Source organism: Mastacembelus armatus, chromosome 6 (genome assembly GCF_900324485.2).
Source record: "Mastacembelus armatus chromosome 6, fMasArm1.2, whole genome shotgun sequence".
NCBI lineage: Eukaryota > Metazoa > Chordata > Actinopteri > Synbranchiformes > Mastacembelidae > Mastacembelus > Mastacembelus armatus.
In genome coordinates this window covers 10,842,501-10,986,679 of record NC_046638.1, presented here as the reverse complement: position 1 = coordinate 10,986,679, position 144,179 = coordinate 10,842,501, and the positions used below count along the sequence as shown (strand labels likewise).

General features: G+C 39.5%; 5 protein-coding genes and 1 pseudogene across 5 annotated transcripts; 3 read left to right on the top strand and 3 right to left on the bottom strand.

Annotated features, from left to right (window-relative positions):
* The window catches only part of LOC113132814 (alpha-2-macroglobulin-like), a 16,067-nt pseudogene extending 641 nt beyond the window's left edge, over window positions 1-15,426 (top strand).
* Window positions 15,427-41,170: 25,744 nt separating this feature from the next.
* On the top strand, window positions 41,171-45,916 carry pex11a (peroxisomal biogenesis factor 11 alpha). Its single transcript, XM_026311402.2, has 3 exons — window positions 41,171-41,729; window positions 41,888-42,003; window positions 44,090-45,916. Exons 1-3 carry the CDS (start codon window positions 41,674-41,676, stop codon window positions 44,656-44,658), a joined length of 741 nt encoding a protein of 246 aa, XP_026167187.1. The 5' UTR covers window positions 41,171-41,673; the 3' UTR covers window positions 44,659-45,916.
* On the bottom strand, window positions 45,673-70,743 carry LOC113132942 (RNA polymerase II elongation factor ELL). The gene is made up of 12 exons (XM_026311400.1): window positions 70,606-70,743; window positions 67,509-67,556; window positions 57,524-57,651; window positions 57,101-57,255; window positions 54,584-54,825; window positions 53,770-53,894; window positions 52,095-52,209; window positions 51,000-51,456; window positions 50,462-50,525; window positions 49,873-50,044; window positions 49,720-49,764; window positions 45,673-49,072 (listed from the first exon to the last, which is right to left on the bottom strand). The coding sequence occupies exons 1-12, from the start codon at window positions 70,741-70,743 to the stop codon at window positions 48,962-48,964; spliced, it is 1,800 nt and encodes a 599-aa protein (XP_026167185.1). The 3' UTR covers window positions 45,673-48,961.
* Window positions 70,744-73,378: 2,635 nt separating this feature from the next.
* On the top strand, window positions 73,379-98,148 carry fkbp16 (FKBP prolyl isomerase 16). Its single transcript, XM_026311401.1, has 8 exons — window positions 73,379-73,941; window positions 74,204-74,373; window positions 75,072-75,160; window positions 93,511-93,728; window positions 95,614-95,795; window positions 96,043-96,120; window positions 97,608-97,745; window positions 97,840-98,148. The coding sequence occupies exons 1-8, from the start codon at window positions 73,500-73,502 to the stop codon at window positions 97,924-97,926; spliced, it is 1,404 nt and encodes a 467-aa protein (XP_026167186.1). The 5' UTR covers window positions 73,379-73,499; the 3' UTR covers window positions 97,927-98,148.
* Window positions 98,149-98,768: 620 nt separating this feature from the next.
* Window positions 98,769-107,729, bottom strand: rasef2 (RAS and EF-hand domain containing 2). Its single transcript, XM_026311641.1, has 18 exons — window positions 107,721-107,729; window positions 107,101-107,419; window positions 105,609-105,761; window positions 104,646-104,736; window positions 104,226-104,321; window positions 102,248-102,325; window positions 102,032-102,147; window positions 101,838-101,906; window positions 101,118-101,199; window positions 100,918-100,988; window positions 100,626-100,815; window positions 100,435-100,536; window positions 99,728-99,872; window positions 99,565-99,646; window positions 99,343-99,457; window positions 99,136-99,249; window positions 98,951-99,027; window positions 98,769-98,871 (listed from the first exon to the last, which is right to left on the bottom strand). Exons 2-18 carry the CDS (start codon window positions 107,409-107,411, stop codon window positions 98,769-98,771), a joined length of 1,995 nt encoding a protein of 664 aa, XP_026167426.1. The 5' UTR covers window positions 107,412-107,419; window positions 107,721-107,729.
* A 304-nt stretch (window positions 107,730-108,033) lies between these two features.
* On the bottom strand, window positions 108,034-143,774 carry sema4ba (sema domain, immunoglobulin domain (Ig), transmembrane domain (TM) and short cytoplasmic domain, (semaphorin) 4Ba). Its single transcript, XM_026311663.1, has 15 exons — window positions 143,602-143,774; window positions 128,115-128,534; window positions 118,629-118,789; window positions 118,361-118,423; window positions 117,511-117,609; window positions 116,887-116,998; window positions 116,543-116,659; window positions 116,171-116,328; window positions 113,641-113,822; window positions 113,220-113,370; window positions 112,666-112,876; window positions 112,436-112,551; window positions 111,839-111,996; window positions 111,611-111,702; window positions 108,034-111,426 (listed from the first exon to the last, which is right to left on the bottom strand). The coding sequence occupies exons 2-15, from the start codon at window positions 128,230-128,232 to the stop codon at window positions 110,654-110,656; spliced, it is 2,511 nt and encodes an 836-aa protein (XP_026167448.1). The 5' UTR covers window positions 128,233-128,534; window positions 143,602-143,774; the 3' UTR covers window positions 108,034-110,653.
* Window positions 143,775-144,179: the final 405 nt, after the last annotated feature.

Below are 144,179 nucleotides of genomic sequence, written 5' to 3'. Positions count from 1 at the left end.
CTATCAGCCGATGACATTTGTCCAGACAGACAAACCACTCTACCTCCCTGGACAAACTGGTAACCTCAGGTTGATGATTTATTATGTACAACAACGTGATATTTACCAACAGGTTTGCAGTTTTACTATCAACTGATGATACATACACAGCTGTGGCTCATTCCCACAATATCATCATGTCTGTTATATGGACATTTTCAGTACAGGAGCAAGGAGCAGTAACAATAATTCAAAATACATATAAAATGTTGAAAAAAAATAATGATAACATACTGTAACTGTTAAAGACCAGTAGTCTCTTTCTTCTCAGTGCATTTCAGAGTTGTAACACTGGACACCAAGTTCAGACCTGCTAATCAACTGGTCAGAGATTTCACAAGAAACAACATCAATGAATATACTAGGAAATACAACCAGATGTGGCTACTACAGTACTCTAATCAGTATATTTCTGAAAAAGGATCAGTGCTGAAACTGTACAACTAAATAGATCTGTAAATGTATTGTTAAAAATCAGAATTACAAATGTTATGTGGAATTTCTTCATGTTATTATACAGTGAACCTTTTTCATATTAGAAATCTTAAGAGCTCAGGTCAATGCTGCCTGTGTTGGCCTTTGCAGTAAAAAACACTGTGTATGATGCAATTTGCAACAATGTAAACTAATCTGCCCGTTAACAAACCTTTTTTTTTTTTTGTAGTACAAGTTGATTGAAATTGAGGTAAGAAAATATCAACACGTCATTTCTTCACTAAATCCAGCGTGTTAACCTGTTAGACACATCTAAACTCTAAGCTTTATTTTTTAAGTGGCTGCTAAATAGCTGTAACAAATATATATTATATTCTGTGACAGGATATTTTCCACTCAACAGCTTGAGCAAGGATATGCTAAAACATTACACTACCCAAATATATGGTTTAATTTTATTTGCAATTTTGCTTAAAGAGAAGTGGGAGCATCTTTATTCTATAAATACATGTTCACATTTATGTTATTTAACAGGATGTTAACTATAATCGGATTGGACAGTGGCTGAATGAAACATCCAACAGTAAAATAGTGCAGCTTTCTTACACTTTGAGCTCTGAGGCCCGAGAAGGAACCTACCAAATCACTGTGACTATTGGTGAAGATAAAGTATTTCACAGCTTCAAAGTGGAGAAATATGGTACATTATGACTAATAAATTCCTTTTCTACTCATTTTTATCAAAGCATGAATGCCAATAACCATATTTTGTTCCCAGTTTTGCCTAAATTTGAGGTAAAAATAGACACAGTTGAAGAAGTAAATATTGACCAGGAAGAATTCCAAGCTGAAGTATGTGCAAAGTAAGTGAAAACCCTTTAACAAATCAAAGTGTTCATCCTCAATGAATCAGAACAGAGCAACTTTGAGGCCATGAGTCCTTTATAATGAATTGCTTTGTTTTATTTTCATTTAATTAGGTACACATTTGGACAGCCTGTGCCAGGAAGCGTTAAAGTTGAAATTTGCCAACGTTGTAAACGCTACATGTGTGATACATACAGCTCTTCACACCGACATACAGTGAATGCTCAGTGTCACCATGAGACAAAGAAGGTGCAATATTGTGTGTATATTGTATCTAAAACATACTTGTACACATGTAATACTACACTAGAAAAAAAACATATGTACTGTCCATTCATGGTGCCATGATCTACAGCTGAGAAGTACATTTTTGTTCAGTGTAGTTTACACAAATCTTATTCAAGCTCAGGGCCATTTACAGGGATGCTGAGCCTATCCCAGCTCTCTTTGGGTGAAAGGCAGGTGTACACCCTGGATAGATCGCCAGTCCATTACAGCAGAATTAGTATGTCATAGGTTTTTCTACTATATTTTTATTTGATTTTACCTTCCAGACAGACGAGAAAGGCTGTGCCACTTTTGCCTTCATGATGTCAACTTTCACAAAACTTGACCAAACGGTGCTTGAAGAAGTCCTAGATCTTAAGGCCAACATGGAAGAGGAGGGGACAGGCAAGTTTTATTGAATTTAATATAATATTTAATTTTTAAAAAGAGTATATTAAAACAGTATACCAGTAATTTAGACAGTGTAGTTTACAGTACACATTACTGTAACATGGAGACTTTCTCATGTAGGTATTTCACAGGCAGAACAGAAGAAAATAAGGATTTCATATGAGGTTGGAAAGCTGTCCTTTATTGACACACCCAGTGTGTATGAACAAGGATCAAATGTGGAGGGAAAAGTAAGTGCACAATGTTGTCTTCACTTCACAGTACAGCTGAAACAATGAGAATAGTTACTAAAATGACTGTTTCCAACAGGTTAAAGCAGTTTTTCACAATAATACACCCATTGCTGACATGCCAGTCCACCTGTTTGAGGGGGAAGTGTACTCAGCTCGTCTGCTACAGAATCTCACAACTGACAGCGATGGTGTTGCTGCTTTTTCAATTAGCACAGGTGACCGTACCGGGAACATCCACCTCCATGTAAGTAAGAACTACAACCTGTACACCAACATTTGTCAGTCACATCAAAACATTCTCATGAAGATGAAATCACTGCCTGAAATCTTTTCTCTGGATGCTGCAACTGGACAAGGTGTCTCCATATCAGCTAGTGACCATGTTGGAATAGTTTGATTCTATTTTGTGTTTCTACACCTCAATATTTGCCTTGTTTACAAAGCTGAGCTCACTTTGCAATGTCTTCTACTACTTCAACCACCATGATCTAATTTGTAATGTTTCTTCTGTATAATCTAGATTAGCAACAAACCAAGACTGGGATACCCTGGTTACAGAGTTCCCTACTATGAGACTCAAGATCACACAGTATCTGCAGTCCAACAGTTTTCTCCTGATGTTAAAACAGTCAGCAGCCTGCAGGTGAAGAATAAGGATAAACCACTTTCCTGTGACAAAGAAGAGGAAATCTTCATCCAGTACACTATAGTTGGAGAGGCCCAGGGCTCTGTGGATGTGATGTATCTGGTGAGTGGCAGGTGACCTGTTTCTCAGCTTGTCATCAGTTTTTTTTGTTTTTTTTTTCAGAAACAAACACCATGAAGGTGTTTTAAAAATTTCTCTACATGAATTATTGATGTCTGTTGTTAGAGGAACAGTTCCAGGTTGAAGGAGATAGTAGCATCAACTTAACTGTTACATCAAAATTACATCAGTGAAGCTATGAGCTTGTCTCACACATCTAGATTTGTGTTGAAACAAGCTAACTTGGAGGTGTGCCCTGTATAATTTGATTTCTCTACTTAAAAACAACACATCACAGACTGACATCCTCTCAAATCAGTACCACTTGCTTTCTATAACAGTAGCCTGTGTCATAGTGTATCTGTTTCAAACCAGATATATTTTAGCTGAGCAACCATATATTTATCTCTACAACAAACCTTAGCTTCACATCAAAAATTGGACATGACCATGTACATATATTCCACTGCAAATAACACAACAAATAACCAAACCAGAACAGGAGTCAGTGTTGTAATATGCTGCCTTATTCATTATTTATGTCATTTTCTCACAAACTCCCCAGGTGTTATCAAGAGGAGCCATTACCATGCAAGGACTTAAACCTAAACTTGAAGTGCAAGATAAAGCAGGTGGGCAACGACTGACGTTACTCGTGACTTTGGGCTATGACATCTTAAAATTATTCTTTGAACTAGAGAATACTTTCTGAAGAAAGTAGGATTGCTACTATAACTTCTGAACACTTACACAACACTGCGCTGCTTGGTAGATGTCTGGGAGTTAAACTGCAATGGTGCAATGGTGAATCACTTGGATAAAATGCAAGTTAAGGTGGTGTTTAATAATTGTCTTTGTTGGGATAATTGTAAGACAGCAGAGGTCTAAGTCTAAGATGTGCTGATATGCTCTTTACTAGTAGCCCAGGTGATGCTTTTGTATGTAATAAGAAAAGTACCTCACTCAGATCTGATCAGATCTCAGATCAGATGAGAGTCTTCAGTAATCGTAACACCTGGCTGCCTGCCTGTTATTTTATATACAGTATTTTTATTTTGAAAATCCAAGTCTATCCAAACCAATGTTATATGATTGTTGTATACCTGAAATCGCCAGTGATAAGATTTTCACTGTATTGGTTCCAAACTGTTCCTCATTCATGGTAGTATATGATAGGGCTGGGCAATAAAACAATACCAATATACTGTATATTGCTATCATTTAATCACGTGTTGTGGAAATTTCTTTTAGGTTGTGAGAGTTGCTAATTCTCAAGAACAAACACAAGTGTGATGAATCATCTCAGTTTAATTCTGCCGCATGGAGAGAAGGCAGCTACAGCATTCTCTGTCTTCTCCCCTAACTTTCAGGACTATACAGCTGAGGAAAGGGGTGGACTCATCTTGAAAAGACCCCAAATGTTTTCTCAGGTGTCCTCTCTCTTCAGGCATCTAATGGCAACAGTTGGCAGTTATTTACAGGCATCTAAAACACTAAAACCCCCATACCATACATTTTTTTAGCCCAACACATATGAAACCAAACAGAAGTAAGACTTTAACTCCACTTTATAACTCATTCTGTTTAAAACAACCACACACGTCCTATATTCTGGACGGCCACTAGGGTCGCTTTCCACAGTCCCATTGCGTTCCTTAGGAAGTTTCTTAGAGTCCTATTGATGTTGTTTAGCTCCAAGCATTCCAGCATTGAGTCGTAGGCTTTCACAGGTGCACAGGTTGGTCTGTCTGGTCTTACAGTCTCTAGTGACTGCTTTATCTACCAGTAGTTGATGATTTGCTCCCCTGGTGTTCTTACCCATTCCTTTCTGGGCCCTGCTCATGTACTTAGTCATGTGCTTACTTATCTTATGATGCCTGACAGGAGCTTCCATGTAGTGCAGAGGCAGGTTATTGGGCAGTAGTTGGATGGGAATGGGAATTTTTCTGTATATATATATATAATTCTTTGCATCGAATAGAAAAGAAAAAGAGTTAACCACTTGGTCCATAACATGTAATCAACTGTGCAATTAATAACTGCTATTGCTCTAGGGATTCATGCAAACAATGATTAACTATTATCCAAGAAGGTTCCTAATAGTTGATTTATACTTTCAGTGAATGAGGGTGAGGTGTCCTTTAAGTTGAAATTGTCTCCAGAGATGGCACCATTTGTCCAGGTTGTGGCTTATGCAGTTCTCCCCAGTGAGACTGTGATCGCCAACAGTGCCAACTTCTCCACTGAGAAATGCTTCAGTCACAAGGTCAGTATTGGAAGAAGACATGTGGCACAAACTGCACTTGTCAGATGTAGTTGTAGAATCAGTGTGTATTAGTTGGTGTTATATAACGTCACTATTTAGACCTTTATCAGCAACAAGTGTAGAAATTATATGTTCCATGCTTGGTGTCTGTTGAATTATTTTTTACTTAAACAAGAGTCCCTGAGGGAAAGAGAGGACAGAGTGGGGAGACAGAGACAAGCCCACAGCTCAGACACGCAAGGGCCCAAACAGATTTACAGCAATGCAAAGGTTTTCAAAAAGCTTTACAGTAATCTGTGGACAACCTGACTATAGTACATACAGTATACTGTACGTTATGTTAAAAATAATAAAAATAGTTTAAAATTAGACAGAATAAGACGGGTCAGGAGTGTTTGGATGCCCATTGTCTCTGTGCAAGTATGATTAAAGCTAAAGCTACAGGTCAGATATTAAGAGCCTGATATCACATAAAACATTTACTGTATTTACAAAGAAGATACTTCTGTCATTTATTTTGTGCAAAAGAAGTTAGAGAATTATTTTGTAACACTGTGTGTGTCAGGAGTCGTTGGAGTTTTCTCCATCCTCAGCTGTCCCAGGAGAGAAGACCATCATGCAGGTGACAGCTGATCCAGACTCTCTGTGTGGTGTGAGTGCAGTTGACCGGAGTGTCCTCATTGAAGAGCCAGGGAAGGGTCTGGATGCAGACAAGGTAACATCTGGAATCAGACACAACTACATGCATGCAACCTTTAAACTGCAGATCTTCTTAGTTTTACCTACACAATTGGATGTGCGTGTGTCAGGAATTAATGCTACACATCCACATTTAGGTACATGACCTGTGGAGGAAAAAAGCGAGGTCACTGCAGAATTTGTGCTTCACCAGAACAATGACAGAAATCACTGTAGAGAAACTTGTAAAGCTAAGTGGGCTGACATGCCATCTACAGTGTTGATGCTAACATTTTATATAAGATGTATTTTAAGAGTCTGCCTTATGGATGAAGGCACTGTTTTAACAGATTTGCCTATCAGGTCTGCACAGAATGACAAACTTATTAAAGTTTTTTTTATCTCAGATATTTAACTTGCTGCCTGTCACGAAAGTATCCAGTATTCCAAATGAGGCTCTAGATCCTATAGGATGTTTGAATGTAAGAGCAAGAAGATATGCTTTGCCATATTCTATGTATGGTGAGGAAGTTGGCCCTCTTGGGTCCAGGTACAATGCAAATAACACGACTTTGTCCAGGTACGCAACAATCATAATATTAACAAAGATTTAAAGTTTTTGTTGTTGTACACTACATGTCATGATATTTACAGTCATGTTTGTATGTTGTTTGATTATCTAGAGTGTAGGACTGAAGATGGCGACAAACTTGTTTATTCAGATGCCTCCATGTGTTCTATTCAGAGGAAGAGTATACCACCTTGACATTGTACACTACGGCTATTGTAATTTTTGCTTTTGTTTTTAGCATTACATGCTGAATATTTTCCAGTATAGCATTAAATCAGTGAGTCACTGCTGTCCTCTGGTTTTGTTTCAGATCACAACCCTCCGAGTCATGCACTTGAGGTATCAGGATATTTGATGAACCGCCACCAATAGTGACAGTCCGCACTTTCTTTGCTGAGACTTGGATATGGGACCTGGTGGAAGTTGGGTGAGATTCGATTGCAAAAGGTATTTGATGATAATGATAATGACATGAATAAAAATTCATATTTGACTGTCTTAAAGACTTTAAATTACTTCAGCAATATGGCTGATACTGCATTTTTTAAAATTCTCTGACTTTCTGAGATCTGAATAATTCAGCATAGACTTTAATATTTGCTCAATATATTTTACTTCACATTAACTACTGTTATTCATCCCACACATCAGTAATCTGTGCATGCTGTTTTTGTTTAATGAATTACAGTATGTTTTACCCTCTCACACAGAATGTGTTTGTCTGTATCTGCTAATCCAGAGAGTCTGGAACGAAGGATGTGTCTCTCACTGTCCCTGACACCATCACCACCTGGGAGACCGAGGCTTTCTGTTTGTCCCCTCAGGGCTTTGGTTTGGCTCCTCGTAAAGAAATCACCGTCCTCCAGCCCTTCTTCCTTGAGCTCACCCTGCCCTACTCCATCATCCGGGGGGAGCACTTTGAACTGAAGGCAACCACCTTCAACTACCTGACAAACTGCATTATGGTAATGGATGTCTTTACATGACCTAAATAATAACATATACATGGTAGTATGCTCACAGTGCCAATATTAACATGCTGATATAATGTTACAGTGTTTACAGTCTAGATCTAGTTTGACAAGTTGGCAAACGTTTATACTTTGTATTAGATGTAATGTTATTTGTAGAACTAGTTGTAAACACTGAAATTGAACAAATGTTTGCCAATTTTAAAGGTCACTGTTACACCTGCACCCTCTTTAGACTACACCCTCACCCCCTGTCTGGTGACCAGTACACATCCTGTCTGTGTGGCAGTGAGCGCAAGACCCTCAGCTGGACCATGACCCCATCAACCTTAGGTGAGGATCAAACTTTCTGCCACACTGGTGTAAAATGTGAAAAGTGAATGAACTTCTGCTCATGCTTTAACAACACAAAGATAAATGTGATGATAAAATAATATAACTCAAATTTGCAGGAATTTGCAGGACCTAAAAATCTGATTTTTTTTAGGGACTGTGAATGTGTCTGTAACTGCTGAGGCTGTAGCATCTCAAGCTTCATGTGACAATGAGATTGTGAGCGTGCCAGAGAGAGGTCGTATTGATGTGGTCACAAAATCTCTTATTGTAAAGGTTGGTGCTTTGACAAAAAAAAACAGGTTTATTTATTAACATAATTGTTTGTATTTAATAGGAGTTTAACATATTTTTACTGTTAGTACTGACAGTTTTTCTCATTATATGGCTTATATTTCCATCTTGTCCCTCCCAGGCTGAGGGAATCGAGGTGGAAAAGACTTACAACTGGCTGCTCTGTCACCACAGTTCACACAATATGTACATAAGTGAGAAAATTAATTAAATATTAGTGGGAGAAATAGAAATAGAATTAGGAAAAAGTCTGGAGAGTAGAAGAGCTTCTAAGTGGTTTTTGTATATTTACAATATTTACAGTTGTTGTTCACAGTTCTTGCACCAATTAGTTATTGCACATGGACAGGTATTGCACTGGGGGTTGTTCACACTGTTCATGTCATACAACATGGATTAAGCGTTCATCTGTGTGATGGCACTGGAAAAGAAACTGTCCTTGTGCCTGGTTGTTCTGGCGTACAGCATTCTCTAGCATCAACCAGAGGGGACCCAGTTTGTGACCCAGATGTGAGGGGTCTGCAGAAATCATCTCTGCACCAGTATAGGTTTAGTCTCTGTAGGTTGGCAGCAGTCATTCTTTCTGGAGCCGGCACTGTTGGAGACTCCTGACAACGCTGTTTCCTGCGCAGCAGCAGCCTACGGCTCATCACCTCCCTGTTCATGTTTCTAACAGATTTTCCCCACTCAGCGACAAACTCGCTGAGAAACCGACTCTGGTAATTGGCAGCCCCATAGTCAGAAACGTGAAGTTAGACACTCCAGTGACCATAGTCAAATTTTTCCAGGAGCCAGAGCCACATTGAGTCAAACTTGAAGCTGCTGGCTAAGGGTAGTCTGAAATATGGTAAGATTGTTATTCACATCTATGGCAATAACACCTGATTACGCAAATCCCAGGTCATGTGGGATATTCGGCAAGGCCATGCAGCTGGTGCATAGTCAGCAGCTACTAATGATGCCACTTTAACCTTAATTTCTCACTTTCTAAATGAAGTAGTTAAATAATTATTTTACTATAAGATGGGCAAAAGGCCATAAGGGGATGTATTTGATGACACCAGAGAGTGAATGATATGTCTGTGATAAGAGATTTTTATGCTGTACAAGGTCATTGTGCATAGAGGCCCCTCTTCTGAGGGGCTTCAAGATGGTATATAAGACTAAGAACAAAGAGTGATAGGCCGTAGCTGCAGTCTTCCACTCAAACTTATTAAACTCACAGGTAAGGCACAGTTACAACTCATTTGAGAGTCTCACTCTGAGCTTCTCACAACCAAACTGGAAAACACATGTTTGCATGTTCTCCCTGTGCTTGTGTGGGTTTACTCCAGGTACTCTGGTTTCCTCCCACAGTCCAAAAACATGTATGTCAGGTTGATTGGTGACTCTAAATTGCCCATAGTAGTGAATGTGAGTGTGTGTGGTTGTTTGTCTGTATGTTGCCCTGTGATGGACTGGTGACCTGTCCAGGGTGTACCCCTGCCTTTCCAGCAGATCCAACCCTGTGACCCTGGTTAAGGAATAAGCGGGTATAGGAAATGGATGGATTCCATCTTTATTTACATCTATGCCATGTGCCAACACAGTGGAGGGCAGCTGCTCACTGCATGAAACACTTGACACTGTGGCCTCTCTGAAAAAGAAGTTAGTGAATTAGAGGAGATTGGCTCCATGTGAAGTCCACAGTTCACACATCGGTACCTTAAAGTAGGCACCACAGAAGCTGGAAAGGAAGTGGTGTTCCAAAAACGACTAATTTTACTTAGCCTGGAAAAACAGTCTAATAACGTGCAAAACAAAAACGCTTTGTTTAAAGCCAGAGCTGCTGCTATTCATCACTAATAAAAGGAAATAAGAACTTCTCTTGTTTGTTTTCTCGAGGCGGCTAGAAGAAGAACAAAGTTTGTTCTAGCCGGGACATTTCATGCTCCACCAGAAACTCAAGTGTAGAACTCGTGGAAAGGGCCTCCCACTGCTAGGAGAGAGAACAAATTTACCGCTTCTCGCAGAGTATGTATAGACCTTAATCCTGTCGAAAAAATTCAAAGCTTCGAGGCTTCAGTCTAACCAAGAACAGTGGCCAACTGAAGCCATAGCAACCTCTAAAGAGACTGACAATCGCTTCAATCCCATGTCAGCAATAATGATTTTGTTAAAAAGTCTATACAAATACCAAGACCAGAGATCCTTCCTGCTGCAGCTTTGCAACTGATTATGATGTTTGGATGAACACAGAAACATCTTTCTTTTTGTCTAGTGTTTTAGTCCAGTGTCCAGAAAACCTTTAAAGATAATGGTTTATCAGTCATTCTGGAACTTGTATTGTAGTCGCCATCAAAATTGCCAAAAATCACCAAACTTACCAGGAGTCTCCAAATCTCTCTCTCCTCACAACCCAACATTTGTGAATAATATTGGTGCATCTTATATAGCTTGTGTAGTGCTAAAGCTATCAAAGCTGCCAAACCAAGGAAAAGCAATGAAACACTCTGAGCCACTAAAACACTTCAAAACATTTTGAACCAATGAAGCGCAAAGTGAAGCAGCAATGATTTTTGAAGCTACAGACGTCATCAGTCACGTGACAGTGGTGTTTTGATACAAGCTCCGACACAGTGTTTCTAATCACTCTGCTTAAAGAAGAGTGACACAAGCACCAAAGACTCAGGTATCCGACTAGACCGCTCCAAGACACCCTGCCATTAATCGACTCATCTTTATTAGATTTGCAATGTATCTCTAGTAACAGGCTGCGTACCTCAGGCTTATAAGTTTGCAGTAATCAAACTGTTAAAATGTCTAAGATCATTGAAAAAGCTGTTGCTAAGCAGGTATGTGACCACTTACAAGAAAGAAGTATATGAAGATTTTCAAGGGATTTAGAGCACATCATAGTAACAGCACTATCCTCAGATAATGGACTCATCTGTGCAATTGTGCTAGATCTGCTAGATCTTAGTGCTGCATTTGACACTATCAGCCACAGCATCTTGTTACAGAGACTGGGCATGTGATTGGGATTAAAGAAAAAACATTAAACTGGTTTCAATTTTATTTATTAGACAGATTCCAATTTGTTCATGTTCATGATGAATCTTCCACGCACACAAAAATTAGTTATGGAGTTGCACAAGGTTCTGTGCTAGGACCTATTCTCCTTACTTTATACATGCTTGCTGTGTTGTTGTTATTAGGAAGCACTCTGTTAATTGCCATTTCAATGCAGATGACAATCAGCTATATCCATATATGAAACCTGATGAAACAAGCCAGTTAGAAAGACTTCAAGCATGTCTGGAAAACATAAAGGCCTGGATGACCAGTAACGTTCTGTTTTTAAATTCAGAGAAAATGGAAGTTATTGTAAAAACCTCAGAAATTGATTATCTAACAATATAGCTACTTTAGATGGCATAGTTTTGGCCTCCAGCACTACTGTGATAAACCTTGGAGTTATTTTTGACCAAGACATGTCCTTTAATTCACACATAAAACAAATTTCTAGAACTACCTTCTTTCATGTGCGCAATATTGCCAAAATTAGGAACATCCTGTCTCAAAATGCTGTTGAAGAACTTGTACATGCAGCTGATACTTCAAGGTTAGATTACTGAATCTCATTGCTATCAGGCTGTCCCAGTTACTCCACAAAAAGCCTCCGGTTAATCCAGAATGCTGCAGCCAGAGTTCTGACAGGATTTACAAGCAGGAGAGATCATAATTCTCCTATATTAGCTTGAAACCCCTTCTCTCCCATAGTTTGTGCTCTCTCTCTCTATATATATACCGTCTGCAGCTATCCCTGGTCCTGGACTTGTATATTGCCAGTGTGCAGTTACTGTCCCACACATTGTTTAATTGTTGTTTATTCTTGTGGTTCTTTACTCTCCCCTCTATCCACTCACCCCAATCAGTTGAGGCAGATGGCCGCCCAAACTAATCCTGATTCTGCTGGAGGTTTCTTCCAGTAAAGGGAGATTTTCCTTTGCTGGTCTGGTTGTACATAGTCTTGTCCCCTCTCCTGTAGTCCTCCTCCTTAGCATGATGAAGCTTCATGAACCAGAGTTTGTTGTTGTATATGTAAAAGATCATTGTGGGCATATACATGTCCTTGCAGAAGCTGATGTACAATGTCAGTGTCAGTGAGTTCGTTCAGGTCTCTGGATGCATCCCTGCACACATTTTAATCTGTACAGCCAAATGCCTCCACATTTCATCTCTTCACTGTTTTAGCCTAAGGCTTTGCAGCTTTGAGTTTCTATCTATAGATTTGGATGAGGTGCATCAGAGAGACCCATAGCAGCATGGCACATTCTTTATTATAGTGTAGCAGTGGTCCATTGTGTTTTTGTCCCTGGTAGGAGACATGTTGTGTTGATTGGGCAGTTCATAGGTGGAGTTTACACTGTTAAAATCCCCTAAAATATTGAGCAGGGAGTCCTGGTGTGGTCAGGTACTGTAAAGCTGCGCTAACACAGGCCTGAGGCTCGGTTAGAACCAGATCAGGACCCCCCCTTGCTCTTTTATTTAAATTCAATTCAATCCCTGATCCAGGTAATCAGCAGTGGGAAGGGCAGGGATAGTTAAAAAATAAGCAGGGCAATGGCGCTTGAGGACCAGGATTGGACACCCCTGCTGTACGTCATCCTTATGACAGCTAACCCGGATATTTGACCAAAACAATCATGTACAACAGCCACTAGCAAGTTATAACAAATACAACTAACTGTTATGAAAATTACAGACACATTTTTATCAACACAGTGACCGTCCTCATTCCTGAAAAGGGAGAAAGTTAATGAACCACTCTAGTGTTCAGTCCAGAGTGTTCAAGCACAGATACACAAATTGCACAAATACAATAAAATCAAAGTTAACTGAAATGCTTTTATCGGACTATGACCTCATTGTATTTAAAACGGCATTTCAAAAATGTCAACTTTTCATGAGGTGAGGAAAACAGCCCCAATTTCATTTTTCTTGCATGTAAAACCTATAAATATATATATGTACGTACTTACTGAGTATACTGCTGTTTTAAATTGTAATGTTCTCACTGATAGTCATTACTATCAGTAATTTTTTATATGAAATCTGAAATTGATAAATGTGAATTCTATGTGTCAAACCTGCTGTATGTATAAAACTGTGTTTTCATTTGTAGTAGTGGAGTTAAGTATGTTTTGTATTGTGGGTTTGTATTGTAGGACACAGTGGTGGCCCTCCAGGCTCTGGCTCTCTACTCCACTCTAGTGTTCAGTCCAGAGGGTTCAAGCACAGTGACAGTCCAGTCTCCCAGTGGCCAGCTGACATTTGATGTCAACCAGAACAACAAGCTGCTCTACCAGGAGAAGATGCTACAGGACCTGACAGGGAAGTACAGCCTGGAGGTGAAGGGCACCGCATGCGTTTCAATGCAGGTCAGTCATCGACAGATCTCTTCCTCTTTCTGCTTTTCATATATGTACACCACCACCAACAGTGCTAATACAACAATTCCCTTATTTGTCTCTATTTTATATATTTAATGACAAGTTACTATTCAAATAAAATGTAATATCTTACTATTTTCGCTATTATGGAATACTGATTGTTGACTGGGATGCTGTGACATGAATAGAGAAATTTGTAAATATATTTATATTTCATTAAACTTCAATCTTTTACAGAGTAAAAAAATGCAGCACATTCCACTGTTTCTCATTTATGTGCAATGTAAAATAATCATTGATATTCCTTCAGATGTTTAATGATGATGATTGCAATATAATCTTAATGATGATCCTGGAAATATTACATCTCATGTAAATGCCTCACTATCAGCCAGTCAACAACCTATATTGTGAGAGGTCATAAGTTTGAACACAATTGAGTAGAGGACATTATTATTTTTTCTTAATATTAAACTTTACATGTTTTCCAGATCTCTCTTCACTATAACATCCCAACTCCTACTGATGTCACCACTCTCAGTGTGGAGGTCACACCAGAAGTTGACTGCACCAAATCTCACAGACCCAAACTCACTCTGAAGCTACGATCCCTGTAAGAAATTAAAACAAACTGGAGTTGGAGAAAATGGAGTACAACTGTAATTTTAGACAAACAATCCTCTGCAGCCATCAGAGTGTATGAAGTGACTGTTGGTGGATGGAAATGTGTGAAATGTTTGCTCAGTTCAGACATCCCAACTGTAAATGAAACCCTGCCACTGACTGTATGCATACAGTCAGTAGAACTATGAAGAGCTGAGTGAACTCTCACAAAGTAACGTGACATATTTGTGGTTCCATTGCAGATATAGTGGAAAGGAGACAAGTACAAACATGGTGATCCTGGATATCAAAATGCTCTCTGGGTTTGTCCCAGACCCAGAGTCCTTAAAGAGGGTGAGATAACACAGAAACTTTCACCTGGAAAAAGAATATTGTTGGAAAGAGTCTGTCTTCGATCTTAAGAGAACAATAATTATAACCCAGCTAAATATTGTCTCCTCACAGCTCAAAGGTGCCCTGCTGGTGGATCGTGTTGAGCAAAATGAAGATCATGTTCTGGTGTACATTACAGAGGTGAGGAATTTACAGTGGGGAACAATAGATGCTGCTCTCTAGTTTAGTTATAATAATGTTTTTTTTCACTCCTTTTCACAAACAGCTAACGAAGGACACAACAATCAACCACCAGTTAGAGCTCATACAGGAGCTCCCAGTGGAAAACCTGAAGCCAGCTGTGGTCAAGATCTACGACTACTACCAGCCAAGTAAGACAGATACTCAGACCTCCATAAACTGTTCACGCTAAGTGATGAAAACAATTAAAACTATATATGTTGGACACTGAAAGAAAGTTTGACTTTTTTTTTTCTCAGGTGACCAGGCAGAGACAGAATACAGCTACCATTGTGCTGCAGGTAACAGAAATACAGGAACACCACAACACTTTTCACAAACTTACCTGAATGGACAACAAATCTCACCAAATAACAAACATAGTCAGAATGTCTCAAAATGTCTTCAACATTTTAAAATCTGCCAACAATTCAAGAGATAATAGAGAATAAATAATATTCGTCAAATTTGTATCATATTTTATTATTTACAATTTATTCTTCACAGTGACTATTTTTTTTCTTCTGCAGATTGAAGAGAGTGTGAACAATCCTCAGGTTATCACAGATTTTAGTATAATCTAAAACTCAACATCTTTTTGTCTGAACATAGACAAACACTCATTTCCTTCTGCAACAAACCTAGTACATCTAGTGTATGTATCAAGATTTATGCATAATGGACAATAAAAACCTAAAATCTTTTGTTTGTTTTGTTTACTGATCATCTTTCTACAGTTTGTCTATTGTATTTCATTTACAGATAATAAAATTAACCTGATGTGTGTAGTGAAAACACAATAAGTGTTATAGCTTATAGCTTTCTAAAGGATCATTAATTTAAGCAAGGTTTAGATAAGAGAACTCTGAATTTTCTGATGGTGAACATTTATGGTGCCATGGGTGAATTAAGAGCAGAGTTATTACTGCATATATTTCACTGAGTCTAAAAAAAAACATACATAAATTAGCCACAGATTGTCAATCTAATATGTTTAATGGCAGACATTCTTTTATTCTGAAAATCCGGTCTAACTAACAGAGACAGGTGAGCTGCAGGCTGCAAATTCTGTCTGCCGTAGAAAGATGTCTACAGTCACAGATTAAGGCAAAATCATCAGTGACATGCAGGTGTACATTTAGGGGCACATGCAGATAACTCACCTGTTCAGTGCCAATTTTCAGTTAGCTGACAGTTGGGTGTGTTACCATGTCCTTAGGAAAACAGTATGTTGTGGTTATGGTATTTTGCTGATTATACCATTTACATTTGTAATAGCTTTGACCCACAGAATATCTGGCCCAGTCTTTAGCTTTCTCTGTAGCCTTTGGTTTTCAAAATTATTCTCAGTGCTTAACCTGTAGTGTGAGACTGAGATGTTATCTGGGCTTCCTGACAGAGATCTAGTATCCTTCCTACTATTCACAGGGGTTGAGGCGCTCTGCCTGGATAGTTGGGCAGGCCATCCAGTCGAACTGCAGATCTCTGCATGCTGGGCTCTGGATATGACTTGTTCTCCCATTTCGCAGGGAAGTGATTTATTCTTGTTCCAGAGAGAACAGCACTGCCAGGTGACAGTGCTGCAGTTTCTTTTTAAAATGTGTTGGTGCTGATTAGCTGTGAGTTAGCATTCTCTTTTCGACTGCTTGAAATCCATGGTTATTTCACTTCCACAGTCTTTTCTAATCTCGTACTAAAGTCCTCTGGAGAAGTTTGTGGAAGTCCTCCTCACAGAAAAGGGGGCATCTGCTAACCAGCAACACAGAATTATTGTCTTGTGCTGTGTGAAGGCCACACATGGTTCTTATAAGAATTAAAAGTGTTTTAAAAATGTTTGTAGCCTTTTGTGTCTAGCATAAATTAGGATTTATAAGTATCCAGTACTGTTCATGAGTTTTAGCAGAAATACAAGGATCTCAGCAAAGAATGTAAGCAAAGCAAAAGTATATGAACTGTAAGAATAGAAGGAGCAGCCAAATCAAAAGGATATTTAAGACTTTTACAGAAACCATTGTAATATTTCTTGATACATAGAATTTAGTTAAATGATATCAACACAGTTAATATCGAATCTTTTTGATTTAACAAGTAAAAAAACACCTTATTAAGATATTTATACAACATGTAACAACATGGGCAAAATATCTTTTGAACAACAACAACAGATATACATTCAGACTGCTGCAGCAAAGGAAGTTCATTCACACTTTCCAAACTTACTTGCTGGTTTTCTTCCAAGGACAGGACAGAATTTTCTTTCTAACTGGAAACTTGAAGTTGAACGCCAATGTGGTGGGTGGGGCTATACTTTCGGGGCGTGGCCTATTCGCTAAATCCATACTTCCTGTACCTGCTGTTGCTGGAATGAACCAAATACCCTAAACAGAGAGGGGGATCTGCCAGTGAGACTGATAATATAAATAACTGTATATTGAAAACCGCCTTTGTCTTCTAAAACGCTGTAAAAACAGAATTTAACATTTTGTATCCAATTTCCAGTGTAATATGAGTTACCTGGACATGACATGGAGGTGGTTTAAAAAGAAGTTGCTAGATATGTGAGTCCACGCTAATTTTTCGAGGAGGAGAGGGGTAATATTTCCAACTATCCCAGTCCTACCCTCTGCTGATACCTGGATCAGGTTGGTGTGTCACCAGCATAAATCAGAAAAAGAACACACTCATCTTTACACGTACATCTGTTACACTACAGAACCGAGACTTCTTCTCCTTTCACTTGCATGCATGCATATCCTCACCCGTTTACAACAGCTCCCCCTCGTGGTACTTCTTTGTAACTGTAATTATTCTGCCTTCTGACACATCTTGAAGACAGTCAAATGGACTGTTCCACTTTCTGTTGGTGCAGAACGTTGCTCTCTGCATTGTCACTATGTTGTGGACAACCACACACGCTAAAATAATGTTGGCCAATCTAGTGTGACACTGAGCCTGTGAAGGCACTGGAACCGGGCCTTGAATAAGTTAATGGTCATTTCAATTCTGGCCTGTGTACTACTGTTGGCTAAGTTGAAGTTGTGCTGTGGGCCAGGTGCAGGATCAGGATAACGTGTTAAAAGATGTGGCTGGCAGGGATATCCTCTGTCACCAAGCAGGTAACCATCAAACTGTCCTGTAAAAAGGAGAGCATGCAGTTTTATGTTTTAATATACGTATAGATGTCGCCAGCGAACTAATTCCCAGTAGAGGGCGTGGGCTAGGTGTAATGCTGGAGGGTTTTTAAGCAGGCATTTGGAAAGGCACAGGGAGATGGGGTCTAGACTTTCTGGTTGGAAGTGCGCTGTTTGGTTTGTAGCCCTTCTTTGTTGTCTGTGTGAGTAGATAGGCCAAGTAAATGTTTGTGTATAAATTGTCAAAGCTACACCCTGAATGTGTCAATTGTTGCTTGTACTGATACCTACAGTTTTGTAGAATTCCTTTTTGATAAGACCCGTGGGTCTGTGATTGGGGAAGAACACAAAACAGTACAGCAGACATTTGAGGGCAGGGGTCACATTTCTGATTGTGCGACACGCAGTTACTTTTGAAATGTGTTCTGCATCACCGATGTCATAAAGAAAATGTACACTTGCAAAAACACGAAGAGCTACTGAAAGAATTTGTTCTGAATGCCAAAACTCAGAAACAACACAGGGTTTATATAACCTGCCCGTGAGCAGGTTTGGTTACGGCGGCAACTGACCCAGAGTCAATCTGAACACGCTTTGTGAAACCGAAAACCCTGAGTATCCCTCATCTCAGGGTTAGCAGGGTTTCTCTAAACTTTTTTTCTTTTAGGATCAGAAAGTATGTGCCAAAATGTGCATCACACTGTCAAACTGTGGAGTGATGGAAGACTTCTGTTTAAAAATTGACCTGAGCACATAAAAAAAGACAAGAAAGCTTAAGATTTTAGTTTAAAATACTATGATCTGCATTATGTGAACTCATTTTCCAGAAAATAGTTCCAGGATGGAGGGCACTGTTCAGTGTTAACCTACATCCTGGAGTGATCTCTGTAGGTTTCACTTGGAAAGATTTCTGATCCATTCCAGTCTATAGAGCAGGCTTTTATCCCCATTCAGCACTGAGTAAACAATCTGTTTTTGTTCTGCTGCAGTTTTATACTGACTCATGTTTATTAAAGATGCAAATGCTTAAAAAGCTTCAGCACAGAGGGAAATGTTGTCATTTCTTGTTGAATGCTTGTCAGGAGAATATTTCATTCTCAGAAAAGCCTATTAACTGAAAAACCAACTGTATAAACAGAAATGTCTACTTTTTTGTGCGTCTGTCCACTGGCTAATCACTGTCATTGTCAGCAGTATTGCAGCACTGTCACATCTGGATGGATGGATGGAGAAAATACTTTATTATTACAAAAGGAAATTGCAGTTATTTGGCTACAATATATATTTTTAAAATACTGAATAAGTTACACCAAGTTCTCATAGTATATACAGACAGATATAATGTACTAAATAACAGTACAGTTCTCTGTTAACTTGTGGCACCAGGGGAAGAGAAGCATCTAATACAATTAACTTCTATGACAGATGCTGGAATTGGGATTTGGCTGCTGGCAGGTAGCACCACAGGGGCAATGGCGGTGGCTTTCACACAGCCCACTGATGTGGTGAGTCAGGTTCCAGGCCCAGGTCTGCCTTAAATATATTATTTTATTTATATATGTGTTTTGCATCATGGTGTGTTTTTCAGTGATAATCTTTTGATACTTTGACGCAGGAGCTGTTTTAAATCAAGAATTTGAACTTTTACACTCCTTTTAAAGTGTTGGCACGGAGAAAACTTACTTGTGGTTTGGGAGTTCCTGGTGAGCTCATGTTGGGGGACAAAGGTTCTCACTCGACCACGGAGTGTTGTTAATATATATATATAGCGTTATATACTCAATATTATATTATATTATAATATTTTGTGTTGTCTCGAGCCTTGGAAGTTCCCAGGTGAAATAAAGCCCTTTGTTGTCCTGCATTTGGGTCCTAACCTCTCCTCCTTCACACCACACCACCTGCATCTCATGACAATTGTTGTTGCTGATGTTAGCTAGCTAACGCTAGCCGTTAGCTTATTTCAGCTGCCACCAAAGCAGCAAAAAGTCATTTACAAGTTCACTTTGACAGATCCTGCTTCTTTCTGAATAAACAATGGCAGAAAGCACAGACTCGTTTGTGGTTTAGGAGGACTTGTATGTGAATTTATGTCCATGGTGAGCAACAGGCTGAGTCAGCGCAGTGGAAGTTGGCCGAAGTTGGCATCGTCGAAAAAAGAATCGTAATTGAAAAAAGTATCAAAAGATTAACACTGAAAAACACACCATAATGCAAAAGGATACAAAAACAAAATAATACATTTTAATGCCCATTTGCGAAACAGGTGTTTCAATGCCAAAACTTTATTTACAATGTCAAAGACATATACAGAGATCAGAGGTCAGCAAAGGATTTATTCCAACAAGATAAAGAAAGTATTATAATGATGCAGTCGCAGTTGCCGGCCAGGTGCATTATGGGTGTTGTTAAATGTTAGTTGTCGCTTAACACCGTGTTTATGTTCTGTCATGTTCAATGTTACTGTGTTAGGTTGGGTTATGTTGTGGGAACTGGGTTATGTTTATGTTTATGTTTACCCCAAGCCAACAGCCAATTTGGCCCCCCCCCCACAGCGGTACAGCGGGATGACGCCGCTGGAACCTTACCTGGCACAGGTCAAGCTGGCCGCCCTCCACAACGGGTGGAGCCAAGAATAGACGGCGACTCACGTGGCACTCGCCTTGGAAGGTCCGGCACTCCAGGCCCTCGCTGACCTGTCTTCTGATGAACAACGCGACTTCCAATCCCTGACCACCATCCTCAGCCGTCACTTCGGACAGAGATCTTCTGCCGAGCAGAGCAGAGAAGACCTGGCCAATCGATGCCAACGCAAGGGGGACAGTGTGGGCTCTTTCGCTTCCGAAAGCCTCCACGCCTTTTTGCGGGGTCTCACACCAGAAAGACTTCGGCAGCATGTTTGCCTGTCATCCCCCCGAGACCTGGACGAAGCCCTGGGGGAGGCTGAGCGAGCAGAAGAGGTGCTGCAGGAGGACCCAACGTTGCGTTGATCTCTGCCTCAACGCCAGCTAACGAGCAGTCGAGCGAGAGGTGGACGCGGTCCAATCGAGAGAGGAGGAAGCCAGCCGAGATCAGCCAGCAGCGGCCTCCCGTCGGAGGCCAAGATCAGACTGTTGTTTCCGGTGCGGGGAACCTGGTCACGTTGCTAGGGCCTGCCCAGGGACTGTACCTGGACTGTGTGATTGATGGGCAGCCCTACCGTGCCCTGTTGGATACGGGATGCACCATTTGTTTGTTACAGAGGGGACTATTGCCAGAAACTGTTGGTTCTCTGCTTGGTTCCCTCTGTCACCTAAGACCATTGCGGTGGAAGAGCTAGTTTGTGGACATATATGCAGCCAGAGAGGAGGACTGCACTAGAACAACATTGGCGCAACATCACATCGACACTGGCTCCGCAGCTCCCATTCGCTTATGCCCTAACCGTCTGCTCCTCGCTAAACGCCAAGCTGCCGGGGAGCTGATTCAGGAAATGGCAGCCAATGGCGTTATAGAGCCATCAGACAGCCCCTGGGCTGCACCTGTGGTCATGGTGCAGAAGAAAACGGGGGTGGCGACCCTGTGTGGACTATCGGCAGTTGAATGCGGTCACCCGCAAAGACTCGTACCCGCTGCCACGCATCGATGATGCGCTGGACTATGTGGCCAGTTCCTGCTGCTTCAGCTCTCTGGATTTGCGCAGCGGGTACTGGCAAGTCGAACTGGCAGCGGAGGCCCGGCCTAAGACCGCATTCACCATCAGACAAGGACTATGGCAGTTCACGGTGATGCCTTTTGGACTGTGTAATGCCCCAGCCACCTTCGAAAGACTGATGGAGACCTTCCAGCAATTGAAGGCCGCCCTTGTTGACGCTCCTGTCCTGGAATACCCTGACCCCGGCCAACCTTTCCTGTTGGACACAGACGCTAGCGGCATGGGGGTCGGGGGCCGTGCTCTCCCAGAAGGGGGCAGCCGGAGAACGGGTGCTGGCCTATTACAGCTGTAGCCTCAGCCGCCCAGAGAGGAAATATCGCGTCACCCGGCGAGAGCTGCTGGCGGTGATCTTGGCAGTCCGCCACTTTAGGCCTTATCTTCTGGGCACCAGGTTTTTGCTGAGGACTGATCATGCCAGCCTCACTTGGATGCTGAATTTCCGCCAGCCTGAGGGACAGGTGGCCAGGTGGTTGGAGATCCTCCGGGGGTATGATTTCGAGGTCCAGCACCGACCAGGCTGGCAACATGCCAATGCGGATGCCCTCTCCAGACAACCCTGCCTGGTGGATAAGTGCAAGTACTGTGAGCACCTGGAGCACCGGGGCACCCCCTGAGCCAGAAATCACTGGTGGACCAGAACTGGACTATTACAGACGCCTGAAGGAGGGTTTCGGCAGGGTCCACCAACTGGCCAGGGAGGCTTTAGAGGACGATGGAGCCCGACAAAAACGGGCACATGATACCGGGCCCACGGACCCACCCTGAGGCCCGGGGACAAGGTGTGGGTGTTCTGCCCCCAGAGGAAGAGGGGGTTGTCACCCAAACTATCTCTGCACTGACAAGGACCTGGGGAGGTTCTTGACCAGATTTCTGAGGTGGTTTTCCGGGTCAGGGTGCCCGGGCGAGGCAGGCGAGTGGTGCTACATAAGGACCGGTTAGCACCGTACCACCCGCTGGCCCTGGAGCAACAGACTGATGAACCTCAAAGGAGAGCACTCCATTACCTGCTCCCAGCCTTGGAGCGGACATTGATGGCCTTAGGGCTGAACCTGGCGCTGGGAGAGGAACACCAAGGAGGCCGAGGCGTAGGCAACGCCGTCTGGGACATTTGTCAGACTTTGTTTTGGGGAGTTAGGGTTGTGAGGACATCAGCCCTTTTTCGGGGGGATGCGCAATGACCCGGCAGTCGCAGTTGACGGCCAGGTGCATTATGGGTGTTGTTAAATGTTAGTTGTTGGTTAATACCTTGTTTATGTTCTGTCATGTTCAATGTTACTGCGTTAGGTTGGGTTATGTTGTGGGAACTGGGTTATGTTCATGATAGCCCAGTGTAGCTCCAAGGAGAACCCACAGCCATTACAATATATACAAGGAGGAAGCCAGCTAAGCTCTGTAGCAATACTAGATGAACACATATTGTGTCTCTTCTACAAGTCGTGAAGAAACTGGTGATAACAAAGGAATCTTCCAACAGTAGGAAGCCGTGGTCTAAGTACTACTCCTCTGAAGAGCTGATGAGGAGCACCTGCAATGGCCGACTGCTCTTCTCCACTGCCTGCATGAAGGTAAGGGAGAAGGGACAAAGAAGGGGGAAAAGGAAAACAGAAAACTCAATGAAGGAGCTGTGCATAAGCAAAGCTCTTGACATGAACTGAATGCATGTTATTTTAGGTTTAAAAGAAGTAACATAATGGTACGCCTGAATAAAGTTAATTTTTTGAAAGGGCAGCAATTATTTTTACAGGCACAGAGTTTTAGAAAACAGTGCTGAATTACTTGATTTTAGTGATATTTATTACAATATTTGTCACTAGTGTTAAATTTGAACAAGGGTGCCTTGACCTCTTGGGTGGCTTCTTTTTAAAGGGTTTGCGTTTACTGACATTGATGTTATGTGGAGAAAATTTCTGAGAAAGCCAAGTGATAGATCTGCATATCTTGTGCCTTGTCTTTTTGTTCTAGGCAAGGCTATTTGTATCTTTGCACATTTCACTGTACAGCCAATGTAATGTGACCAAATTATTATTGGTGCAGTGCTCTTTTAAGGTTCCTCAGGTTTGTTTTGTTTTAAAAGGTTGAACTCTCTTTTCAGGTTGTTTGCCTGGTGACTTATGACATCATCAAAGAGCTCATCCTGAAGTGCAACCTGATGACAGGTGAGAGCAAACACTTGAACTATAATCCTCAACATTGCAGATGACTCATTTCACCTCACTGTTTTATTCAAGGCAAATCATAAAAACACATAAAAGCCATTAAGAAAAGAAACCCAAGCATGTAAAAATGGCATAACTAAGCTAAAATGTAATAAAATGAGGAAATAGAAATTGTAGCATAGGTACAGTGCAGTTTAAGATGTGCATAAAGAACAATTGATTTAATCCCCACAGTCGTGTCTGTGACACTTAATGAGCAAAGCAAATATTTTGTTTTCTCCAGACAATATGCCGTGTCACTTCACAGCAGCCTTTGCAGCAGGTTTCTGCACCACCATTGTAGCATCTCCGGTGGATGTGGTAAAAACACGCTTCATGAACTCAACCCCTGGGCAGTACAGAGGTGCTATTAACTGTGCCTTAACCATGCTGATTAAAGAGGGACCACTGTAATTACAAATGGCAATAATATCAGAATATATAGTACAAAAATGTAATTACTAACGAAGCAAATAGTAAATGAAGTCTTCAACTTCTCTTGATTCATTTTATTTCTTTATTCATGCCCTCATTTCTTCGTCTGGGTTCCTGGAACATTGTGATGTTTGTGAGCTATGAGCAGATTAAGCGAGCTGTGGTCCGACTTCAGCAGTATGGGAGTCTCCACTTTAACCTGTCTGACAACTGAGTTGACACTGGGGCGGTGCAGCTGTTGGGACACAGCCAGGACTGTCTTTTCTAAACAACACATCCTTAACACAGTTTAATTAGAGTAGTTGCTGGACCTGTTCTTCCTCAGGGATAAAACTGCATTTGCATCTGAAATCCCAGGGGCTGAACTCCAAAGAAAATCTGTAGAGATGGTTAATTTTTAGTTTTTCTGACGTGCACATGTCATGAGGCGGCGGGACTCCCTCCCTGTTTCTTTTCCCTCCTACTTTTTTCCCTTCTTTTCTCCAGCTTTCCCCTCTCTGGGCTAATTATTCACAGGTGTGCGAGGCGGGACGGCACTCCAATCAGCAATCACCTCTCCTTCAATAAAAGACCTGGTTCCCTCCGGTCATATCGCCAGTTCGTCCGTCTACCTTCCCGGTAGTATCGCACCATTGTTGTTTTTGACCGCTGGCTCAACTCAGACTAACAACCTACTTCATCTCCAGGTTACCAGCCTCGCCTAGCCACCTGTGAACGTTGCTTCTCCGACCGGCAGCCTCTTCGGTGATCAATCCGACGTCGCCACTTCACTCCAGCTCCCAAGCCCAGCTTCCTTCCCCGCTGCAGGGATTCATCGGCGCCGCCCGCCAATCCTTCAGTTTCATTCATTAATAAACTCTGTTCTGCTTGGTATCTGCATGTGGGTTCTTTGTTTTGCCTCAGACACACACAACCCTTGGCAGAACGAACTGGCCCAAGAATGGACCCAGCGGACACCAAGCCAGAGCCGTCTCTTTCGGCCCCGGACCTGCAACAGGCACTCCTACGCCAGGGCTCGCTCCTGGGCGAACACGACGGTCACTACGAGTGGTAATGGAGACCAATCACCAGCTCCTTCAACAGATAGCGCAACTGACAGAACAGATGCACGTCATCACTGCTCGTCTGACCTCCCCAGCCCTCCAGCCAGAATCCGGCACCCCGGTTCCCAGCCAGGCCAGTGCCGCAGCCCTACCTGCACCCTCTCGAGACACTCCAGTTCCGGATCCCTCCCCGCTCTATGGCGAACCAGATAAGTGCCGTAATTTTTCAGTGCACTAATGTTTTTATGGCCCGTCCCACCAGTTTCACCACCGACCTGTCTAAATTACTTTTTTTTCTGGACTGTTGAGGGATGAGGCACTTACGTGGGCCCAGGCCGAATTTGCTGCTCGCCCCGTAGAGACTTTTGATCAGTTTTTAACCTCCTTCTGCCAGATTTTTGACTATGCTGACCACGCAGGTACAGCGGTAAAGAAACTGCTTGCTCTCCGTCAGGGGGACAGGTGGGTGGTTAAATACAGCATTCAATTTAATACCTTGGCTACGGCCATTAACTGGAGGAACAAGGAGCTGATGGGGATTTATATTCAAGGACTAAATGGTGATCTTAAGGACTTGTTGGTGGGATGAAATGAGGAGTCGTCCCTCAGTTCTCTTGTGTCCCTCACAGTTACCTTGGACAACCAGCTGCGGGAGCGACAGAGAGAAAGAGAGGCGGAGCTGGGGGTGAGATGTGGACGCGCCGTCGTGCGCAGCACCGAGGTCGCAGCAGCAACCACGCCTTCCCTGACCACCTTCCCTGCTGAGCTAGAGGAGCCCATGCAGCTGGGTCGCCACAGGCTGAGCCACGCCGAGCGACACCGGCGTCTCCGCCAAGGTTGTTGCCTTTACTGTGGCGTAGAGGGACACTTAATCGCCACCTGACCTAGTCGCCCGAGCTCCCCAAAAGCTCAGGCTCGCCAGTAAGTGTGGGGATATTGGCGAGCCCGCTTAAGACCCCCATTCGTAGTCACCGTTTGCTGTTACCAGCAGTAATCACGGTAGGAACCCAGACTCACTCTCTCGGCTCTGATTGACTCTGGGGCTGATGACAATTTTTTAGATGTGGACCTAGCAAACCAATTAGGTATAACACAGCAGCCCCTCTCGGTCCCTATCCGCCGCGGATAGGTGGCCACCAGCGCGGATGGGCGGCCACTGGCGCGGATTACTCACTCCACTGCGCCCCTCTCTCTGCTCCTGTCTGGTAACCACCGAGAGGAGATCAGTTTTGAGCTTATCACCTCCCCAGTCTCACCGCTAGTTTTAGGCCACCCCTGATTAGTGCAGCATAACCCCCATATTGATTGGGAACTAAATAAAGTTATGGGGTGGAGTGCTTTCTGCCATGCCGCCTACCTCTGGTCCGCGCAGTCCCCCGCCAGACCCACAGGGATCACCATTGAGTCATCCCCGGACCTCTCCGGCATGCCTAAGTGTTATCATGACCTGGCAGAGGTCTTTAGCAAAGACTGGGCCGTCTCTCTTGTCACCCATCGGCCGTATGATTGCGCCATTGACTTTCTCCCGGGGTCTCCCCTGCCTTCAAGCTGACTTTACAGTCTGTCTTGCCCCGAGAGAGAGTCAGTGGAGAGATATATCCGAGACTCCCTAGCGGCAGGTCTTATCCGACCATCCTCCTCCCCACTCGGCTCAGGATTTTTCTTTGTACAAAAGAAGGATAAGACCCTCTGCCCCTGTATTGATTTCCGTAAGGTAAACAAAATCACTATTAAGAACCGCTATCCCTTACCGCTGCTCACCTCTGCCTTCGAGGTCCTTATTTTTTCTCATTCCCTGGCTGAACACCGTCGCCACGTCCGTCTCATCCTCCAGCACCTCCTTGAAAATTGGCTCTTTGTTAAGGCAGAGAAATGTGACTTCCACTGTTCGGAGGTTGCTTTTCTCAGCTTCATCATAGAGGCCGGAAAGCTCCGCCTAGACCCCAGTAAAATTAAGGCAGTGGTTGACTGGCCGTGACCCAGGTGCCGACGGGAGCTCCAACACTTCCTAGGGTTTGCCAACTTCTACTGCTGTTTTTATTAAGGAACTACAGCACCCTGGCTCAGCCCCTCACTCTTCTCACCTCTATGAAGATCCCTTTCGACTGGACCCCGCAAGCTGAGGAGGCTTTCCAAACCCTGAAGCTCCGCTTTACATGAGCCCCAATCTTGGTTCAGCCGGATCCCCGGCGTCAATTCATTGTTGAGGTGGACGCCTCTGATGTGGCAGTCGGGGCTGTCCTCTCCCAACGGTCCGAGGAGGATTACATGCTGCATCCCTGTGCCTTCTTGTCCAAACGCTTGTCACCAGCAGAACAAAATTACGATGTGGGAAACCGAGAGCTGCTGGCGATTAAGCTGGCACTGGAGGAATGCAGACATTGGTTGGAGGGGGCAGATTAACCCTAACCCTAACACATCATCAGTAGGGTAAAACTAACCTGTCTCACGACGGTCTAAGCCCAGCTCATGTTCCCTATTAGTGAGCTGGGTCTGGACAGACCATAAGAACTTGGAATACCTTCAATCTATCAAGAGACGTAACTCCCATCAAGCACGCTGGGCCTTATTATTCAGTCGTTTTAACTTTTCGGTTACTTATCGGCCTGGCTCCCACAACCAGAAGCCCGACGCCCTCTCGCGTCAGTTTCTCCAGTCCCTGAGAGAGGCCACAGCCAAGACCATCCTACCGGCTCAGAGAGTCATCGCCGGCTTAACATGGGACGTGGAGTGCCAGGTTCGGGAGGCACAGGACCAGGAGCCAGACCCGGGAGGGGGGCCACCGAACTGTCTCTTTGTTCCTGCCTCTGTGCGTTCGCAGGTGCTGCAGTGGGCCCACGCCTCCAGAATCGCCTGTCATCCAGGGGTGTGTGCGGACCCGCAACATCTTGCGACAGCGGTTCTGGTGGCCAGCAATAGAGGCCAACGTTCGAAGGTTTGTGACGGCCTGCTCAACTTGCGCCCGGAGCAAGACCTCCCACCAGAGGGTGGCGGGTCTGCTGCACCCGCTGCCAGTCCCCTCTCGGCCCTGGTCACACATTGCCATGGATTCATCACCGGCTGTGATGGCCTCAGCTTTGGCCATCCCATGAATTAACTATTTACCGTTTTGTGGATCATGGGGCGTCGGCCAAAGGATTGGACTGAGTTCTTGGGGAGGTTGAAATACTGTTTGCCCCAATTGGACTATACCAATGGCTGCCCCAGGAGGAGGGGGAGGTCTATAAAGGAGATGTTTAATTTGACTTATATAGTTATTTTGGAATATTATTTGCTCAGTAAATCTCAAAGACCATCTGTTGCCATCCGACTGGAAAGAAATTGTGCACAGAGCCGAATGTCTGATAAACTGATGTGGAAACTGTGAAACTACTCAACGGTGAGCTGTGTTGTTATGTTGAGAGACGTGATGAGTCTCATGACATGTAACTCATGATGAGTTACATTACATGTCGTATTATCGAGTCATGGTAATCTGAGGGTTAATTTTTGTGCATTTCTCTTACTGTTACCGGTGCAGAGAGGGATAAATAAGCACGTGAACCTAAATGCCCTAGGTTATTATCTGTGATTTAGTTAGGTCAAGTTAAAGGTGCAATATATGATTTGTTTTCCAATGCCAATATAATTGTTGATTGAATGTTTTTATGTAAAGAGGAGAAAATTCTCTGAATGTATTAACTTTTGATTGTGTTTACAGTTATTAGGTAAATAGAATTGCTTGAACTAAAGATTTAAATTGTTGTACAACTAAACTTTATTTGATCTTAATTAATTGACATATCGCAAGGGGATAAGTCAATTAATTAATGCTTATGACTGGAGAATTACTGGATATGGTTTATTCTGACAGTATAAAACTAACTGGGATTGTTTGGGTTAATTTGACCTGTTTGTAGGTCAGGTTTTTTTCCCGCAGGAACCCCCAGAGGGATTTGAACTCATCTATGCCGATGAGTTCCATCTGAAGAACACCCACCTTCGGAGATTTGTTCCTTGGAGGGAGGATATTCCGGCACATTTGACTTGAAGAGTTTCTAGTGGATACTAGGTGGCGAGCCAGTTTTGGATTACAGAGAGAAGATTTCTACGTAAAGGGCTTCCTGAATCCCCTCAATCACGGATTGTGTGGTAGGATCACTGTCGCTGACACAGACTTCAAGGGCCCCAACGGTTGACTATTGACTCTGGGAGAGTTTTATTTTATTTTTCAAGTGCACATTTTATTATTCAATTTATTTTCATTACTCTGTTTAAAGACTGTTTTGTGTCATTTACAAATTGTTATTAATACAATTGGTTCAATATAATTTATTGTTGGGATTGCTGTGCAAAGCAGCAATCCCAAGATATGTTCTTCGTTTTTTCTCTTTATTGTTGGGATTGCTGTGCAAAGCAGCAATCCCAAGATATGTTCTTCGTTTTTGTTGGGATTGCTGTGCAAAGCAGCAATCCCAAGATATGTTCTTCGTTTTTTCTCTTTATTATTATTTTTATTCCGCCGTTTTTCGGTCGCTATCTAGTCCTACACCGTTCGACGTAGAAACGTCATTCAAACACCGTCGCGTGCAGCTCGATGAGGAGATGGGTGCTTCTACTTTTCTCAGCGATATCTTTCATAATTTCCGAAATATTCCAGGTTTTGTCGGAATTTTTTCCCATAGGAATGAATGGAGAGTACGTTAAAATCCCCTTTCAACTTTGTCCTCTTTGAGCCTTAACTGTGTCAGCATACTTTCAGCTAGAAACACCATTCGACCTTTAAACGGGTCAGAAGGCATTGATCTATAAGTCTTGTATACAGCTTTTTGATATCTATTACGGTTTTTCTTTAATCGCAGTTTAAGTTTTATGGTTTTTTTAGGAAATTTCTGAATTTTACATTGGTGTGTATGGGAGAGGGCTAGAGTGCGTGATGTCATCGCTAGAGTGGGAGAAGCTGTTAAGTTTAGGGAAAATTTTTCTCTCTAACTCGCCGTCACGGCCACAATTTTGACTCTTCATACACCATTTTCTCAAAAGTAGTAGAGATTTTTGTCTTCTTTCAGGCAATGCTGTTCATATTTTTATAGGACCTACGGTTTTTCCACAAGGTGGCCTAACAGACAGAGAGTGACTGCTCAATCTCTCATTCACTCCCATTCTAAAGATCTCTACAATTTTTGGAGAGAAACACAAATGAAGGCTGTTTCTAACTCGCCACCAATCCTTCATTTTTTGGAATATCTTCACAAAAAGTGGATCGGTCTCTTTGTTGAAGCCTCCTGGCACTGTTAGTGAAAGACTTATATTGATAGCACTTATAGTTTTTCTGTAATCCTCCATTTTGTAAGGTGAAGTTTTCTCAGTTTCTCCACTCAGCGTGTGTAAAGTGCTGTCACTCCCCCTCTCACTCTGGCCTTTGATCACCATAGCAACTACTCAACACAAAGCAGCTCATTGCGCAATAGCAGCATATCAGCTGTCTATGTTTGGTAATTAAGAATGACAGGCTGCCAAATGTCCACTGCTTTTACACATGGGGATAACTCAATACCACCCCCACCCTCACCCTCACCCCCACTCTGGGCATAGGTGACCATAGCAAATACATACAATGCATTAGCAGCATAGCATCTGTCTGTCGTTAGTAATTAAGAATGACTGGCTGCCAAATGTCAACTGCTGTTTCACTTGGTGACCACTCAGTACCACCCCCCCCACTCCCCACCCTCACCCCCACTCTAGGCATAGGTCACCATAGCAACAGCTGACAAAGCAATAGCAACATAGCATCTGTCTGTGGTTGGTAATTAAGAATGACTGGCTGCCAAATGTCCACTGCTGTTTCACATGGTGACCACTCTGTACCACCCTCCCACCATCACCCCCACTCTGGGCATAGGTCACCATAGCAACAGCTCAACACAAAACAATAGCAGCTGTCTGTGGTTGGTAATTAAGAATGACTGGCTGCCTAATGCTGTTACACAAGGGCACCATTCTCAGTTATTTAGAGCATTTTACTCTGTGGCTGTTTTACATGTCAGCCATGGTGTCATCTCCCAGCAGGCCATGTTTGGACTTTCAGAAGAAAAGTCTAGTCATATATAGGAAGATATTACATTTTTGTAAATTTTAAGGAATATTCAACATAAAGTCCAGATTCTTGTATAAGGTCCCAAGAGTCTCCTGCAGCACCTTGTCCTTTCAAAATAAAAGCCCTGAAATAACATTTTCTCAACAGAATAGCCCTGAAACAGCAACTCAATATTAAAATGGACGTTACCTATTGGCATACAGCTTCAGGTACCAAGTGAGGCCATTTTCCATGTCAGCCATGGCTTCTGACATGGTGAGACTTTCACAATAAAAGTCTACAGTTATTTATAGTAAGTTATTACATTTTTGTAAATAGTAAGGAATATTCAAAATAAAGTCCAGATTCTTGTACAAGGTCCGAAGAGTCTCCTGCAGCACCTTGTCCTTTCAAAATAAAAGCCCCGAAATAGCATTTTCTCAATAGAAAAGCCCTCAAACAGCAACTCAATATTAAAATGGACATTACCTATTGGCATACAGCTTCAGGTACCAAGTGAGGCCATTTTCCATGTCAGCCATGGTTTCTGACATGGTGAGACTTTCACAATAAAAGTCTACAGTTATTTAGAGTAAGTTAATAAATTTTTGTAAATAGTAAGGAATATTCAAATAAAATCCAGATTCTTGTACAAGGTCCCGAGAGTCTCCTGCAGCACTATGTCCTTTCAAAATAAAAGCCCCGAAATAGCATTTTCTCAATAAAAAAGCCCTGAAAAAGCAACTGAATATTAAAATGGACGTTACCTATTGGCATACAGCTTCAGGTACCAAGTGAGGCCATTTTACATGTCAGCCATGGTTTCTGACATGATGAGACTTTCACAATAAAAGTCTACAGTTATTTAGAGTAAGTTAATAAATTTTTGTAAATAGTAAGGAATATTCAAAATAAAATCCAGATTCTTGTACAAGGTCCCGAGAGTCTCCTGCAGCACTATGTCCTTTCAAAATAAAATCCCCGAAATAGCATTTTCTCAATAAAAAAGCCCTGAAATAGCAACTGAATATTAAAATGGACGTTACCTATTGGCATACAGCTTCAGGTACCAAGTGAGGCCATTTTCCATGTCAGCCATGGTTTCTGACATGATGAGACTTTCACAATAAAAGTCTACAGTTATTTATAGGAAGATATTACATTTTTGTAAATTGTAAGGAATATTGAAAATAAAGTCCAGATTCTTGTATAAGGTCCCAAGAGTGTCCTGCAGCACTTTGCCCTTTCAAAATAAAAGCCCCGAAATAGCATTTTCTCAACAAAACAGCCCTGAAACAGCAATTCAATATTAAAACGGACGTTGGTTATTGGCATACAGCTTCGGGCACCAGGTGAGGCCATTTTCTTTGTCAGCCATGGTTTCTGACATGGTCAGACTTTCACAATAAAAGTCTACAGTTATTTATAGGAAGATATTACATTTTTGTAAATTGTAAGGAATATTGAAAATAAAGTCCAGATTCTTGTATAAGGTCCCAAGAGAGTGCTGCAGCACTTTGCCCTTTCAAAATAAAAGCCCCGAAATAGCATTTTCTCAATAAAACAGCCCTGAAACAGCAACTCAATATTAAAACGGACGTTGGTTATTGGCATACAGCTTCGGGCACCAGGTGAGGCCATTTTCTTTGTCAGCCATGGTTTCTGACATGGTCAGACTTTCACAATAAAAGTCTACAGTTATTTATAGAAAGATATCACATTTTTGTAAAGTATGAGGAATATTCAAAATAAAGTATAGATTCTTTTGTGAGTTCCCATGAGTCTCCTGCAGCTCTATGTCCTTTCAAAATAAAAGCCTTTTTATAGCATTTTCTCAAATTTAAATCACCCTCACTACAGTCCGTATTGCTCGATTATCGCAATCGGTCGATTCAAAACGTGCTTCGGCGACGCGGTCTGCCTCGAGCTTTTCGCGGCGATCGGCAATCCCAACGCAATTTCTTCAGAAATTGCATCGTCTAGTTAGTGGGAGAGCTGAGCTCTCCCACTTATGTTATCTTCGCTCTTTATTATTAGTGGGAGAGCTGAGCTCTCCCACTTATGTTATCTTCGCTCTTTATTATTAGTGGGAGAGCTGAGCTCTCCCACTTATGTTATCTTCGCTCTTTATTATTAGTGGGAGAGCTGAGCTCTCCCACTTATGTTATCTTCGCTCTTTATTATTTTTTTTATTATTATTATTTCGCCCTTTTCTTCGGTCGCTATCTTCTTCCAGACGCTTTGGGCTAGAAACTCCGTTCAAACTTCAAAACGTGCATCTTTCAGAGGACTTTCCTGCTATTACTTTTCTTCTTTTTATCTTTTATACTTTTTCTTTTATTCAACTTTTTTCACCTTTTTTTTACAATGGTTTTCTATGGAGAAAACTTTCAACTTCCATGAAACTTTCCTCTTTATTTGAGCTTCCCAAATCGTCATACTTTGGGCTAGAAACGTCATTTCAACTTTAAACCGGTCTAGACCCTTTAAACTTTTAGTCTTTAAGTCAGCTTCTTGATATCTTTTATACTTTTTGATTTCTGGCAGTTTATATTTTAGGGTGTTTTTGCTCATTTTTCAACTTTTCCATTGGTGTGTATTGCAGAATCCTCTAGCAGGCTAGAGCGTGTGACGTCACAGCTAGAGCGGGAGAAGCTGTTAACTTTATGGAAAATTTTTCTCTCTAACTCGCCGTCACGGCCACAATTTTGACTCTTCATACACCATTTTCTCAAAAGTAGTAGAGATTTTTGTCCTCTTTCAGGCAATGCTTTTCTTATTTTCATAGGACCTACGGTTTTTTCGCAACGTGGCCAAACAGACAGAGAGTGACTGCTCAATCTCTCATTCACTCCCATTCTAAAACCGTCGTAGCGTTTTGGGGGAAAACGCAAATGAAGGCTGTTTCTAACTCGCCACCAATCGTTCATTTTTTGGAATATCTTCACAAAAAGCAGATCAGTCTCTTCGTTGAAGCCCCCTGGCACTGTTAGTGAAAGAATTATTTCGATAGGTCTTATAGTTTTTCTGTAGTCCTCCGTTGTGTGAGGTGAAGTTTTGTTAGCGTCTCATTCACTCAGCGTGTGTAAAGCGCTGTGTCACTCCCCCTCCCACTCTGGGCTTAGGTCACCATAGCAACAGATCAAAACAAAGCATTAGCATAACAGCGGCTATCTGTGATTGCTAATTAGACTGACTGGCTGCTTAATGTCAAAGCCAGCTAGCCTAGCCCCGTTAGCTGGTGTGGAGCCACCGAGCTATATATATATATTGGCTGCTTAAACCCGACTGGCTGCTTAAAACCCTCTGGGGTCGACGCAAGCGCCGGCGCGTTTTGACGCATCGTTTCCTGATAAGGCCGAAACAAACTGAAATTACTCCGTCAATTCTGATCGTACAGATAAAAGAAATCTATCATTCAAATCTGGTTTTAGTGGTATACCATCATAATAACAACAAAACGTCGTGCTTTTTTTAAATAAAGAAAGCCGACAGGGTGCGATCTCTGCCTTGTCTGTCTCTGCCATTTCTCTTCACAGACGCGTAAATAAAACAACCAGAATCTCAGCGAATACTTGGCTCCTAAAAATAAGAATTATATGGCTAGAAAGCTTGAAATGTTTTCTTTTGAGTGAAACAATTCAAGTCGAAAACAAATCATCACTTCTTATTTAATCCGTATGAACGTAAGGAGAAGTCCGTTTTTTCCCGTCTCACCTCATTATAGGTAATGCGACCCCCCCCCCTTGTACTCTGTTCACTGTTCACATGTAAATAATCTCAGGTGAACCAGGTAAATATGTGCACACCCCCGAGAAATGACATAAAACGTACTTCTTTCACTTCTTACCAAGCACTTGGCTCCTGGCAGATTGCCGTAGGCACCATTGTTGGCCTTGACGTCTTCACTAGGCAGGACATGTTCACACCCTTTATCCCCCTTTATTTGATTATTTTAGTTTGTTTATATTCCTTTTTTTATACACACATACATACACACACACACTCACCAACCCCCAAAAACAAATAATTACTTTACTTTTCTACATGAAGGTTGATTGCTTTATTACTTTATTAATTACTTAATTAATTATTATCAATTTGTATAATTTAAATAATATTAAATGTAATAACTTTAATAAATGCTGTAACAATTTAATTTCCTCTTGGGGATTAATAAAGTACTTCTTGTTCTTCTTCTTCCTAGTTCTGTCTTTCCTCACCTTTCTTTCTTACCTTCATTGCCTTTCAACCAATTCTTATTCATCCTGTACTTTCTTATCTGTCTGTCTTTTTCTTCAGTGTCCCTCTTTTGAGTTCACTTGATAAAAAGCTTTGTTGATTGGTGTAACAACTGTCTAAAGCTCAATATTAAGAATACCAGAGAACTGGTGGTGGACTTTAGGAGGAGCAGGAAGACCCCAGTCCCTGTCTCCATCCTTGGAGACGAAGTAGAGATTGTGGACTCCTACAAATACCTTGGAGTCCACATTAACAGAGACTCTGTTCCTTTGGCGTGTGCAACAAGCTACTGAAGACGTTCTATCTATCTGTAGTAGCGAGTACACTGTTCTTTGCAGTTTGTGTGCTCGGGAGGTGGCATCAAGGCTGGTGAGGCCAACGGACTAAACAAGTTTATCTGTTGTTGGACTGGAACAACAGACTGGAGGCTGTGGCAGAGAGGAGGACGGTGAACAAAATCAACTCCATACTGGACAATTCTGCCCACCCACTTCATGAGGAACTGGGGCGAATGGGAAGTTCACTCAGCCCCAGACTAATTCCTCCTAAAACCAAGACTGAGAGATTCAGGAAGTCTTTTGTTTCCACGGCCATAAGACTCTATAATTCCATCATATAAACAATAAAACAGACACACACCACATACACACGCATGCATGCATGCATGCATGCACGCACACACATACACGCACACACACATACACACTCCAACCCCAAAAAACATATTACTTTACATTTCTACATACAGATTGATTGCTTTATTAATCCACTTGGGGATTAATAGAGTACTTGTTCTTCTTCTTTTTATGCTTACTTCCTGCCTTTTTTCTTTACTTTCAACTTCATTTTCCTTCCTTTTCTTTCAACTTCTTCTACTTTGTCAACTTCTTTGCTTCCTTGGCACTTTTTTCTTTCCTCACTTTTCTTTCTTACTTTCCTTGCCTTTCAACCCTTTCTTACTCATCCTGTACTTTCTACATTGTCTGTCTTTTTGTTCAGTGCCTGTCTTTTCATGCTTACTTCCTGCCTTTTTTCTTTACTTTCAACTTCATTTTCCTTCCTTTTCGTTCAACTTCTTCTACTTGGTCAACTTCTTTGCTTCCTTGGCACTTTTTTCTTTCCTCACCTTTCTTTCTTACTTTCATTGCATTTCAACCCTTTCTTAGTCATCCTGTACTTTCTTCTTTGTCTGTCTTTTTGTTCAGTGCCCCTCTTTTCATGCTTACTTCTTGCCTTTTTTCTTTACTTTCAACTTCATTTTCCTTCCTTTTCTTTCAACTTCTTCTACTTTGTCAACTTCTTTGCTTCCTTGGCACTTTTTTCTTTCCTCAGCTTTCTTTCTTACTTTCATTGCCTTTCAACCCTTTCTTACTCATCCTGTACTTTCTTCTTTGTCTGTCTTTTTGTTCAGTGCCTCTCTTTTCATGCTTACTTCCTGCCTTTTTTCTTTACTTTCAAGTTCATTTTCCTTCCATTTCTTTCTTCTTCTACTTTGTGAACTTTGCTTCCTTGGCACTTTTTTCTTTCCTCACCTTTCTTTCTTACTTTCATTGCCTTTCAACCCTTTCTTACTCATCCTGTACTTTCTTCTTTGTCTGTCTTTTTGTTCAGTGCCTCTCTTTTCATGCTTACTTCTTGCCTTTTTTCTTTACTTTCAACTTCATTTTCCTTCCTTTTCTTTCATCTTCTACTTTGTCAACTTCTTTGTTTCCTTGGCACTTTTTTCTTTCCTCATTTTTCTTTCTTACTTTCATTGCCTTTCAACCCTTTCTTACTCATCCTGTACTTTCTTCTTTGTCTGTCTTTTTGTTCAGTGCCTCTCTTTTCATGCTTACTTCCTGCCTTTTTTCTTTACTTTCAACTTCATTTTCCTTCCTTTTCATTCAACTTCTTTTACTTTGTCAACTTCTTTGTTTCCTTGGCACTTTTTTCTTTCCTCACCTTTCTTTCTTACTTTCATTGCCTTTCAACCCTTTCTTACTCATCCTGTACTTTCTTCTTTGTCTGTCTTTTTTTTAGTTCCTCTCTTTTCATGCTTACTTCCTGCCTTTTTCTTTACTTTCAACTTCATTTTCCTTCCTTTTCTTTCAACTTCTTCTACTATGTCAACTTCTTTGCTTCCTTGGCACTTTTTTCTTTGGTCCGCTTTTTTGACTTTAAATTACTCCTCGTATTTTTCGTCAGCGTATCAGCTCTCCCACGTAATTTCTTCAGAAATTACCTTTTCTAGTTTTTTTTATTATTATTTCGCCCTTTTCTTCGGTCGCTATCTTCTTCCAGACGCTTTGGGCTAGAAACTCCGTTCAAACTTCAAAACGTGCATCTTTCAGAGGACTTTCCTGCTATTACTTTTCTTCTTTTTATCTTTTATACTTTTTCTTTTATTCAACTTTTTTCACCTTTTTTTTACAATGGTTTTCTATGGAGAAAACTTTCAACTTCCATGAAACTTTCCTCTTTATTTGAGCTTCCCAAATCGTCATACTTTGGGCTAGAAACGTCATTTCAACTTTAAACCGGTCTAGACCCTTTAAACTTTTAGTCTCTAAGTCAGCTTCTTGATATCTTTTATACTTTTTGATTTCTGGCAGTTTATATTTTAGGCTGTTTTTGGTCATTTTTCAACTTTTCCATTGGTGTGTATTGCAGAATCCTCTAGCAGGCTAGAGCGGGTGACGTCACAGCTAGAGCGGGAGAAGCTGTTAAGTTTAGGGAAAATTTTTCTCTCTAACTCGCCGTCACGGCCACAATTTTGACTCTTCATACACCATTTTCTCAAAAGTAGTAGAGATTTTTGTCCTCTTTCAGGCAATGCTGTTCTCATTTTGCTAGGACCTACGGTTTTTCCGCAACGTGGCCAAACAGGCAGAGAGTGACTGCTCAATCTCTCATTCACTCCCATTCTAAAACGGTCGTAGCGTTTTGGGGGAAAACAGAAATGAAGGCTGTTTCTAACTCGCCACCAATCGTTCATTTTTTGGAATATCTTCACAAAAAGCGGATCACTCTCTTCGTTGAAGCCTCCTGGTACTGTTAGTGAAAGAATTATTTCGATAGGTCTTATAGTTTTTCTGTAGTCCTCCGTTGTGTGAGGTGAAGTTTTGTTAGCGTCTCATTCACTCAGCGTGTGTAAAGCGCTGTGTCACTCCCCCTCCCACTCTGGGCTTAGGTCACCATAGCAACAGATCAAAACAAAGCATTAGCATAACAGCGGCTATCTGTGATTGCTAATTAGACTGACTGGCTGCTTAATGTCAAAGCCAGCTAGCCTAGCCCCGTTAGCTGGTGTGGAGCCACCGAGCTATATATATATATTGGCTGCTTAAACCCGACTGGCTGCTTAAAACCCTCTGGGGTCGACGCAAGCGCCGGCGCGTTTTGACGCATCGTTTCCTGATAAGGCCGAAACAAACTGAAATTACTCCGTCAATTCTGATCGTACAGATAAAAGAAATCTATCATTCAAATCTGGTTTTAGTGGTATACCATCATAATAACAACAAAACGTCGTGCTTTTTTTAAATAAAGAAAGCCGACAGGGTGCGATCTCTGCCTTGTCTGTCTCTGCCATTTCTCTTCACAGACGCGTAAATAAAACAACCAGAATCTCAGCGAATACTTGGCTCCTAAAAATAAGAATTATATGGCTAGAAAGCTTGAAATGTTTTCTTTTGAGTGAAACAATTCAAGTCGAAAACAAATCATCACTTCTTATTTAATCCGTATGAACGTAAGGAGAAGTCCGTTTTTTCCCGTCTCACCTCATTATAGGTAATGCGACCCCCCCCCCCCTTGTACTCTGTTCACTGTTCACATGTAAATAATCTCAGGTGAACCAGGTAAATATGTGCACACCCCCGAGAAATGACATGAAACGTACTTCTTTCACTTCTTACCAAGCACTTGGCTCCTGGCAGATTGCCGTAGGCACCATTGTTGGCCTTGACGTCTTCACTAGGCAGGACATGTTCACACCCTTTATCCCCCTTTATTTGATTATTTTAGTTTGTTTATATTCCTTTTTTTATACACACATACATACACACACACACTCACCAACCCCCAAAAACAAATAATTACTTTACTTTTCTACATGAAGGTTGATTGCTTTATTACTTTATTAATTACTTAATTAATTATTATCAATTTGTATAATTTAAATAATATTAAATGTAATAACTTTAATAAATGCTGTAACAATTTAATTTCCTCTTGGGGATTAATAAAGTACTTCTTGTTCTTCTTCTTCCTAGTTCTGTCTTTCCTCACCTTTCTTTCTTACCTTCATTGCCTTTCAACCAATTCTTATTCATCCTGTACTTTCTTATCTGTCTGTCTTTTTCTTCAGTGTCCCTCTTTTGAGTTCACTTGATAAAAAGCTTTGTTGATTGGTGTAACAACTGTCTAAAGCTCAATATTAAGAATACCAGAGAACTGGTGGTGGACTTTAGGAGGAGCAGGAAGACCCCAGTCCCTGTCTCCATCCTTGGAGACGAAGTAGAGATTGTGGACTCCTACAAATACCTTGGAGTCCACATTAACAACAAACTGGACTGGTCAAACAATACAGATGCACTCTTCAAGAAAGGACAGAGCAGACTGTTCTTCCTCAGGAGACTCTGTTCCTTTGACGTGTGCAACAAGCTACTGACTATCATCAAATACAACTAACAGGTTGGAGTATGTCCATCAACTGGACATTCTGAAGGCTGTGGCAGAGAGGAGGATGATGGACAAAATCAACTCCATACTGGACAATTCTGCCCACCCACTTCATGAGGATCTGTGGCGAACGGAAAGTTCATTCGGCCCCAGACTAATTCCTCCTAAAACCAAGACTGAGAGATTCAGGAAGTCTTTTGTGTCCACGGCCATAAGACTCTATAATTCCATAATATAAACAATAACACAGACACACACCACATACACACGCATGCATGCACGCACACACATACACGCACATGCACACACACATACACACTCCAACTCTCAAAAACAAATTACTTTACTTTTCTACATACACGTTGATTGCTTTATTAATTACTTTATTAATTACTTAATCAATTTGTATAATTTAAATAATATTACATTTAATAACTTTAGTAACTGCTGTAACAATTTAATTTCCCCTTGAGGATTAATAAAGTACGTCTTCTTCTTCTTTTCATGCTTACTTCCTGCCTTTTTTCTTTACTTTCAACTTCATTTTCCTTCCTTTTCGTTCAACTTCTTCTACTTGGTCAACTTCTTTGCTTCCTTGGCACTTTTTTCTTTCCTCACCTTTCTTTCTTACTTTCCTTGCCTTTCAACCCTTTCTTACTCATCCTGTACTTTCTTCTTTGTCTGTCTTTTTGTTCAGTGCCTCTCTTTTCATGCTTACTTCCTGCCTTTTTTCTTTACTTTCAACTTCATTTTCCTTCCTTTTCGTTCAACTTCTTCTACTTTGTCAACTTCTTTGCTTCCTTGGCACTTTTTTCTTTCATCACCTTTCTTTCTTACTTTCATTGCCTTTCAACCCTTTCTTACTCATCCTGTACTTTCTTCTTTGTCTGTCTTTTTTTTCAGTTCCTCTCTTTTCATGCTTACTTCTTGCCTTTTTTCTTTACTTTCAACTTCATTTTCCTTCCTTTTATTTCAACTTCTTCTACTTTGTCAACTTCTTTACTTCCTTGGCACTTTTTTCTTTCGTCTGCTTTTTTGACTTCAAATTACTCCTCGTATTTTTCGTCAGCGTATCAGCTCTCCCACGTAATTTCTTCCGAAATTACCTTTTCTAGTTTATCTCTGAAATTCTTTTAAATGGACGATTCACAGTTACCATAGTAACCCTGGTACGTCCAATAAACGTGCTCGTCCGTTTGTAAAGCTGTCCGTAGTGAAACAAGTCTCTTTTTTATTTGCTCAGCCGTCAACAAAAACGATTCGAAAATTAGTTTAGGATAAGCGTGAAAGAAGTTTTCGAGAAGTTTTAAAATTCATATTATCTGCTTGAGTTTTAATCGGCAACGTTGGACGAACTATTAGTGTTAAACTGAGACACGTAGCGTTAATCGGCGGCGTTAACGCGTCTCTCTTTCTGTTTTTTCGCAAGGGTTCACCTCTGCACTCGTCTCAGATAAGTAGAACAACCTGTTCTTGATCGAAATAATAAATAATGGACGCGGTTATACAGTTCACAAGCCAAAGTCAAGGGCGAGACCGTATCTTCAGGTGACTTTTAGTATTTGTGACTTGGGTTGCTGGTTTGTTTTATTAGAAGAAACGTGAAATGACTAGCTAGGTCAACGTGGAGCAAAGGCAACATGCGTGAGTTCTTGATTTGGTGTTTAACTTTGTCTCTTAACCTTTTTCTGTCTTCCGTATTACAGAACAACCCAATACGCTTGTGCCCTGGCCGCATATTTCCTCAGAAACACGTCGAAAAGAAAGGACCTTGTGGCAAAACTTAAAAGTCTGGAAGTCAACATGAGTGCTGGACGAAAATGTGAGTAAAACTGTGAAGTGAAGGACGGATCACTCAGCAGCTCAACAGAAATATGTCGGCTACCTTCATTAAGCAAATTTCTTAAATACTGATTAAATATCAAGTTGCAAAGATCATCATATTTGATCTGATTAAACCTTTAATTACTACTTTTGGCATTACTCTACAGCTGCCTCTTATTTCCCAGACCCCAAACTGACATATTTTAATAAGTTGTATTGTTTAATCAAATATCCGAAAAATATTTATAGAATAGAAAAAGAAAATACGGGCAAGTATTGTTGCTTGATAAATGACTATTAATCCAGCATGAAAATTGATAATTTATTGTCAGTCACTAATAATTTCACATGTAGTTTCAGTTTTTAAAACCTACATTCACCGTTTGCTCTACTAGTTTTCCTGTTTTCTCCTTTCCTACTATTTGTAAAGATTGTTCTAAGCTACAATAGTGAGTTCCATTGAAGTTATTTTATTTATCCTTATATATTTTAACATTTTTATAGATTTGCATGCACAAATAGAGTGAAATATCCCATCCCTCTATTGCCTAATACATAATATCTCTGTGGTCTGCTGCATAATGTTAATAAGAATCTGAAATAAAGTGGTTCTTTCTGAAGTGACTCTGGCTGATTCCGCCACTGTCTCTTAGCTCTCAATCCAGTCTCAATGCTCTTTCTCTATGAACACCTGACATCTCATCTGCACTATTGGCTAGCCACTCTTTAAGGATCACCAGATAGGAACTGAATCTCAGCTTAAGTTCTTTGACCTTTTATACTTTCCATTAAGTCCAGTCCTTTGTCAGTTAATCAGTCATCACAAGTGTCTCATAAAAACCTTTGAGACTGACACTTTTATTAAAGGAAACATTTTAATGAAATCATTAAGTATAGTTTATTTAATAAAATAAAAAGGTATAGTATAAAAGTAGTTAAAATGTCTTGTTCCAGACATTGAAATGCCAGTTATACTTAAGTGCCATTGAACATTTATTGTTAAAATACATAAATCTTCCTCTGCCAATTTAAAAATGTACAACAATTACATATTGTGTTGCAGTCGGTTCTTATGCTCAAGTAAATCAAGAAAATGTTGTACACTCTTGTGTCCAGGCAAATGTTTATGCAAAACTGTGCATCAGCTATCCATATGAGACATGTATTGATGGATGTTTATAAAAAATGCTTATGCTCTGTTTATTCTCTGCATTAGAAATTGCCCTTACAATTTTCCAAGTTGACAATTTTGCATTCTCTTCATCTGTCTTGTCTTTAGCCCACGGGCTTAGACCTTGTTCATGGCTGTGTCACTGTCTTGAAATCTGAAACATTTTCTTTTAGCCCAAGCTGAGTTAGATACTGTGTGGGTGACTGCGCTGTGTGTTGACATGTTGACCTGCACCAGCTGTGTCTATGACTCTGAAACTGGCCTAGATAGCTCATAGATGGGTTTACTTCACAGCCTGTTGAGAATTTTGTAACTTTTTGAACTTTGACACTTTGTGGTTTTGATGTGAATATGAACTTTTTAGAGAATGACTTGACACAAGCTCCACATGGATCTGAAGGATAAGGCACGACCTTAGAGCAGGGTCAGGCAATAAAGTGCCTGTCCCTCTTCATACTATTGTCCTGGAGCTGTATCAGGGATAAAGCTGAGCCAAATAGAACTAGACCAGGTTCTGCTGGGTGTACCGACCAATTGTCTCCTCTCTGCATTAGAGCTGCAGGCATGGGGGTTTAATGTCTGTAAGCTGGTCTGCCTGGGTATAGGAGATGTGCAGGTCTGACAATTTAAAAATGGACTTTTTTACAATATTTGATTTACTTGTAGGCAATAAAAATAACATGTATGCAAGGAAGAGCCTCAGCCAACATTAGTAGTTGTAGTATGTAAACACACAGAGTAAATAGAGTCCATGAGTACTTTCCTTCAGAGGGACACATATAATAATACTGTTAAATGTTGCTTAACTGTATTCTGCTGTCCATAGAGGACTGCTAGAATGAAATGTTGACCTGACATTTCAAATTAAATTGATTGCTGCTCTAATTCGCTTTCTTTCTTCCTCCTTTGTCAGTGTTCAGGCTGGGAAACACAGTAAATTCCATTGAGGCTGCTAGGCGAACCATGCAACTCTCTGACCGAGCGCTGTGTCTGTGCCTCACTGCGGCTAACATCAACCGTGCCCTCTACTTTTTCTGTGACAATTTACTTTGGGCCAGGAGTGTCGGTCTTATCCGCACTATCGACAAGGAACATTGGAGCCTAAATGCCTCTCGCTTCTACTTCCTCTCACTAGTTATGAATCTGACCAGAGATGTTTATGTAGTCTCCCAGTTAATGTTGCATATAGCAAGAGATAAACACTTTAGACAGAAAATGGCTCAGCATCTCAATGAGAGTCCCGAGATAGCTGAAGCTGTCATTCCTCAGATGGATGCGTTTCTCTTCCTGCTGTTGGAGAGCCTGAAAACACATCCAGCTGTTGCCTTGGACATGGTCAAGAACGTTTGCGATCTTTTCATTCCATTAGACAGGTTGGGTATACACCAGTCAAATGCAGGTGTGGTGGGATTTTGTGGCCTAATATCATCACTGATTGGTATTGTAACCCTTGCACAGCCCAAGTTAAGAATGAAACCATGACCAGGGTGTAGGTAAACCTTTCTGATTAACTACTGAGAAAGAAGTTAATAATACCAGGTTTTGGAGTGATTTTTGCTGGAGCCATAATGGTGGACTGATGTGAGATTAGGCAACACATCATAGGCACATTGTCGATACGTCATTAGAATGGCATTTATGTTTCGTAACAAACATAGAGCCATCAATAACTGAAGGGCTTGCACATTGATGGAATGACTGGATTTGATGATTTTGCAAGATTATTGAGGAAGTTTAAAACACTGTTTTTAAAAAGGGAGCAAATCAAGTTTGTTATAATATACATTTCTCTCAGTTTAAAAGAGCCAAAGCTAAACTGTGCATTCCTGTTCTATCTGCAGCACCAGCAATTTTGAGACTACTGCACCTACTGATGCAAATTTGTGCATTTTCTTTTGCATCTGTCTTTTTAGAATAACTTGATGCTAAGGTGGTGTTGACCCCACTGTGTTTCTCTGGTCTGTTTTTGAGATAAAATGCTGCTCAATGTTTTACCTTTTAGATTCAAGTGATGAATAAGCTGGTTCTTAGCCAAAAGCACTTTTAGAGTGAAAAAGCTGTTTAGATTATACTGTGTCCATCGAAAATAAATATGTATAGAAATTATACCAAAGAAAAAATTAAACTATTCAAATTATTGTACTATTTTTAAGAAGAGACATTTACATAATTTGTTTAAAATTACATTCTTAATATATTATGTAAGAATTGTGTGCATGTGTAGACCTTTTTGACACAGACAGTACGAAGTGTACAAGGTGTACACAGTAGAAAATACCTCTAATCAGTAATATGGTAGCGTTGTTGTCATTCCAATGGCTAAATGTTTTCACTGTCACATTTGGTTGGAAGGTAATAAAACACTGTATAATCAACAGAAACTTCAAAATTGTTATTATTTTAATTATACAGTTTCATTTTAATGATGTTCAGTCAGCACTAACTCTTTGAAAGAGAAATAGTGACACTGCCCAGATGGGGAAACATGACACCATGTTGAATTGAAAAGAGCTTTATTTTTCAATTTTACTGAGACATCAATACAGTTTTTTTTCTGAAGGCTTTTCTGAAGAGGATGACCTTGTGATAAAGTATCCACCATCAAAAATTGCAAAAATATATTCCATTTCCCCTTGACCACACTGAGTTTTGATGTAAAAAGAAAGAACAGACTAAGCAAAGATGAATCCCATAAAAGAGCAAACACAAAATGCAATAAATAAATTTGTTCTCCTGGGTACATCAATTGCAGTGATTTATATTTGACAAAATGTTTCATTTGAGTTTCACATTTAAATTGAGGCATTGTTTTTCCAGCACGATGAAACTAATTAAATGCATCTGTATGACATAAGTGGAAACTATTAACAGAGCTGAAAGTAAAAAACTAGCTCTAAGCCATTCTTTCAAATTTGCATTTGCAAATTGCAAAGAGTGGATGCAGTTTAATAGGTGCCCTAGAAAGCCTTGCATTTTTATTTATTGATTTAAAAATATCAGTACCAATAAACTTTGTCATTGACAAGGCATTTGATATCAACTTAATTGAAAAGTGATTAACAAAGCACTTTTTGAGCAGTGACGACTGTGAAACAGTGTTTAAATACTGCTGGCCCTAGTTTTTTCCTTTTTTTTCTGTCCAAATACTAAAGAGAGTTACATGCAGAGTGGATCTGCTTTCTGAATGAAAAGGCAACTTCAGTAGTTAGCTCCTACAACAGTGGAAAACAAACAAACAAACATTAGGTTTAGCACTTGGGGAGACCCCATTGTCACAGGACTGGTTTCCCAAAAACATACTTAAATGGATGATACTGTTGTCTTTGTTCATCCTATGATGAACCTGAATTTTTTTTTTTTTTGCAGTTTCTTTGATTACAATTGATCACTATTAATTTTGTGGTAAATTGGAAGCCCTTAACATGAAATAGTTGTGTAAATTTGTCATCTTTTTATGTTGCCAGTATTAAAAATACGTTCTAGTACCTTTATGTTTTCAATGGAAAAAATGTGAAACAAATAACTTTGTATATCTATAAAAAGCCCTTGTCTTTAATACAAATGATCCATGCCTCACTAATTTCCAATTCTAGTACCAGAACAAAATACACAAGTGTTTTCAGTCATTTTGACTGTCCAGATGTTTTTCTCTCTGTTGGGTGGAGCTCTGTAGCACATTTGCTAAGCTCATCAAAATGCATATAGACTAATAAATCACAAAAAATCTGGTCCTGAGAAAAGATCTAAACAGCCAGAATAATGAAAACATTTCTGTCGGCGTACCAGAGCTTTAAGAATCCAAGATAGCATTGATGAGATTTACTTTTCAAATCTTGTAAACATTTTCTGGGCTTACAATTACCATTTCTCTAATAGTCAGTGCTAATAAATATTCCTTTCTTGAAAACTTCCATATGTGCCAAGACAAAGCAATTGTTGCTAGTCTGAAATCCTTCAAATACAGAATGCAGAATGGAGAAACACATCAAAGTGCAAAAGAGCGGCTTAATATGTGACAAGTAGCCCATTGAGTGTTTGCAGAAGCGAAGCACATTATTTTCTATAGATTCCTGTAGAAATTCTTAATTTTGATAGTGGTGCTTCATGAAGTTGGACAGTAAATGAACTTCCTTGACAGTTGGTGACTATCTGACAGATTATAAAACAACAAACAAGTGAAGCTAAAACACAAAAGGCTTAAGATGTACAGGGGAAAAAAAAGAACAACACTGTTGCACAACAACTGTGCAGCAATTGAGCTTCCCTTCAAACTAAAAGACATTTACAGAAACACTTTGTAAATTTAAATCAAGGACAGGTTCACCAGAATGTTGGAAATGTCTGACATACATGTTAAGGCAAATATTAGCTTTCTTCCATTTTAAGCCATCATTAAGACAACAGTTGTGATACAGCTACATTGATGCAGATGATAACACTGAAATCTGATAATTATTTCCTACTTCAGGCCACAGCTAATTAAGGTGACAGAATTACAGGCTGAGGTTATTCAGTATGTACCTGCTTTGGAACAAATAATTCCAAAATGTCTAAGGTGAACCCTTCAAGCAGCCCCAACATTATATCCAAATCAACCCAAGTGGTTTAAACTGAGTGACTTTTTACCATCGTTCACATAAAATCACACAGTGCAATTTGTTAAAGGCTTCTCTCTCACATTCAGCAGAATAACATCAGTGTAACACACTGAATTCAGTTACTTGTTTCAGTTCATTTCCTTATTAAACGTCAAACAAAATCATAGTAAATCAGAATGTGTGGCCATAAAGATTGCCAAGATAATTACTCTGTAAGCTTTTAAAATTATATGTAAAGTGAAAAGTTTCAGTTGATAATGTTATTCATTACATGGTGAAAAGGCAGATTGTGGTACTGTAGGCTACATATCGTTTGCGCTAAATGTGCACAAGCACTATCTTGAAACCAGCACGACTGTATTGTGATCAGAAGTAGAAATGAAACAGGACGTTGACAGAAAAAATTCCTTATAATTAAAGTCCAAAAACTGGTTGTAACCACAGTGTCAGGATGAGAACACGGAATAGTACATTTTGAAATACAACATAGCATATTGTGGTTTTGTAATCATTTTAATGATATACTTCAATAAACCTTTGTAGGGCCATAGTCCTGCTGAAATATACTGTAGGCTGTGTGTAGTTGATACAGTTTGAGCTGAATGAACTTGTCAGTGTGAATGGACTGAAGAGACAGACACTGTTCATAGCACGACTATGTTAGTGTCATTATGTAATCTTATTATAACTAATGAAAAATTCACGTGACTGAAGGTGTTAACAAATAAACAAATTTCTGTTTGTTAAATATAGATTTTCATAGCATTTGTTTCCCCCTTAAGACTGATTGTACCATTAATTTAATACTTTGTATAAATCCACACTTTTAACAGTTGACAAAATAAAGGCTAGAATAAAAATGCAATTAGGCAGGAGGATCTGTTTTGCAATTCAGGAAAATGGATTTGGCTTTCATTGTGTCATCTGAATATTTTACAGCAGAACAACATCCAGCCATTACAGCAATAATAGATGAAAACCATAGTGTTAAAGGGCAACATTTGATCACGAGCCAGTGGTCTCAGCCCACTTCTGAAAAGGGACATTGCTCCATGATTACATTAACACTTGGAGAAGTAAAGTGAGTAGTGTCTCAGCGACTCCAGGACCCAGCTGGACAGTCTTTGGATCCATTAGGAATCTTTTGGTCCAGTCATAATACACCCTTCCAAGGGCAGGGGCCTGTACTAAGAGAGTTTCTGTGCTCTGTCATAATCTGTAATCAGGCCTTTGATATGCGATAGTTTCTGATGGAGGTACTCGCATCGCTTCTTCTCTTCCCGATACCCAGGAAACTTCTTTAAAAACAAAAAAAAAGGGTCACCAGTGAATCTTAAGTAACTTTTCATTAAAATCCAAAATGTTGGGTGTCATGCAAGAACATTTCATATTCCTGTCATAAACTAATTCCAGGAGGTTTGCTTGAGTGTTTCTAATTGAGTCAGCGAACCCTCTTAACTGCACAAACGTGCTATAAATTGCTTATTTCCACCTGATGAATGTCACCTGTTCATCAGTACCTGCTCATTTCGGAGATTTGGTCATTAGCATAGTTTTATGAGTCAAACTTTCCCCTCCATTTATGGGAAGAGCTCAATCACAAAAATGTGACAACTTGACAAATATAGCTGTCTCAGTAGTCTAGTGATTATGGGGTTTTACAATACTACAGCTGTCAAAGCTGTGCCACTGAATAAAGATGAGATGGACTGACCAGACCTTTGCCAAATGTATTGCTAAAGCAAAACAGTCTGTGATCAACATGGAAGGTGGACCAGAGAACATAAAGGATAATAAATGTGAAGCACAATTTTCTGAGGAGCTCATATGTCATCATATATATCACTTAAGGATGAATATATTCAAAAGAGTGTTTCCTGCATGAGCCCCAGCATACAGTGTTTGAAGTGTGAAATAAAATGAAAGAAATTTAATTCATTTTTACTTTCTTATACTTGCGGTACTTTTGTAGTATTTGGTCCTCCATTAGCTGAAAAGACAACAAGAGAAAATTGTTAGTGTCATGTGTCTGATCTGTTTTCTGTGTGGTGTTTTAGTAGAAACAGAGCAGCCAGTAGGTTCCTAGTGCAGACCGTACCTTGTATTCCTGTGTTCCCGGGGAGAGTGTGTTGATCTTTGAGCCCAACTGAACAAAAATCTCAGTGATAGCTCCAATGCGGTCATGAAGAGCTCTGTATTCATCATATTCAGCACTGAAATCGTCCTTATACTGCTGACGCTGCTCTAGTGCCTTTATGGTGCTGTATTTTCTGAGAAAATAAAATATAAGTGGTTATTTAAAAGCAGGCATGACTTCTAGAAGCCAAGTTGTTTCCCAGTCCTTCCAGTAGATGGCACTGCAGACTGGTGGCGCAAGAGACCTGACACGTCACTGATTTAACAGCATGATGTGTTGACCAGATGTATAAATGTAAGACACAGAGTCGTTTGTTTTCGAAGTCATTCTCAGTGAAGCTTTGTGACAGGTCATTTTGGATATGTGTTTTACCTTCTTCTACTTATGTGAATGTTTAGAAGCTGAAACTAACCGTTGAGGACCAAGTCAACAGTGAGACCCTGAAACCTAAACTCCTCTGTAACAGATGGTATCAGAAATAGCTTATGGAAACCCAATGGTGTTGTTATTCCTGAATCATAAGTAGAACATGACATGTACTTAATCTTACATTAAATAGTCAGGCAGTTCCACTCCTGAAGTTCTGTTGACAGGTGTTTTCTGTCTGTTATGGTCTGCAGATAGGAAAAACACACACATTGGAAAAAAAGGTTAAAGCAATCAGCCCATGCAAATGCGATAATGTGCCCATCATATCAAGGCTGATGGAAGCACGTATCACTGTCTCTGATAAGAGATGTGATCCAAGGCAAGCAGTGACGTGAGCAGCCCTGAGTGGGACGCAGCACTGCCTGCTGACTCGCTCGACCGTAGGTCACCCAGCTGTCCCACAGTCAATCATCAACAGAATAGAGCAGTGAGTGACAAATGGAGGGTGGAGAAAGTCCTTACAGTGCTCAATGCACTCTAAAATATATGAATTACTTTCCACCAGCAACTATAACTCAACCCTGAGGTCGTTTCCTTTTTGATATATAAAAATTAACAATCTTCATGCTGCACAAAGTTATACACAAACAGAACAACGGTATGAAGTGTGACATTGAAACGTTGAAGAGCGGACAGTTTATAGTTTTATTGTCCCTTACCTTTGAGATTTTCTTGATTCTGTTTGAGGTCTGGACTGGTCTCTATCCAGTCTGGTTTTAAACGTTCTTGTTCCTTGTCTTTGTGCTTTTTGGACTTCTTCTTTTTATGTTGGCCATTGGTGAACTGTTGGTCAGTGCAAATGGAGGTTTCAGTGTGTGAGGGCTTAGGGCTGGGCGCAGTAGGAGCTGGCTCTGTCCTCTCCAGTTTTGGAATAGCAGATGACCCGCTGAGTTTATGTGGTGAGTACAGGCCATTTGTGCTCCCTTGGAGATGACTGTTGATTTTGTCAAACTCCATTCTGATCTGTACACTAGAGTTTCCATGACTAGAGGAGCTACAAGCCCCATTGGTGCCATAGTCTCCATGAGAGGGTGACTGCAGACGCAAACACTGGTCTAAGGGTCTTTGCTTTTTGGGGGTCAGACAGTTGGATGTGTCTGAGGGCAATGGGCGTTTCTAGAAGAAAAGAGAGAGTACAGTGACTGACATTTTGGACATTTTACTGCAAGTTGCATAAGATGTGCTAAAATTTCTGATATCGTGTGCATAAACATTTATTTAAAAGAAATAGTTTGATTTTCCTTAAAATAGGTGTTTACTTTCTTGCTTTGTCTTAGGATATGGACTGAAATTGGGAAACAGATAGTCTTGTTTTGACCAAAAGTAAAAAAAAAAAAAAAAAAAATCAACCTAGCTGCACCTAGGAAGCTTACTAATTAAGTTGTATTGTGTTTGTGCAACAACAACAAAAACAGCTCCTTCCATTTTAGAGGAAGTGACAGCATGTTGAGTGCAGAACTTTAAAATATGCTATTCAGATCCTTCTACATATTTAATATAACATATACATGGGTGTTATCAGTCATCTCATCTCATTTTTGGCAAGAAATCAAATAATTGAATTTCCCAGAAATGTTGAACTACTTGTTTAGTTTCAGTTACAGCTGTTATTCTCAAGTAACTAACTTAATTACAGAAGGAAACAGAAGTATAAATCCAGTAATGTGCAAATCTGCAAATGAGGAAATCTATTCTCAGTTTTATAGGAAAGGAGAAGTAGGGGAAAATAGAATTCATTCAAGGTGAATAATTACCATGGGGAGATTCTTGGCAGGACTCAGTTGTGAAGGAGAGTCCCCTGGGGTTTTGTGGAATGAATGGTTGGACTGGGGACTCTTCAACTGGCTACTGTGAAGTGGCTGAAGTTTCCTGAAAGAAGATTAAGAATACAGTATCTTTAGTTGGACAGTAACGGCAAGATAAATACCCTGTAAAGCTAGATAAGGAATGGCCTCATGTAGGTCATATGGCATGCTTTAGCAGATGTATGAGCAAGTGGATGAACAATTATCATTTATTATGACACAGCGTCTAGAAAGAAATTTAGATAGCAGCTTTTCCTTAGAAGAAATAATCATTGACATCTTTATTTATATATAATGAAAGATTTTTGCATGTTTTGTTTTGTGCGTCTGTTGATACAATCCACAGGAGGCAACCACAAAGACTGAGCACAGTCCAGTGAGCAGAACAATAGCAGCAGATTTAACCAGGACCAAACCCTTTTCTCCATTAATCGGCTTCCTACAGCTCCTTCCTCAAAGAGACGCCACTACAAAAAGAATCCCCATCCCCCCTACCCCCCTCAGTCGATGCATGCCCTCATTCATATGGTCAGTGTCAGTGAACTTCAGAAGCATGAAACATTAACATTGGACAGTAAATGGCAGTAGGTTTGGAAGCCAAAATAAGGGATCTGTTCCAACAAATAAAAGAAGTAGAGGAAAGAAATCTGAAATCAGAATTTACAGGCTATCACAGTTTTATCACACTTGGCAAACAATTTGATGACTACAATTGCAAGCTTTTTACACTTAGCAGGGGTGATGAACAGAGGGGGTTGTGCAATCAGCCAACAAGACTTGCAGTTTTTCCAAAACAATCATGAAGCACATGGCCTGCATGTTTACTGGCAGGCAGAGAAAGCACACGAGGGGAGGAAGCTCACCCTGAAAGGTTGAGCCTTGTTACTCTGAACCCTTCCATGCTAATGCCATTTGGCAACACGGTGCAGGGAATATTTTCCTCTGCTTTGATGTGTCCATTAAGAGATTCATCAGTGCAGAGAAGTAGTCATTTAGAAGCGCTCCTTTCCACAGGATCACAGAAGACTTCTACATTCATTTAGTGGCCTTTCTCTATTAATGTCAGTACTGTCAAAGCACATCCATCCCTTAGTCTTTTCAGCATTATCTACCCAAACAGATCTCTCAAAGTCTTTAAAGAACTTTAAAGCAGTAGGTTGACAATTTGGGAAAGATGTTTAATCACCTTCTTGTGGTGAGTTAGATGAAAAGGGTGGATACCACTCTTATTTCTTCATGATAAATATAGGGTTGCAGTCTGCAGGTGATTAACCTAGTTTAGTAAAAAAAAAAAAAAAACTGGGAAAACTGGAAACAGAGAGACACCACTAGTGTTGCCCTGCCTGAAAGTAACAAAACACCTCTAAAATCAGTTTCTTTGTATGAATTCAACAAAGAACATATTAAATGTTAAATCAGTGGGATTTAGAGGTACTGTTTCCCTCTGTTTCCAGTCTCAAAGCTAATCTAAGTTAACTCGCTGCTGTGAGCAGCTTTATATTGAAGTATCAGTTTAACTGACAGTGAATGTATGTCTTAAAATGTTGAAATGTTGCTTTAGAAAAGTAAACAGGACATTTTTGTTATGCACATGTTGCTGTATTATAGCTGATTTTATACCCACCTGATCAGGAGCCTGTGAATGAGTTGCTTTTCCTCCTCTAGATATCCAGGCCAGTCTCTCTGGATGTGTCTGTAGTGTTCATCCTTCAGGGAATAGCTGTGGTCTTTAGGGTTCAGTTTACCAACCTGAAACAGCACAGAACAAAATGTCCATAAGTCAGCAGAAAGAGGACAGAACACAACAGGAAAACAGGCCACCTGAGGTCATAAAAGTACCAAAACTGTGTTAACCTGCTCGTAACACCGCCTTATATCTAAATAAAGCTAGACCTTTTAGTGACACAGTGGATCTATGTTGTTTTTGTGGAAAATGACTTAGCCCTGCCTTTATGCAGCCTAACTCTGTTTATACAAATCTACCCAAACCAACCACTTTCAGTTCTGAAAAGTAATCAGATCCCAACTGGCGACACCCCACCCCTCTCCTGTCAAAACAGAATATTCTCCTCCAAAGATAATTAAAGCACAGCCCTAATTACAGCAACCAGCAGCAGCACAGTCTCCACTTGATGACTGCAGTGGGACACTCAAACATTGTGAACACAGGAAATATGCCTGAAATAAACTTACTGACATCACATTTTTAGAGCAGCGTTTTTAGCTGCACAGCAGTAGTTTGTTCATTAGCAAAATAGCAAGTTAGGGACTTATTTATGCTTTTTGTTTTGATCCTTGACCTGATTTCACATGACACTAAAAGCAGCTAAATTTGCATTTACCATATTTAAAATTTTTTTTCTTTTACTTGTTCCATCTTGTTTTATCATTAGTTGATGTGTCAGTGTGTTTACCTAGCAATGTGCCAGATGTCTCACCTCATCTAGTACTGAGGTCAAGTCAGCCTTGTCCTTTGGACTAGCCCGCTCCCTCTCCAGCCACAGGAGCAGCTCAGGTTTCTTGTATGGCTTTAAGGCTAGGAGATGAATGATGCGATCCCTCAAAGGTCGGTGAGCCACAGGGCTAGGAACCAAGCTCCTCTTGTTGCTGGGGGAGTGCTTGTTGCTGCTATCTGAGCCTGATATCAGACCCTGCTTCCTCTGGACCTTCACACACTTACCTAAGATCAAAAAAAGGGACACACAGCAGTTTCACCATGAGTCTTGTGTGAAATAAGGGCCCACTTCTATGAGAATTACTGTTGAGAGGCAAAGCTGTAATCGAAAGCCGTATTTGAATGGCCATACCGTTGCTACTCTACACAAAACTGAAGAGTTTATAACTCATCTGACAATAGGATTCACATACATTGAGAGTATCCTAAAATAACACAGTCAACATATAATTCCTCTTCCAGTCCTTGGGACAATTATACAAATCACACCCTGTTTTTGAAAGACAGGCCTAGACACGAGAGGTAACCTAATACATTTTATCCTCATTACATATCTCAGATGTCATATGCTGTGGTTTATGCAAATGTGATACACGCAATATGTGCAGCACTTTAAGCACGCTCTGAAAAATTAATTTAGAGCACGTTGAAGATGGTACAGTACTCATGCATAGAGACCTGACAGTAGGTTTAGCCTGCTGCTGAGTAAGTAGAGGAGCAGGGAAACTAAAGCAACTAAGACAGAGAAACCCTTTCTTCCCGTTGCAGAACTAATTCATTTGGACCTCAGCAGGTAGTGCTTATAGATATCTGCAGACTGTAATCTCATTACAACTTTAAGCCATACTCGGAGGTTGCTTTAGGTCGAAGACCAACAGCAATGTAATAGACTTGATATATAGTATGTATACAGGACATTTTACATCACAGTAATTCTGTAAAAAACTGTACATATATGTTTTGGCAATTTAGAGTGTTTGCAAGACTTGAAGGACTTGCAAAATGCAATAGTCTTGCAGGAACTTGTTTTCACATCTACCCTGGATAAGCTCATGAAGGTTTTTGACAAATATCCCTCCTGCACTGAAATAACCTGTATTGCCACATTACAAACAAGCAGCAACTAGAACACCTTTTTGGCAGTTATAAATGCAATCAGCTTGAGGGAGACTCTAAAAGTAACTTTTGTGGAAATATGCTTCCCTGCGATGAGAGTGATGTCTTAACTGGTTTTACAGTTGTGTGAGTGTAATTATGGGCAATGACTAGATTAAAAATATGAACTCTATCTGTATTACACAGGAAAATTTTCAAAAGCAACTCCTGCTCCATGTGTGCACGCATTTCATTCGCCTATTTGTCAGTGCCTTTTTTTAGTTGGGTGCAACTGAACTTTTAAATCTTACACTCTCAAATCCAAATTGTGGACATTTTTCTACTCAGCAACCTATAATTTTAAGTTGGTATATGGATTTTTCTTCCGGATGAGTATAGCATTACTGTACCATAAAAAGTCAGCCAGTCACCACAAAACAACTGTATGCACTCCACTGCATTCAGCACATACAGGGATCCATAAGCCATTTTCTTTACTCTATGGTTTTCAGGAGAAGGGAAGGACAGCTATGTGCTTGTAATGACATGTTCATGTAAAATGGTATATCCGTTATAAACTGGAGGTCATGTACATGTATTTGTGCACCAGATAAGTTAAATTTATTTTTGCAAAGTGTCTTAATAACTATGTATGCACCAAACCATGACATGTAATGGGTAGAGACTGGTTTCCAACAGCTGGCTTCTACAGCCCTTACTCTAAACATTATGTTGAAGCATTAGTCTACACAGCATGCTACTATTCATAAATTAGAATTACACAAGCATTTAAACTCACATGGGACATCTAAATGTCATGAAGCCTCACAGCTAGATCATTTATAAAGATGCACCACGGTCAATTTAATTGACAAACACTCTAAAACCATGGAAAATGCAGTGAATATCCATCCATCCATCAAGAAGAAGCATGCATATGAGATTACTCCAGGTTAAGTGTGTTCTCTTCTTTAGATGACATTTAGAAATATTGTATCTAATGAAAAAGAATTAAATTACAGTCAGTGTATTTACATCTTAGGCAAAACTTCATCAGCACGAGACTTGTTAGTGCTTCTGGCAAGCTCAACCACATTATGGTGTTGGCAGGCAAGCTAGAACAGTGCCTCAGCAATATGGTCAAATGAAAGAAAAATTACAAGAAAGAGAGGCATCCCTCTTGCATCAATAATTGCAACACAGCACTTTGATCACTTAAGTGACAACTTTGATGCCATATGGCAATTATCAGCAGGATGACATGGTGAGAAGAAGTGATTTAGAAGTTTTTTGGGAACATGAAAACTCTTTAGTAATCTGTCCTTGATTCTTCCATTCTTGAAGTTTGCCACGTAAACTAGAAGATCCAACAGAACATGGATACTGCTATTAGGCAATGGCTTACTTGGCCCTGGCTTGATCTCAATTGCAGAGCGGCTCCAGATGTCCTTTTCCACCTGAGACATGCGCTCCCGGGTTGTCTGGTAGGAGTCGTCTGTGGCACAAACTGTGATCTTGTCCTGAATGCTGCCCTGGCCCTCCAGGTGATCCCTGCCCTCCCTGTGTGGAGGAGAGAAGATGAGAAGAGATTTAGGCTTACACATTTTTTGGCTTGAATCAATTAACTGCTCATTTGTCAAACACAGCACTAGAGATTGTTGCTGTTGTACATTATGTGCTCTTGCTTTGAAACACAAGCGAATAGCCAGACTATGGTACTGTCTGTTGTTAGATCCTACTGTTTGGCTCTGTGGTCCTAGTCTGACACCAAATTTACTACAAATTCCACTTGTGGTCGACTGTAGAAAGAGTTATGGGTTGTGCTTACCCTGAAACATACTGGTGAATGCAGTCGAAGCTGGACTGAGGCTTGTCTTTGCTGTCACTTGATAGGTAGAAGGAGAAGACTCTGAATCCATCAGGAGATTCAGGGGTTGGTGCTGGAATCTTTATGTACTATCCAAGACAAATAATAAAAAAAAAAGTATGAAATAAGAAACACTGTTTATAAGTGATGTATCTCTATCATGAAGTACAAGTAAACACAAAGCCACACTTCAATTTATTTTCATTAAACCAAAGTCACTCTAGCTTTTAGCCTTTACCAATTTGCAGTGTTCTCTATCACACTCTGTGCTTGAGTGTATCTGCTAATTTGAGTGGTGTGTTATGCAATCAGCATGTTTTATCTCTCTCAGATGTAGCCTGATCTCTTACAATGCCATCTCAAAGTGGAAAATCACTGGATAAAGTAAATCAACATGAGCAACTTCTATTAGTGATACTGATGAGAGCATTTCCGACTCGCTGACGTTTCTTGTTTTTTTTTTTTTGTTTTTTTTTTATGCAGTAGATGTGACCTAAATAATTCCCCACTTGTGCCAGTCACAGCAGCTGAATGGCACCTCCCATGTCAGGAATGATGACCTGTAGCTGGTCATGGGAGGAGCCTGTCTGAAAGGCAAAACATAACAATAGTATCTTGGACAGCTTTTTCACTTGGGTGACAACCTCTTCTGTCGCAGACCATCCGCAGCTCCCTAGCAACAAACCAACAGTGTGACGTCTGACTCTGTCAGAAACCTGTTACATAAAATGAACTAAAAACCTACTTCCACTGAAAGGACAGTTCAACATAGAAAACCATTAACCAACAGGTAATATGTTTTTTAAAAACATGTTCGTCAGTGGCTCTCTTCTGCACCGCCTGCAGCTGTGTCACAGTCTGAAAATGGACAGTTTACTTTTGTTGATAGAATGTCCTAGATTCAGGAAAACCCCAGTGGTTATCACCCAGCCTTTACAAGCCTGAATACATGCTTACTGATGAGTAGCACTTAATGTGAGCAAGCTGCAACAGTTCAAATTTGTCATCTCTTTTACTGCTTTTGTAGCAGACCTTGTGGCACCATCTCAGGCCAGAGCACACAGGCATGAAAATAAAAAAGAAATGTCAGTCAGATGGAGTTGAAGCTGCCGCTTTAGTTATCAGTCCTAAGTGATTGATTATAAGCTGACTGCCTGAGAGCACAGTGCCCCTGGCAGATGTGGCAGGCAGGACTATAGCTGTCACAAATGCCCAGTCATGCAGCAAAGCCATAAGCAGTTTTTTTTTTCCTTCTTTTTTGCAGCACAGAGCCAATGAACAGCTCCTCTCCTTGACACCCCTCCTCCTCCTCTTCTAAAACCCAACGCATACCATTCACCCTACCCCCCTCAGCCTCCAGCTTTCCTTCATGTGCATAAGCCAATCCATGTCCATACAAAACACAGAGCAGCCCACAAGGCCATGGATACTTGAAACACACAGCTGACCATTAATTCTGACCTATTTATGCCTGACCGTTCACATGAGTCTTCACCATGTCTGCTTTGGCTTTTATGCTAATTAGGAACAATCAACCAACAAAAAAAAAAGCATCATAATGAGCAAGGATGTCATCAGGACCTCCTACTTTAAAAAAGTGATGTAGTAGCTACCTTGACCAAAATTAGAAGCAACAAGTGACCTAAATGGGGTTATTGATGTACAGAAAGGCGTACAGATGAACTGCATTTTAATTTGTTTATAATGGGAGTGCTGTGAAATAAAAGCCAGCTAGAGATAAGATCGGAGTGCACATTTATACATTTAGCATTGCAATAGTGCCACCATGTCCCCTCTTTCAGTCGATGGCAGCAGTATGAGCCCCTTCCAGCCATGCGTTACATTTGCCTGTCACCCCCATCCATGCCACTGTGCACACTTCACATTCAGATTCTAATCAATGTCACTCAGGTCAGACTGTTCAGAGGTCGCCACGTTTTATTCAGAGCATCCTTCTCAAGCTTCATAACCATATGTCATTTAACCCATTGGTTCCCAGTTTCTGACTCTTGAGAGCTTCTCGTTCTAAACTCAGGATCACAAACTGAAACCTGAAAGTGCCGTGTAAAAAAAAAAAAAAAACACTCAAAAACATGAGACCTTGAACTTGAATCTTAATGGTACTGCTTGATCTGTTGAATAATATGCTTGTTCACATTCCCACAGCAGACATCAGTCACTGTCTCACTGGCTCTGTAATGCAAAAACACCCAAAACGTTCAAAACTAGTCTTTTAGTAAAAGGCTTAATGAAAGCATCCCTGTAGAATGGTTTGATTTTCAGTAAAGTAGTTTTTGTTAAACAGTTGCCACTTTGGGAACACGAGGCAATTATAACAACTGTTGCTAAAATTCACTTTAATAGTATTGAAAAAAGTCATTAAGTCAACAAACTAAGTCAGTGATACCACTTACACAGCAATATCTCTAGAGTTTGCTAAATTAGCATTAGTCCCCATGAGCTACTGGTTATGCCATATCAAATAATGATGTAGATGCAAAAACAGAGTATAATAAATTAAATTAAGTGTTTTTTTTTTTTCTTTCTTGCTCATGGCTTAAAATTTCATTTACAAGAGGAAGAATGTATTATTTATTATTTCAAAATTTACATAGTGTGGCTTTAATGAGTAAAATGTAAAAACAACAAGCATATAAATTATATAAAAAGAAGCACAATAATACTACAGGAAATAACATGACATTTTCAAGGCATACCAACAAGAACCAACTCAACTGTGTCATTGCTGGACAACAACAAGGTTACAGATTACAGCTTTATACAGTGCCTGTAGAATACAAAGATCATCACAGCCAAAGTTGCCTGTTTCATCACCATCCCACCCAGACTGATGAAATTAACTCTGACTGTTGATGTGTTTAATCAGTGACACCACTTGTGCCAACAGGTTTGTGATCCTGAAGCTGTTGTCAGTAGAGTAGTAAGTGTAGATTTACATAGAGATGCTGAGTCATAGATATCTCCCTGTTGAGCTTTGGTCTGATCACCCCCAGGCTCTGTGCATATGTGTGCGTGTGTGTGTGTTGCTGTTTTGTCTTTTCTTAAGTAAAGGGAGCCTCAGACTCCCACAGGTCACATGCAGAGTGAAGTCAGATATCTAGCTGACAGTTTAGACCGTGTGTCACCAGAAAGAGGCTTTTATCAGTCAAGCTCAGGGCAGTGTTTTTTTTTTTTTTTTTTTTCCATGTTCTGAAAAATATGGCTCCCATACTTCCAGGACGAGGACTGCTGAGTCATATTCATGTCCAATTATTAGACAGAACACAGATGCATTTCTGAAGTCATGTTTTTATACTGTTAGATGTTGTGTTTATATTACTGATGAATAATATTTATCAAGCGAAACACTTCGGTAAACCTATAGATGTGTGATCAGCCTGTGCTCATGTTCTGGTACTCAAAGCACAAAAGACTAATCCTGCGATGAATTAGAGTAATGCAGCTATTGAAACCTCCAAAACGTGATCATCTTTCAGTTCAGAAAAAAATGTCAATTACATTACTTAAAAACAGAAAGATATTTATATTTTGTATTCTATATTATATTTACATTATGTCGTATAATTTGAATTAGCTATTTCTGCTGTAAGATTTATTACAATTTATGGTGATAAATTCTGTATCAGGGTTATTTGTCCAACTCGGTACAAAGGAAAGAATTCATTAAAATGCTTATGCTCCGTAGTATTCTAATTATGACTGTGTGAGTCCTTTAATCTGATTAATCAGTAATTAATCGGTGAAAAGCTTAATGGGGTATTATTATCATCAGAGTGTACAATTAACATGTGTCAGTTTAATGAAATTGAGCAGCTTCATAAAAGAAACTCATTAATGTTTTGCATTATCATGGTAGGAGTAAAGTTTAGCCGTTGGACAGTTACAGTCAGAGCCACCAAATGGCATCAGAGCAGCAATCCTTAGCACCTTGTCAGTACAGCCCCCCATGGAGCGTACAGGCTGATACAATAACTGCCTCCGTGGCCACGACCCAGCCACATCTGCTACTCCAGGCCCCGTGTGTTTGGAGATGTCAAATACTTTCAAGCTGTTGTAAGGTGTGAACTGGACTGGAACAGAAAATCTTGGCGGGGGACACAGCAGTTGGACAAGGACGTAGGGCACCAATGGTGATGTCCTTGCAAGACTCTATCGTTTACTCCCTGAGCATGTTTAAACTGCTCATCTTTGAGGTTAAACAGAGTTCTTAACTCCTCTCTTTGGTGAGGAAAGAAAAAAACAGCTTCGCCAAAGAGATCTACTTTTTTGCCAATCCTGTGTTCTTTTTGCAAGCCAAACATCTGCAGAGAAAGATGAGAGGATAGCTTTTCTCTCTCTTTATTTCTTTGCTCTGCAGATGAAAGCTACAAGGCAAGGTTCCCAGTTCTGGTATTTGGCAGCACTGAGACGGGAGCAGGCGCCTGGATATGTGATTTACTCTGAAGTCTTTGCCTCCTGCCCCTGTCTGTACTGACACTAGTTACCATTGTCTTCTCATCCGAGCCTACTCAGCCATAACTGCTCTGTGAGCTGCCCGCCTTTTGTTCTAGCTTCTTCCCCCACATAGCTGAGTGCAATGGCCTGTCGGTGTGCCTGGATTATTCATGAACAGCAGGGACGTGTGGCTGTGTGTTTATTGGGGGTAAGGGGAAGGATTGGGGGTTTGGGTATGTGTGTATGAAGGGGAGGGGGTTGGTGGTGGCTCCCAGTGGAGCCAGTGCATGAGAGATGGTCCTAAATAGTCTTCCTTTAGGAATGTGGAACTCAGTATAGAGAAGAGGGGGATGGATCCTGGTGGAGCAAGTGTATTCATTCTGGATTCACTCTTTATTTAGGTTGAAGTGATCAGCTCATATGCCACAAAATGGACTGAGGCACTGGCACAATCCTGTTGTGTTTCAGTGTCATGAGCAGGCAAGGCAAGTGCAGTGATGATGACAAACAGTGTGCCAGAGAAAGGCAGTGGTGCCATTAATTCTTCCCATTCATTGTCCTCAAACTTTGTACAGTACGCTCTACAATCCCACCATGAGTCACTTTTTGAAAACAAAATGTGACATCACCTCGTGTGGTCTCAATCATGTTTTCAGTGAGCATGCATGGATGTGGTGGTTCCTGTGCTTGAGGATCAGTTCACTGAGGGGGGTTGGTAGAGACAGGAAAAGCAAAAGAAGGGGGGGTGGGGACTGACGGTAGTGTGGGGACATGGGGATGGGAAAGTGTTGAGCATCCCCCAAGGTAGTGCCTGTTATGCCAAGCAGAATCTTTTTCCAAAAAGCTGGAGCTAATCTGTCAACCTCAACAAACACTCTCTGTCTCCCCACCACCGACACCCCCACCTCTCCTTACTGTATAAGCCTTCCCCCTCATACACAAGGGGATGGAGACGAGACTTAAAGTCTACTTTTATATTGTATGTCAGTGTTAGGATGCTACTTTCTCTCACATAATTATATATAAAAAAAATATGTATATACACACTCAGACTTCTCTGTAAACGTACTTAGCCCTGCCTAATTTGCATTAGATGGTGCCAGTGTTTAAAGGTTAGGAAATTCCCTTCACACAGTGGTTATTATACGTGGGATGCACTGACACGAGTAATGTGTTTCCCTTGTTGATTTTGAGCCGTTTCACTGGAGCAACCAAACCAAATGGAGCGCCGCACTATACTCCCATTACTGGACTTTTTTCTCCAAGCAAGCAGGCTCTCTGTAATCCTTTAACAATTCACAGATTGTTTGAAAGTATGTCCAAACCTGATTAGTTTGCAAGGAAACTTGGAAAAAGAAGGGAAAATTCACTGAGATGTGCTGTGTAAAAATAAATATATAAATAACACAGTGAACCAGCTTTAATTGTCAAACGTATTTCAATATTAACATTTATTAAAAGAGAGGCAAGACTGGTTATGAGTTTTTATATGTGCATCCCTTACTAGTTAGAAAAATTATGAGTGAAATCAGTTTTCAAACTTTCAGCTTTTTGGTTAGGGCTTTAAAACTCCTCACTACTGCATACAAAAACACTGCCTGTGTTTACATGCCATGTTGTGCTGCTCATATCCTGTTATGCTGCATTTTTAAATCTAAGAAAAAAAAATGTCACCATTGTATGAAATGTTTCCTCCAGCTGTCAGCTTTGTTCTGTCTTTACAATACCAAGTGGCATATTGGATGATTATTAATCAGCAGCTTATCAAAATAAGACAATTATCAGCAATTATCTGTGGTCATTTAAATAACTTCCTTACGATCATCCGCATATTTAAAGAGCTTAATTCAGTCTGAAAATATTCACATTAAGGAATAATTATTTTAAAAGACCAAAGAAAAGTTTGCTGAAGTGAAAAATTGTTTTGCTTAAATTTATCAAAAAAAATTGGGGAATGTTTAGCTATTTTCTAGCTGCAAACATTTCTGAGTACAACACATCAAAAACTGTAATTAACACACACTGTTATCCTTGGACATTGACTTCAGGTTTTGCTGAGCCAGAGTCTCTATTATATACCTGCTTAGTTATTTGACAGCCCAGGTTCACATGTTGTACACAGCACAATTAGCGGTATATACAATCATACCTCAGACTTTGAGCAGCTCAGTAATTTTGGTGCTGATGCTACATATCTGTCTCTACTGCACAAACTAACAAATAACACAATCCTGGCACACTAAAGTTTTTATTTTGACTTTTTTTTTTAATATTTCCTTTTATATACTTGCATATTGCCACCTTGGTCAAACTGCTTGCCCAGTATTTTTTATTCTAATTTTTTACACCACTCTTGTAACCATATATTTTTCTCAAAATATTGACACAGTCACTCAGACACTGGAGCATCTTTTTTCATCCCTAATTTAAAGCTAAAGAACACAATAATGACAGAGGAGCTATCTTAAAAAAAAAAGAAAGTTTTTTAACTGTAGAATCTCATGAGGTTCGTTCCTAAAATATACTTTATGATCTAAAAATCCTAAGGCCAGCTGCCTTTGTATAAACACAGTGAGCCTCAGACGAGCAGAGAGCACAGAGACTTTTGCCTCACTTAACACATCTGGATGAATAGAGCGGCGTGTGCCCTTTCAGAAACACGTGGGACAACTCTCCCTCTCACTGCTATGCATTTGTGGAGGGCATAGGGGGGCAGCTCTCAAACCACATTCCTGTTATTGCATTCTTGTTATTGTTATTCTAATTAGCTTCCAGGGAAAGAGGAGAAAATATGTGTGTGCATGCACACAAACATGCAGTGAAAAATCTTATTTGCATTGTGCACATGAGGGGAAGCAAAGCGGTGCGGTGTAGTCAAAGCAGCCGTGTGTGTGATAGAGGCCCTGATGTCTCCCAAGGATTCAACCAAGGCATGGGGTGAAATGGCACAGTAATCAAGAGGGCAGGCGGGAGGGAGCCCAGGGGAAGCTCAGCCTTCACACACAGTCGTCATGAGCATATCTAGCTCCTCTACGTTCCCCCTCATCTCAACACCACTGCCTTCATGTAGCAGATGTGCACATAAAAACAGACAGAACCGTAAACCAAAATAATTATTCTGGTGACTGCAATTCAACATTTATGAACTGAGGAAGAAATGAAACTGATGTCACACTTGACACAACACAACATACAGTATTCAGATATAATGGCCACATTTGCGATCTCGTTTTACTTGTAAAATTTTGTTTCAGTTGTACAAAATAATCTTGAACCTCTCGATGCTATTCAACAACTCTGCACTGTAATAGGTGAGACTTCTCTAAGCCATGCCAAAGGACAAGTGGAACAATGAACAAATATAAATATGTGAAGTATTTGCTTCTTAATAACAAGTAATATTGTAGTTGGGTGAATAAAACATAATTGCCTTACAGCGTTGACTGAATAAATAAACCATCACAAGGTTTATTTCTATATAAATTGATATAGATCATGCCAACAAGCAGGCGGCAGTGCCAGCCCTAAAGGAAAATAAGCACCAGGATGTGAAATTCCAGGCCATGGGAACTCAGAACAGCCATGAATATATTCCTTATCCCCTGCTGATGATTTCAAAGTAATTCAGAGTCAAATTTCTTTTCAACTTTGAGCTTGTACAAAGTGTTAAAAAGAGCATCTCTGCTTCTCTTATTTCTTTATAGTTGCATCAGTCTCCACTTTTTAAAAATTTCCCTTCACTGCTCCAGATGCCAGCTATTGATCAACCCCATGCAGTTTTATGGCTGGTTATATTCCTGTTTAAATTAGCAAAACTGAAGTTTCGCTAAATTCAAAACGAGTAGATTTATTGGATTTTAGAAGTTTCGCAATTACCTTGAACAATAGTTTCAGTAGACTCTGAGAGCTTGCGTCTTGCATGTTGCATGATTACAACCTTGGCAGTCAATTTAAGACAACAGTACAGCTAAATGCTGCAGAAGAAATAGAGGCAGTCGAAACCTCAGCGTGCTATTTCTCCATAGGCGGTGTGGCCCCTGATACCACTGAGCCTTGGAGTGGTGCCAGGGCAGTGATTTTGAAGAATTCCTCTGGTTTTTGTGGCACTGGAAGTGCCCCTTTACAGGAACTGTGACATGAGCCAGTGAGGACAAAGATCAGAAAGAAGCAGCCATAACTTCTGTGATCAAACTCTACAGCTGGAAACTGTCAGAGGACACAAACCTCACTTGCTACGCATGACCTCTTCAACCTTATGGTGCTTTTGGGGATGGATGAGCTCCATGCAGCAAGCACTCATCCAGCAGATAAAAAGTAGGGGAAAACCTACATCTGTGATGCTGTAACCCTCCAACCTGGAAACGCAGACACTGCTTATCCCCTCGGTCTGCTGTATGCCAGACTGCCATGTTCACCAACATCCACCCCCCCACTAACGACTTAATCTGGCCTCCCCCACCACCAATGGTTGCAGATACCTCATTAATGCCCAATCGTCCAGCTTGGGGACTACTATCAGAGGGGGAGGGAGACAAAGCTTGAATTCCACTAACCAATTTGAATATGTAATGTGCCAGCCAAGATATAATCACCAAATCCTGTTCAGTGATTAAAGCACACTTAAATTGCACTTGCACTTGTATAAACAGGTTAATCTGTGATTCGTTTTCCAAATGTTTCTTCACGTGTTTGTGTTTTGGACATATTTTGAACATCTTCCTGGCAAAAATTCCACTGCCCCTATATCATTCCTATATTTAAAATCTTTAATGCCTGCACAGAAACAACAGGCATGGAGGCTTTCCGGGGTTCACCAACTCCCCTACCTCCTTCCCTTTCTTGAACAAAGCCTCCCCAGTTGCGATCCTGACCCAGTAACCTGGCTAGCAGCCTAGAGGTATACCATACCCTGCCTGCAGCACCCTACGAACACACAGGGCCAGCATTTGTGTACAGAGCAAAGTCACTTTCGTCAATGCAATCGGCTCTTGTGGGGATTAGAGCAGCTCCTTTTAGACAGGGCTGATTGTGTGGTAAATGTGTAGTAGCCTAACAGGCAGGGCCAGGGAGGGTGTAATAGTGGCCCAGCTAATCTGGCCAGACTCAGGCATCTTTCTTTACAGTCTCTTCACAGGAATGCCCTCTCACTTTCAGTGCCAAGTGTTTATGTAGATTGTCTATACTATAGTGTAACTGAGCAAATTAGAGTCACTGTCCCCTAATGATTTGGACTCTGGCGCATTAGAAGCAAACATATTCCTATCTTCTCAATGTATCTTTTAGTTTCAGTGTTTAAAGAAATAAACATTAAACTCATCCAGAAACTTGGAAAGTCACAAGGCCAACCTCTTCATGAATGCATGCGAGTAAGATGCTTAAGAATCAAATAAGATGTCCAGAGGGACTGTCACAAGTGCACTCCATGGCAAATCAGAACTAGTTAGCGACACCAACTTCTGTGGCAAGAGGGAGAATATGCAAAACTTCTTACCCCTTGGCTCCCCTTGAAGCAGATCGCTGGCTGATTTGATAGTGATGCCTGACGAGAGAGAGAAAAAGAAGAAACTGGTCACTGATTGAGGAACCATGTTCAAGTTTAATCTAATGGACAGCTCATACATTATTAGTGAAAATAATCTGCACAGTGGATTTCTCAAGATATCAGCAGCCGGGCTTGATGAGACAAGCCTGGTAAACTTCCCTCACTGAATGCCAAACCATTGCCATTATTACCATTTCCCATCAGCCTTTGCCTTGACGAATTACTGTCATATTTCTGTATCATTAAGTCAATAGTTCAAAGGTTTGTTGCCCTAATCTGCAGAGGAATGTGAGTGGTTAATTGATCTGTAGCCTGCAGAAAAGTTTGTTCATGTCGCCCTGTTTGATAATTGTGTGTGTTCCAGCCTATTTGCAAATGGGTAAACACTAAAACAGAACCAAGAGGAAAGACAATGCTCTTCCTGAAACCAATTATATTTCTTTAAAAAGGTACGTTTTATAAGCCCTCAGTGCTGCAGTTTCCCAGACCACAGTGTGCCTGGCTTAAGCTCCCGAACATCACATTGTTTCCTTCCCCCTTACTGATAAAGAAATATTAAAATCATAAAAAATGCTTGCCTTTGAGGCAAAAACAATACATGGTAAATAGATGGAGACTATTATCTGTGAACTACAGCTGTGCCTGTGACTGATGGTGCTCTTAATTTATTATTAATGGTTTTGGGAAATGTCTTCCCTGTTGAGGAGTATTGTTGTGATTTTCTTCGTCTGTTAGCTTTTAATATTGTATGGAATGATAAATATTACAGCACATAATATTTGGTACATATTACAATTACATTAGTGCTAAAATAAAACTTGTTAAAAGGTTGGGATTTGGTTAGCTTGCAAGAGGGTTTATCATAAGATTTTTTAATTTAATCATTTAAAATATTAGAATTATAAATAATATTTTGGAGTATTTACTAGAATTGAAATGGTTAGATGGATAATTGGAATAATGACAGCTTTGTAAACTGCAATACATGGATTTATAAATATTATTTTATCATTAACTAATACCATATAGATTAGTGATGAGCCATTTATAGTCATTTCAGTTTTGGAGTTGCCAGGTTGGGAAAAACTCCTTTGCCCTAATCTAATAACATATTTATAACTGCACACTTTTCTAAAAAGCAACAAACCCCATCAGTGTTTACTGATGGATTGCCAACATTTTCACTACACTATTACAGAACAGAAAGAGAAAAGCCCAGCCAAAGGGATTTTTTTTTTTTACATCCTAATAACTCAAATGTTATTAATAACTTGCAAATGACAGCACTAGTAAATCACCCATTCATAACATTTGTTACAATTAATAACCCCCTTATTATAAAGTAATATTAATGAATTTATTAATCCATCAATGGTAGATATTCCTCGACATATATGATAGAAATTTCAACATATTAGGATTTTGGACTGTTGGACAAACAAGTACACTGAATACAGCAACTGTGGCTTGAGGAGACTGCTACTGTGGCACTTTTCATTGCTTTTTAGAGGCTAATTAGTCTGGCAATGTTACACTGTTTCTTACTTGAGAAACATGAATAGGCAGTTTGCAGGTTTACAAAGCCTTCAGTGATATAAACTGAAATGTATCTGACCTTATTTACTTGCAACTGTGTCATTTTTCAGTATTTCCTGACATTTAGGTCAAGTAATTAGTCTGTTATGGATGAATTGTAGCAGCCCTAATCTGATATGAAGCCTTTATGTTAAATGAGTCTCTCCTAACTTTAAACACATATGAGAAAATCCTAAACAAATCCATCTAAATAATCTAATAGAAATATCTAATAGAAACTCTTTGAGTTTGGGGCTCCTCTGGACAAACTCTGACACACACCACACCACAGTGGGAGTGCAGCGGTCTAAAGCCATATTTTCTGGGATGGCCTTTGACTTGGAAAACTTGAAGTAACCACTCCTGCTCTCCTGCTTTGGCCTGGAGGAAGCTGTTAGACTGTGTGAGCTCTGGAGTTTACTCTGCTTCACAGACCAATGAGCTCCGGAGCTGCACAGGCTTCCAGGCGTGTAAAAGGGCAGAAAACAATAATACACACAAGAGCCTCAGCACGACCTTACCGAACCTAGTGAGGAATATACAGCTGAACCAGCGACTCCTACATCCAGGGTCTACTTTGATTATAGCCCAGGATTGTGGTCCATACTCAAATACACTTATTTGTTTTGACGGCTTAGGAAAAAAAAAAAAAACCCTTAGTAAGCCTCCCCCTGCAGTCACAACTGTGGGACTAACTGTTTTATCAAGCTCTGCTCTGGGAAGGACCATTTGAACAGACTAAATTATCTCAGTCTAATCTAATGGACCATAAAAACAATAAAACAGTCCCGATCCAGTGGAGTCGAATATTTGCTTCATAGCTTCGTCATTAATTTATTCCCGAGAGCGAAACATGCAGGAAAAAAAAACAAACAAAAAAAAAAAACAACCATTCTAACATTTAATGACTGACAAACATATGTGTTCTCTGGTAATCTGCATAATGGATTTAAAATGTAAAATACACATGAGGAAAAGTAGAAAACATCTGGCTTTAACCAGAAACCTCTGTCATATGGGAACTTTGATAGCCTGCGTTTCGGTCACCGGGAGATTACGCTTTGGTAAACAAGCGGACGTGCACAACGTAAAGTAGTCTGAGCTTCTGCTTTTCTGCTGAAAACAAATTGTGCTCAGAGCTTACATGGGAATTTAATGAAATCCCTTTATTCATCGAAGTCTATTGGGTTTGCCTGGTAGGGTCGCATGAAGTGAAGTTCAGCCTGATTTCTACCAGAGCCAGAATAGACCAGCACACTCTACATTAATCAGCCACCAGCACTTTTCTCGATGAAATCTGAGCAGTCTAGCAAAGTATTTCAACTTTACTCCCCCCCCCCAAAACAAGAAACTGGGTTTCCAACAGGGATCGTACAGTTCCTGGAGTTGGAAGGCGATAAGGAAAATATAGATGGGAGAAAATAAATAAATAAACACACGCTCCAAAGTTGGAACTCGTTCATTTTCTTACCTTCAGGTTCTGGTAGGCTTCTAGGGTCCGGATGGCAGTGTCGGTGAGTTTGACGTGATAGAGAGTTTGATTCGGGGCGTTTTTGTTGATTTTGCCACAGGAGAGCCCATACCGATGCTCCTGTCTCAGCGCTGCCATTTCTACAACTGAAGGCTATTGGTGACATTCAGGCTGAAACGTCACGGAGGAGACAGCGCGGGGGGCGGGGCTAACACACACACACACACACACACACACACACACACACACACACACACACACATACAGACAGACACACACGCACACACACGTACGCGCACACCTTCAAGTATGATAAAAGGAGAATTTGTTTCGCTTTCCAGTACACACTGGTGCCTGCAGAGTTTCCAGACTATATTCATCTTGTCTTTGATCTGCTGGGCTTGGTCCAAGTTGTCAGATTTTAGTAAATGCACACAATGTACTGTATTTTTGCAGCACACAGAGGAGGAAGTATACCTGATGACAAATGAGTGAAGAATAGGTGGCATTTTGTTAACAACATTCATATTTATTTGCACAGGGCAGAGAGACCTTATAAAGAAAGTGCAATCAAATCAAAACCTAAGAGTTTGTGGAAGATGCATTTCTATTGTCTGAAGTACCAACGCAACAATATTAAAACAATATTTTATGCACAAAAGCTCTGCACGTGAGTATAATCAGCAAAATGAATGCATAAGTTATGACTTAATGTATTATTTAGATTGGTCCTTACCTGAATATGTTCATCTTCATTTAGTCATTTTGTGTGGAAAAATATTTTTAAAAAAAAGTTTCATAATTGTTTCCCAAAAACAAATGTCACTTAAATGTCTTGTTTTGTCCAACCCACAGTCTAAATCCCCAAAATAATAATTTTTTAATCAGATAAGACAAAGAAACACAGCAAATCCTTACTTTTAAGAGGCTGAAACCAGATGTTTGACATAATTACTTAAAATATGAGTAAAATGGTTAATTGTGTATCAAAATGGTAGCTTTTCTGCTCAACCACCTGTTAACAATTCCACTAATCATTGCAGTGCTTTACTGAATTATTACTGACATGTTTAAGTGTAGGCTTAAATTTGATAGCACTGGTGGAAATGATCTGATCTAGTTTCTCTGCTGTTGGGTAGTTTAATCTAAAATACTGCATCATACTTTAGAATATTATCACAGATTTTAAGTGTGCATATTTATCGTTAATATAATAGCTTTCAAATTAAAGTAGTAGAGTAAAACGTACATTTTTTTTCCAGTAAAAGTGAAATCTAATAAAATAATAAAATGCATGGAAGTAAAGTAAAAGCATTTCAAAATTATTTTACCACAGACTTTAAATCCCCATAAAGGAAGGCATCTTGTACATGCATCATCTATATGTGTATCAGAGAAATTAAAAGACACATATGGATTTTGGATTTGTTTAATCCCTGATGGACAACGGTGCTTTGGCTTTGGATTAAAGAGCTGTTTTTCAGTTCTAAATCAGGGTTTATACAATATAGCCAGGAGGATGTTGATGTCTCACAGTCTCACATTAATTTGCAATGCGCAGTGTTGATACTTCCTTCATAAACAGTCCTGCTTCTTTCAGAATCAGAAATATGATTCTGAAGCACTTGATGTGACGAATACTAGCAATAATATGTAATCTTCTTCTGTCCAGTATTTTTCTTTTGTAAAACTTGAAGTGATGAATAACTGCATCATTGCATCAGTCTAACAACTGCATAACATTTTCATTTGCCATGAATGACAGGTTCACAGCATCAACTAATTAAATTAATGAGTGTTATGTCAGCCTTTTTATCATTATGTCACCCTTTGTGAATAAGTGGATATGTTTAGGTAACATCTGGCATCAGCTCAGAAGCATTTAGATTAATTTATGATGCAGTGTTTTGTTATGACATTAATCTTATTAGGAGTTTGCGAATGACACAAACTCACTTTCCACTCAAAATGTTAGACCTAGAGTGCTCTAGCTAAAGGTCAGAGCACACTGTGAAAGAAATAAATGTATGTATTGATTCAAGCAAAATTAAACATGCACCAATTGAATATTAACATCTTAACATTTATGTGTAGGAACTCTACTGTGTAGACCTTACAACCATTATAAAAATAATTTAAAAACTATTTGTGTTTTTAGGAATTATATTGAACAAATGAATCAGGTAAATAATATAAAATGTGTTTCTTCCAGCAGATTTACACCATAAACACAACATATTGTGTGTAATATCCAATGCAGTGTCAGGTTTACAGCTCACACTATTCTATTGTGGTGCTTATTAAAAAGTAAAAATAAAGATCTCTCAACGTAACGTAAATTATGTAATAGCTTGTATCTCATGAGGTCTTATACTCGTTGTTTGCATTCATGGAAACTACGTGATGGGGCACGGCGATGAAGTCATTAAGAAGCTTACAGACGTTCAGGCAGATTAGATTTTTCTCTTCTAATCCTGCAGATTACCACTGCACAAGCCTGCTGGCTGAGAGCGCTTCATTGGACTGCACAATTTCTTCACATTGATCATTTTTTGTTGCTGGTGCATCTCTGGACTACGTAGACCAAGACGAACACAAACAGGAGAGAGAGAAGATTAACAACAGGACTGCAGAAACTACGCAGCTGAGCTTAAAGACATGTGGATGAAGCCAGGATTTAGGGATGGGTTCTGAGTTGGATTCACTGAGAAACAACATGGATGTTTGTAAATATTACATCATAGTGATACTTCTTTTGATTTGACAGGGTGTAGGTGGCAGACGCTGGTTCAGAACAGAGCTAATAACTTGGATCTACAAGGAGCATTGGCTCGTCAAGGAAAATCATCCCTTTTAGAGACTAATGCAAATGGTGACCATTGCTTTTAAGTGAAATGGAAATGGAGCTATGTTGTGAAGAGCATGAAGACCCTGGAATGGAGTGTACAGAGTATGTGGCACGAGAGGCCATTTCTGTGGTTGCTGACAGAGATAGTCCCACCAAGCTGCCCTGTGGGCCTGCAGAGGAAGGTGACAAGCCGCAGAGGAAAGAGCAGGTTGAAGCAGAGAACTGTGGAGCAGAGAGTAAAGGTATTGAGATAAAAAGACTCTTTGATCCTGAGCGAGATGGCAGAGAGACAGAATGCAAAGAACGGAGGAAATTAAAAAAAACAAACAGCTGGAAGATGGTACGGTTTCAAGACCCATCAGCGGACGGGGATGTGTTAGAGCAGGACAGCTCAGCACAGAGTCTCTTTAAGGAATATGCAGTGGAGGAGTGGACTTCCTCATCGTTTGAAGAGTTATTCATGGCAGAAGAATGGCAGGACATCACAGGTGAGGATAGATAGGTAATCTTACAAAAAATATCAAGATATCATCAGTAACTAGTGCCTAGTGCCTTTCTTTACATTAAGTTTGACACTTAGATTTAATTGTGATTTGAAACCATAAAAGAAAAATAGTGACTGAAATGTGATTCAAATCAGTCCTGGTATGTTTTTTTTTTTTTTTTCCTGCTTCTGAGCACATACTTCACAGCAACTAGCAGATTAACCCCAATTCCTACAACATAACCTTATCTTCTTTCCTCATGCAGAGGACAGGCTGCTGAGGAAGAAAGTGCTGGAGCTAGGGGCTCTGAACTCACTGCATCCCACCTGGGGCCAGGAGGTTACAGTGAAGATGCAGTGTGTCCTGGAGGACCGCACTGTGGTGGAGAAGGACTGGAAGCTTGTCTTTGTTGTGGGAGAGGGAGATGTAAACCAGGTGAATGCTTTTAACCCCTAAGAGTACTTTTTCCCCTGTAGATGATATCTATCGGATATCACATCAGACTTCATTAGTGACCAGTACAGATTGGGAAAGTTGGTAAACAAGACTATGAATCTATAGCCAGTGCTTTAGTCTAAATGCTAATGTAAGCATGATAACATCACAATGACAACGCCAACATGCTGATATTAAGCAGGTGTCATGTTTATAATGTTTATTACCTTATTTAGCTTGTTTGGATGCTAACATTAGCTAATTAACAGAAAACACAAAGTACAACTCAAAATGTCTTTAGAGGTCATACTTCAAAATATTGTAACATGAATGTCTTCATAATATTTCATGACAATCCAAGTGATGTTGAGAGATTTCACTAAAAAACTGTAAACCTTGCGGTGGCACAAGAGTGAAATTGAGGGGATGACTAAGGCCATTATGATCAATCCTCTGTAAACCATGAATATTTGAAGAAAATGACCATCCATCCAGTGGCTTTTGACATATTTCAGTCTGGACCAAAGTGACCGATTGACCAGCTGACCAAACACTCAACATTATCATCTCTAGAGCGATGCAGTTAGTGTAGCTAAAAGACAAATCCACATGCCTAAAACCTGAAATTCATTTTGTGTAATTATGCAAATGAAAAATGCTGTTAGCGGTTTACATAAAATGTTTTTTGACACTTGTAGGCACTGGAGGAGTGTGTCATATCCATGCACAAGGGGGAGATCACATTACTGCTGGCAGATTCACAGTATGCCTACGGACTACTGGGAAGGTAAGAAATGTCCGTCTATTGTTGTTTAATTATAAACCTCTGAATTAAAGAACATGTTGGATCAGAAACAACACATGGTCAGTTATGATTTTTAATGTAATCCTAATATAATCTCAGGCCTCTTGTACCTGTTGCTGTGGGGGCAGCCTGTTTATCCAGGGGTAGCATGGTTAATGAACCATAAAAAGGAGCAGATGGCTTCCTCCTGAGCCCATTCAGAGCCAGCCTATCAGTGGTGTGTTTGTAACCTCCCAACCTATGAGGAGGGCAGCACTCAAATTACGACCAGTAGCTTAGGTTTATAACCTTTACACAATTAGAAAAGCCAGTATAAACACAGAAGAGATTGGTGTGTTAGTGACGTATATCCATTGTTTATAGTTTTAATATTTACTTTAGATAACCTGAACACGTGAGAATAAGACATTAATGCACTGTGGTGATTTGATGACATTGTGTATAATAGTATAATGTTGAAAACATTTGAGGAAAAAAAGCTTTCTTTCAAGATTCGTTCAAGAACGGATACTGTAGTTTAGATCAAATGTGTGTAATTTGATTTTGCAAGCTCAATGAAACCCTAAAATAAATACTTAACCTATTTTAAGTAAGACATAAAAACAAATATGTTCATGCACCCAGAATTATCATTTAGCAATGAAATTTAAAGTTGTAGGATTGAGAGAAAATTTGAACTCGAATCAATTTTTAACACAGTAAACCTCAGAACAGCTGAACACTGTTGACAACATAATGTTCTGAACAGTGTTGTGAAATCCTGCTCTGCCATTGTGTACTGTACAGTTTCAGCCTGTTCTGTGTGCTGCATATGAGGTTCTGTTTGTACTGTGGAGCTGTGGGAAATGGGGATGATGGGACACGGGGGTGTGAATGAGTAGTCTCTGAGGTCTCGTCTGGAGTCTCTCCCTCTGTAAAAAAAAAAAAAAAAAAAACAAAAAAAAACACACTAAAAAAAAAGGACTGTGGCACTACTTCATTCACTGCCAAGGTACATGGTGAAGGGGAATCCACCATAAAAGGTGTAAACTCCAGCGACAGTTGCAGTATAAAGAACAGCTTTATTTCTTAACCAGCGTGTTTTTGGCATGCAGCCATCGTCAGGGTCAGTGTTGGAGAAGGAGGCAGTGGGAGTTGAGTTAATGATTGTTTTGATGCAGCCGATTAGGGTTGTACGCTGTGGGTCAAATTTAACTGTACACTAAGGTAGACAATCAGAGCTTCATGCCAGTTCTTTAGATATTATACACTGTATGAGGTTGCTTGGAATCAGATTGTTCCAAAACAATGAAGTTAAATACATTTGCTAACAATTTGGTATGAAAATCAAGAAATTATGTAATGAAAAAATATGCTGCAAGCTTAATTAAAGCTACACCCAAAGCAGGTTAGTGTATTGGTTAAACAGACTGTCCAATGATAGAAAACTTCTCATTCTTTAAACCATAAAAATATATTTGCCGCTGCTGATCTCATCAATGTTTTTCTCAAAATGTCAAATTATACCTGTATTCCTATCATATTCTTGGCATGTTCTTCTGGATAACCTTTTAGCTAAACCCTCCTGTTGAAGTATTTTATAAAACAAAATATTTTGGCACACAAAGGGACAAAAATAAGAATTCTTGGCAGCAAAGGACAAAATGTTTTAGAGTAGATTTGTCAGGCTCAGTGTGTCTGTACTATAAAATGACAGACAATGAGAGAAAATCTCATTAGCCTCTCTCTGTTTTCTGGCAGATACATTGATAGTACTCTGTCACTCGCCTGCTGCAAACACTGGCACAAAGAGCACTTGATAGTTATTTATCAGAACAATGTGCAAACCTGGTCAGACAGTATGATTCAACACAACACAGCACAGTGGAGTGGTCTGTAGCTCAGTGTGTGGGGATGATGGGTTGGCTGCAGCATCTGATGCGATCAGAGCTGAATATCTAGAGGAGGGTGAATGTGAGGATAATGGAAAAAAAAGGAAAGGTCTGGAGCATTTACCTGATTGATTACAGCTGACAGGCTGGTCAGGACTAAATCGACCATAACAAACACTGACGTTTTTCCTGTGAGACATTAAAGCGCCTGAGCCTTTGATAGGCTGTATGTGACGGAAGACATCATCACATTCGCCTTTTCAAAGAACAGCAGCATGCGTCAAAACTATTCCCTGCTGAGACTACTACTTAGTCAGAGATACGGATCTCATCCCCTCAGTCAGCAGGTCATTATCAGAGAGCAATAGAAGCTAACATCTGCTGATCTCTGGACAAGCGCAACTTTAACACTTATAAACCCTCTGGAGGCCACAGGGAGTCTGCCTCACCAGCCCTGCACAAACCCAAGGTCACCAGTATCACATGTCAGTAGCAGCTGCTTTATTTCTTCTAAATTACAGTAAACTTGCAAAACAATGAGCCTGCACTGCTTCCATTATATACAGTACAGTGTTCACTCTTGTTTCTAGTTATATGTGGAACACCATACAGCTAATTTAAAGACGTCTTCAGTCTGAAATGGTGCACTTTAAGGTTATGTTGGCCGGTCGTCAAACAAACTCAAAAGCTTAAGCCACACTGCTGGCTGCATAGGTGTTGGCATACTTTTACTCCTGGCACAACTGAGAAATACCTTAGCTGCACATGTTGAAGTGGAGTTAATTAGACCACTGGGATGTGTCACAGTCAAATTAATAGTTTAATATGGGTCCAGATGGACAATGTCAACCAGTTAATCATTCTACTGTTGCTTCAGTGTGTCAAGTGGGAATTATGTGCTATTTATGATTAATATAGCAATTGAGGTTTTTTAATATGATTTCAAAACCCAACACCTCTGCACAAGCGCATGTACAAAAAAAAAACACACATATATACACAGGACAACATACATTTTCTTTAGCAAAGCAGTGGTTTATTCAGTTTAAACCAACCACAAAGACAAATTAAAACTTCAGAAACATTAAAAAGGAAAATGTAAAGCAAAATAAAAAAAATAAATCTCTGCCAATCAATAAATGTTTGTATACTACATAATAAAAATATGCCTTGACTCTATTTGAAAAGTATAAACAAGATGTAAACATTTTTTGACACAGTCTACATTAGATGCTGATAATACAAGACCTGGCATTTTTTGTTTTTTAGACTGAGCTGTTGGGCAATTACCAAGCCATGTTAGGGCTTGACGGTAATATGAGGGGTAAATCGATCTTTGAAAAAAAGTAATCTTGAACTTGATTTGATAATAAACTGATTTTCATAGCAGTAAAAATCATTATTTATTTAACATTTCTACAGAGGATATTAAGGGACCCAGAATTGATCTCTGGTGTACCCCACATGGAATAGTAGAGACAATCAATTACCAATAATGAATGTGAACCAACAGATTATCTGCACAGACTGTGACCCACAACATAGTTGACTAACTAAACATACTGCCTTTAATCGAACAGTAGAGACACTGTGGAAACACACCAGATGGCAATGTCATTTTCTGAGGGGAGCAAAACAAATAAGTTCTACTGTAGCAATAGGGAGAGGAATCTCCCTCTCTTTGACCCTGGGGGATCTGGGACTGTTGGCTTTGATTACACCAGGTTTACTGGTCTTGCTTCATATTGGCAGGGTGGAATGAGTTCAATGAGGCTTCAGGGACATATAACATTTACCATGATGGTTGACAGTTATTGTCTAATATTAATTTATTATTAGCTGTGTATTTTCATTTGATCTTGTGATGTTTTCTAGTTTGTCACACTGCTAAGCTGCCAGGTAAAAATGGTGACCATTGTCAGACATACTAGAGTATTGCAAGTTTAAAAACTTTAAGTTGTGTGCAGCAATTTACTTTGAGATTTGGTTTATTGACTTTTTCATTGTCCACCAGAGTTTATCAAGACTGAGACTGAGTATTTTATGTTTGAAATTAAAGGAAGAACTCTACAGGTTTAGGTGAGTACTACTGCATACCCAGAATAGATGTATGAAACCTTTTGTGGCTTGATAGAGATGTTTGTGAAATCTGATAAATAGGCTGATATCACATGGCACTGAAGACCAGACCTCAGCCTAGAGAATAGAGGGTCCATTAGCTTCTGCCATTATAACACATCCAAATCTCATAGTGAAATATCAGTGGTCAGTTTGAATTGCTGGTAAAGTAGATGCCAAGGATGAAAAATGTGTGAAAAAAGAGAGATAATATCTTTGATTCCTGTTAATTGATTTTTGGTTTGAATTGTCCATTGTCATTCTGAAAATGTTATAGGAAAGTAATGCTACCTTAGGCAAGTGCTTTTAAAAAATAGGAATACAGCCATGCTGGCGACTCTGGGGCTGTACAGAGATAAATCAGGGTGCAGTGTTGACGTGGAACATCCAGCATGTGTTGAATTGTTAAATAACATGTAATTGCAGTCATTGTGCAGCCATTATGTTTGAGATATAAACCATAACATCTTCTTAGGAATGCACTGAAGCGACATCTTTATTAACACTATTAAAGTAGTTGACAAGTGTTGAACCCTTTCCCTGTAACGCATTAGGCACACCCAAAACCAGCAGGGAATGCAGCTGAAAAAGGTAACAAGGTGACTTTTCTCAGAGCAGAAAAACATTGAAACACATTTCTTTGTCTGCATTTTTTAAACAAGGGTAGAGAGACAAAAAAAAAAACTACCAAGCATGTGTTCTGTATTGTGGCATTAATCAAAATATTAGGCATTCATTTGGGATTATTGTGTGTGCTCGTCCTCTTCTTTCAAAGCAGTGTCTTTTTTCATCAGTCATTGTAACTTGACATAATCAAGAACTGGCAGTTCCACTTTTCATTGCATCAGGTACTTGTCAATAGACGGTACACTGACTGCTCACCACAGAGCTATACTGATGTCTGTCTCTTTTATGCACACTAGCTCTCCTCCCCTGTCTGCACACACGTAAGCACGTTGTCCACACTCAAGGTAGTGTGACTCACTTTGCAGAACCACCTGGGTCAAATGAATAATATGACCTTTGAGACGCTCCTCTGTGGAAAACACAGTCATGAATGTAAGCCATTTTTGTCAGTATAAAATTATTTAGGGAAACAATTGCCAGTCTGGTGTAACTGACACCAGCATGAACATGTTTCTTTGCTTTACCGTATGTCATCAGTAAAGGATTTCAGCAACAACTAAACTCTGATCACATGATTTAAACAAGTTTGACTGTAGATTTTGGGCTGTGTGTGTGTGTCCTTCCCGGCACAGATACAACAGGCTGACAAGAAACCACACCCAGAGCTCACGCTTCAGGAGCAGGCAAGCAAGCGCCGACAGCTGTAGCATGCTCCAGATAAGATCAGGATTAGCTATCATTCAGCATGCACCCTTCTGTTTGCCAAAAGCACTCTGCCACATTAGACTGAAGCTTTATGTTGACCTCTAGCCAAAAAAGAAATGTGTGAATTACATCTGAAGAAAATAGACTTTGTTCTACCTCAGCAAAACAAGATAGTGAGTTGTTTTGGTGCTGCAGTAGTATTTTGCCTCTCAGGCCAGTGTTTGAACTGTGCATATCCCTCATTTAATCTCCCTGGATGTTTACCTTTTCCCCCTACTGCTTGCAGGCTTATCTCTCTCATCGACACAGCCTGGGTTGTAATATAGCACTGCACTCAGTTATGTCTACTTCTGCTTTCCATAGTCAGGGCAAATCTGGAGGGACAGTAAATTTCCTCAACTGAAATCTGCTTTTATTGAATTTTAAGGAGTTTATTTTTAGAGCAGATAATACTTGGTGGAGTGAAGTTGGCCGGCACTGTATGAGATCCAGGATGTTTACTTCTGTTAGTCTTGTCTCCTTTTAAACTGAGACTTTCTATTTATTTTTTGCAAATTTGTATGCTTGTTTTCTCCCTATTTAAAATGCCAGTTTCATTTTGTACCTACCACCAACCCTACTGTTGCCAATGATGATGAGGCCTAACAGATTAGATTTTAAGAGGAGACATGATAACAGAAGTTAACAACACAACTACTTAAAATACCAGATAAGAGCAAAGAAAATATTGGTAATTATTAATAATACAAATGACAAATTTGAAAGATCCAGTGTGAAGTGCATACCAGCAAAAACCGTTTAAACAATTTTTACCTTCAGTTATAACTGCAGTACATTAGCAAACTGTAAACCAGTTTGTTTGGATGCATTATGTTCAGCTGTCTTTGAGCTATTTGTACCTACTTCACTTTACTGAAATTCTACATAAGCTGAAATCATCCACTTGTGCACTGGGTGTTATTCATACCTGTCTTTTGTAGGAGGTCTTTCATGTGTCTCCTTAATTTTTTAAATCATTGTCTTAGGCTAGGCGCTGTTCCAGATGCTCTTAAGCAAGCTATAGTCATGCCTTCACTTAAAAATCCTGATTTGGACCCTCTGGTTTTGTCAAACTACAGACCTGTGTCTCAGCTTTTGTTTATTTCAAAGGTTTCAGAGAAAATTGTTTATAATCAACTGTAATTTTTTACACACATTCAGTATTTGTTGGTGATCATCTTTCCTTGTGGTCTCCACTGACCTGTGTGGTGCCACAGGGCTCTGTTGTGGGCTCCCTTCTCTTTAGCCTGTATATGTGTGTATATTTATCTTTTAAAACCTGATTTTAGGAACTTGCCGTCTACTTTGCTAGACTACTTGAATGACTTTGGTGCTTGGCTTGCCCAGACATTTTATTTTTTATTTATTTATTATTTTTGAACAATTCCAAAGCTAAATATACTATATATATTTGACAAACAAATTAGCTCAATGGTTAAAAAGTTTTGTTTAGCTTTGTTTATTGGCCAAAGCAAAACCATTTCTTAGTAGAAATTTATTAGCACAATGCCTGAGTACTGTAACTCTTTGTTGGGGTTACTACAATCTATCTATTTCGGCTTTAACTGGTTTAGAATGCAGCTGCTACATTTTTAACGTATACCTGCAGTTATCAATATAATACATTTGTTCTCCATTCTCTGCATTGGCTCCAGGTGAGTTTTAGGATTAATTTACTATTATTAATTTAGCATTAAAATACTGTTGTTTGTTTCGAAATCTTTTAACAGGCTAGCTGCTCTGTATTTGTTAGCCTTCTTATTGGGAGTCACTGTTGTGAGCCAGACAGCCAGTGAAGAAAAAAAAAGAAATGGTCTCACGCACAACCCCCCCCAATAAAACCTCCTGTTTCCAGTCACTGTGCAAAGCTGAGTGAATCCCCTGCTGGCAGTATTGTAGCTTCATATTTACCGGACCTACAAAAGAGAGAGAAAACAACCAGAAAGTGGCTTAGTGTGTATCACCTTCTTCTCTGTGCAGAGTTTAACTAGGTGAGCTTTATCAAAACCATTACAGGACTGATGGGATGAAGGCCCAAAACATTGTCTTTTTCCCTAAAATGTAGATACCATTTTCTGTAAAGATGTTTTAGAATTTAAAATTAAATATAATTATACAAAAAAACTATATGTTGTCATGTTAGATCCATATTAATTAAAAATGAGGGCATCAGTACTGTTCTCCTGCTGTGTTATGAAATGCTCATAAGTTGCTGTCTGTAGTGGAATACTTGCCACACTGTCACACTGGCATCAGTTTTGGCCAATTTGCCACTAGCTGTGCTGTGTTGTATAACCACGACAGACTTTGTTTTTCAGGACATGGCCTGTAAGTACACACAGGAGAAACACACGTGAGATGGCACATTAGTCCTAGCCATGCCACTTTCTGTTTATAAGTCACACATGCCTGCCGTGCACAGTACACACAGCCAGATAGGGAGAGAGAGATTAGAGGAGCATGGCAATGAATAGATGGCTGCACTGAAAGGTTTGCAAATGTAACCTGATGTGTTTACAGCAAAGAGTCCTATCCTGTGTGCTGCTGACTGGAAGCTTCTTGAATATATATGTTTTACATTCAAATTCAAAAGCACTCTGTGCAGACAAAGGGTGTTATTTTTTTTAACCTTATAGCCTTGCACAGGATGCTTGTTTGACTGTCAAACAATCTGTAACTAAAGCCTCTTGCCCTCTACACCTTCCCAACTGGGAAATCTTTTGTAAGTTTATGAAACTGGCGATCTGACAGTCATGTCTACTTTATGCAGCGATTGGCCAGGTGTCTCCCACATTCTTTTTTCTTATTCTTCACACAACTATTTCCATCACTTTCATATGCACAGTGAGTGCAACAAAGGAAAGTCTGTCCTCAAGTGTGCCATTATTCCAATTTAAATGTTTATTCATGTTTATTACTTTGAGCGTTGCTGTTCAGAACAGCTATAAACACTTTTGCCTATGACACATTGTATGAACTAATTTGTTTTGAGTATATATCAGTCTTTCTTCTCCTGTCTTATGTATTGCATTTTAAATTTGTCAGTTTTTATTCATACTAGCTGCCTTCAGTCTCCCTAATTGTTGCTTAAACACAGAGGCTTTTTCTGGGATTTTTTGACTTCCAAGACCACCCAGTCCCACTCGTCATTTGTGGCTCAGAGAAGTCACTTCTTATTAGGATTTCACAAATTAAGAAACACACATAAAAATTAAAGTTTCTTCAAACATAAGCTCAGGCAGACAGGTTTGTACCTATAGGTTAATATGCTATATGTACCATGTACTGTGGCAGGAGTAGAACCTGTCTGGACAAATAAGTCTGTAGAATATGTGGTGCTGCCTCAATCTAGGAAAAAGCACATCTCTAACAGAGTGACAAGTGGCACTGGTGTGTGTGTGTGTGTGTGTGTGTGTGTGTGTGCGCGTGTATGCGCGTGTATGCGCGTGTGTGTGCGTGTGTGTGTACATATACACGTGTTTGTGTTAGGGGGGTGAAGAGGTACCGTCAGTAGGGACGTGGAGTGTGACTCATCTCACCAAGACGTCAGTGCTGCTCCGTCATCAGTCGTCTGCAACAGTCTATCACACAGACACACACACACACACACACCGCACCCAAACCAGACTTTTAAAATATTCCTCTCAAATTAACAACCAGCAGACACTAACATCCACACTGTAAAATCAAAATCAGATGTGCGGTGTTTAAACTCTAGGGATTAACAAAGTAGATCTCATTATAAATAAAACAATCTCAGTTCTTTGATGGAACTGATGGGATTAGTTGCAGTGCGGTAATGTTTCATGTTGTCATTCCAGATGGTAAAGACAATACCATCGACATTAACCAAACACTGCATTTTCTGTTAAATAAAACAAAGCTGTCAAGATAATAAGAGCAAAGATGTCCTTAAATTCCTTAGAAATAGTCTCTGTGTGTTTCCTTGCTAAGCTCTCTGTGATGAGAGTGACCCATGCTATTGCCCCTGGTTATGGCTAAGTAAAGTCAAGGCCTTTCTCTTAAGAAATGTGGCTGTTTGTCTCATGATTGATGCTCCAGGTCTTAGAGGGAGACTGAAGGATCATGCTAATGGTCCTGCTACATTTGCTTTACTCAGCCAGCAGGCGCAGGCTGCTCCTCCTGACAACCTGACTAATAAGTCAAGCATTCAGTGTAGTGCTATTGATTCACAGGCTGCACAGGGAGGCAGACTTGTCTACAGCTAACAAACTTTATTGGTGAGATTACAGATTTACTGAAGCAGACATTTTTCTCCTGGACAGTGGTATGACAGGAGGCTGACAGTAAACGATAATGACAGTGGTTTTGTGTCATCTACAGACACTGCACAGCTTCAGAAAAAGCCAGCATGTACACATATTGTACAGTATGTGCTTGTAGATTACTCTTCAACTATGTCCAACATTAAATGCATGGATTCCATTTGCAGCAGTTTAGGTGCACATAAACAACAGCTGCTGCTTTAAAGTTACATCTCATTTAATAATCAGTGAATGAGTGAGATAACTTCTGTTTGTTGTGTGCTCAATTTGCAAAATGATATTCCAGAGACTGTGACATTTCCTCAGTGAGAGTTATCTGGTTTCAGCACTTGCATGTGTGACAGCTCGGACTTATAAGGTAAATTAATTTCTGATTAATATCTGTTTATGACATTTATTCCCCTACCAGAATGTCATACATAAAGCAATGAGAATGTTGTGGTCACAAATGTTGACAGAGGGAGGCAAACGTCTCTGGTGATAAATGATAATTTATGTGTCACCTGTATTTAACACCCAGATCACACTTTCTGGAAGATATACATCTTTGACGTGAAGGCAAATTGAATTGCTTGACTATACAGAAAGTATAAAATACTCTTATACACTTCCTATGTCCACTGTCACTATGTCAAGTATAACAGTTAAGGACGGGGGAGGTCTTTCATCTTTGAAAGAGCAGGATTTTTGGCTCCTTGCTTAGAATTTGTTACAACTTAGAAAGCTTTGAAGGTCGAAAGTGAAATCCAAAACTGGCAGAGATTCGGTTTATATAATCAGTAGACATAACATATTTGCAGAGAAAGAACCGAAGTGTCATTGCAAAACAGCTTCACATTTACCTCTCAGAAAATTCACTGTAACTAAACCTCACTCCCTGGGGCATTATGAGAAATTGCCACTTGACTGCACGGTGCACACCTCAGAGATGTCTGCTTGTTCATTTTGATTGATTATGTATTTAGGGTCAATCCTGGGATAAGATAACTTCTGGAGATAACAGCTTGGCTGATATACTACATAATGACCTCTGGTGATATATTTCTGTGTAAGACAGATTGCTCTCATTCACCATAAAACAAAACAAAAGCTTTTAGCTTTTTTTGTGAGGAATTATTCATTTCGATAGTACCACACAGAGGACCACAAACCAGTGAAAGATTTCAGATTATTGCATAAGATGGAAACCAAAACTTTTCAGGCTTACCTGTGAGTCAGAATGAAGGTGGTGTTTTGTTTAAAAGCTTCAACTTGATTCACTGCAGAGAGGTGGGGCTTATGGTTGATGATATTATAAATACATTGATATAGTTGCTCTTAGATTTTAATTTGTTTTGACATGAAACATCATAAATAAGTTGTTAAAAATTTGTTTCATGTCATGGATAAACATCTTTATCATTTATCCTACCCATTTATTATTGGGTGTATGCATTATGGTGATGAAGACTGGGATATAGTGTAATATAATGTAATAGTGATGCAATCGAAACTAATAGTCGATATTCTCACTTATTATTCTGTTTAAAAAAAAAAAGACTGACTAGTTAGAAAAAAGACTGACTAATTCGTCAAAAGAAAGGAATTAACTCAGACATTATTGCCGAGTGACAGTATAATACACAGAAAGCATGCATGAATATAAAACAATGTAGGTTTTGAACTATTTTAATCAGATTTGATTTAGCTGACTTAAAACTGTTCATTCTGCTGCCCCCTGGGCAAAGGCACCAGAGCATTTGGACCCTGACAAGCCAGGCTGTGCAAGCAATAAGACTACTTAGCTCTAATAAAGAACTGAATCCACGCACATGCACACACACACACACACGCACGCACACACACACGCACACACACGCACACACACACACACACACACACGTCCAACATTGCATCTTTTCACATTTCACTTATACTCAATGTTTACATTGCACACTCTCACTTTGGAAATTGCTACTATTATGTTGCTACTCTTCACTTGTTGTACTGCCGTTTGTACTGCTCTGGTCGGTGTTATTCTGTGTTTTGTGCTTACTGTCCAATGTGCAGTCTATCCAGTCTGATGTGACTGAATGTTATTCAATGTCCACTGTTCTGAACGTCTTGCTGTTTGCACTTTGCTGCACTCTGGCACTTTAGGTATAGTGTTTCTTTTGTACAGTTGTAGTTCTGTATGGCACCGTATGTATAGTGTAGTTTTGTGTTCCTTTTGTAAGTAGCAGTTTTGTACAGTAGTAGTCTTGCACCGTCTGATGTTGCAATATGTAGCACCTGGGTTTCTGGGGCACATCGTTTCGGAATGACAAATAAATCTCTTAACCTTTTATTTCGTGCTATGATTAAAAACACTGAACTTAAAACAGTTTTTAGGAAAAGACCACAAGGTACCCCCTTTTTATACATTTACGTCAAATAGTCCCATTTAGTCCTACTGCGGTAAACAGTGAATGTAATGTACTTTCTCTCCCAATAGCTATTTTAATAAAGTTGTGTAACTAAATGATCCTCACAAGTAGCTCTGAAAGATCCTGGCTACACATCCCTGCTATTAAAAAGTCACTATATGCCCTGCAGGTAGCCTGAAGCTGAGATTGGATTCATTTTAACAGGCTAAGGAAATCTGCTGTAGATTATATGGGGACTTTTGAGAAGCTCAACAGCCAGGATGTAGGCAGTAGCTCCCCGTGATCCCTGTGAGCAGAGTTTCATGGGCTCACTGCTGCAAGAGGAAATAAAAACAAGTTGGAGATGGAAGCACCAAGCCAAGGCAGCAGCTGTAAAGCCTTATGCAGTTAGCTTCTAGATCTCTGACTGTAATGGGAGACTTTTTTTGCTGCAAATTAACTAGTATGGCAGCAGGCGAGGAAAAAGCGCTGTGACGTCTCACCAATGGTAGGATTAAAACTAAGCTCCTTTGCCTGGCTGTATTGGTGCAATGTGTCCATCCAAGAGTCAAAACAGACACAACATTACATGACAGAAGCAGCAGACCTGCTTTCTCTGCTGTAAAAAAAATAAATAAACCACCTCATAAATCCTCTTTTTGTATTATCATAAAGCCGCACACCACATTTATTACAGTTATGTTAGTGCATTATCTGACGTTGTAACCATAGAAACCAGTGTGATGTATATTGCTGGCCTTTCCATCATTTAAAATGGACGTGTGACGTCAAAGTGGCCACTGTTTTCCCTCTGAGGAAGTTCGTCCTTTCATTCAGAGCGGCAAAGAGTCTGCATGACAGATAACAGGGTGAGTCAGCAGCATTATCATACACCTTAATGAGTAAGTTTGCTAAGCCGCGTGTGTGAATCAATTCATTTATCATGGATGCATAAGTTCCCATGACACAGGAGGGAAAAGCTAGTGCCCTCCTTATCACCTCATTCATATGTTCACAAGAAGAGTGGAAACATTCCTCTTTTAATCTGCATGTTAGTTACATGGTTAGTTATATAAGCTCTTAAATAAATGTTCTGGTGCTCGTGGATTCCTGCTTCCTGTAAAAACAACACACATATTTCGAGGAGTGATTCTGAATAGAAATGTGTTTTTCTTCTGTCATCTTCATATTCACTTTCTTGATGAGTTAGATGAGAGTCTGTTACCACTCCATAGGTCCATACCAGGTCTTAACTGGTCGTATGCCCATGTCGACGTGGCTATAGGACTTTCAACAGTCGAAGCAGCTGGTTTACAAAAACTCTGGCATATAACCACCCATGAAGACACGACAACAAAATTTTATGTTTGTTTTGTGCAGATAAAACAAACTGTAATCAGTAAGTTGTAAATGTGCTGGTAGCTTAATTGTGTTACCTTTAGACAGGCTAGCTATATCTATCTCTAGTGCAGTTTAGTGTAGTTTGTCCAGATATATGAGTCTAAATAGATTAACAAATGAATAAAAGAATCTGATAATAAGGATTATAATCATGGTAATAAATGAAGGAAGTACAGGTGAGCAAATAGACCAGAGACTGGTCTCTCAATGCTCCCAATCTTTAACCTTCAGCTCAGCACGGCTCTCTTCAGGGAGTAGCCTGACGAGGGCCCTGCTGCAGCCCAGAAATACTCTCTCTGTCTATTCTCACTGACCTTACTCTGGTTGGGGTCAGGCAGCAACTAGAAGGGTAATTTCTCTGGAAAATGTTGAGGAAACTGGGGAATGATTGCTTCAGTTCTTGCACTGTCAACTACGTGTACAACAGCTCTTAACACTGGGAGTTTTCTGACTAATGAACCCATTTTTAGATCTGGACTACTTTGTTGAAATACCCCAACAAGCATTTAATCACCTTTTGCAAAAACTATTAGTTGTATTTCAATGATTTCTGATAAAAAGTCATGTCTCCCTCAGGAAGGATTGTAACAACTTTGGTGAACTGCTGACATTTTGCTTTGGTGCTATCATCAGGTCTAAATTAAAAATAGTTTTAGTGGGTAGTGGGCAAAGTGGAATTTTCTCCAGATATTCACAATGTCTGGATAATTACATGTTCAGATGATCAATCCAAAAACAACACATCTCATTGACTCACTCATTAAAATATGATGTTCACATCATCCTCAGCTGCACTGTGAGGTTAGTGGTAATTAGTACTGGTAGCATATAAACAGCATTTCCTTTAACTCAAAAAACAATTATATTGAAAGCCAACAGGGGAGGCGGGTAGTGTAGCTCAGTTTTAGGACATGTGCCTGTGCTAAAGCTGCAGCTTCAGGTTTCACTGGAATCTTTCAGAAGGATCTCACTGTGCTGACGAGCCTGTGCTTCCTGTTTGCACTAATAACACCCCAGGGGCTCATTGGCTGAGCTCAGAGCAGCAGCACATTTGTGTGTGGCTAATCACCAGTGACCTGCATGACACTGTAAACCTTACAGATCTATCAGCGCGTTGTGTTCTCAGATTACACTCAACAGCTCGCTCGGCATGCCAACTTGTGTTTAATGCTCACAATGGCAACAATGGAAGCTCAGTTATTCACATTATTCCTCCGTGCATGAAACATACATTTTGCTTGTTTATTTTAGCCACTAAAAGAGCTTAAAGGCATCAAAGGTCACCTGTTGATTTCTGCATATTCACAGGCTGCTTTTTGTCAGTCAGTGCATGCACGTGACTTCTGTTGTGACTTCTGAGTTAGAAGCAGGGAGGGATGTGTGGTCAATAAGATTGAGTTGTGTCCTTATCTGGGTCTCTCTACATTTACTAAACTGCATGATTCAATGGTGGGTTCAGTATTATTTTATGCAGCAGGGGTTTGGGACTTTGAAGATGCAACATAGTCCATAACAGAGCTATGAGATGCTTCCTTGAAGTTCACAAGTTTATCACTAGGGCAGCCCCGGAGGGTGACATGGGGTTGGATCCCAGTCTCAAAGATGTTATTTAATTATGGAACTGCCTGGCGCCTGGCTCACTAGAAAAATCTGTAATTGGGACAAAGCTCACAAATATCCTTGGTCATAAGATGTTCTGGAAATATTCTCTCTGGCAGATATGCAATTTTTTTTTCAGAGATTTACAGTGTAAAATTTACTCAAACTTTATTTCAGATTTATAAAGAGCAGTGGAAATCAGAGGTATATAATAAGAAATGAAGAAGTTATATTCTGTTTAAAGAAAATTATTTCACAGACCCTTATGTTAAATTTAATTTAAAAAGACGACAGAGGTCTCTCTGTGCCCAGTTAAGAGCAGGTGCCTTGCCTCTTGCACTTGATGTGGGTCGATACAAAGGTGTGCCAGAAGAAGAGAAGTTGTGTGTTTTGTGTGATTTCAGTTTAATTGAGGATGAATTTAATTTTGTGGTTTATTGTCCACTGTATAATGATTTGAGAATTTCTGTTTGAGAAAATCCAGTGTAAAAATCCTGATTTATTTTGGTTGTCTGATGGTGATCTGCTGAGCTGGCTCTTTGAAAATTAGATTTTCATTTTGGCAAGATTTATAGAGAGGGCATGGGCACTTAGACAAAGAGCACTTCATCCCAAAGTTAAAGGGATTTTAATAATAATTGTCTTGTTAATTTGCAAAGCTGCAAAAACGATAACAGTATGAGGCTACACCTTTTTAGTGATTAAGTAAAATGGTCATTATCATTCAATAAAATACAAGATCACTTCAAGTCTGCACCACTGACAAAAAAACACTTCTTATTTCACTGTTACAGTGAAAAAATCAAGCTCAGTATAAACTGGTTTCAGACTAAGCACACAGACTCAGTTGCACTGATTTTTTTGTATGTTTTAGTTTTTACTTATTCACTTAGAAACCACAGGTTTCTGTAGCAGCGGGTTTCAGAAGTAGTTTCACAGAAGCTGATTTAATCAGGAGCCAGGCACTAGTAGTGTACAGTATCAAGTACACTGTGTGTGCTATTGTTATATGCTCAAAACTATTACATAAGTAGCCTTCTCAATATTGTGTAATATTTTCAGATAAGAATAGAGACAGGAATGTCCATGCACTAAGAAATCATGCAGCTAATCATTTGGTGATGGTGTCATATTAGCATTAGTTCCAGCAGAACACATGACATAAGCAAGAAGGAAGAATCTGTCTCTAATTATCAGATATGAGGCCTTTTTTTTTTTTTGAAAGACTAACATAACCACGTGCAACCCAAGCCATGTGCTGTATGTTCTCCATAAATGAATCCACTGTCTTTTTCTCTGCTGCTCTTTTAACGCCTGTTACACAACTCAGCAGGCACATCTCTGATCCTCATAAACAAACAAGCAGTGGTACACAAAAACAAGTTGACAGGACTAAACGCTCCTGTCAAAAATTGTTCAGACTGCCTTCTAAAATATCTGCATTTATTTATTCATGAGCCTGTATGATAATGCCTTTGAATACTACTTCCTCTAGTCAGATGTGCAGGGATCCAGCTCAGGTTTCTGCTCAGGCCTCTGCTCACCTGTTTGTATTAACTCTCCTCTGCGTCCTTTGGCGATAGAGGAGGTCTTCAGAGAGAAGAGGTGAAAGGGTAATAAAATCTCACTTGCTAATGCAGCCTCCCAGTAACTGGAGATGCAACTAATTCTGTTAGATAGACATAAAATGTGTCGTTGACACAACCAGTTTGAATAATTCATGATCTGACACAAGTCAGCGCTGTCACATTACAGCCAACAGTCACTGCGTAGGATCTGCAGGAAGCTGTACTTCCTTCTGGCTGGCTTAGTTTCAAATCTTTATTTTGCTGAGCTCATTAAGGTCGGGAACATCTTTATAAAAAAAAAAAAAAAAAAAAAAACCTACAGCATTTTTCTCAGTGCTTTTGTTAGAATCCATTGCTTAGGCTACTTCAAATTTTATAGTTAAATTGTCATGCATTCATTGAGACTCAAATACAGACTCATCTCATACACCTTTGGAATCACACCTTCCACAGAGGCAAGTAATAGACCATTGTGAGCCAAGTGGCCACAGGGGTCACATGATAGAAAACCAAATTAATTTTCCCGCTGAGTGACCCTTGACTAAGCTGAAACCGTAGACATTTCACAGGTTTATACTAGTTTCAAATTCTTGTCTACTTAAATAAGCCAGAGTCATTCAGGCGTCTTTAAAGGTGTGGGAGCGGGTGGATACAGGGAAATTTAATCTACACACAGAGCAGCTGTGAAAGCACAAAAGAGCACAAATTTATCGTCAAAAACACTGCGTACTTTCAGTTTGCACTCTGTGTTTCCTATCACAGTTTTCTTGTGCTTATGTTAAGGTTTTGTTTTCCCAGACACTCTTTGTGTGTGTTTGATGAAATACCTTAGGAAAGGCCATGACACAAAACCTGAAGTATTCAGTGGTTCTGTGGGATAAAGATGTTTCTGTTAGTCATTCAAGGTGTCCTGATGGAAGAGCTTCAACTTCACAGCATTGCTAACTCTCCTGCTGAGTCATCACTTCAAGTTTAAAATCCTCAAGGTTTTATTAGTTAATGTAAAAATCTAAAAAAACACACAGCAGTGATATGGTTACCATTAGTATCTAAAACTAATTAGTAGATTCATATACTCCAGAAGTGTTGTTTTGTGATAAATCCTTCAGAGAAATACCTTCAGGAAAAGAAAAAAGAAAACATGCCAGTTTTCTCACTGGACTAAATGTAGACTTTTAAGATTTTGAAGCAGTTACGTAATACAGGTCTGGAGAACAACAGCAGAGGGTGAACAGGAGCGTAGAGAGGAATTTGTGCATGACAGACACATGTTGAGCGATATGTGGGTAGTGATTGATAATATTGTTGGGTTGATGGAAAAAATGCATGCTGTCTAATGTCCAAGACAACTGTGATCATATCTCTTTTAGGTTGTCTCTCGTACACCCACAGGTGCTACTGGAGGGCTAAAGAAACCAGTTTAAATAGGAAGAAAAATTAATACTTCAAAAACTATTTTACCCTATACAGTATAAATTTAGTATCCTGTCAGCTGTATGCATGAGCTAGATAATTTTAAGGATGATTTTGACTAGCTTTTTTCTGCTTTTCTTCAAGGATAGTTATTGAAACGCATTAATTTCTTGATTGATTTAAAATAATCAGTGTTTTCTCTGGAGGAGTTAAAAGGCATTTTTTACCAGGAGGGTAACTTAGACATTACTCCCAGGCTCTTTAACTCCTCAACCTGTGATGATATTGATTGTGTCTGTGTTTACGTTTGTTTACGTGCAGAGAGCCTGATATTCCAGCCTGGGCTCCTTTACTCTACCAGCTGCAGCTTCTGGACATCAGAGAGAAAACAGACCCGTTAACTCTACCCATTGCAGACCGCATTCGCATTGGAAACCAGAAACGAGAGCGAGGAAACTTTCATTTCCAAAGGGAGGAAAACAGCTTGGCTGCCAGAGCCTATTGTATGGCTCTGGATGTGCTAACCACATGCAACAAAGGTAACCCAGCATCAAATTCTTGAATTTATTCATAGACAATATTTCCACAGTCAGTTATAACTGGAATGTGTTTTAGTAGTTGATGGGAGCATTATCTTCTGGGGAAAAGGTGAAAATGGAAATAAAACACAAATAAAAGCGCATGGATGTGCACACACACAAACACACACAGGAAGCACAAAAACACAGCCTGGAGGGCTAAGACACAACATTTACGCATCAGTCTCAGCCTTAAATGACATAACAGTTCAGTGCTTCCCTCCAGTTTGCCTTCATATTAATTGGACCATCAGGATGCAGAGCCACATACATCTGAGCCAAGGGCCATGATCAATGTTTTTGCTTAATTCTTTGGCATAATCAAAGTTAATCAACTTTCATATTATTTCCACCTTCTTAATCACTTTAATCATTGATGAGGCAGGGTGAGCCTGAGAGGGAAATGCGACTGAACAAGTCAGGGTAGAGAAAGACATGAACTGCTTCCTAATGTATCAATGATGGTGGACCAGTGTGTGAACTCACTGTGGCACTGAAAGACAGGAGTTCATCAGGGCATGAAGATCATGTAATTATCGAATAAGAAGACCACCAAAAAGATAATAATGAAGCCATCATCTTGGCCTGTCAGGCATATTTTACAAATACAAGTCATGACACATGGAGATTATAATAAGTAGTAAGCACTGCAACTTAACATGCACTCCCATTTAAAAAAAAAAAAAAAGTGATCACTCCATTTTCTCTTGATGGAAGTAAATAAATTAAAGTGAGTAGGAAATAAGCATTTGATCACATCTGAATGCAGCGTAGAACTAGATCAGCACATGTGATTCAAACAAAAGGGGCTTGAACACAACATCCACTTAGCTTTTTTAACATGTAGCTGGAAATGTTAAAAATATGCATGTACTTATAAGTACTTAAGTTAATTATAAGTAATGTAAGTTAAAAAATACATTTAAATACTAATAATAAAAGATTAAATCCACCTTGGATCTTTTTTTTTCTCACTGCTCTTACTAATGTTTGAGAGCTGTTTTCAGCTAAAAAGCCCTGTTAAACCCATTGTACACTAACATGTAAGCACCAAATAATGACTCAGCCACAAGTAGTGAGTAAGTAGTGGTATATTTAGCAGCTAACCAGACACATATTTTCCCAAGGAGTTGGTGGAGACAAAAAACTGATCTAAAGGGAGATGTTGGACACAAATTTATCAGGTGGACACAAGACTCCACATCAATGCTTCAACATGCTAATGTTGCTGTAAATCTGCTGAATGTGTGAGTGAGTAATAGTTTGCTAACATTTACAGTGTTTAATGTTGATATTATGTTTGGTTATTTTTTCCCCCACTGTTCCAACAAGTGCCCAAAAGTTCAATTAATTCAGCCTCAGAGGGTCCTGATATTTTGCAAACTTGGAACAGCATCCTAACTGGAACTGGCTATTGGAAATTTCAGATAGTTGAATAAAAAGACATGTATTCACGTATACGTGGTCCCTGAGCTGCTAACATTTAGTACTTATTGTGCTCCAGGCCAAGAATATAAATTCTTTGTACTAACAAGTGCTCATTATTTGGGTCACTGATATATTCAGCCAGATGTGCTCGGCTCTGATGATGAAACCACTGAGATGCTACAGCAGGGACAGTGATACAATATCCATCATCGATTTTCATCATCAAAGTACCTATTAAATGTTTTCTGTATTTTGAAGTGTCTATATACTATCTATATTTTGTAAGATTAGTTATCTCTGTCAAATCTGTCTTAGCTTTTTTGTGTCTATAGCGTTGTAATGTCAACACCAGAAAGTTAACATTAAATGACCACTATAAAGCACATGTGATCAGCCATGTGGTTCTGTCTTTCTACAGATGGGAGCAGCAGCGGAATCGAGGCAGAGGAGGAGGAGGTGCGGGACTATCGGATCAAGTGTTTGAACAACCTTGCCACCGCACAGCTCAAACTGGGGCAGGGCGACGAAGCGCTACACACCAGCCGGGACGTTCTGACCCTTGAGCCAATCAACGTCAAGGCCCTTTTCAGGATGGGAAAGGTGAGGACACATCCTGTGTTGTTTTTCCATAGAGCAACATAGAGCATCTCATTTGCTCTTTATCAACCCATAAATGATTATTGCTGTGAGAGTTCCTGGAAGGAGGAGGATTTTGTTTAATGTGGGATTAGATTTAATTATTTTGGAGATTAAAAATAGCAGTTACATTATTGCTATCTGTTTTCTGCTTGTTCAAATTTATGGCCTTCCAGGACTACTCACACTGTAGGCTTTGTAATATTTTCAGATCCTGTCAGACAAGGGTGAATACAAAGAGGCAATGGAGGTGCTAAAAAAGGCCTTGAAACTGGAGCCGACCACCAAGGTGAGATTAAATGTGTTAACTGGTCCGTCACCTCACCACGTTTCTTCCCCATCTGCCTGTGAATCCCATCCAACTTTCATACACACAAAAAAAAAAGGAAAGGTCATTCTAAAATTAGGTTGTTATTTGAGTCACCAAACCAGTTTTTATCAGATCAGAATGTGGAGATTTTCAAATGTTTCCAGGGTGTACCCCTGCCTGTCCACCCAAGGAGAGCTGGAATAGGCTCCAGCAGATCCTGATGACCCGAGTTAGGAATAAGCAAGTATAGATAATGGATGGATGAACTTCATGATATTCACAGTTCCTCTCACCTTCACCCATATCCTTCTATCTTCCAACTTCTTTTTTTTTATTGCATCTTTTCTGGTACCTGAAAATATTTTTGGGAAACCCTAGACACCATCTGTACATCATGAAGAAACCCCCTTCACGTTCAGTTGGACAGTTTAGCGCATTTAAAGAGAAGGTGTTCACACATTAGCCAGAAGAAAACAGATCCCAACGAGATACTTTTTTGCACTTCTGAGGGGCCTGTTCTGTCTTGTTTGTGTGGTTTGTCTAAATCTGCCAAGTCCTCCACAGAGGATCTGGCAAATTGCACATCTGGCAGTAAACAGATGTGGTCACACTGCTCAGATTTGCCTTGCAAACTTGTTAAAAATAACACATGCATAAGCTAAATATTGTCACTCAGTGTACTAAAAGTAGTAATGTTAGGGTAAAAAGACTTGAGTCACTCCACAGCTATAGTATAGACTCCATGCTGTGTAATTAAGATAACTACTCAGGAGAACTGAAATGAATAATCTCAGTTTGTGGCCATGATTTTTACTTCCATGGTGTGACTCACGAATTCGAATTAGAAAGCATGAGGAGTGTGCTTTCATCAGCTATTTACAGTACACTGCTGCCAAAATTGCAATGACCTGACCTACAGGGCACACTGCCACTGTCACAAATATGTCTCTTCTTGTCTAGACAAAATGAAAATATCTGCTGCGTTGGTAATTACACCTTTGTCTCGCTGCTGGATAAAATACTTTGGAGAAACCTGATTTAGCTACTCTCTGAGAAAGTCATTGTACTGGGGCCTGTAGATGATCCCAAAAGAGATGAGACATATTTTGCAATAAATTACAAAGAAAACTTATTGTTTTAATGCATTTTATGACCATCTCTAGTGCAGCATCTAATAACATTTATAAAATGTGATAGTTTGCCTGGACATCTGGGATATGCATTTTAAAAGCAAAATTATAACCAAAGAGTTCTGAATTGTTGGCTTCTAAAAGCTTTGGCAGTCATTGAGACTGCCTAAGGCAGTGTGAATCAGGCCACTGCTCTCACCTGCTGGACACTTTTAAAATTACAACTTCATGTTTTCTCCACCAAGGTGAAAGGCTTCACATTTCATTTTGAACATTAGAGCTTAAAAAAAAAAAAAAGGCAAAAAAGGTTTAAGATTTTTTTTTTCCCTTTTTTAGGCGATACATGCTGAGTTGTCAAAACTTGTCCAAAGGCAATTAGGGGACAAAGATACCCAGGAATGGAAAGCCAAACCTGCAAAGATGCTTGGGGACAATATCACACCTTTTCTATGTCCTTCTAAGAAGAGGACATTTGTAAGTCAAGACAGAAATATCACAAAAATGTTATTTTGATAATGAAGGGACTAGATTTTTAATGTGTCTGTGTGTTTTTGTTGTGGTGTTTTAGGGGATTTCTTGGAAGTTTATACTTGGAGCTCTGGTGGTGGCCTTGGGCAGCTTAGTGATGTCAGTAATTCTGACTGCAAGAAACTGAAATCCTCATCTGAAGGAGAGAACTCTGGTCTTCACTTCTCTGAAAATATGAGAAGGTATGCATTGCAGCAACACCAGAGCCTCTAAATCTTCAAGTTTCATATGGTAGAAGTGTTTCACTGAAAGGTTGGCTGTATTTAGAAAAATGAGGACAGTAAAGCAGAAATTTCTATTGATTGATAAGACAGAAGTTTCATCTTTCTTGGTATGTGTTTTATTTGGAAAAGGCAGTACATTTCTGTTTGTCAAAAAAATGTCCACATTTAAAAAAAAACAAAAAAAAAAACAGTTGTAAAGCCTGTAACCCAACTATGCTGCCAGTCAAAAATTTGGATACACTTTCACATCCAAGTGAAAGTGTTTTCAAAGTTATGACTGGTAGTGTGCAAAAAGTAGTTCTCGTAAAACAACTTACACTGATGTTTAAAAATAATGTATAAGAAGATGTACTCTCCTTTATCAAGAACCAAATACCTCTGAACCCAGAAGTTTGGTTTCAAAAGGAAAAAAAGTGCATTAAATCAAAATGACATGTTCCATCTGACAAAACCTTTAAAAACATTTAAACCATTAAAATTTAAGTTGAATCTGAACTGACATTTTATTTCATAAAGTTACATCACATAAATACAAAACCTAAGAAAAACATAAGTATGATTAGATTATGTAATGTCATGTGTATTTGTACATGTGCAATTTTCCAGCAGTAGAAAGCTTCATTTTGATCAGAGCATAACATGTTAAATATTGCAAAGCTCAAGACGTAAGAAAATTATGTTCCTCATCATGAAATAAAAATCACTTTGTGTCCATTGCTCCATTTTATCAACTAATGTCAGTCGTCTACAGTCCGCAGCAGCTGTTAAGTGTCTTCTTTGGGTTAATCTGATTCAGTCTGACCTGAGAATCTGATTGCCGTCTCAGTCTGACATTTTTCTTTACTTCTCTGTGGAAGATGGAAAAAGGCATGTTGCTATGCTTTGTGGAGGAAAAACACCTTAAACCCAAACTATGTGGCCTCCTACCTTGCTAGATGAAGCACAGCTTCAACAACGTTGGTTCCCTCTTTGGCACTTGTTTCACAGAACAAGGCACCGTATGCCTGTAAGTGAAGTGCAGACAAATCTGAGTGCGGTCAGTTTATTTAAACATCTGGGAGGCTAGGCGTCTATAAACATTCTTTCATCTGACAGAATGAAAACATACACACCTTGGCCAACTTCTCTCCGTGCAAACTGCTCACGCAGCCTCCCTCTCCAAGCTGCTCTCGAAGGTCCACCTTGTTTCCAATAACACACATTGGGATTTTCTCTTCTGTTGAATCCTGCATAAAAACAAAGCACACTGACAAATTACCCCCCCTGCAAAAAACAATATTTTACAATCAATATGTATCAGTGACCATTTTCACAATTACCTGAATCTGATCCACCCATGCTCTGATGTTAAGGAAGCTGCTTTCTGAAGTAACGTCATAGAGCAACAGGACTCCATGAGCCTTACGAAAGTAGGACCTGGCAATACTACGGAACCTAAAGTGAAAACTATTTTTAGTCCACAGTATTTTCTATTCAATAAAAAAAAAAAGAAAAAAAAGAACATGTTGACATGTTTTTATTATTATTCCTGTTGCTGCTACCTCTCCTGTCCAGCTGTGTCCCAGATCTGTAGACTTGTCTTCTCTCCATCCACTAGCATCCTCTTCACCTGGAAATCAACACCTGTGAACCAAAACACTGCAATGTGAAATGAAGGATGCATCAGTGTTTTCTTAAAAGTGGAGTTTTTGCTGTGCCACTCACCCAGTGTTGTTTGAATGTCTCCTCTGAACTCATTGAGTGTCAGTCTCAGTAAGAAACTAGACTTCCCAGCTCCTGCGTCTCCAGCCAAAACCAGACGGTACATTGGCACTGGTTCCTCAGTTTCTTGTATGTCTGCTTCTGATGGCTGCATAAATAGAACAAGATAACATCACCCAATTTTATGATTTAAAAAAAAAAAAAAAAAAAAAACTATCAATATTAATTTATCAAAAAAAAAAAAAAAAAAAAAAAAAAAAAAAAACTGTTGAGACTGTAAAATTATTTTCCAATTTAAGGCAAGGTAACTGTACTTCAATGTGTAGTTTGCTGCTCCACACTGTAATGGTAAGTTACATGCTGTTAAAACAATAGCTATATCCTAATAAAATTAAAAGGTATGTTCACATTATTATGAAAAACAGCTTGTGTGTGTGCCACCTCATCATTGTGTATGAGGGCATTGTGAATGTAGGCATTGTGAGAGTTCAACTCAGGGATACACCCAAAGCTCAAATTGGTGGGTGCACTGGATCACTCCTGGCCACAGGTAGAATAGAAATTAGCCTACTTATGTTCCTGAGTCTCCAAAGTGTCAATGTAGGGTGAGAGTTTAAGTTTGGAAATTATATCTGTACAGAACTAAACATGTCCTGAAAATCATTAAATGTGCATTTATGGAATTGTATTAAAAAGCTAGACCATTTTACCTTTGTGGAAAAAGCCGACAAACGTCTTCGTAGGGATGATGCAATGGAACTCGCTCTGCTAGGAGTCACTGACACCGCAGCTTCAGATTTTACTTCCGATATCTGTTGGAGACAAAGAAAATACCATTAGAAAGTCCTGAGACTCAGCTGAGCTCATATTGGCATTATGTGATGCTCATATGTGTTCCAACCTCGACATCCGATGGGACATCGGAGTAACTGTGGTGCACAGTTTCCACCGAGCTACTACTGTCATCACTGTCATAATCACTGCCTGTGCTCTCAGCTGTGTCCATTGGCAAAGAGACACCACTATCCAGGTACATATCAGCCCAGGTGGCCACATCAGAATAAGCTGTTTTGCTGCAATCCTGCTCTAAGCTGCACCAAAGCACAGACACAAATACTGGTTTTAGCTGTGACAATTTAATTCAGAGATCAATCTGCAGAGTCACAGAGGTTTGTCTGAAAAAAGAAAAATACCTGCTGTGGTTGAATGTGCTCTGTCGGAGGGGCTTCATCCTGCGAGCTGGGATGACGTTTTGGGGAGACAGCTGTTGAACAGATTAGAAATGTCAGGGAGTTAAGTTTTTTGTTAAAAACACTTGCACTACACAACTCTTTATTGTCAGCATCTACCAATGGGTATAAAGAAAGGTGACATCAGCAAACAACATACATACCCTCCTTTTAGCTGCAACAGCTTCACTGGCTAACGCAGAGCGCAGCCCGTCATTACTGTCGTACAGCTTTTTATTCATTTCCCTGTGTTTAAAGAAATACAACACATGGTCACATGCTTGTACTGTAAATACTGCAAATACTGCTGGTTTATTTTCAAGCAACAGTTGTGTGGAAACAAGTTTTTTGGCAGTTCACAGTTCTCACAAATTATAGAAAAATAAATTCTGACATAGGCCTATTTGGCTTTTTATTTGGCATTTATAAGCACTATTTAAACATCTAATAAACTATAACAAAGTAGTTGTACAGAGATACTGTATGAGGCCATTTTTTATAAATTATAAAACATGTACACTGTACTTCTAAGGCTAGAGTTAAAACCTTCCTTTTTGACAAAGCGTATAGTTAGGGCTGGCCTGAACCATCCCTTAGTTATGCTGCTATTGGCCTAGACTGCCCGAGGACCACAGTGCACTGAAGTCCCCTCCCCCTCGTGTGGTTCACATAGTTTAAAATTTCTGCTTCCACTAAACTGCACATATAATATGCAACAGTGGACAACAAAGGATGGTAATTAACCGCTTTTTCTGAAACACTTGACATTTTACCTAACAAATCTGTTTGTTTGCTTGAAACATACCCATCCATGCATTCCTGATTATCGCACCAAGAATAAAACTCTCCACTAGACAGCTTTATCAAATCTAAGACACACTTACTGGAGGAGCTGAATCTGACTGGAGTATGACTGATATTCCATAACCATCCTCTTCAAATCATCTGTTTCTCTGTAAAAAAACAAACAAAAAAAAAAAAACAAAAAAAAAAACAGATGTAGCTATATACTGGAAGCAAGGTCACATTTTGTGTGCGTCATACATGAGGGGGGCTTGGCTTTCCAACACTGCCTCACCTTTCATGTTGAGCTTTCTGATCTGCATACATGTTCTTCAGCTTGTCCAGCTCTGAGTGCAAAATGGAGATGTTTGTCTGTGCTTGCAGCAAGGATGTCCTCAGCTGCTCATTTTCCTGTTATGAGATTAACTGAATAAATGGGGCAATTCTCTAAAACCAAAAAGTAAGTATTAAACTAAACTAAACTAAAAACAGTCAATATGGCTCACAGTACCTGAGAGAGATCACTGATTTGTCTGTTCAGTCTGACCACCTCCTCCTTTGAATGGTTGAATTCAGAGTCCTCTTGGCTCTTGAGAATAGACATGTACACAAGTACTTTGTTAAACAAGTTTAGATGGTGATGGGGTAATACGTTTTAATACTGCATTAAAAATTATGATCAAAAGTGAAGTGAAAATTGTTACAAGTTAAAAAATGTACTTGTCAGTGCTCTATAATAAACAGATTTTTGGCAATAAACTAATATTAGCCTGTACATTGAACCAGCTACTTTATCAATCTAGCTCCATCTAGAGGTAGAAAAAAGTAACAGCTTCCACATTTCTGAAACATACAGACATGGAGTATGCTCTGCATGTAATTTGAGGGAAATTATTTCCATACTGATACACATTTGAGGCAATGTGTCATTTGGATTGACCAAGCTCAATCTTTGGCACTGCATATTTCACCCTCAAAGACTGGTATCATTAAACATTTCTCTGTTGGTTGAAATGTGGTGTAGTGGGAACCTGCTTGAGGTGTAGCAGCATTAGGTTGCACCTGTTTATAGCACCACTGAAACACAATATGATACAGGTGAGTCATATGTTATCAGGGCTCCAATTACACACAAAGTTATTGCATTTAAGTTGTTTTATTTCCTCTGACATATGCAGACAATGGGAAGGTTTGCTTAATGTCTGTAATGAATAGGAGACTAGAGACTACTGCCATGCAATCAAGAGTAATTGCATTTTTCATTCTTTAATTCAGATCACTGAACCTCTCTATGTTGCTCGACAGTCTTCATTTTCAGTAACCATCATCTGTCACCATTTGGAAATTTGTGAAAACACCGGCTGCCTGAGAGATCCAATCAAAATTGCAGTTTTTAACCTGCTGGATAGGTACCTACTGTGGCTGTAACACAAAGATACATTTGTGTATACAGATACTTTGTTCACCCATTAGTCATGCTGCTCTCCACTGTGTAGCTACTGCAGGTACATGCCATGCAATCAACTCCAGAATATATTAATAAGAAAAAGCAACTATAAAAGTGCACTGTGTTCTGGCAGATAATCAGGCAGGACAGGAAACACATGTAGCTGGATTGAAAGCATAAACAGTGGGGACCAGCATGGCTAGAGTTTGAAAATTAATGAGGTGAGGCAAATTCATGACTGGAAGCAAACAGCAAGTATCTCTTCCCCTGTTCTTCATTAAATGAGTGTGGGGCTCATTTCTGACCGACTGCACTTTAAGGCACTGCCCTGGAATAAGTTAGCCCCCGTAGTTACACTAGAGCTGTCAATTTATGATCAGACCATCTTGGATGCATTTTAGTGCAGGTAATGGAGTTATACTATGAATGCAAATGTCTTTGATGGCATACTTTTAACACTATACAGTGGAAAGCATAAAATCACAAGTCCCCCAAAAACAACTGACGCAAGTTTCTCTTATTGTTTATCTCTGCATTGTGACAGATTTTAATCTTTGTTTCCAATGTTGTTTTTCACATTTTTTCCCCAGTATATTCCATTGGAATATTCTCACTGTGTAGTCAACTTTTCTGCAATATCTAATGTGAGTGGTGAAGCATAATTTAATCACAAGAGGTCACCAGAGGCAAATTTGCAATGCAGTTGACTGCAATGAATGACCAGTCCTCCTCTTCATCTAGGTCCTGTAGATATACTATATGTGGAAGCAATATTTTTGTCTTAGCAGGGATTTAAAGGTGCTTTTTGACATATCACCTAAAAATGTGGAAAATATCAAAGTGAAAAGCCCTTTGTCTAACTGGTACCGTGGGGTTTGCTAGTAATTAAGACAGAGCTGCACATACTGGAGCTTTTGTGTTCTGCTTCTAGTACAGTACTTTCTTTCATGCTGTAAGAAACACTAACCCTGTACACTAACCCTCACACAATCTGTTTACCATAGAAGAATAAAGTAAATGCATGTTTAGTGCTGAAACCTACCTTTAACAATCTTTCAACATTTGCGTGCAGGTCTGCAACCTCATTCTCATGCTTCCTTTGCATGGCAGCCATAATTCCCTCCATTTTCTTACGCTCCTGCAACATAACACCAAAACAGTTAGAGGTGCTTGCCACCACTGGTTTTAAAGAGGGGCTTTCATTTGGCTTTACAGAGGCTCTTTGTGAAGGGACATATAACCAACTGCTGTTTACTGCACCACAAATATGCAGGTACCTCACAAGAATCAAATGTGTTAAAATGTTCGCTTTATTATGAAAAAAAACTTTATTCTAGTCTGTTTCTTTGTGCACCATTTATTGATTAAAGCCAATTCATCTGGTTTGAGACATTTACTAAACACATTTTAACATATCACAAGACCAAAAGTCCACTGTAAATCCTGCAGATATTTCACTCACCTCATCTCTCACTTTCTCTTCTGTTCTGGCAAGTTGTTGCTGTATATCATCCTCAAGTTCTGCCAGCTGACTGTTATTCATCTCCTCAACTCTATTAAACAGAACAGTATGTTCAAGGTTTTGCTGGCAAGCTCAGGTCTGCTGAATCAATGTGAATTCTCCAACTAGTCCAAGAGATTAATACATCAAGGGGGAAAAAAAAGGCTGCATTCACCTCCATAGCTCATTTCCACCTGACTGAGTTGACTTCGAACATAGAGTACTGCAGTTGTGACTGCTCCGCTCTTTTCAGACATTATACTGTACGTCTGCACTAAAACCATGCAATCTCTCAATAATATATTACAAGTTTTATTTTAGTTTTAATTTGACATCAAAACTTCAATGGCCTGCTTAAACAACAAATAAATAAATGGGAAAAAATTCATTGAAGGATTACGAGAATGGCATATTTCCTACTTCCTTGCATGAGGAATGTCACCTTTCTCATGCCATGCAGTTACTGAGCCACAGTAAGCGCTTAGACACGTGTGTAAGACTGAAATTCAATAGTTGATTCAAAGGTACTATGTGAGAGATTACCTCAGATTTAAAAGGAAATTATCAAAGGACTTTGTAAGGTTTTTCCAATACAACCTGCACTGAGTATAACCCATACAATCCCTGTTGTTCAGCTTGCCAGTAACTACTATTTAACAAAAAAAAAAAAAAAAAAAAAAATTATATATATATATATATATATATATATATATATATATTTCACCTCACCTGCATCTCACCTCTTGTTGGTTAGTTCTTATTTAGGCAAAACCTTTGCATTATTTAGGACATTATTATCAACTCAGCAGGACAACTGGGTACTGAAGACAAAGAGCATGGCGGTGGACTACAGCTTTTATAATGACCCATCAACAACAAGCTTGAAAGACCCAGCAGAGCAAAAACCCCAGCATTTGTCCTTACCTCTTTAAACTGGTTTCGAGTTGTTCACACTCCAGTCTGTTATCCAGGCTTTGACTGATCAGAGAGCGTGTGATTTCCTCATACTGCTGCAGTAGAGTCATGTTTGCAGAGGAGTGAATGGTCTGGTACAGATCAGCCAGCTGCTCCCTGAGACTATGTGAGGAGAACAAATACTCACTACCAGCAATGAACAGGTCAGTGCCATTCTCCTAAATCTCTTTGTTACATAACATTATGAAAGTAAGTAAATAAAAGATTAATGCATAAATGCCTCCATAATGGAAGCAGTATGCTCTGACAAAATTTGGTAATATGTTAAAGAATTATGTTAAAAATCACCAAACTTGGGAGATAGTCTACTTGTACAGAAGCAACAATATGATGACTTTAAATGCTGCAAAGGATGATTATTTATAGCTTTAACAGCACAAAGTACCCCCACAAAGATTTACCAATATAAAAAATGTACTTATCCCCACTCACACTCAACTTTAAGATCTATAGCAGCTTGATAAATGTTTTGTTCATTTTTTGTAATTTTATAGATGACGTGGCTATCTGTAACCTCTTCCAAAATAAAACGCCTAGTTGACACAGATGACCTATTTACTTAAATTGCCATTTTATTAGGAGCACTAACCACAACTAAATATAAACTAATAATTCATCCAATTTTCATTAAAAGTTAGAGATTTTTACTTTGGAGTCATTTTGAACGCTGTACTGGTACCGTTGAATTATACTGTGATATTATAGCAGTCGGAAATTTTTAAGTACTTACTCCACCCCATTTATAGGTAGTTAAACACCGCTCTGACACAGTAGTTTGATAGAAACTAAAATAAAATTTAAAAATAATTCATAAGTCTTTCCCAGGCCTTTCACTTTCATCTTACGGTCTTCATCAAGTAATAAAGTCGGCTCAGTTGTCATGGAGATGTCGCACATAATTACGGCTCGTGACAAGAACTAATTGAGTCAGGCAGTGGGATGGGACTGAAAGCTCAGGGAAAAAGGCCAGTAAGGGGACCTTGAGTTTTATCATTCGGATGTATTAACATTAGTTAATTCCGTTTCTCTGATGACTGGCCGTTTAGAAAAGAGTGCTAAAGATAATAAATGTAGGCTACATGTAATTTTAAAAAGTGCTGTCCTAAAATTAGCTGGCTACCTTTAGGTTTCACACCTGTAGCTAGCTAACTTGTTAGTTACCTGTGTGGACGGGCAGAACACTTCTTATTAAATTAGGCGTTTATGTGTAACGTTCTCGTTACTTCTGTGTCAGCCTTTACGAGTCACCAGGACTGTGATGAGAAAGTGAAAATAAAGTAATTAATCCGTGTTTCAGGTAATGAAATGAAGAAAAACGACCAAGGATTGAGGTTTCCAGCGCAGCCGTTAACGTTTGGCGTTAGGTAGCGTTAACAGTTAGCAGTAACGTTAGCTAAATCCTGGTTAACACCGACTGGGCAGCCGGATGTTTGTTTCTTACCTTTCTGACAGGAGAGACTCCGCATCTACTCTGTCCACAAACTCTGCCCCGGGGCAGTCTTGGTTTTGTGCTGGTCCAGCGACGAAAGACGCCAAGTCTATAGTCTGTGAAACTTCCTCAAACTTGGAGGAAAACTTGCTGTAGTCGATGTATCCGTCTTCGTCCGCGTCGAACCTGTCGAACAGCGTTCGGATCTGGCTTTCCGGGACGTTAAGTTCACGACAGACAACTGTGAAGTCCTCGTATTCAATCTTACCGGACTTGTTCACATCACAAACAGAAAATAGTCTCCGAAGGCTGGGTCGGTCCATACTTACGACTAAAAACACATACAAAGAATATAAAAAGTCAAGTTAAAATGTAACTCAGCTTCTCTCCCGAACTAACTTAAAGCTGCGCGTCGGTCACAAAAGTTTGTATTGAGCTTCAATTAAACCCTCACGTTAAAGAGGCGCCCATTGGCCCAGATCTCAATGTAGGCGGGTGTGATTAAAATGAATGGACCCCAACCTAACTTGATCATTACACAGCTTCATCACCGTACAGGTGTGAAGCATGGCGCGCGGTGGAGCTCTAACTAACTAACGCAATAGCAATAGAACAGATACGCAAGTGCCTACCTCTGTTTGTCTTTCAGGTGTGTGTTGTGCATGTGTGATTTGTATCAGACACTCCTCTTTGTTTCCCCGAGTTTGCAGAGAGTGTTTCTTACTCCACCCTATGAGAATGGACCTGGGAAAAGTACTATTAAAACTTCTATTTGACACTGTGGCCAAGCAGTTACTGACATAAATAGGAAAAAAAAACAAACAAAAAAGAATGTGAAGAATGATATAATAAATTGATATAATTATGAGCTATTCAAATAAAAAAAAATCAATTGAATCTTTATTTGAAAAATTAAAATAAAGTGCTTTTATATACAATACAAAAAAAAACTAGTGATGTATTTATTATACAAAAAAAATTCACAATATTTTACATTGGCAGCTGAATTTACAAAACAATTTTACATTTTACATAAGAAAACTCTTTACTTACAATACATGTTGACAAGAATTGAAGCAACTTGTACTGTCACAAATAGAAGGCCTGACTATAGTGGTTCATTAAGAGACAGCAGACAACAATACTTTCACTGTGGCTCTAATAGTTTAGTCTTTTTTTTTTTTAGAAAAAAGCATGTTCAGTCCCTGCACATATTTTACCAAATCACTGCCCCTTATATTTATTCTGCATTTAGCAAATGTAATATTGTTCTTATGACAGCCACTTCACCAAAAGCTGCCATTTCTTTATGTTTTTAGTAACAGTCAAAGCATGAATTGTTCATATTGCATGATTGATTATAGCGCACCAGTCTTTGAAATCCCATTTGCAGCGCCATTTACAAGAACTGAAACATAATACTAATGCTTATCTATAATTTAATATTTCAAAATCAGCCAGTGGTTATCTGTGTGCTACAATTTAAAAATACAAATGTTTATCCCTGACAGAGGTTTAAGCCACGCAACAAAACAAAACAAAACAAAACAAAAAAAAAACGCCTCATGAGCACATACTGTACAAAGCTGACAGTATTAAATTACATGTATTCAACATTTTCACCCTTGTTTCTGAGCATGGCCAATCCTGTCACACCTGCAATGTAGCATCTGACTCTATAGCACTACTACCTGGTTTGTTTATTGTCCCAAGAGGCACATCTCTTGATTATTGTTTCACAAGTCATTATCAATTTCCCCCTAAAGCAGATTTGTTATCAAATCTGTAACCTGTATTGTACTAAGGCTTTTCAACATCATGTGCAAATCCAATGCTTTCTCAGTCAACCAGTATGCCTTTTAAATTTTGTTGGCCACCTTACAATACTGGAGCCACACTAAGTCTTCAGTAATATTGTATGACATGAAAAATGGTTTCAACTTCTATTGATATCTGCCTCAAAAATTAGATGGATCATATGGTTTGTAATTAATTATCTTCTGGATAGGCATAATCAAGAGAATTAAAATGCACAAATCCTATGTTTATTACTGGATGAGAACGAGTTATTGCTTTTATGGTTGCCTTTAAAACCATTTAAGCAAGCAGAGGGCATATCTTTCCATTCATAAACACTCATCAATTCATGTGTATATCAAAGTTGAGGCTATACAGTTGTGTGTTATTTAAATCAGACTATGAATAGGTTTAGAATTTAAGCATTTATCATTATTTCCTTTTAGGAATAGTGTAACTGTGATGACTAAATGTTGCTCTGTGAAAGAACCATTTGGCCATAAAATCATGATATATACTTATAATTTATCATGTTGAGATAAAGTAATAACTACAGATATACATATTGTATTGGACCCTCATCTCTTGTTTTCGTAATGCCAGCCTTTCATAATTTCATAATCCCCTTTCCTAAAATACACCAAAATGGCTAAAGTCTCTTGCATACTTACAGTTAGCATAATAAGAGCAAGTGTGTGTGTGTGGGTGAGTATTTGCAGTGCCGCTGCTCCTAAAGTAATTAACAGCGCCAACACCTTTGTGCTTACTCAGTCTCGAGGTGAGGTTTTCATGGTGTTTACCCCACTTCACATTATTTACTTTGCATAGACTGCCTATCTCATGAAGAACAGCATGATAATACCTAGAATGAGCATGTTTACCCTTTTGTTGAAAGAAAACTGTGTCGAAAGTCAGGTTTTTACAGAGGAATATTTGTATTCACTAATAATACCTATGCTTAAAAACATGTTTTCATTTATGATTACATAATCTTTGTTTTTGGTTTGTAGTGATTGAGGTGGTGAGAATGTCTACATTTCCACTGAGGTGACTGCTTGTGTGTCAATTTGTATATAACTGAATATGAACTCTTGTTTTCTCAATTCTTGCTGCATTTCAATGTTTTATTATAGCCTAAACAATAAGTATTCTTGTGTGAATACTTACTACCTACTAAGAAATTGTGACAGGATTTTTTTTTTTTTTTTCATTTCTTGTCTGCCACGAACTTGTTAGTGTATATTCTGGTATGAGTGCTTACTTTGCTACAGTACAGTACATAGTGCATAGCCTCAGCAAAGGGTAGGCTTTTACCAGATGACAGAATGAAAATAAATCAGCAGACAGTGTCTGCTTTTCGGGAGAACATGTTTGACTATCACTCTGCCTTTCAAAGCATCACCAGTGAATAACATGGACGGAATGAGTGGTAATGCAATGAAGTTCACTGAATTATGGTTGAGATGCCAACTCTACATTTGTTACATTCCCGTGAGCTGTATGTGAAAGCTTCAAAAGTCTGAAGGCAAACTGGATCGTCTTTCGTGTTCTTTTGAATGCACTTGAATAAGGAGGAGTGAGAGAAGAACTTATTGAAATGAACATGAACCACAGGGACCGAACAAAAAAGACAAAGTGCAAAATCTCTTTAATGAAAAGTCTCTCCAAGAAGAGTCTGATGTTCCTCGGATTTTATGAATTTTGTCTTTCTCAACAAGTGCACTCCTTTCAGTTTAAATGAGGTGCTCCACATGACATGAATCTGACCTCACACTATGGAGTCCTTAATCTCAGAGCCCAGTCTGACCCGTGGCCTTGGGCATGTGGGAGAAATTTCTACGTGGCTCTCTTTAAAGTTCAAAGGCCTCTTATCTGACTCCGAGAAGCTCTTGCTGTTGTCGGGCGATGAGCACTCGTGTGGTGGAGTGCTGCATATGTAGTTGTCATTAAGGGTCTGGTAGCCCTTGTGGTCTGATACTGATGCTGTAACTGTGTTTCCATTGAGCGGCAAGTTCTCAGCCGGTTTCCCCACTATTCTGGGCTTCTTCTGCTGCATGTTGGGACACTCTCCCTCCTTGAGCATGGACTTCATGTGGTCACGGTTCCTATAAATCACAAATAAAGAGAAGACCACCAGGGAAAACGCCAAGAGGGCACACACCACAATCAGCTCGTTCCAGTAGGTCTTAGTGATGATCTGCGGCGAGCGGGCCTCCCCTGGCAGTATGATAAACTCCTCCTGGGAGATCTGCGGCGTACGTGAACGGCCTGTCAGGGTGGTGCTCTCCTGCTTGGCCTCACCCCTTACACAGTAGTTTGCCAGCAGCTGTCTGAAGCCTTCCTCCACTGACCAGCACTCATAGTTTTCCTGCTTGTCAGCTTGAGCTACCACTACCAGCCCCCCCTCTGGACTGGGGTAATGGAAATGACCTGCACTCTCACTGAACTCCCACCTCCTCTCAGCCAAATTAGAGCGCAGTTTGCAAGGCAGTACTTTGAAAGTGTTGGCTGGGATAATGATCACCTGACATGATGACATTCCTGGAGAAAGACAAAAATAGATAGTCAGATAATAAAATAAGCTGTATCTGATGCAGAATTCATAGTAATAATACTATGACAATGATTATATTTGTAATGAAGACTCAAATTCAAGTACAAAATCTGGAATAATATAGGTTGCATGCTAAATCTATGATACTCTAGAGAAGAGGAGTTCACGTACGTGTAGGTGGAGGTTTAGGAAACCGTGGACTTGGCGCTGTTTTGTTGCAAATAGCTGATGTGTCTGCTTCATCTACATCCTGTTGCCAGGCACTGAAATACATACATTTAATCAGAAAGTGTGATTTTCAAATGCGGACTCGTAACAATTTTACACATCATGGAAATGTCTCTCTAAAAGCTTTCTCTGCAAAAATATTTGTAGATTATTGTGCAAAGGAATACATACTTCCTTGTTGAAGCCTGTCTGATATCCACACACTGCTTCCCGTTCCAGGCACAGTAAGGATCCCTGGAGAGGATGCATTCCCCGCAGCTCTGATAATTAGTGCAGTTAGCTACTGGGACCTCCACCAGTTCAGAGAATGAGGAAACATAAAGCTGACCCTGTGGAAGAGAGATGACAAAGCAGAGGAAAAGAAAGAAATGCCCCAAATAAAGTTACTGGGTTACTATTTTCATCCAGAATCATTCTCATCTGACCCTGATCTAAATACACCACAGTTAGCTTTTTCTATATACCAGTTTAATAGGAGTTTCTATGGCCTGAAGTAGAATTCAAAACGCAAAGACATGGAAAGATTCAGAAAGTGTCACAATTGCAGCTGTTAAAACCCCAGCTGTTTGCAGATCCCCCGAGAGAAAGTTGCATGTAATTAGCTCATTAAACATGAGGTCCGCTCGAGGCTGTGACTCTTCATGGATCATAGAATCTCTAAACTGCCAATAAAAACATTTACTGAGCTTGTTATTCTTTCACACCAGGACAAGGCTCTATAAAACAAACTGGACTTGTGTTCTGTCTCAGCTCTTCACTATACTGTACCTTTTCAGTGTCCAGCTCCATGTGCTGCACAGGATGGGAGTCAGGGAAGAGCACCATCTCCTCAATGATGTGCATCTTGCTGTTGATGTTAATAGCTTTATGAAGTCTCCCATCATCTAGAAAAGATATGAAATGACATAAAGTTCCTGAAGGCTGTGGACAACACAAGGTGATACAAAGGGGATGATGGGTTTGCTTTTAGTGGGATTTTGAGTATTTGTGGCCCTTACCTGTGCCAATGAAAAGCACATTATAGGCCTTGTGTGCTGCCTGGACTCGGTGGACAGCAATCTGGGTGTAGCGGACATTACGTTTCAGCAGGAGAGGTTGGCTGCGGATCACGCTGTCCATCAGGAAGTGGTCTTTGACAAAATTCAGCACCTTGTCTGGCATGTGCAGCGAGGAGTAGATTCCCTGCTCTCTTGCAGCATTTGTGATGCACTGTGGAGGCAAGATAATAAGTCACATTTCTATTCACTTACACTGGAAAATGACACACTGCAGCTATGCATACCCTCTTTTTTCACATTTTTCACTGATTCAGCTGTGACAAGCCTGTCAGGAAATGAAAGCGACAGTGGTTTGATAAGAATCATGTTTAGGAAGAGAGGAGGCTAGGGTTTTTATTGCTCAAGCCTTGATCACCAGTCAAAATTCAGGATGTGACTGATGAGGAGACAGGAATGTGCTGTATGAAACCCCTCATGCAGCTGACATGACATGTTGCTGAGAATTAACATATGTGTGTCTACTCTCCAGCAGAGGGCAGCAGGCAGGTACTCACCGCTCCAGGCCGAGGCTCTGGGACTGGATGGTTGTATGTGTACCACTGCTGGGTCTCTCGGTTGACCTCTCGATATCGCCCATTGAATGCTTTTTCCACCTGGTCCATAGTGAAGGAACACACTGCAGAGCTTCCTGAAGCACCCTTGTACCTTTAAAGACATAAACAAGCAACTTAACAACACTGATCACTAATTTATTTTATTCTGATCTTATATAATCTTTAATAAACATATCTGGAGTACAGATGGAAGGTAACTAGAGGCCTAAAAAATTTTATTATTATGCAACATTTCTGTCCTTAAAGGTATTTTGGTTTCTTTCAGAACATTTTAATAGCTTACAGTGTGCCAAATCTGTACAATATACCTGAAGTTATTAGTTTCATTTGTGCAATGTCTGATTTAAAAGTTAGCCCTCACCACTGAGATGTGAAGACTCCATAAAACACAGTGTTCTTCCAGTCCTCAGGGCTGGGTGTCAGCACAAACATGTCTTGAATTATGTTGAATGGGAAACCATCATCAGGCAGAGAGCACAAGAGCTGAGCCTTCAGGAAGGTTGTCCACTTCTTCTGCAGAACTCTCTCACCTCCCATGTCACCCTGGAAAACAAATAATTTAGGTTTAAATTCTTGTTCTCTTGTAGCCAGTAGAGGGTGCAAGAAGATAGGGTTGACACCTGTCTGCAGTGCTGACTGTTGACAATGCCTCTGCACTGACACAGAGGTGTGATTTAATAGGATCTGACAGGCTTATAAAAGGCTTGAAAAAAGAATGTGTACCTTATGGTGTGCTGCCGTGGCATACCTATCATACCTTAACATAAATGTACAACACATATTGTGCATTGTATTATATTTTTAAAAACTGTTATCTTTATCTTCTTCATGAGTGAAAACAGAAAAGCTCAATAGTGAAGCAGTTTTAAACTGACATAACATTATTTTCTTAAAGTAAAACCATAATGAACAAAATCAGTTGTGCTCGTAACACTGATATACCATGAGGCAGCAGACTTCTAGGTTATGAAAACAATGCTCATCACTTAAAAAAAAACACTATTTGAGTAGGGCAAATGCTGTTAAATGAAAAATGAAGAAAAAAAAGCCTTCGAAGTGATGTGAGCAGCATGGGACCTCTTTGACATGAAAACTAATTTGGCTACACAGATTGTATGACTGGATATCTGAGGAAATTAGATAGAACTTACATCTTTAAACCTCTGTGTGAAAGTAATTTACATTTATTTTGAGGTATGACTCTAAAAATCCTATATTCAACAGCAAGTTACAGGTCTCACGGTCTCACGAAGATGATTATATACAGTATGTTTTACCTACACTAAGCATAAAGATGAGAGACCTGGGATTAGAAGTATTACATTAATCTGAGGAAATGGCAGTGCTGGATGGGAAGGGAAGTGACACATGACCAACAATGAGCTTCTGAAGTAATTACTTTTTGTAGTAACCCAGGCAGATAATGAGGAACATACAGTATATTCACTGGTCATCCTGGTTGAACCTAGATTTATAATTTAATGCCACCCTGTGCATAAATGGACAATTGAATAATTGAAGCAAATGCATCCCATTCATTAAACTCTTGTAAAAGCAGCCACTGTTCAAAAGGCTGTCTGTAACGCCATGAACATGGTAGACAGTAATGGCTTCTTTCTGGGAAACCGAACAATCCTGCAAATGAGAAGGTGCTTTGTTTTGTTTGTTTCTAGCAAAACATTGTTTATCATTCCATAGTGAGCCTCAATGAAGTGGAACCTGTGTACTAAACACCTGAATAAACAAAGTCAGGGGATTGCAGCCAACGCAAATTTAAACAGGGGTATTAAGAAGGATAGGGATGGGATTCATAATATGTTTGAACAAAAATCACTATTACTTAAATGAACAGACACTTATCTTCTAAGCATTCACCCCATTTCAAAGTTTATGTTTTACATTTACACTTTTTAATTTTTTACACTGTGAAGCTAACTAAAACTGATGCATCATTACTCATTTCTTTATGGGTAACATGCTACATGGGTCAATATTTGTATAACTCTGTTAATTAAATTTGTATTTGAAATCAGATGTATGGAAAAAGTGAGTGAATAAATAAACATAACCTTCAGGCCCATGTCTGTATGTACTGTAAAAAAGGCCTGTGATTCACAGCTGGGCTTTCTGTGGCACAGCCTTGGGGTTTATAGTTGACGCACATACTGTAGATGATGTCGTACGGACATAACAGCAGCATGGCTGTCAGGACACACACACACACACACACAACTGGAGACAGTTTACAGCTAAAAATAATAGAGATAAAGCTGTGATTGCTAAAAACATTTCATTTAGATGGTGTCAGAGGGCAAAGTTGAAACACAAAAATGTCCTTGTCATCCAAAAAAGACAGCTTTAACTTCTCATATTTTCTCTGATGTGAATGTCCTCCTTGGACAGCGATAAACATGACTGTTTTCACAGAGACAAGCATCAGTCTGATCTGGAGGACTGGTTTGTGATGTTTGCAGAACCATAAAGTAGACCATAAAAAAACTGAAAAAATACTATATGAGGTGAGGTAAAGCTCTTGTGCTCTATTTGGCTACTGAGTCCTTTCTGAACACAAATATTTGGTTAAATATGATAAGATTTGAATGAGGAAGGGCTCTGTAGAGAAATAATCAATATAAAGGGACTCACACAAGAGGAATGTTTTTCTATAACAAGAAAACCTGCGTCAGTGCACACAAGGAATGTGAGCTGTGCTAGTTGTATTTAAACCCTGAGCAGCTTTCAGATAACTAAATATATGACGGTATAGGAACATGTACTGAACACAGACAAACCATCTTCCTAGTGAGATGGATTATTATAGTGGTGGGAGGGGTAGCTCAAGGGTATAAAGGCCTGTTTAGATGGACTATCTGTCTTCAAGCATCACTCACCTTACACACGCGAGCAATGCGTGACACAACGGTGTTGTCAAAGAAATCAAACTCCTTCCCTGCTTCACTAAAGAAGAAGTAAATCTTATTGTCATCGCCCACTAGGTTGCCCTTGGGCAGGCTCTCCTGTATGTAGGCAGAGCCGACAAAGGCTGGGTCTGAAAGAAAAACATGAACAACACTGTCAATCTAAAAAATATGTATGTAGATACAGAATACAAATTCTGGCATCCACCTCTAAATTCAAAATCCAGTTGCAACAGGGACTCTGACAAGTTGCACATAATGGTACTTTTCATCTATATGTTATACTGACTAATGTTTAGCATTTTTATTATATGAAAATAAAATGCAAGCATTGCCTTTCAGTACCTTGAAGCCAGTTAAGTGAATTTTCTGTTTTTAAAGCAGTTCCTTGGCTTAGACTCTTGTATATGATTGGTTCATTTCCTTGGAAATTACTGACTGTACCAGCATACAGCTCTCCATCTGCAACACAGTGAAGAAGACCAGCATAATCACAGTGTTTAGCACAAGGGAAGGGGTTATTTGCGTCATACAAAGTAATGAAATCCAGAGGTTGTGTCTCAGTTTGTCTCCATATCAACCACCTGTGTCTGGTTGCTTTACTGATTCCCACAGAGGCTTCTATAAATCAAAAAACATTTAAACAAAGCTTGATTTTAATGACAGCTGAAAGCCATTCTAAGACCCACCAGCCATGATGGCAGTGGACTTGTATTCAGGGTTGAACGGGCAGCGGCTTCGTCCATCCTCTGTAACAATCTCCCCAGTGTCGCTTTTGACGAGCGAGAAATCCGCAGTGTTCTGGAGGAAACACACCACATGTCACAAACTCAGTTGAAACGTGAAGCTGTAACCTGCTGTCACAGTGACTGCTATCTGTCTGTCACACAGCGAAAAGGTCAGGCAGTCTTATCCCTGTATGTCTGCTATTGGTCATTTTAAAAGGCCTTAAAGGATTTGGAGAAAAGCATTGAAAACTAGATTGATTCTTATATAACCTGATTACATGCATTAAATATTTTGATACATTTCCCTTTGGCACAGGAGATAATAAAATAATGCACATGTATTGTATTTAGCTGGGCAGGGCCTCGGCCAGACGGCTAAGTGGGCTGAGAGGCAGGAAGCAGCATGCAGCAGATTTTAGATGCTATTTCTCTACAATCTAATAAATGCACATCACATAAAAAAAACTGTTCTAACTTATCTTAATGAATGACACAGCTTTTTAGATGCTCACAGATATGCGCGAGTATGGTTGAGCTCCACAACAATCGGTCACTGCAACAGATCTGTTTCAGATAAAAACTTACTATGTAAGCACAGATGGGGCTGAAGGCATATGTTCCACACACGTACAGATGAGTGCTGTTCATACGTAGTAAAATCTTGATGTAGTTGAAGCAGTCCGTCTGATTTAGAAACACAGACAATAAATTTCATGAAAACGTATTTACCCATTTCATTTTCTTTACAGCTATAAAGGGATATACGGTAGATGATTAGGCTGTACTTATAAAAATAGAATTTGTGTTAAATCAATTTTCAAAAAAAATCACTGACATAAAAAATGTTTTTTTTATTCAGCCATTGAAAAAATACTTTATTTCCTTTCTCAAAGCCAGAACAGTTTACAGAAGCTTAGGAGAAAGCGAAGATAAAAATGCAAAGAAAACACAAATGACCCGTAGACTTTACCACAGTCCATTAAAGTAATTTACTAAAACAACTAATTGAGAGAGCTTGCACTGCAAATTGTATTTTTTTCCACCAAGATTTTTGCCATGTGTTTTCATACAGCCAATTTGAGATCAATTTCAATACTGAAATAAACACTGATCTCCCCTGCTAATGTGTTTCCTCTGACGGCAAAATAACAGATTAAAAAGGTCTAGGTCCGTGGTAGCGGAGCAACGGCTGATTAAAAAAAAAGAGTGTAATAGAGAAAAAGTTTGTATTAAAGGAAGGAAAAATCCATTGTTAGATTGTAGATTGGAAAGTTACCACTGGACAGGAAATTTCCAGGGTTCTGCCCTAGATCTGTCTCCAAAGTGCCATGCAACAATGGTCAACTTGACCAGTGAGGCAAACCAGCACCCATGTACAGGTGTTTACAGTGAATACAGTTCAGCTATTTAAGATTTACACCAGTAGTTCACTCACTTGCAGATCTTTGCCTTTAAAACTGCACTCATCTCTCTTCCTCTCTGGAGTTTTCCACATGAGCTGCAGGAGAGAAACGCTGTCAGACTCAGACTGTAGGTATAATACAGTAAGGTGTGTTATATTCACATTGGACTTCTGGGACCATATCATATTTATAACCACATTCATATTGTACATCTGGAATCCTATTATAACTACATCCATATTGAAACAGTATACTGTATCTGGTATTGCCTTTTACAAACATCAGCACACTGGCTCTTACATGTCTCTGTAGCTTGACTGCGCTGATATCAGATAGGTTGAGTGCAAAGAGAATCTCCCGAGCGCCAACATACAGCGTGTTGTCTTCTTTACTAAGGAGGAATGAGGTGTAGTTGAAGACTCCGTCAACGGTGAAACTTCTGGTTGTCCTCTCCTTTGCATCTGAACAGACAAAGATACAAATGCAAAAAGACAAGAGGTATAATTCATGAGTTAATGTGCACAGGTTGAACAAAAAAAAAAAGACATAATACAAAATATTTTGGTTGTTTAAAACCGTTAGAAGCTGCTGAAGACAGAAAATTCATGAAGGGAAATCAATAAACAAATTAATGCATTTTCAAGATGTTTTGGTGTGTGATCACAACATTTGATATACACCACAGATATGCTGGAGAGGGTCTGTCTTAATTACCCACAATCACACAATGTGCAACTCCTGACAAGCTTCACTGAACATCTAATTTGTATTTTGACAACTACACATTCCAAAAACACTTTGTGTGGTTTAACGTTGATGGGAATTTGTGACTTGAATTTAGATTTCATTAAAAAAAAAACAAAAAAAACACACGCACACACATAAAATTGCTCTGAATGACATAATCCACAAATCTGCAAGCATTTTTAAACTTTATTTTAAACAGTACAGCGGTCATTTGGTTGCATAAATATTGAATGTATTTAAATGTTTCACTACTCACATTGTTGAACTTATAACTTACTTACTAAGTAATACTACAGGAGATATACAGCACAGGTAAGGATCTGGCCTCATTAAACACATGCAAAACAGGTATGAAGATAAATCAGTGCATGTATGTGTGTGTGGTTTCCAAATCTTGTCATCTCCTCATCAGACACAAGGAAAAAGAAGAAAAATATAAAGAGAAAGCTCCTCATATTTCTCCTACAGTAAAGCAAGTGAATAGCTTTGTTCCACCCACGTTAACACCTCTTGTCTGAAGCCAAGGGTTAAATCATCAACTCTTCTTATCGCTACTTAAAAGGCCCATGTGTATCTCAGATTTACAGCAGCCTGGAGGCCTTCACTACCAGCCCAGCTTGAATAACTTGCCTTAATTGCATGCCAGCAAAAACAGAAGCAGGGAGCTGATGGAAGCTTGAGGTGACTAAAGCTCTGATACAGAACCTTTGCCACTGTAATGTGACACCATAAGAAAAATCAAAAGACACAAAACTCTTTAATTTTATTAGAGAAAATTACAATTTTACACCAAATGATAAATATTTAAATCACCCTTTTTTTAAATAAGGAATTGTTAATGTTTAATATTATCACTAAAATTATTAAATGGGTCCATAAAGTCACGCAGAGCATGAATTATATTATGGAATAACATCCATGATGCATTTAACTTGTTTTTCTTTAGCTGAGGTCAGGATGGCTGTTAGTAGAGATGATGTTTAACCACCTAAATGCATAAAGAAATAGAATATAAATGTGGGTTGAGAAAAAATTAACTTTCCTCCATTACTCAAAAATATAAAGTCAATCCAATCTTACTATTGTCAGCTCACCCCAGGAGCACACTTTGCACTGTGTTTTCACTTTCAACACTTACAAGAATCACAGGCTTTGCAGATTCATGTTAGATTAAAATCACAGATGCTGACGGTAATAATTACAGGTATGGCACTTTCCTGCATATAAGAAGAAGTCCAGGCCAGATAGAATGAGATGTCATTATTTCTCTGGATAATAACTGGAGTGCATACACTGTAGTACATGTGACCTGATATAACCCCACCTCAGTGCATAGGTGCAGGAGGTTGAGAGACTTCCTCTGCCTTGGGAAAACATGTTAAAAGCAGTCCATCACCACAGCAACAGAGAGCCATCCTGTAGTTAAAGCTGTTTGTAAAACCACAAGAGGCTCTGCATACTGTACGCGGACCCAGTGGGGCCGTTCTCTCTCCTTTTCACTATCATTACAGGATAAATGCGAGTGCTGCTCCATGCCGATACCGTTTCCCCTCTCTCTTCCTCCACAGAGCCTTGGGCGAATTTAACTGTGATTTACGGAGAGAGAAAGAGAGACAAAGGCCAAAGCCTGAACCAAAACAAAAGCTTTGAGGGATTTTCACAGAGGAGGATATCTAGACAATTATTCTCTGGAGTCAGATTACCACCGTCAAACTCAGTGACCACAGCTGACGGAGAAAAACAATAGTGTCCCTAATTGAGTATCATTAAAGACATCCAGGGGGGCTTGCAAGTGTATAAAGGTTTCCACTTATAATTTCTGGAAAACATTAATCATCTTTCAGACCTATTGGTTTACAATTCTTTCTCTGAGGAGCAGGTAATTGTTAAATATGTATTTTAACATCATGTTTTTGTCGATATTCTCTGTTTATATTAGGGTATGTTTAAAGAAGCAAGTGACCATCCTTAAAATTAGACGATGAAACTGAATCAAGATGTTTAAAGCCACTCTAATCAATATTACTGCTAAACAGTCACCACATATGAGCTTTTCAGCAACTATCTGCTCATTGTTTTGATTTTACATTCTGCAGTTTTAGCTAAAGAGAAAAAGAGCCAGATATATCCCTTAGGATTTGAGTCTTAAGACCATAAAACCATAACCAGACTGTTACCCCCAAAACAAAATCACAAGCAAACGAATGTATCCTACTTGACCTTGTCCCACCCTCTCCTCTCCATATGCCACAGTCTCTTGAAGAATCCCCTCTATTGTTGTTTGACTGTCTGAGGTTGACTCCTTAGGAACCATTTCATGACAGTGCAGCTCCAGAAATGTTGTGGTGTTCACCAAGAAGAGGGAAACAGGACGGTTCAGAGGAAGCACTGCAGAGTGGAGGAGCAGCTTGTTTCTACTACAACCACATAGAGTGTCAGAGCCAAGTGGCCCTCATATCACTCCTGAAGAGGTACAACATACAGTATGGTACTGCAGTTCATCCTTGCCCTTATCCATATTGCTTTTCTCCTGTAAGAGAACCTCTTACGAAAGCACCTTACAAAGACTAGATGTGCAATCCAGAGAAGAGAAGAGTGATGTATTTCTAGAGTCCATTTATATTGAAGTGGTTATGATCAGGATGCCACAGTGATCATTCATCCCTCTACAGGAGCTCAGAGACTTTTGGGCTTTATGTGATGGCACAGTGTTGCTGTTGGTGGCCAAACATCCTAAGACACTTTATTTTGGTTTTTCCTTGAATTAATCTTCCGGCTTTTCACTCAGATGGTAACGATAATGCAGACACTTGTACTAGTTATTCTGAGATATCCTCCAGCTTTTAATAATTAAAACTGAAAAGCACAACAGGAGCTCATCTTTCTAAGAACAATGAGCCTGTTACACTGGGCAATCCACAAACAGTCAACATTTTTCATTGTAATTACTTTCAACAGAAGGAAAAGTCCCAATAAAAACCTGAGGTCTGCGGATTATCCTGAGTATGTAGAACATTGTCTCTGGCAAGACAGATTACTGTTGAGTTTTTCAGCTGTCATTTTTCAGTGTTTTGAATGTTGTTCTTGGGAGGTAAAACAACTTTCAGTTGAAGCTATATCAAAACCTCAGCACATGATATGATATTTTAAGGCAGTCCATCGTTAATTGACAAGGGAACAGAAAACCAACCAAAACCAAACCACTATCCACTCTGCAATCTATTCTGGACAAATGATAGCAACACTGGTCATAGATGAAGTAGACAAATTATCCTCAGTGCCCAAATGAAAATTGAAAACACCAGAGAAAGAGTAAACCAGCAGGGAGAGCTGAAGGGCTTTACCCCACACAGTATCATTTAGAGTTTGAGAGAGTAGCTTAGTCCTGTTCAGAGCACTTCATCCGTGACCCTTTATAAAAGAGCATGAACTGCACTCTCAGTAATTCAGCCTCTGACAGCTGTAAGCAATATGAGATCATTGCCATTATTATGTAATTAAAAGTAATTTCTGCAAATGACACTACTAAATGGACTGAAATACATGCCTAGACTGCTTGCTAATCTATTTAGAGTGGAAATTAATTATATTGAGCTTAAAGGAATCCTTCTACATTTTTGGAGCTGATTTCCTGATGGGTCTGTGTCCAAAAAAGTAGGAAGATAATTAAAAGTGTGGAACATCCCCTCTAGAGGAAAACTGTAGAGTAATTTGTCCTTCAGTGACAAAGAGATCTAAGTGCCTCCTTTTGTAGGTCAACTATACCAATCTGATTCTATCAGTGGCCTCCCCTATGAGGGGGGCTGCCTTTATCAGCTCTTACAGCTGTACGTTCAGGAGATGAGACGATTGCATACCTCATTTAAAGAACCTGTTCTTGCTTACTGTGTGCTGTATTTCAAGAAAACACTGCCACAACAAATGCTCTATACAGACTAGCAGTAAACTCTGCAAGAAACTCGCCTCACAATTGGATGTGTTTTAGTTCTTGTAGACACGTTCAACTGCAAAACAAAGATTACTATCATTAAACATAAAGAACAGCTCCTGACTTTATTGCTGAGATTCTTTTTAAGTAAGTTGTAATTTTATAAAGATTAATACTTGTCAGTTCATCAGTAGATGATGCTCAAAAAAGGCTTCCACTATTTACTGAGTTCAGGAGCAAGCAACAGATTCAAAATAGATCATCCTTAAGGGATGTATTTATAAAATACAACATATTAGACAGGTCACAGATGTCCAGCAACAGAAAATAGGAGCTAAAAAAAAATGTTTTAAATGCCATTGTTTAAAATGCAAATATCATTATTTAAAGGTAAATTAAACATACACACAACTTCATATTAAATAAAAACTTAAATAAAACTTTCCATCCTATAACCTAAGAGGTGAAGGATTTGACTTTTTCATAGTTAGCCAGGATATAAAAAGGGGTCCTACACAACTTATTGACAGCTGTTAAATGAGAACAACCAAACAAAGAGAGGGGAAAACAATCTCTAATATCAGAGGTGGAAAACTGATAATATTCATTTTATTTGTCTGTTAAAGTCAGTAAGGAATGACATTTGAACTAGGATACCAATATGAGAGCTATGAAAATCAAGACACACCATAGGAAGTACTCAAGCAGATACAAATCTCCTTTCTTTGACTTCTGCCTACTTGTTCAAGGACTCTGCTCAGGATAGAACAGATGAACCCTCGTAAATCCAATTGCTTTGAGAAGAAGTGATTAAGACCCTTTGTTGACAGTGAAGCGATGACCGTTGTGACAGAAAGTCGCTGTGCCAACAACAGACCCACTGGGTTCGTGCCAGAGTAACACTACACTGTGTCATTAGCTGGTGACATTAAGGCATAAAACAAGGCCACACTAGAGCACTAACTAAATTATCCCCAGTAATTTTAAACTAGCTATTAAGAGCTGTTGTTGAAGGTGTAATTGCATGGGGGAGTAGACCTGGGAAACTGAAGGACAAAGATTGAAGCATCTGGAATGCATTAAGACAACAGACCAAGAGGGTCAATTCACCAGGAGACTCATTAGGCAAGCTGTGAGCCTGCTGTTTGTATTGGTAACTTGTTGGGCTGCATCTTGTTAGCAGGATATTGTTCTAGTGCACCATGCTGATGCTGAGATTGGTGGCAATTTTGAATACAGATTCAGGAAACAGAAGCTGGAAAGTTATATTGTTAATGCTATAAATGCTGAGGAAACTGTAAAGCACAGCAATAAAGTATGTTCATTATGTATACACACAGCAGGGATGTGCAATAACTGACTTTGACAGTGCAATTTAGAACAAGGATAGAGACAAATTAATCTGTTAACATTTAAATTCCCCAACATATATATACATGTAGTTTGCACCTCATCACTAATGGTTCATTTACCCACAAAAAATGTTGATAGGGCAATCTGCTGGTCAGGAAGCAACAAAAGCTGACCCCATATTAACCACAATAATGTAACCCAGCTGCTGGTTCATCAGGAACTCACCATGACCCCCTTTCTCCAAGGCTGTAGCATCAAGAACAAAGAGACTGTACATGAGGTTTCTAACTCTACAGCAGCACTCTGACCTAACCAGTCCGACTTCATGCTGCGTATTTACAGTAGCAGATGAGACACAGTTGCTGTGTCCTCACAGCACATTGAGAATGAATGTGCAGACACGGTGAGAGTGTTTTACAGGGTCTGTTGAGTTTGATTTATGTCTGGGTCGCCAGTGGACTGAGCAGAGTGGGTGTCATAAACATCAGCAATACCAAGATCAATGATATGTCTTTTCATGATGGACTGAAAATCACTAACATGGACAGTGATCAGTCAAACATGCAGTGCTTTACTGAGTACAGGCATCAAACATACGGTAGAAAATACACATATGACAGCATCATAAATCACCACCTGTTGTATTCACTGCTGTGTGTTTAAATTCAGACAAATCTATAAAACAGGACAATGTTATGTACAGTAGAACTGTTGTTCATTTTAGTACAATCTGCATAATTATTATTGACATAATTAGCTGATTAAAGTGTTTGGTAATGATTTAATTCTTGTGATTTTTCCCCCCTGTATCTGTATTAATCAATTTATCATTTGTTGTACAAATCTGGCTTTCCAACTTCTTGTCATCTGACAAAATCTAAAATTTAAAGATTAATTTCCATTTCCATTTTTTTTTTTATCATATAAAACAAAGAAAAAAGCTAAGCTTAAAGCTGGAAGCAGGACATTTTTCACATTTTGTTGCCATTGTTATAAAATCAGTTTGGGATCTGTTCATCCTGACTGCACTGCCATTAGAATACATGATTTGTCATTTATAAAAACAGTTGCATCCTCATTGCATATGCATTGACCTTTACTGGTGGACTGTTCGGACTTTACGCCACTAAGAAAGTCTATTGGAGCATGTTTGAGCATTCATACATTAAAAACAGCTGTTCTTGTATGTGGCACCAACACAGTATTGAAAAGCTGTTATCTCACTGGACAGCACTGTCATTTTGAATTCCTCGTGAGGCACTGATTCAGCTTGTCTAGACATATCAGCTTTTAAATAAATAACAATGCTTTACTTCCCATGTGGCTGTGGGCATGTCCCCCGTAGACAAAATTAAAGCACGACTGTCCACATACACATGTTATCTTACAGAGGGGCTAAACAGATCAGCAGGGAAAGACAGGCAACATAAACGGCTTACAGGTGTTCCTTTAAATAGTGTTCCAACACACTAAGCCATTCAGTATGGTCTGCATTAAAGCCTGGAACAAAAGCAAAGAGAAAAGCAGATGCAGGCTTTACTCCCTGAACCCATGATCCATCCTGATAGGCGCATAATGAGAACCAGACAAGTGTTCACACCGTAACACATACAAATCCCTATTCATTATTCATGGCAGATTACACTCTTCATTAAGGCAGAGGTGGGGACCAGGGGACAGAGAGAGAGACAGAGAGCAAAAGAGAAGGGGAAGTCAGTCTACGGAAATGTTACTGGATGAGAAGCAGTCAAGCAGAGCTCTAGCCTGTCTTCACGACTGAGGTTAAAGCATGCAAGCTGTCAAACTAACTGGCATCCAGATAGGACAGAGTGGGCCAGAAACCATGACGAGACCAGACGGTTTCTGCAGTATAAGGTTCAGGTCCCTGAGGCCTGCAGCTCTGCATTCAGCTTTGATACTGCAAACACAATGTGACAAAGTCTTTCTGCACAAGGCTGGAAAATGTCAGTGTAGCAGAACCGCAGCAAGACAAGATCTATCAGGCCCTGCTAACCATTATCAGCTAGATTAGACTAGTTCTTTGTTTTATTTCACAATCTACAACCTAAATCTGGACTTTTAAACACCAGCATCTTCAGTCTTTTTAGATTTTCTTTGTCAGACTTAGCAGATAAGCCAGCAATTTAAAGTCACTATGAAACCTTAGCCATGTGGAGATAGGTCAAGAGGACCTGATAAAATGACTGGTAAGTTTTATGGGGCCAATATCCATGTCTGCTGTTGAAGCAGTGTTATTTCCTGCATGAACCATCATGAAATGTCCAAGATAATCAATGTGGTAAAAGTCACAGAAACATAAATGGCATTACAAAATAAACTGATGAGTAAAGATAGGTCTGGTTAGCTCCAACAAGATCACTAAAGGAGATACAACATAGAAAAGTCAATTTCCTTGCTTAGCTTCAGCTTTGCAGAATGTGTAGCCTTTCTAACAAGCTTCTGACATAATGTTTGCGAGTCGCAAGTTTTATGGTGGTGTTTAACATTGGCTGCACGCCCTAAAATCAAATCTTTCCATCACAAGAAGTGTGAACCACTTTTTCAGTGAATGATTGATGATGTGTATTGTTGTGAAACACTCCATCAGGGCCGAGCTGTTGGTTTTGTTGAGGCTGGCAGGTGAGAGAGATTACCTGCTGGTACAGAGGTCCTATGGGGGAAGGTACAGGCTCAGACAGGCAAGACGGTTGATCTGTTTAAAAGTTCGCCTGGCTCAGAGTAATCTACATACTTCAATTTCTATCCATGTCTATAATAGATTACCAAGAGGGATCTATCAGCACAATCTTCTCTGACATTAAGGCTCTAATGATGCTTGAACGTGAGTCACTAACCGCAGTTCAGCTTCTGAAAGCCTGCATTGATCTCATAATCCATCATAAAGAAATACTTAAATCCAACTTGTCATTTCAAATGCACATGTACATAAACATAATGAATAATTATATTGGTGATGATAAAGTCACTCCTTGGGTTTAGTGCCCATGGCAAAATAAAGAGTGTACTGCACAAGAACCCACCACAAAAGTCAGAAAAAAATTTACTGAATGAAATATAACGGGCATATTTGTTATGTTACTTAGCTGGTTTGATGGTATCACATTCTATAAGCAAACAAAAAATAGAAATTAAATGTGAGCAATAACTCTCAGTGGTTGTGAGACCATGTTAGACTGCCCTCAGCACAATAAACCTGTTCATTTTGTAATCACGTCTGACCTGTAGGTACTTGACACAGCCACTTTGATGGATCTACCATTCAGAGTGTGGATTTACATGGATTTTACATCATTATATTATACACAAACACCGTTTCACCCATTTAAATCCTTTTAGCTCTTACAATGGACATACATGAAGTATATTGATTTTTTTTCAGTGGAGAGAGTTAATACACAGGTACACTACTGAAAATTGTATAATCTGTCCTGAAGGCAGGATGTGGTAGCACGAAATGAAGGTATACTTTGTTATAATCAAGATCTACTAAATGTTACGTATGGAACAGAATCTTTTGTGTACATTTGAGCTCCTATTTAACCTCAGCCATGAGAAAGCAACACCAGTGCTCTTTTAGATGGTAGCAGCTTTTCAAGTCTGCTATCTTTCACTCCAGTGAGTGAAGGGTGTATGCATGTGAGGCTGGAAAAGCTTGGGACTAAATACATCCCATTCAGTAGTAGTGCTTTGCTACAGGTTCATAGTTATTCAACATTTAAGAAGTTGTTAAAACTTACTGTAGGAGAAGGTGAGGCGTGGAGTGACATCGTTTTCCATGACACTTGTATGAAAGCAACTAAGCAGCAGGATAGTGTAGAATGGGAGACAGAGCCAAGCCATACTCTTTGTCCACATGCCTCCTCAGTACAGCCAGCCAACTTGCAGTATTTGCTTTTCAGGGTTTTGGGGAATTCATGAAGAGCGTCTTTTTTAACCTGTGTTTATTTTCTCTTGCCCTCTCTCGCTCTCTCTCTCTTTTCCTGCAGCTCCAGGCTCCTTGAATAGAAGGCCTATGTGTTGTCGAGAAGTCAGGGCACTTCTGTGCTGCAGACGATGATGCTGGTTTGGAATGAAGATCTGTGACCTCAGCACAAGGCAGCAAACCTCCAACGATTAGCCTCCATGTATGCTCGACACCACAGGGTCTCAGCTCAGATCTGTAAAAATGCAAGGAGCAACATTCATTCAAATTAATGATTTGTATAAGCTGTTGCAGGCTTAAATGCTAATGTCAGCATACTAAACACATCCACCATCCTTTAATGTGCTAGCATGCTAACAGTAACTAATTATCACTAAACATAATTTGAAGTTGAAGTTGAAGTTGATTGGAGCATCATTAGTTTTGCAGATATTTTCTATAAACTTGGTACTGGGCAAATTAAAAACCTGATGACTGTGCAGAGGGACACCGAAGTCATTACAACTCATTGTGTAGAACTGTGTACAAAGCTGGCAAGCCATCCAGTTGCTGCTGAAATATTTCAATCTGGTGGAAAACTGACTGACATTCCTGGTGTTAGTGTAACTAATGATGTAAATAGTTTAAAACAAATTGTATAAAACATTCTTTCAAGACAATATTTTTATAGACAAGTATTTTTCTCTTCATAAAATCAATTCCATTAACAACAAAAGATGCTACAGAACAAAACCAAAGTCTACTTTCTCGATCAACTAAATGCCATAGCTTACCTTTTTTATTACATGCTATAAATTGGAGGTGGTATGGCATTGCTTTCAGTTTCCATTCAGAGGGGTTGTTATGTTGTTGTTGTGATCATTAACAGAATACTACATGTGTTACCTTTGCTGCAGGTCACGTTCATCTGTGCACAATGTTCAGAGTCAGGATAATCAGATACTGACACACACCCTTACACTCCCAAAGCTATAATCTCCAACTGAACTACATGTACCTGCTCTTTTGTGCACTGCATGGGAAAGAAAAGAAAGCAGAGATTTCTTGGAAATCTCTGTTAACACTTAATAACAGTGAAAATTAGAGATCGTATTACATAAATTGCAGGAGTTTTTCTTCACAGCTTACAGTTTTCCTCAGGTGAACTTTAGTTTCATTGCTGAGGGGTGAGAAACAGTATGTATACATTCTAACTATTGATGTGCAAAAGTGCAAAATATTTTGATTCCCACAAGTCATACATGGTTTCATTTCCGCCTGCTCTCAGGTATTTATGGAGATAAAACTGTTCAAAGCCAAAGAAAATTGGTTAAATATTTACACTGGCCTGCTGTTCAGTAGTTCTCAAATCAGTGTACATGGATCACTGCAATTTAACTTTTAGTTGTTTTGCTGTTTAAGAACTGCCATATCCACCTCTCTACAATTTATGAGAAAACATTGGACTACAGCCACAAGAGAACTTCTATACCAGTAATGGAGTTATGGGCCAATTCAGTGCTGATGATTAACTGAACATAGTGAGGTGTGACAGGAAACTCAATACAGACATCTCAGTTACAACTACACTCCATTACAATTACCACAAGGAGCTCCTTATGCACTGCAACCAATAGGAGATTCAGTTTCATGTGAGGTATGGCAGTTAATAGCAAGAGGTAGTGAGTGAATTTATTCCAAGTTATTATCAAGGGGCTCCTGACTCTTGAATCAGTGAATCAGTGGTCTGAGGCCTGTTGCAAAAACAGACATCTCCAAATATGAGCTAGGTCAATGACATTTGGAGGAACAGGAAGCTCATGGTAAAAGTCAGAAAACAAAAGACAACGAAGGTTTTTTTCTCTACAGAAGAAGAAATAACTTGAGTAGTAGAAATACATGTAGGTTTGTTGATGTAGCCTAGGATAAGGAATAATACTTAGTGAAGCAAAGGACAAACTAATACCTTTTTGTCTGAGTTGTTTAAGACAAGGTATTTCATTAAAAATATCTTTTCCATCAGTGCACTGTCCAGATTTTTCAAAGCAATAAAAAGAAAAAACAAGACTGTCTGGACACTGAAGGATTTCAACCTACAGTGGTGGGACTGTTGCTCTTAATGATCATGATGGCAAAAGCAGATGAAGTTGTAAAAAAAAGCTTCTATGTTTCAGTGCCTAAAGTTTCTGAACAATACCCCCTGCCAGCAGCCTACGTGATGTCAGTAGACTGTAACAGGTAATAGACAAGAGACATGGTCATAAGCATCATTAGTGTCCTTTGTGTGGAACAATTCAAAGTGAGACACCACTTGACCAGCAGACAGTGGAGCTAGCATTAATTCTGCGTTCGTGTGACAGGCAGCAAAAAAGGCCCACACGCATCAAGCTTAATTCGACTGAGGTATGCAGAGAGAGCTCGACTCAGCGTGTGTGAGAGAACAAGGGCCCCTCTGACTGCACAGAAATCTATATGCAACTCTACACTTCACTGCTCTCTCCTGCATGATGCATAAACTGAATCATCCCTTTCACTCCGTACGCAGATGTGATAGTGTGCTACGGCTCTGGATGATACTCTCCCATCTCTCCATCTATGATCTTCTCATAAAACACCACAGTCTTTTTTTCTATATCTCCTCCAGCAACATATCAACGTAATCTGTTTGCCATACATGTCAAACATTCACCACAGTGTAAAATACTGATGGTCTTATCAAAGGCATATATTTGGCTTTATTACTGGGAGTGCACAATTAACTACGGGGTTCTTTAACCATCCATCTATCCATCCATCCATGCATCCAACCATGTGCCTGAGAGGTGAAAACCTGGGTCTATCCCTAACCTGGATTATGAGAACAGGACAATAAGACAAAGACTTTAGTAAATCAAACTGAAATTGTTGCATGTTCTAAGTTGTAGGAAAAAGTGAAGTGTCAGCCAGTCCTCTTTAAGTCCTCTCTATCCCAAGTGGCAAGTAAAACATTTTATGCTTTTTGGTGGGCAATATGTGGAACAAAGACTTGTCACCATTCAAGCCCATAATTCAGGAAGTAATAGTAATTGTTTTGGCAGTGTAAATAATTATCTGAGGAATGTAAGATACCATTAAATGAAGCAGTAATCAGCGCTACTGGGAAAAGGAGTGAATTCAAGTAAAGATTAGAGTCATTAACACATGGTTGTGTAAAGTACTTACAATATAAACGTCCTCATAAAAAGTTATAGGCATTTCATATCCTACAATAAACCTTTGGACATTATCTTTCCTACACTAGTTTGTAAAAGAAGAGGAAATAAATGTTGTATTTAACCAAAAAGGGAAATTGCTATCACTCCACTAGTCATCCCCTGCAATACAGCTAAAACTACCACTATATATCACTGAATGGAAATGACTAACAAATGACAGCAGTATTTATAGGACTCACAGAGTCCTATAAATAGTGAAGCACTACATACTGTATACTGCTGAAACAGGTGGCACCACTATTAGCATTTGCAATTTGAGTAAAGTAGAAGGGGTCAAGGCTCCATGCGTTCCACAGGCAGCCTGTTGACTGGAAAAGTGTTGACGGATAAATACGACCTCTTGGCATGCCTGTCATCTCAGGAAGCCACCTGTACACACACACGTACTCACTCTAATCACCTACGTCACACCTTTCGGACAACCCAGGTCACATGCTCCCAGATGTGGCCTTCAGCCTGTGAGCAACACGTCCCCTGCCGTCCACTCGACATCCCCACACCGCTGAAGGACTCTCAGATGTGTGAAGGGGCAGATGCGAGATGTGGAGGATATCATCTGTCAGGAGAGGCTTTAATGGAAGAGCACGCCTGCACATATGGGCAGAGTGGCTGATTCATTGGGTGAGCAGTGTGGGAGTGCAGTGTTGACACAGTTCTGCAACAGTCCTACTGCCTCTCAGGTTATGTCGCAACTATTCACCCAGATCTAAACATACCAATCGATGACTAAGACGTGACAGCACTTCCATCGCAAAGTATCAGGTTAAAGGGACTTGCGATGAATCACAATCACGAGAATTTCAAAATATTCTCAAATTGTTCCTATTGTGATGACTAATTTAACAGTTCCTATTAGACTACATGCAGTGCATTGGGATGTATTCGCGAGTGTGTGTGTTGTTTCATGTAGACGATGAAATACAATTTGGGAAGTCCAATCGGAATAACAGTTTTATGCATTTGAAACTTCGTAGATGACAAAACACAGACACAATGGATTGTGAATACAAACAAACAAGATTTTACATCACTGGAAAGTTATTAACATGGTTGCTGTTTTATCTTTTAAAGTAACCAGCATAAACATGTTACAAAGCAGGAATGTCTGCTTCCATGTACGTGATGCTTTGCCGGATGAAGTCAAACTGCTTTAAGCAAAGACTTCCACTCTGTGTAAAAGTCTATCTCAACACAACCTTAAAAGAGATTCTCCAGGAGCCTAATTACTGTGTTTACGTATTTCCAAATGAATATTTATGCATCATTAAATTAAACTCTGTTGCACCACACAAACTAGCTCTTAGATAGTTTTTAGCTTTTATTAAATGCTTACAAACAGCAGCCAGGTGTAACTGGAATTTTAATTCCATTTCACAAAATAACACAGTATGCTTTAGTTTAATAACTGTACAGAATCAACTGGACAAGCACAAGCAGATGTTTCCCTGAAACAGACAAATTCTTCCATGTACAGGTATACAGATAGAGATTAAATAAAACTAAACCAACAGTACACTTACTAATAACTGGTAGTTCAATTTCTGATTTTTTTCTTATTTACCTACTTAATTGCTTTAGATTACTGCAGTTTTCGATGTTATCATGGTGCCACCTTCTTTAACAAAACACCACTTTGAAACCAGCTAATACTTATAACTTTCCAAGGACTTTACACACAAACTTCGTAATGGCTTCTTGAATAAATGGTGCAACCCAATCCTGTTCTGCAGAAATTTCTGCATCCGATTAGGTGACTGGGGAGTCTAAAGAAATACCTTCTCTTTCCTACTCAACCCATTTTAAGTCCAATCCCTAGACCAAGCTAAGAGTAATTAATGGCTCATTCATCCCTGAGTGAACCATACAGCAATAATTATGACCATATGCTAGTCCAAAGACTTATAATTGCCTAATTAAAATCTTATTAAACTACTGAACAGAGATAGGGGACATTTTGAACTTATGGTTCAGAGGAGTTAAATTCATCAAGCTTCCTTCTCCACTGGGGATTGTAACACCCGGTCAGAGGTTGTGAGTTTTATCACAAGTGCTGACTTCCCAAAATATCGCAAATTTGAAGCTATCAGGCGTTAAGAATGTATTGACAGATTACAGTAATATATGGCTGTGAAAGTGGATGAGCATATTTCATCACCTAAGTCTTTGAAACCTATACAAGTGCCTAAATCGACCCTGTCTCAGACTTGAAAATATTGAAAAAGATATTCTATTTCATTCCATTTCTGTTCTGCACACATTTCCATAACAGATGTGGAGCCAGCAGAAGCAGTCTGATGATGAAATGTAAAGTAGCAGAGCGAGGCCTGCTATCACTATCATGGCCAAAATGAGTAAAAGAAGAGCAGCAGGAGCTCCACGGCAGACAGAAAAGTGCATTAACATACTAAAAGAACGAAGAGAAGAAATGAAAGGGCAAGGATACCTTTTCCTATTGTTGGTCTCTTCATTAAACTCTAATATCTATATCAGTACTAACATGGACATAAAAGTCAGCAGAGAGTAAACTATTTCACCAAATGCTAGACTGAGTGAGATTGTTATTACTGTGTGAGAGTCATTTGTCTCTTAGGTTTTTGCTCTTTATTTCCCAGCAGCTGAGCCAAGTCAGAATGTCAAAACACATCAGACAAACATAAACCTGGATTAAAAGTATCAATGTGTTGTTCTTGATAAACTCACAAACACAGTACTGTAAATACTGAGGCACTGAGGAGAAACTGGCAGAAGTTTGTACTTTTCTCTCACTCTGAACTCTTTTCAGTTTTCAACAATCCAGTGTAAGTTGATCCACTTTCTGAAGCAGCCAGGTCTGTGGATCTTGCAGAAATGACCTATTTCTTTTCTATTTTTTTTTTACTGTGGTCACACCCTTTGCTGAAGGAACACCTATATCATTGTGAGTGTGGTTTTATTCTTTAAAGCACCTTTCAGGAAGTATGCTGGCCTCCTAATTTAGATACAAAAAAATCAGCTGTTGCAAAGATTAAAAATCCCTATATGATCTGTGTCATCTCTTTATTCATATCTGACTTTTATTAATATTTTAAACCCAATGTATTGACACACTACATAATTCCATACAATATCTAGTATATGCAATGATGTCCAAAACTTTTCTACAAATTCAGAGGCCAAAAGTTGAAATTGTTTTGATATTGACATTCAAGAATTGCATCTCCAGTAACTGAAAAGACTTTTCTGGGCTATAAAGCTGGAGAGAAGCAAAGCTAGAGCAAATGCAAAGCAAGACTGCTGCTGCTGCTACCACTACACTTGTACTATTCTTCTTTTAAAAGCAATTATACTAAAGTAAACATTGTTTGAACACAATTTCCTTCCTCAATCTTTTAACAGTGTTTGGATTTGTAGAAAACAAATCTGTACAACAATACTTCCGTAAAACTGATTACCTAAGATGAAGTTCTCAGGTTATGGCTCCATCTTGTTGCAGCTGGTCCCCAAAGACTTGTTATATGTCATATTTTGGGTATGAGGAAATGTATTTATTTTGCTAATCTCCTCCCAAATATATGTAAAAGCTCTGTGTGTTTAAGCTCTTGCACGCTCATTAGCTGCTGTTAGAAAATTCAAATCACCTCCATGATCAGATAATTTTTCTATTTCTCATTACTCACACATTGCATATGCTTCAAGAGTGGATAATAGGTTTACTGACTATTCTGGCTTAAAAAAAAACCAAAACATTTATAGTATAATGGCCTGACCCTGGTCTTGGTCCTGTGTGTATATCTCAATTACTGCACACACATACTGTGAACATGAGTAGCAGGCTTAGCAAGGGCTTTAGTGTGACATACAGCACTTGCTTGATAGTAAGTTGTGTAACAGTTTGGACCAGCCAAAGAAAGTGTGACCATATGCAGTCTGGAAAACAAAACTATTTAACTAAGGGACTATTTTATGTGAGGAATAACATATACACAGTATAATACTGCATAGTACGCTGTTAAAGATGCTGTGGGCCTGGGTTTATGAGGGTACCTGGCATTTGCCAGACACAGGTGAGGAGCTGTTCAGCCCTGGGTGCTGTAAGTAGGTCAGGCCTGTTGAAACACTCACTCCAGTTCTTGTTCGCCATATATCTCTGTCTGCATTTACTGGAGTGAAGTACTGACAATAACAGAGCGAGTGCTGATAAGATAGCACCGACCTCACGTGTTATCTCACCTGTTTATGTTTACATTCAGTAACTTGATTTCTTACAACAGATACTGTAAGTCTATAATACACTGGTTCTTGTTGAATACAGCTATGAATGTGAAATTACTGTAAAAATGAAACACAAATATTACTACATTATTAAAATGTGCTTAAATTAATAATGCCATCTTGATTCAGATAACCTAGATCTACAGATTTAAATTTACAAGAGGACTGTATTTAATCTATGCCAAATAAATCACCTGATCAAACAAGGACTTTTTAAATGCTTGTTTTTGGAAAAATACATTGAAAACTTCTGATTTAACAGTAGGAGAATACTATGCCTCACTAAAGAAAGCCTGTTTGTAAACATAAACCTTCATTTTAGAATATATCATCACAAATATCTATTTTGTTGCCAGTTCAAGTGAAAAAGTAATGTGCTGCATTAATATTTGCTGCTCATGTAAATTCATGGACCATTCACCAATCACCAAAGATGCATTAAAATAATCATCCTCTTTGAAATTGATTAGGCTGGTGTGATATGAATAAAAAATAAAGCGATGTGGCTGTCCCACTTGATGTCCACAGCAAGAAGCTGCACGCATTCCTGTAGCTTAGAGGCTTAGACAGAAGCTCATGCTTTAGGCCACTGGGCAAAGAGCTGAACACATCCATCACTGTGAGAGACCGATAAAAGGCTCAGAACCTCCGCTTCTCCACACGCCCATCAACGATACAAACCACAGGCCTGCCTTCAACACAATTCAAAAGGTTTTCAAGTCTATGAAGCGCATCGTAACCCTCAAGGTTTAACCCAATAGGTGACACGCTGCTCAGTGCGCTACAAGTCTCACACATCGACTTTAGTGCTTTCTACACATACTGATGCACTTGGCAAAGTGTAATCGATTAACACTCACAGTCAAATGACAAATCAATTAATAAACAAATTATTTGAGCACTAATAATGATTCTGCTAAGTCCTGTTAAGCCTTAAAGAAAGAGATTACATTTTAAATCACCTCAGTTTTTCACAATGAAGTATCACCTCGTGAAATATTGTCAATATGGGAAGAACTACCAGGAGTGTTTTAAATACCGTTTTATTGCCTCTTGAAATCACTTAGATCTTCTCAACAGCTATTTAAACAAGGTGTTAGATGTACAACTAACACACATTTGCAGTACACAATACTGTGTATTCTCAAACAAAGTCTGGCAGAATGAAGAAGCTTGATGTTTTTTACCATTTTTTAAAAAATCACAAGTAAAAATGAATGACAGCACAAGGGAGTTTGTCTAATCAGCTGTAATCAGGTTCAGGCTCACACTTCAATCAACTATTGTACAGCCTATTTATAATGTCACAGTCTGTGGGAACTGTCCAGTTGTGTGATTGTGATTTATGAGGCCTAGTGAGGTATTATCTGCCCAACGTCTAGAGTACACTACCCATCCTGAGGCAACTTATATGTTACAGAAATCTCAGGTTTTTTATGTTTGTGGTTGTACTGGTTTCATTGGCTTTTTTTCTCTGGCTACAATCCTCAACATTTTTTTAAAATGTTGAGTCAAGTACAAGTCAAAGCCTCTTTATTTGGCAAATAGAGCACATTAAAATATCTGTGGGAGTAGCCTGCCCCCTTTATGTGGGGTCTGCGAGTGGGGCAGCCGCCCCCATCATGCAGTGACCTCACTTAGTAAAGATCAATAGCACGCTGCACATTCCTTACTCCAAGTCTTTGGCCAGGGTATTCCAGTCATCCAAGACATTATGTGAATCCTTTAGCACGCCGATATTTTGGGTAAATTCCAATCATTGACATCCAATATCCTAGACGACCGGATTTGACCTACGAGGGCAGCGTATCTGGTACACCAAACGGGGGAGATGAACTCTTGTCACTCAAGACTATCACGATATAGGCCACGCTAATGCAGTCACTCAAGGGCAAATTTTTCAAACTCACATTGTCCATTTTATGTCTAATTTTACATTTACATGTTTTCCCCGTGCCGTCTTCATTTTCCCTTTCAGTCATGCTGTACACAGCCTACCACACGGCAAAATTACGAACCCACATTGATCCTTAGCCTAGATGATTTAATGGCTGGCTGACTGTTCTATTTAACCAGACAAGCATAATAAGGGGATTAGCACCCTATCAGATGACAGAGTTCAGTGTGCTTGGCTGCAGGTATATGGGAAGAAATTCTGTCATATGATTAGTTTTTCATTGTGGGGATAGAATAAATTAGTCCCTTCTAGAAAACTGTTAAAAATAAATATAACGAAAGTGTAGTTCATGTAATTTTAATGCCGAAGTTAGAATGACACTTTGAACTTAAAGGCCCTTGAAGTTTATTTTACCTCTTTGTTTGCATGAAAGCTCAAACTAGTGTGCCACTGAGATGCCATAAGAGTCCTGACACGTCTATACTGCACCCTAGCCCCCACAGCTGGATGTGTGTAGGCAGGAGCTGATGTCACGGAGAGATGGAAGTGAAATGATCTGTTACTAGAAAGCTGACTTTGACTGGTGGTGTATTTCTGAGTGAAGCAAAAAAAAAAAAAAAAAAGAGGCATTTTCTTTATAATCCAGAAGAGGTTAAAGTCCCAGTCGAGTTTAGGAATATCAATATAAAGAAAGTGAATATGTGGTTAAAGAAAACATTCAACTCTCATTTAAGCAAACATGTACTCTCCTACAGCGTCCAAATGTCACTTAATTCCCAGAAACTAAAGAGGATATTGCGTTGCTTAGTCAGTGCTCTGACATTACCATGGGTCAAGCCAGCAATTCATCACATTATTTGTAAACTATAACATGTAAGGCCAGCAATTAGACTGATGAGTGGAGACAGAATAAATAGACCGTTTTACTTGCATCACAAACTAAATACAAGAGAAGCAAACAAGAAGCCTGAATTTAAACCAAACCCTGTTTCTCTTTTCCACTTGTATTGACAGCTAATTTAATGCAGTGCTATTTCACAACGTAGCCTAAGCTTTATGCAGTATTGCTTAGTTAAGAAAGTGAAGTGAAGGTGGGAAGCATTTATTCATTCTCTGTCCCCTAAACCAGAAAAAAACCCACTGACCACAGCAGAAGTCATTCTGGGGGGGCATCAACAGTGTTTGTGCCTATGAGCTGAAGCTGCACCTGCATGCTGAGCGGCTTCATCCCCTCCAGATGTCTGGAGGCCCAGAGCCAGCACATCTATAACTGTCTCCTCAACTGCCCAGACAGTGGTGGAGAACTGCCAGAAAGAAAGCAGAGATGCATGGGCATCTGAATCATGCAGCTACTTGCACTGCACAAAAATTGTTGAAAGAGGCCATAAGATGGCTCATGTGCTGTGTCTTAATATATCACATCTTCAATCCAATCTGATGAATTATTCAGACGGTGATATCTACTGTGCCTCTCACCTAAAACATCTGCCCTGCCAGCCTGTCTGCCATGTCTGGCTTACACTCTGTTCTGCCACAGGAAGCTTTTAGTCTGCTGCCGTCCTGTGGTCTCTGTTCCATTTAACCCCCTTCCTCTATCTCTATTTCCATCTCTTGGACTACAGGCATCAAGCGTTGAGGGAAAGATATTATGTTACTATAGCAAAAAAAAAAAAAAAAAAGTGAAGCCATCTGTACAAGAGTTTAAAAAGAAAATTTTGCTACTACAGTATAAATTTCTGGATTGTCAAAAAAACAAGTACAATGTGTATGTGTATAACATCTGGGATATGTTATACACAAGCATGGACACCATAGAGAAAGCACAGCAGGCGGCATTACATACTTCCAGACTATTAAAGTGAAGAGTGTTCATGACAGATTAAAAGTACACACTCACCTCCTGCACTGTTCAGCAGGGCATATAATGACTAAATACCAGCATCACTCTCCTCCCTGCCACCGTCTTTGCAAATATCTCATTCATATCTTTCAACAAGGAGGACTGACTGAAAAACATGACTGACACAGCAGTATTGCATCCATCAGAAGAACATGTTTGTCTGTCAGCCAGAAAAATGCTTCAACCAGCAATGTGCATAAAATATCTTACTGAACTCCTTAAAAAGAATGATACTGTACGTTAATATTAAAAGAAAGAACAGCTTGTTTACAGTGAGGCAATTAGAGGTCTGTGATCAGAGAGTTACGGCAGGAATGTCTAAAAGGGTCAGTAGTGCCATTAGCAAAGTAAAGGGCACAACCTGGTATGTTCAGAGATATCAGATCACAGTGTTGGGGGAGGGACATGCTACTAAAGTCGCTCAGTGGGAGGCTGATTCCATTAATCAGACCACTCTCTGTCTAATGTCAGGACGCATACAAACATATGTGACTGCTAACAAACTAATGTATGTTCGCTGTATGTACAGTAACACCCTATAGTTTTCCCTTAGCTCCAGCTCCACAGTGTAGATGTGTACAAAGAACTTTAAATTGAATGTAATATGGAAGAGGAACAGGTGTGAGTTGAATGGTGATGGAAACACACCATAAAGAGACAAATTTCTGACTCTCACACTAACACATATGAAAACACACTCCACATGGTTTCCCAAAACCTTTTCACAGGCTTGTGGACAGTTAAAATAAAGCACTGTGTGGACATGGTGAGGCCACTAAGTGCTTCATATGCATTGTGTGTGTTTCATACGCGGTAAAAGGCAGAGCTGACGATCACTGGACACTGGACCAAAACAGTGATCTGGCTATGTTCCATGTCCACAGTCATTTCCCACATCGTGGCACAGTGCAGGACTGGGAATAAACAGAGGGACCCGCTGTGCTCCCAGAATGCATGTTTGCAGAGTTCCCATCAGTGAGTACACAGTAATAGGACTCCCAGAAGGCCTCTGTTTAACCTTTAGGTTACAAGTGGCTGGCCACTCCACGTCCCACCCCTCCCTCTCCCTCTAGTGCTTCAGCTATTAACCCTTCTCTCGTTCGTTTTATTCAGAACAATCAGACACATAAACAAAGTCACATCAAATCACAAGATCAGGTCATATGACTTGAAAAGCAACTAAATGGACTTAGTGACAAGATTATTTTATCAAGTGCTTTTTAAAGATCAAGCATTTACTTGTATCTCAACACAGTGAGACGCCATGGATGAGAAGTCCTTAAACCATTCAGAAAAAAAAAATAGAAATTTGAGAAACTAGCAAAACTCTATCTGCAGATAAAGATTGTGTTACACGAAGACAAGTACTTGTTGCGAAACTTTTGAAAGCAAACGTTTTCATCAGAGCAAAAGAATTCCTAAATGAAAAGAGAAAACTCAACTAACCAGTCCAGCTAACAAACAATGTTAAGAGACAACTGTAAACATAGCAAAAATGGCTTAAGGTTTTTTTCTGACTTTACCAAAACTAAAATTCTCCTAACAAAACAGCCCTCCATATATCATTCTTCTGTTCTGCACAGTAATTAAGGGAGACAACACTGTTTTCAGGGCTAGTTGTTTCTGCAGTAAGTGTAGCTCCTGTCTTGGAAGGCAGCACAAAATATTTTGGCTCAAGTTTTAAGACATGCACTGAATGTCTTTAAAGAACTCACACTATGATCTGAAACTGTGATCTAATTCAGAGCTATGCACTTGTCATGTAATTTGTAGCCAGTAACTGCACATCTGTGTTATCTGAAATAACATTTGTGACACCAAACCATATGGAAGGGAAAACAGTACATAACCAGAAAATACAAACAACCAACTCTCTCGCTCTCTCTCTCTCTCTCTCTCTCTCTCTCTCTCTCTCACACACTCTCTCTCACACTCACACACACACAGTCAACTCAAACTGTATAAACAGATGAAGAAGAAGGATCAGAGTAGCCTAATGCTGGGAAAATACCCTTCAGTGCTGGCAAAATGAAAGCATGCGCATATTAGGCCAACACAGGAGATTAAACTGTGATAAAACTTTTATTCCTACTTTGTCTTTTCCTTTCTGAACAGATTTAGTCAATTGTAACAAGTTGCTGACTGTTTTGAGCTGCTTTACTACACAGCAGCATAATTTGATCTTTTTGCTTGTATTCCTTTTCAGAAGACCTAATGTAGAACAGCTCTGCATCAAACACGTTTTCAATCTGCACAGGAATGTTTCAGTGTTTCAGTCAAACTCTATACAGTGATATTCAGGCTTATGCCACAGTAACTAAAACCATGATATAAAATGCATTTTTGTGAAGAGGTCTGGATTTGAGGTATTGATATAGCAGGCACCGTGCTTTACCAACAAGCCAAAGCTTTTCTGACAGCATCATACAGCCAGTTCATTGTCAAGGCTGCCGGTATCCAGAACGCAACTGCCAGCTGTTTTCTTTGTGGATCAAACCAAAAGAAAACAGCAGGCCGAGGTCAGCACAGGCAGGCTTTTCTCCTACAGCAGACAGATGAATTTCCATCTACGAGGCTGCGAAACAAAAACTCTCTCTGTTACAAATGAGATAGCACAGTTGATTATATTCCACCCTCATGAGACATAATCAACCATTCTCAAAAATTCATGAAAGCTTCTATTTATTCCAGTTCTGTTGACTGTTTGTTGATCATTTGAGGGTCTGTGGCTGTGTGAAAGCTTGGATGGGAGGGTTATCTCACATGTCCAGCTGCCCTGTTAGTACAAGCCAGACAGAATCAGATGGACTGAGAGGGAAATCAAGCTGTCCTGAGGCTGTATAAGATGTCAATGATGCTAATTTTCCACATAGAAAACTGAGAACTCAAAAATACCAAAGTCCACTGCATCGCACATGTACCGTGAGAAGTTTTTTCTTTTGAAACGAACATTGCAGATTCATAGATTCTGGATTGCGTAATGAAGAAGATGCAAGGTTACAGCTTTAAAAAAAACAGTCAAATGATTATTCAAGGTATTTTATATTTCTTAAACTATATATAAGAAGGAATTAAATAAACAAGCAAATAATAAAAAACTAAAGCCCACTCTGATTATTGATAGTAACAAAGTCTCTTGTTGCTTCACAGAACAGTTTGCTCTGTCAAACTAATGACAGAGGGAAGGGAGGGCAGCTCTGAGGGAGTAAGTAAGAAGAGGTCATAAAAATCTCATGTTGACCTCATTGACTTTTGATAGACTTTTCCATTTATGTTTTCTATCCATTAACTACCACCCACACATTCAACAATTTGGCATTAATATCTATTGTGTTGCCAGTAATGTGTGGGTGATTTTCACACAGTAACACCTGATGCTTCTTTGCGCACAAACTCCTCAGCAGTTTGACTGAGCCAGTTCTTAACTATCACAATGAGACACACCAAGACAATTAAGATGTTATGTTGATACATGTATTTAGGTTCCAGTGTGTGCGCTGCCATTAACTCCTATCTGTGGAAGGACGCCTCGCTCCCAGTCCCAGTCTCACTCCTGATGAGCTGTTCCTCAGCTTACAGAGTCAGAGCTATCCTATTTCTGAGTTACTAGAGACACTCACAAACAAGCCAGTAAGCCTTAAAATATGAACACACCTAGTGAAATATCTGTGTTTCTAAAGAAAGGTCCAAAACCAACATCTCTGAATTCAAGGGTGGCTCCTTAATGAGACACACACACTCAGACTGGGTCTTTAATTGCCACCTTGTGCAGCTATCACCTCGCCATAAAGATGTACTGGAGAGGGCGGAGGGCTGGTTCTTGTCAGCTCACACCCACTTTTCCCTTTAAAGAGAGAAACTAACAACAAACCCCACGCAGGCTCAGTCATAAAAAGTTGTGTAGTGACAGGTTATCCTGGCATCATTTCAAAAGGCAACCAGAACATCAATGATTCATGATGCCACGGCACCACACAGTTAATGAACACAAGGGTATAATCTCTATAACAGCAGTACTTACGTTCAGTCCCACTCAGCTGTGAAACAGAAACATCCCTCAGATCGAAAAACGGTTTCCTTTTAGGTGACACGGACAGATTGATTCCTCCTCTAGGAAAACTTCACAGGGACAACAGGGTTTAAAAAAATACTAGCAGATGACAGCTCTGAGTCTGCAGGTCCACACTCTCTCTCTCTTTCTGACAGTGTGGTAGTACAGCCTACCTCTGGGCACTCAACACACTGGAGCTCCTCCCATCACACACACAGTCAGAGAGGGAGGGGAAAAAAGGGAGGGAGGGAGGGAGATGTGGGAGTAGAAGCAGATACACAGCATGATCTGGCATTGTTCAAGTTTAAATATTTTCGGTAAAATAAAACTTAAAATGCAGGGGGAACAATAAAGACTAAATGTGAGAAGAAAAAGAAAAAAAATGCATTCTTTTATAATTGTGCGTAACCTACAACAGTGTAAATTTGCTTTGGATCACTTAGCTAGAGGCAATCAATGAGCAGACAGACTTTTCTCTCCTTTCACAATCATTTCAACTAGTACACGTATACATAATGTGACTGTTTTTAGCAAGTAAACAAAAAAAA

Excerpts from the sequence above, each read along its gene's own strand:
- rasef2 (XM_026311641.1), bottom strand. The coding sequence starts at position 107,411 with ATGGACCGACCCAGCCTTCGGAGACTATTTTCTGTTTGTGATGTGAAC. Across the intron at positions 105,762-107,100 it reads GAGTCTCTCCTGTCAGAAAG|TCTCAGGGAGCAGCTGGCTG; the intron begins GTAAGAAACAAA and ends CTCCTCACATAG. Across the intron at positions 100,989-101,117 it reads CTGTTGCAGCTAAAAGGAGG|CTGTCTCCCCAAAACGTCAT; the intron begins GTATGTATGTTG and ends TCTGTTCAACAG.
- LOC113132942 (XM_026311400.1), bottom strand. The coding sequence starts at position 70,743 with ATGGCAGCGCTGAGACAGGAGCATCGGTATGGGCTCTCCTGTGGCAAA. Across the intron at positions 53,895-54,583 it reads TGACCTCAGTACTAGATGAG|GTTGGTAAACTGAACCCTAA; the intron begins GTGAGACATCTG and ends GTGCTGTTTCAG. Across the intron at positions 51,457-52,094 it reads CTGCCAAGAATCTCCCCATG|AAACGCCCATTGCCCTCAGA; the intron begins GTAATTATTCAC and ends CTTTTCTTCTAG.
- fkbp16 (XM_026311401.1), top strand. The coding sequence starts at position 73,500 with ATGGAAATGGAGCTATGTTGTGAAGAGCATGAAGACCCTGGAATGGAG. Across the intron at positions 95,796-96,042 it reads CCCTTTTCAGGATGGGAAAG|ATCCTGTCAGACAAGGGTGA; the intron begins GTGAGGACACAT and ends TAATATTTTCAG. Across the intron at positions 97,746-97,839 it reads CTTCTAAGAAGAGGACATTT|GGGATTTCTTGGAAGTTTAT; the intron begins GTAAGTCAAGAC and ends GTGGTGTTTTAG.
- sema4ba (XM_026311663.1), bottom strand. The coding sequence starts at position 128,232 with ATGTGGACAAAGAGTATGGCTTGGCTCTGTCTCCCATTCTACACTATC. Across the intron at positions 117,610-118,360 it reads TTAAAGGCAAAGATCTGCAA|ACGGACTGCTTCAACTACAT; the intron begins GTGAGTGAACTA and ends TTTCTAAATCAG. Across the intron at positions 116,999-117,510 it reads GCCCCATCTGTGCTTACATA|AACACTGCGGATTTCTCGCT; the intron begins GTAAGTTTTTAT and ends TGTTTCCTCCAG.
- pex11a (XM_026311402.2), top strand. The coding sequence starts at position 41,674 with ATGGACGCGGTTATACAGTTCACAAGCCAAAGTCAAGGGCGAGACCGT. Across the intron at positions 41,730-41,887 it reads GGGCGAGACCGTATCTTCAG|AACAACCCAATACGCTTGTG; the intron begins GTGACTTTTAGT and ends TCCGTATTACAG. Across the intron at positions 42,004-44,089 it reads CATGAGTGCTGGACGAAAAT|TGTTCAGGCTGGGAAACACA; the intron begins GTGAGTAAAACT and ends CTCCTTTGTCAG.